The following is a 144,179-nucleotide window of genomic DNA, read 5'->3' as shown; positions in this document are numbered from 1 at the left end:
TGTATAAAATGAGTTCTTCTTGAAGGAGAAAGGGCTCACAAAAATCCCAAAAACTATAGTACTAGGCACAAAGGGCCACTCCAATTGTGATAGGTACTTTTTCTGATACTTGATATATGACAAGAGAAACTCGTGTTGATTACACAATCACTCTCCTAGCTCCCAAGAAGGAGGCATGGAGAAAAAGAGAGGGGAAGGGCATATTTATAATCCCAAGGCTCCCATGCTTTCTCCAAAAGCATGGGTATGCATATATTGAACATGCTTTCTTTTTGGCTATTTTTAGCTCTTCCCTCTTTCTTATTGGAGTGCTCGACATCACTCTCTCAATTTCACCACCCTTGTTTTCTCTTTTATTTATCCTTATCCTATTAATTTTAGCCTTGGCCCTACTTTATTTATCCTTATGCTACTATATTTAGCCTTGGCCCTCCTTTATTTTTGGCAAAAGAGGGCCAAACATGCGTGTATGGATCCCTACACTCCAATTTTGGAGTGCCTTTATTAATAGAACCTTATCTTTTTGGCCTTTGATCTAAACGTATTTAATTTAATAGACTTTAGACCTTAGCCCTTGGTACTAAATTATTCTTTGTGCACATCCCTAAGGGTCTAATTTGATTATTTTATAAACTCATTTATTCCTAACTTAACCCCTGATCTTATACATGGTTTGGGGCTTAAATTTAATTTTTTTGTGGTTAAATATTATTGATTTCCTTGTGCACCTTAAGCCTTAATCTAAAATAATTAATGTGCAATGTGCACATTTTTGGGCCTCTTTGGCTAAAAATTTCTACTAAGGGTTTTTACACATGGCTAGGGCTTAAAATTATCAATGCACGTAAAAATACTATTCCTTGACTTTAGGATCCTTTCTCTCTCTCTCTCTCTCTCTCTATGGATTTGTGTTGTAAATTTATGTTACGTCATCCTGGCACATTATTACGCATAATCTTAAATTATAGGGTTCCAGGGTTGAAAAAGTTCTATTTAATGGTTACACACATTTTTTTTGGAGTAATCAAGGAAACTATTGAATTAGGAATTAATCAGTTCTAGGTTTTTATAATATCAAGATTATTTTCTCTCGCTAAAATAGTTACAATAGTTGTACCTTATATAGGAGGTATCTTACATCCCCCCACTTAAAGAATTAATCAGTTCTAAGGTTTTTATAATATCAAGATTATTTTCTCTCTCTAAAATAGTTACAACAATTGTACCTTATAGGAGGTATCTTACATCCTCCCCACTTAGATAATTGAGATGTCCTCATCTCGATAAGTAGGGATACTCCTTTGATATCTCTTCCTCCTTCTCCTAAGTGGTATCTTCAATCAGATAGAGCTTCCACTTAATCAGGTACTCTCTCAAAATTTAATTCCTGAGAGGCTTCTCTCGAACGTCTAAGATAGTCTTGGGCTTAAGTCATCTCAACTATCCTTGGGGAGGTAAGGTAATCTTCTCATCACATTAAGGACATGATCGAGATCAGGGACATAATTCTTAAGTAAGTTGACATGGAATACATTGTGGACTTGAAAGTGAGGACGTAGAAGAAGTTCATAAGCTTTCTCTTCTATCTTTCGAGTAATCACATAGGGTCCATAATATCTCAGGAGACATAACTTTTCTTGGGTTGAACCCTAAGGAAAACTGTATCCCCTTCTTCAAATACACAATTAGATCTCTATGGGTCAGCATATTACTTCTATTTGTCCGAGGTAGTCTTGATATCCTTACGTATGGACTACATCTGAAAATTCATCTCATTAGGCATCTATTCGGAAACTTCAACCTTAATAATAAGGTCGGACCAGTTTAGAGGTGTAAGGTTATCATGTCTAGAGCTTTGAATGGGGACATCTCAATGCTATGATGGTGGGAAGCATTGTATACAAACTCTAATAGATGTAAATAGCTCATCCATCTCAATGGCTCATAGCTATAGTAGGCTCTTAATATGTCTTTAATAACTTGGTTCACCCATTTTTTCAGTCAGTCTCTGTATGGTAGGTATTAACCACAATGGTAAAAATTACTCCTACTATTTTTAAATCCAAAGCATAGTAGCACTTCATGTAACACATTTTTTTGTAAAACCGCACTAAGTGCTTCATGTAAAAGATATGGGATGACCGAGCTTATAACATGTTCAATTCTGGCCATGAGCTAGAAAGCCTAAGTGTACATAGAGCTAGATAATTAGTTTTGGGCCCCTAATTTTCAAATGGACAACCAACCATTGTAAAAAGTGAGCTCTTGTATATATAAGTGACTTGAAGAAATATGAAAGGATATAATCCCATTATCACATTTGAGTTTTCTCTTCTCTCTTGCTCTCTTATGTGGTGATGGTTGTGAGCTTGTTTGCTTATGCATGTTTCGTTGCTTGATTGTGTGTGTGCTTGAAGGTTACGCTCTCCATCTCCTCTCTAATCCCTTCCTTGCTTGATTGTGTGTGTGCTTGTAGGTTATGCTCTCCACATCCTCTCTATTCCCTTATCCTCTATCTCTCTCTCTCTCTCTCACCCTCCTTGCACAAATGAAGGTATTGAGGTAGAGGTTGAGATTTCCATAGCTTCTTACCTCTTTGCTTTCTACCTAGCACATGGAAGCTCCACTTGAATGACACAAGTGGTGGTGGAGCGATCCCCTAGTAGCTTCACATCAGCTAAGTGCATGTCCTCAAAGATTGACACTTGAATGACACAAGGGGTGGTGGAGCGATCCCCTAGTAGCTTCACATCATAGGGTTAGCTAAGTGCATGTCCTCAAAGATTGACACTTGAATGACACAAGTGGTGGTGGAGCGATCCCCTAGTAGCTTCACATCAAGGAGTTAACCCTCATAGGGTTAGCTAAGTGCATGTCCTCAAATATTGACACTTGCATCTTCACTTCTTCTCTCCTCATGCAAGGTGAATGTTCATTTTGGTGAACATCTTTGGTGCCATTGTGCTAGGGAAAGCACTTAGTTGAGGGTCCTCCATAACCTATTTTGCCTAGATGGAATGCAAATCCACCGTTTGTTGAGCTTTGCATGAGTTTGTTTGATGGTTTTTCTTTCTTCTTCTTCTTTGATCAATGGAGTTTGCAATGGAGCTTGGGGAGCAATAGAAGCATCGAATGCGGGAGCAAAAAATAGGTGCTCCAATCTTGCCTTGGTTTGATTGATTTTTTAGTTTTCCTTTAAGTAGATAAGAAACTGCACATTAGCTTAATACATCATTAATCCTAGGCTATTAGGTTAAACTATGTATTCTTTGTATCATTAAATAGCTTAGGATTATCTTAATCCAGGAATAAAAAGAAAACCAAAAAAAAAATCAAGAAGTGGAAAATTTAGGAAAAAACCAAGTGCAACTCACTTTCGGGTTGCTTCTTTGTTCTCAAGAAGTGAACACCCGTTCCTTCATTGAGGTATGGCCATTCTCTTTGTAACCATTCTTGTTTGCTTCATGATTTAGAGTCTCGCCAAATCACTCCATAAATGGGTGTATTCGGCATTGAAGGAGAATGACAGTTGCACATCTAATTGTGTCAGGAGAATAGTTGACGATGCTGTTAGAGATACGCCGTTTTGGTGCCATTAAGACACATTGTCAAGCTATGAGTAGTAGGGGAAATGGTCATTCTCTTGTAGAGGAATGGTTATGGGCTTGGTTCAAGAATGGGGTGTTCATTGGAGCATTCACATTGAGGGAGGAATGCCCATTCCTCTGTAAAGGAAGGGGTCATGGTAGCCACACTCTTTAGAAAATCGAATGTTTGTTCCTCTTTGAGTGGATGTATGTTCCTCAACTTATTTATGGCCACTCCTATCCCACTTACAAACATCCACTCCTCTTTGAGTGAATGCCCATCCCCAATCTACCCCCCACAATCATACCCAGTTACATACAAATGGCCGTACATGTGAATGGCTGTACCGAGTTACATACGAACAGCCATACCCAATTGCATATGAATGGCCATACCCAGTTATATAATATGAATGGCTGTACCGAGTTACATACGAACAGCCATACCCAATTGCATATGAATGGCCATACCCAGTTACATACAAAGGGCCGCACCCAGTTACATACAAATGACCATTCCAATTACATACGAACAGTCGTTCCTCCCTTAGTAAATGGCCGTTCTTCCCAATGTGAAATGCGTGTTCCTCAACCAAGTCCACAATCATACCTCAATGTATTTCTGAAGATGAATGGTCACTGCTTTTGCTAAGCCATGCCCATACCTCCATAGATAAACAATCATTCCTTTGTGAGCGGTGAATGATAGTACGCCGACTTCTCGAGGGCAAAAATCTCCCTGTTCCAGATCATGATTTTGCACCTTCATGTAACACATTCATGCACCTACACTCAGGGAAGTTAGTTTGAAATAATCCATTGTTTGATGATGCTAAAATTGCCTATGTGTAATCTCTTATTAGATTAGACCCATCGATCAACCCTGCGTGGAGCCAAACAGTATTGGTCTTCAACAACACTAGTGGGAGTGAAGAGCACTTGAGCACAAGACAAACCAGTCTTGACTTAGATGCTGGTAGATCGAGCACCCAGTACATGGGCATACCATCATTCGTGAGAGCAAGCACCAGGATCCCCTATACATTCACATAGGAGTCTTGCCTCAAGATTGAATTTTATCCTGGAAAATATGTAATCAAAAGAACCTGATCTTCAGGAAACAAGCATGGACTGTTGAACCTGAGAGAACCATCACACCACCGATAGATCTAAGACCAGAGATGGGCCTAGGTCTAAATAACCTAGCACAATCGGGTCCAATAGTTTGGGGAGACATGTGAGTGGATTCATTTTAAGAACCCAGACAAGAACCAAGCCTAGGTAGAGAACCAATTGACCTAGGCCTAGAAACTTTATACGAAGGAGAGAGACTCCACCCAGAGAACCCTAGCCAATGAACAACACCCATTTATAGTAATTACCCACTTCAAGGGGTTATCTTGAATACTATATAGATCCCTACAAAGCACACACTAATCCATTGTTGGGACATGTTCCACAGATGGGATATTACCCTCTGGGTTGTGCTTTCTTGTTTACCGTTTCTTCACCTACACCAGCTTTGATTGTAGTAGGGTTGATCCTTGAAATGTTGAGATTAGCAATGGAAATAGGGAGGGAGGTAGATTTGGGGATTGTACCACCAATACGTGCGAACCGATGCAAATGTCGAGACTAGAGAGGAACAAATAGGTCCACATCTCCAAACTTATTACCAAATTTGATGGACCAAGGGATCCCATTCCTCATTTGGCGATGTTTAATCAGATCTGTGAAGCATTTGGCCATGTGGAAGATCAAGTTAAGGTGAGTACCTTTGGCCTCACACTTGGTGGTAAAGTGAGTCAGTGGTTTTGATCACTGAAAATAGAAGACAAGGCACCTTTGATGCCTTGAGAGAGGCCTTCAAAGTAGGGCATTCAAGACAAGGAACTTGATGGAGTCCTATCAAGAACAATTGCATAATGTGAGACAAGAGGAAGGAGAATCCATCTGGGACTACATCAATGGGTGAGATATCTTTGATCTCACTGTAATGATAGGGACAAGTTCTCCAAAGAAAGACTGATCGATCGATTCCTAGAGGGACTTGAATATGTGACCATGCATACTCCCTATATGCTCATGGGGACACACCTCCCTTTGAGCAATGCTATAGAAGTGCTATAGACTTTAAAGGTAATTTCAAGGGAACTCATTCTCGATAATTGCATGTAGGAACTTTTGAAGCTTCTTTTAAAACTGTAAGCACAAAACTTGAGGAAAAAGGTAAGGAGCCCTCTTCAGGGTGCAACAGAAAGAGTAGTTATAGTAGCAGCTGCATTGATGCAACATGACCCAACAATGGATAATGGGTAAGGCCATGACCAAGCTGACCAACCTCATCTTTATCCAAAGAGAACTAGTGTGGTACTTAATTGTTGGGTCAGAAAGAGTAGTTATAGTAGTAGCTGCATTGATGCAACATGACCCAACAATGGAGAATGGGTAAGGCCATGACCAAGTTGACCAACCTCATCTTTATCCAAAGAGAACTAGTGTGGTACTCAATTTGTCAAGAAAACCACACTAGTATAGAATGTCCTCATTTGAGACCTAGGACAACTCTCTTCTATTATGCTTTACTGCCAGAGATGGGGAAACTATGAAACATCGAACTACTACCACCAAAGAGCTACTCAAGCCAGGCCTTTACCACAAGCCTTGCTCCCTAATCCTAGGCAACTACCTGGCTGGACTTACTAGTGCATGTACATCACAATGCACCTCAACCTGGCCTTGAAGTAGCCCAATGAGGTAATTCTCAAGGCTGACATACCGTTGCCACCACCAATCCTTCTGCCATAATCTCCTTTGCCCAAGAGTGACCCTAATTCACTAGTTGACCCTGATAGAGATTTTTGAGGAAGGTGAGGAGGAGGAGGCAACTAATAATATCGGTTTTTGAGCCACTGGAACCAAGTAGCCATTAATGCTTTTATGCTATTTCATTTATGGAAAATTTAAGAATCAAGCCCATAATTGGATATTGATCCAATTAATGGTTATTCTAATCATAGGGATATTACTAAACTTTATGCTTTCAAATTATTTAAGAATTATCAGTAATAGCAGCGGAGCTATGGCAAAATTTCTAAAAAATTAACACAAATCATTTTCATTCATAATATGAAAAGAGGACTTCCTACCATATTCTAGGATTAATCATCCTAGATTAATTGAATTGTTCTCATTATAATCATGGAAAAAATGTTTTTTATGTATAAATAGTTAATTAAAAAAAAGAGGAATTTCTAGTAATCCATTTTTATGTTAAAAGAGTAACCCCATGACAATGGAAATCCATGTATTCTAATGAAGTAAGAGAAAAACTAAAAATCACTTTAAAAAAGATAGAATTTCCATGAGATTTAAGGTTCCAACATTAATCTAAGGACATCAGTCTTATTCATGAAGGGTGACAATCCTTTTTATTACATAGATCATAAGCTTTTATATATTGCTTACTCTACATCCTCGATTGATCTACAAAGCCATAGTAATAATAATCTTCTCTCAATCCACATGAGCCAAAAGAATATTAAGTTTCCAATGGAATTAATCATCAGATAAATTTATCTTCTAGAGAGGTTCCCAAGCACATACACATGCACTCGAAAGACAAGGACCACAAAGATTAGCAAGGGAGATGGCCATGTCACTATACAAAGTGGATATGATGAGGGGACATCTACAAATATGTCATCTTCCTCATTTGATGAGGATAAGACCTTGTTACCAACCTCCCCTAAAAAAAGGGAGCAGATAGATGCTGATTATCTACCTAGAAAGTTGGCTTAATCCCCAAACCCAATCGAGGAGAAGTGTAGGCTAAAGGTTCCTCAAGAGCTAGTCAAAGAATGCCAAGCTCAATTGGAGAGAAGGAACATGTGGTAGTTCATGTTGTATAGCAAAACAACAAGAATTCCTTTATCAAACTGATTGATGAAATCCATGAGCCAGATAGAGGACTTAACCATCAGGTACTCTTTGGGGATTCCCCTCAAGATGTTGAACTAGAGCCAGTAAGAGTACCACATTAGGTGGATCCAATTACTGCATATCTTAATAATCTAAGAGATGGCCACCCAAGGAAATCTGACACTGATGTTTATATCCCTATACCATACACTCTAAGAAGCCTAAGCATGAACAAGGATCATCGGATTCATGTGTCCACCACCGCTGCTCCAAGAGACATTGCTAGTCTTTCCTCCTTTTTTATATTCACAAATCCAGATTCCCATTGGCACCTTGCTTCAAAGTAGCCCAAGTCTATGGAAGTATTTGAAAGATTGGATGGAGGGGACGCTTGAAGCTAGAATGGAGTAGAAATTGGAACCAGGGAGTCCAAACGAGTTAGATATAATGAGGGATCTATAGAACCATACAAAACCATAGGTGTACCCACGGTATGGGTGAATAAGTTAGGGCAATAATTTAAAGGAGATGAACTTAATGCAGCACTGCCCACAGCTTTCGATGAACTTCAAGTCACCACCATGGTAGATAGTGGTGCAAGTGTGAGCATCGTCACCAAGTAGTGCTAGGAGAATTGGGGTAAACCTCCTATGGATAACACTGTGTTGATTGTAAAACTAGTTGATGGAACAATTGCAAAGCCCATGAGACTTCTACAAGGTTTGAAAATTAAAATTCTCAGAACCAGTTTTCGACGTACCTTTGTTGTGATGAACTTTGGCTAGTAGCCAGTTTCCTACAATTGCATCCTGGGATGACCCTAGAATGATCCATGATTGGGATATGGATCACATTTACATTCAAAAAAAGGATCAAAGAGTAAAGGTGAACCTACACACTTGGAAGATCCATCCAGTGAGTGGGGGGCCCTTAGCAGAAGATTCATTGACTACTACTAGATCTACAGTAGTGAAATTGTGCCAAACATGTAACAAGACATTGGAAGATGAAATGGATAGTATGGAATTTGCACCTCTCCCAGAGCCGGAAGACTCTGAGAATTGGATGCACATTCTTGCAACCATAAATATACTTTCAAAACAAACTGGAACAAGATTTTCCACGTTAGTAGGGCAAGAGGTTACATCTCTCTACATGCTGAGTACATCATGCATGCTTGACACCATGAAAAACGAACCCATGAGCATAGAAGAGGTAAGGCCACTACGAAGGAAACCTACTTGTAAGACCCCTAGAACGAGAGTCTTAGGGGAGAAGAGGCTTACATCTTCCCAAGAATTTGAAGAACACTGTTTGAGGTATGCAGAGGCTATCAATGTACATTCAGACTTTTGCCGAATCTGGTAAAAAGAGCTTGATGAGTTCCCCATTGCCATTAATAAGGTAACCACTAAAGGGTAAGAGTCATGGAACACATAATCAGAACCCCAAAAACTCTCTTGCTCTGCTCGTAGAACACAAAACAAAAAGTTGGTGCAAGCTAAGAGAGAAGCCAAAAAAAGACTGGATGAGGAAAGCACTAAAGTGGAGGAGACCAAACAAATTCTCGAACATTTCAAAGCGTACAAGGTGGGTGACTGCTTTGTACAATATGAGAAGGCTAAAAGATTCCATGATGGAAATCCTAAAACATCTTATGATGGTCCGAGCAAAGTTAAGGAGATCAACCTGGTAGGTCTAAGTGAGGATCTAAAACTTATCTTTGTTGGGAAAGACCTCTCCGTAGAAGAAGAGAGAGACCTTACTAACTACTCATCATGAATTCCAAGAATGTTTTGCTTGGAAGTACACTGATGTGAAAGGTGTATCTCCTGAAGTGGTCAAACATACCATTCCCATGGTGGAAGGGGTAGGGCCAGTAAAGCAAAGAGTGTATCCTATGAATCCTAAATACTCCAAGATGGTCCGTGAAGAGATTGATCGACTCATAGATGCAGGATTCATCTACAAAATAGAGCACATTGAATGGGTATCACCCATCATGATAGTACCCAAGAAAATCGAAAAAGTTAGATTGTGTGTGGGCCTCAAAAGGTCAATGCAGCCATGATATGATGTCATTATCCATTACCCTTCACAGAGCATGTAGTAGGAAAGGAGGCCTACAGCTTCCTTGATGGATTTTGAGGCTACAACTAAGTGCTGATAGACCTAAAAGATCACCATAAAATGGCCTTTGCCACAGAATGGGGCATATATGCTTACCACATCATGCCATCTGGTTTGACCAATGCCCTAAGAACTTTCTAATGCCTGATGTGTATAGCCTACAAAGGAGTATCTATAGAAATTCCTTGAAGTCTTTATGGATGATTGTGTGTCAACTCTAAATGGAAAGCACATCTATGGTGTTTGAGAAAAGTGCTAGACACACAGACTCTACAAAATCTCTCTTAATCCTTTGAAATGCTAGTTTTGGGTTCGACATGGAGTGATCTTACGACACATTATCTTAGAACATGGAGTTTGCATAGATGACAACTATCCTACCAACTTCAAGGAGTCCAAGGAGTCCAACTATTCATGGGCATGTCAATTATTAGTGGCATTTCATCTTTATGTATGCTGACATAGCTCATTCTCTTTATCGACTCCTTGTTATTTTTTAATGGACAAAAGAATTCTAGTAAGCATATGATACTCTCAAGAAAGCATTGGGAAGTTCTCCCATTTTGAGATCCCCCGATTGGGAAATAATATTCCATGTCCACATAGATGCAATTGGTTATATACTAGCTCAAACCTGGAGAACATAACATGGAATTTCTTGTTAGCTTTACTAGTCACCAATTGAATGAAATAGAAAAAAATTACATAACCAACGGAGAGACAAGGGTTGGCCATGGTCTATATAGTCAAAAAGTTTTGCCATTATCTTCTAGCGACTAAATTTGTTTTCGTTGTAGACCACCAAAGCTCTTCTTTACCTTGTGAATAAGCATTTGCACCATGGGAAGAATCACAAGATGGCTAAACATGTTCCTGAATTATGGAGTTTGATTTTACCATCACAGTGTAGAAAAGTCCCCAACATGCGTGAAAAGATGCAGGGGGGAAGAGAGCTTGAGCTCTTGCAAGCACACAACCACACTCACAAAACCCTAATAGATAACACACAAGGTGAGAGGCTGAAAATCTTCTTCTTCTCTACTCAACACTCAACACACCATATACTAGAATAAGAGTACACATAATATGAAAGGTACTCAACCAATACATACACGGGTTCTCTATAGTGTGAACCCGACTAAATGAGCTAGTGCTATAACTATGCCAGTCTCTAGAATGGCTGTCACACAGCCTGTCATCCCACTGGCCGCATATCACCCAAGATCTCACCAACCATGCCAGTGGTGTAAGTGTGGGGCCTATCCCCCAGGCGGGTCATTAGTGGCCACCGCCTCACTAGATGAGCTCGATATCTCAACACTCCCCCTCGAGCTCAAATCCATCTCATGTACACCAAGCGAAGCCCTGAATCTGTGGAGCTTCTCTGTACCCAATGCTTTGGTGAAAATGTCAGCTACCTGATCCTCTGTGCTGACATAAACAAGGTCAAGATCTCCTACCAAGACCTTCTCTCTGACGAAGTGGTAGTGGACCTCTATGTGCTTTGTACGAGCATGAAAGACTGGGTTCCTGGCCAACTGTATACTGCTAATGTTGTCACAGAAAATGACAACTTGTCTATCCACTGATAGACCCAAATCTGCAAGTAGCTTCTTCAACCAAGCTACCTCACATGCTGCCATAGCAGCTCCTCGGTACACTCGGCCTCTGTACTCGATAGAGCAACCGTAGGCTGCTTCTTGCTGCTCCAAGTCATAGCAACACTCCCCAAGGAAAACATGAATCCACTGGTAGATCTTCTATCTGAGATACTTGAAGGCACAGGAACGGAACGGAATGGAAATGAAAGGACAATACAAGTGCAAAACAATGATAACCAAGAGTACTCACATGTAGACCAAGAGAGCTTGATGTTGATTGATTGTCTAAGACTAGAAAGTACAATGCCTTTATAGGATAGGCACACACACTCTAAGTGTCACATGTATATGGGATAAATCCCAATATGCCACATGGCACTTACACAAAGACTAGACATAAAACTCACTTTAGACACACTAGAAAACTCACTTTGACTTCATGTTCTAACACCCCCCGATGAAGGCAAGGTGAGAGACTACTGGAATGAGCCAAGAACAGAACATGGCAATGACGGACTACCAACCTCCAAGTTAGAACTAGACATAGTTCCCACACAATCTCAGAGGCAAGTGAGCATGGCTCAGAGGCTAGTGAGCATGGTACAAATGACTTAGAGGCTCATCAAGCATGGCTCAGAGGCTCATCATGCATGGATGCATGAACAACTCAGAGGTCTAGACAACTGGAGCAACCTGAGATCCTATCAAAGCCAATACATGACTCCACAATACATCCCCCTCCTGACTCCATAACAGAATGGTGGGGAGTCAGACACGAAAAAACAGGAAAGATTACAACATTTTAGGAGGACAATCCAAGGCTGTGAACCTTTATTGACTCAACACACATGATTTATTTGCATTCATTTTAGGGGGACTCCCAAGGCAGAGTACCTTCAACACACTCAAAAAACAAAGTCAAGATCATCCGGTGCATAGACCTCTTCATCAAGAGAGAGATCTTGGATGTGAGCAGTGAGAGCATGATTTGGAGTAGAGGTGTCTGCATCGTCTTCGTCTTCGTTGGATATAGTCCCAACCAAGTTGGCATGGTCTTTAGATTGTTGTTTGGCCAGCTTCTGGAAGCAACGATCTTCGGTGTCAAGCTTTCCACAGTAAGTGCACTTGAAAGGTTTGAAGTTACCTTTCCCTTTAGGAAACCTCCCTTTAGAAAATAGTGCATTGGCGTCAGGAGTATCAATATGCCTTCTTTCATGATCAAGAAGCATAGCAACCATGTCATGGTAGCTCATGCTTGCCACTCTTAATGCTGGTATAATCTCCCGATACTTAGGAATTTCTTCAATGCTCGTGAGGAGCACCGTGACTTGGTCTTCATCCCCAACTGGGGCCTTCAACGCAGCAAGTTGAGTGATGAGAGACTCCATATGATTCAGATGAGCGAGAAGAGAGTCCTCATGCTTCATCTGGAGTTTGAAGAATTCTTGACGGAGGAAGACCTTAGAATTGATTACCTTATTGCCAAAGAGACCTTCAAACTTCTCCCATAATTCTTGAGCAGTGGAATCAAAGTCAAGATGATGAATAACTTCATCACCCAAACCCAAACCAATGAGAGAAAGGGCTTTGTCGTTTAAATTCTCCCAGTGTAGAATTTTCTTCTCATCCGATTGTGGCTTTTTATCCTTGCCACAAACAACATTCCACACCCCGTCTTTCATAAGGATAAGACGCAACTTTGTTTGCCATGTCGGAAAGTTCTTACCAGTGAACTTTTCAATGAAGGCACTTGTTTTCGAGGACTCCATGGCAATCAACTTGCAAGTAGCAAATTCAGAGGTGGAACCTTGTGAACGTCAATACCTCGAGTAGGAAATGAAGCAGGGAGCCACGAGCTAGATCCAGGGGCAGTCACAAATTGGAGCAAGATAATCCATGAACGAAGAGGGCATCACGGGTAGTTGGAGTAGATGAAGCAGGGCAGCGGCCTGTTGAAGATAAAGCAGGGCAGCGGCTTCATAAATTCGTGGGCAGCTCCATCATCACGAACAGATCAGCATCAATTCAGGACAGCAATGTGGGGCAGCTCCTGCATTGTCTCGAACAGAAAATTACGGGCAGCAGCTGGGCAGAGTGGCGGCCTGAACAGGAGCGGCAGCAGGACAGCAGAGTGTGGCGGCCTGAACAGGAGCGGCAGCAACAAACGGCTTGTTGCAAAAATTCGTGGACAGCAGCAACGGCCTGTTGGAGAAGACACGCAGGAATGTGGCGGCCTGGATTTAGGGCACAATCGGGGCAGAATATGGCGGGCAAATCTGCAGCAATAGAGGCGGCCTGATGGAGCAAAACGTGGAGCAGAAATCGGGGCAGCCACTTGGAGAAGACGGGCAGCAGGTAGTAGAGGTCTTCAAGATGGAGGAGAGCATACTCTCTTGCACTTAGAGAAAGAGAGAGAGGGCATGGCTTCTCTTTTTGGCCTCCCTCTCTTCAATCTCTAGGAGCAAAGGAACCTGGCTCTGATACCACATGAAGGCATAGGAACGGAACGGAATGGAAATGAAATGACAATACAAGTGCAAAACAATGATAACCAAGAGTACTCACATGTAGACCAAGAGAGCTTGATGTTGATTGATTGTCTAAGACTAGAAAGTACAATGCCTTTATAGGATAGGCACACACACTCTAAGTGTCACATGTATATGGGATAAATCCCAATATGCCACATGGCACTTACACAAAGACTAGACATAAAACTCACTTTAGACACACTAGAACACTCACTTTGACTTCATGTTCTAACAATACTACCAGCCCAATCAGCATCTGTGTACCCATGTACACATATCTCTGTCCCAGTCTCATAGAATAGTCCACAATGCAAAGTAGACTTCACATACCTCAGTATGCGTCTCACTGCATCCAAATACGGTTTCCGTGGAACCTGCATAAACTGACTCACCAACCCAACAGCATAGCTCAAATCTGGTCTGGTGATCGTCATGTAGATCAAGCTTCCTACTATGCGCCTATACATAGTAGGATCCTCCAAGATCTCTCCTGAATCTGCACTCAACTTGCCATTCTGATCCAATGGCACAGAAATAGGCTTACAGCCTGTCATACCATACTTGGACAACATGTCCAAGCCATACTGTCTCTGCAGTAATCCAATACCATGTGGTGACCTAATCACCTCAATGCCCAAGAAATATCTGAGCTCCCTCAGATCCTTCATCTCGAACTTCTGTCTAAGCAAGATCTTTACATCAAAGATCTCTGCATCATGGTCCCCCGTAATGATCAAGTCATCTACATAGATGACAACAAGCACAACTCCTCTATCACCATGTCTCACATACAATGAGACATCTGCATTGGCTACATGAAAGCCAATAGTGACAAGATATTCAGAAATCTTGTCAGACCATGCTCTTGGTGCCTGCTTTAAGCCATACAGGGCTTTCTTCAACCTGCAAACATGCTCGAGGTGACGCTACAACATATACACCTCTTCTTGCAAATCCCCATGCAAGAATGCATTCTTTACATCCATCTGATGTAAAGACCATTGCTTTGACGCAGCCACTGCTATCACAACTCTCACCATTGCCATCTTGGCAACTGGGCTGAAAGTTTCCTCATAATCAATGCCATATGTCTGCGCATATCCTTTGGCTACCAATCTAGCCTTGTACCTGTTTATGCTTCCATCACTGTTATGTTTAACTTTGTACACCCACTTGCATCCAATGGCTTTCTTGCCTTCAGGCAATTGCACTAAATCCCAAGTCTCATTTCCATATAGTGCATCCATCTCCTCGTCCATAGCTTTCTCCCAACACATATTTCCAATAGCCTCATCAATGCATGTGGGCTCAACAACCTGCACAACCTTTGCCATATATGCATAGTGATGTGCCACATAACCATCATAGGTAAATCTCTGCACAGGATTTCTCACTCTCCCAGATCTTCGCAGCTTTTCATTCATGGCTTCCATAGCCTTCTTTACACCAGGTGTTCTCATAGCTGGGATCCCAAGCTCCTCATCAAGGCTCATATCTGAGCCACTAGACTCTCCATCAACATGAGAATGCCCTGCAGAAATGTCAGGCATACCAAGGGGCTCAACCACTTTCTCTTTTCCTTTACGTGATGTAGTAATCACATTTGCAGGGCTGGTATTATGATGCAGCCTGCCACTCCATGGTCTATCAATAGACCCACTAGATGAGGACTCTCCTGGTCCACTCAAAGACTGTGATTGCTGACCTGCATTCTATGCAACCACACTTCCACTCACATCAGCAGCCCCAACAGCTTCTTTTTCAGCAACATACCAGCTGCTCATCTCATCAAACACAACATCCCTGCTTACCCTCAGCTCACGTGTAGCAGGGTTATAACACCTGTATCCCTTTTGCTCAAGGGAATATCCAATAAACACACATTTTTCAGCTTTCGGGTCCAGCTTAGTTCTCAGCTCATCTGTCACATGCACATATGCAATGCATCCAAAGACTTTCAGATGAGACAAATCTGATTTTCTGCCAGTAAACCTCTCCTCTGGAGTTACATCATGTATGGCTGCAGTTGGAGTCTTGTTCATGATGTATACTGCTATAGAAACAGCCTCAGCCCAATAGCAATGCGGCATATTCTTCTCTTCCATCAATGCTCGCGCAATCTCAGCAATGTGCCTATTTTTTTGCTCAGCAACTCCATTTTGCTGCAGAGTGTATCTGCATGTAAACTGTCTCCGAATACCATTCTTCTTCAAAAATTCAGAGAACTCATTGGAGAAGTACTCTCCCCCTCCATCTGACCTTAGGCACTTTACATATTTCCCTGTTTGCTTTTCAACCAAAACTCTGAAATTCTGAAAGTGAGTGAACACCTCACTCTTCTCCTTCATGAAATATACCCACACTTTCCTTGTGTGGTCATCAATGAAAGTCACATAATACCTGCAGCCTCCCATAGACACGGTCTTCGTAGGACCCCATACATCTGAATGCACAATATCTAGTGCATTTCTGCTCACATATCTGTTACATGGAAACACATGCTTTGTTTGCTTCCCAAATTGGCATGCTTCACATATTTTCTGCATACCTTCCACTTTAAATTTTGGCAGCCCTGTCACAATTCCTTTTGTCTGCATAGACTTCAATCTCTGCACATTTACATGTCCAATCCTTTTATGCCAAATGTCTGTGTCTGCAACAATTCCTGAACCATTTGCAAACATCGCAGCACTCATTTCAGGCATGTCTACATTCAACGTAAACATTCTGCACACTCTGTTGCCTTTTGCAACCAACCTGCACTTGTCTTTGAAATCTTCAACATAACACCCATCAGGGTTAAACCGAACCTGCAAACCCTGCTCAATCATCTGGCCAACTGAAACCAGATTCTTTGTTATGTTCGGTACATGAAGTACATCTGCAAGGTACTTCAATTTGCCATCCTGCATAGACAATGGCACATCTCCAACGTGGGCAATTGGATGAGCAGTGTCATCCCCTGTTTCCACAAAACCTGGTCTTTCCGGGTTTTTCATCTCCTTGAACCACTCCCCATGACTCGTCATGTGGTTCGAAGCGCCTGAATCCACATACCATACATTATCTTTTTGTGCTGCATCAATATTTTCAGACATGGCATTCACAACATGCTGCATAACAAACAACCTTTCATTATCCTCATTATTTCTGCTTGAGGATGCATAGTTGTTTTGCTGCACTTTCCCATTTTGCATGTCAGCCTGCTTCTTATAACATTCTGACTGCACATGTCCAGGCTTACCACAATAATAGCATTCACGTGCATCATTATATTGCCTTTGCCAATTTCCACGACCTCTTTGACTCCCCCTGCCTCTGAATTTGCCTCTTCCACGTGTGTGTTGTTGTTGTTATTGTTGATTCTGGGACTGTTGTTGTTGTTGCTGCTGCTGGCCATAATTTTGATTACCTGTTCGGCCACCTCCTTGACCGCGTCCACGGCCTCCTCTACCTCGTCCTCTTCCTGAACTCGTGTAGAAGGCCTGTTGCTCTGAACTGTTTTTGCTTTGTGAAGACTGTTGGTCTTCACCCAAGCTCTTCTCTTCAATAATCAGCATAGACACCAAATCTGTAAAGTTGGGAATGTTTTCCCGAGTCTGAATAGACGTTTTAAACGCCTTGTATTGTGGCCCGAGACCACGTAGACAGACTTCCACCTTATCATCATCATCTACTGACACACCAATAGATGCAAGGGATTCCACAATACCCTTTATCTTCAGCGCATAGTCATTCACAGACATGCTCTTTTTCTCCATAGTATGAAGTTCATTCTTCAATTGTATCTTACGTGCCTTGGTATTTGTTTCATAGAGCTTCACCAAGGTGTCCCACGCCTCCTTGGGGGACTTGGCATCCTGATTGAATGTGCCCAATCATGGTGTCCTGTATACTAATGGAAAGCCAATACATAACCTTCCTGGCTCCTTGGTTCCAGTCTTTAAACTCTTTCACATCTGCAGCAGTCGGATTTATATCCGGTATCTCCGGTGCCTCTTCATGCTCACCTTCTATGTAGTCCCAATAGCCTATTCCCATCAGGAAATTCATCAACCTGAACCTCCAAGCATGGAATTTATTCTTATCCAGCTTCTCAGCCACAATCTGTGTTATGCCATCATTAGACATCTTGCCAAATACACAATTTTACCAGAAACTGCACTCTGGTTTTTCCGCACAAACTGCTGTATTTTCTGCACAGCGGTACTGTAGTACTCTCAAATGTCACAACCAGTGACTTCAATGTGCATACATACACCCAATGGCAACTGTAGACCTCTTTGCAGCACCCACAGTGTCTGCACAGTCAATCTGTCTTTCTGCAGTTCTTAAAATAGAGTGCTGCAGAGAATCGATGACTTACTCGCAGTGCTCGAAATCGCTTGCTTTCGGAAAAACGGAGGTCCAGACGCGCCCGAAATGCGTTTTTGGCCCGAAATTCTTAGTTCGATAGGACTGTATAGTTGCCCTATAGCTTTACTCCCGCGAAGAAAGCTCCTCAATCAGAGACCGTTTGCCGGTGCCTCCCGTAGAGCTCCCGACAAGGGTGTAGTCACCAACACAATAGGGAAGAGTAGTTGAAGCTCTTACCCTCGTACCGCTTCCTGTGGTTCCCTTGCTTGTAGCTCAGCCCTTAGCACGAACCAGGCTCTGATACCATGAAAAGATGCAGGGGGGAAGAGAGCTTGAGCTCTTGCAAGCACACAACCACACTCACAAAACCCTAATAGATAACACACAAGGTGAGAGGCTGAAAATCTTCTTCTTCTCTACTCAACACTCAACACACCATATACTAGAATAAGAGTACACATAATATGAAAGGTAATCAACCAATACATACACGGGTTCTCTATAGTGTGAACCCGACTAAATGAGCTGGCGCTATAACTATGCCAGTCTCTAGAATGGCTGTCACACAGCCTGTCATCCCACTGGCCGCATATCACCCAAGATCTCACCAACCATGCCAGTGGTGTAAGTGTGGGGCCTATCCCCCAGGCGGGTCATCAGTGGCCACCGCCTCACTAGACGAGCTCGATATCTCAACAATGCGTAGGCCGACCACATTTTGCGCATTCCTAATGGAGAACCACCGGTGGGGATCGAGATGTTGACGACTTGCCAGATGCTCCTCTATTCCAACTATGCTTGATTCTAGAATGAGGGAAGGAAGTTGCATATTTCTTGGCTAATGGCCTACCCACTGAAATGCCGAACAACAGAGATCAAACAAGACACATAATTAAGAAGGTGCCCCCTATCAATTGATAGCGGGACAATTGTACAAACAAGGAACAGATGGAGTGATGAGACGAGGAGTTCGTGAGGATGAGTATGTCTCTATATTTTTAAACAGGCCCACTCTCGGGCTGTAGGTGTGACCCACAAGACTACTCTCTGTAAACACGAGTTACTAGAGCGAGCCAAGTACTAGGCTGTTATGATACTAAAAAGGTAATGTATATGTTATCTACTTACATTTAAGCTCACTTATTTATATTCTAATATAGTCCATATATTACTTCCAAGCTTATTGATTAGATACTTATGTTTTTAATTCTTTTTAGGATAATATTTAGACTAGTAGAGTGAACAGTGCCCCATTGTAATCGTAGTTTCTAAGGACTTCCCACATGCTCCCTACTGTTAAAGCCTAAGGCAACTCATCTTTTAATAAAAAGAGAAGGACAACATAAAGTTCGAGGGATCCCCCTCCATTATAGCCACCTACTTTGTAGATAACTGCTCCTAATAACTAACCTTAAACTATATCCTAAATAGTCTTTAAATATTATCCTATCACTAATATTTCTTAATGCACACTAATGAGAACATTTGAGCACTAAGAATATAATCCCATGCTACTCAAATATGCCCCAGAATCCACGTTTACAAAGTAAATTAGCTTGCATTTTACAAAGAAACTACTAAAAAAACTTCATAACTTAAGCTCAAACTTCACATACATATTCTAAACACCAAAATAAACATCTTTCCTTTTTTGACTAGCATTGAATTACTTCTACATTTTGAGTTATTAGCCCCCCAAAATCTAGGCAATTATGATAATTTCCAAAGGAAGTAGCCCCAAAACATATAATATTGCAAGAAAATTTTGTGGGCCACTAACACTCATGAAAATAATTATTTTATCTTCATATAGCACACTGAAATTCATAACCCATATTCATTTATTAACCCTTCACTAAATCATAATTTAACCCCAATTAACATGACAAACTCATTTTCTCTTAAAACTCTTCAACACAAACATTTATCTTACAAAATAAGGCTTATTTTCTTTTGACACCATCCCCAAATTCTATAATAATAAGGAAATATTAAATTTCTAAAAATGACACATTTATGAAGAAAAATTAAGAATATTATTAAAAAAATTTGACTTGTGGGAAAAAAGTCAAAAGAGAGGCATAATTGAACAAAAAGTGACATCATAGGCTTACCCCTTAATCTAATACCTTCCTATAGAGCCCTAGAACACCAAATCTGACACTCCTACATCATCCTATTGCAAAATTACCAAAACAGTCCTACTATGGCCGGTAAGCCGAGAGGTAGACCTAGAAAGCTATCATTAGCAATAGAGGATATGGAAGGGGAGGAGTTGATGGATTAGGGAACTATGGACACAATGGAAGAGATTAAAGAGAAAATGGTTGGGGGAAGCACTTATATAAATGTCTCTCAATCCATGGGTCAAACTTCAAAGGGAGTTGAAGCAGACACGCTAATGTGGGAAGAGCCCATAAGCACACCTCTCAAAGTTTGCAAGCCATTTCAAATAATACTCTCTTGGAATTTCTTATGAATAAACTTGAGTTTAAGCCGTAAGATTCCTCCCTCCAGATTTTGAGGTGTAAAGGTGTAAGAACCTCCCCTTCCGTTCTTGTAATTATTCCCCTCTCTGAAATAGAAGAAAGATCTTGTTTTACCCTGTTTTGGCCTAGAGAGAGAAAATGTTTAGAGAGAGGTAATCCAAAATTGAGATATCTTTAGATATAAAAATCCTCCTAATGTCTAAAATGGATTCCCTTGAATCAGAAGTTCAAAATGAACTTTCCAATGTGCATTAGGAATTAATTGAAAATGGTATAAGGGACCTTAGTGCCTAAGGGTCTACATTTTCAAAAAAATTTGGATTATGGTCCAATTAAGGTTCCAATGGGCCAATTGGATTAATCCAAGTGTTGGGATAAGATAAATCTAAAGAATAAAAGAAAATGCCCAAAAATGAGTAACTGCTCACATAAGATGAAGAGTTGACTGAGTACAAGGTTTATTAATTAAAAATTAAGAGATATTACTAAAAAATATTAATTCAAAAAATTGTGATATTTTTATCTCTCCTCTCTCCTGGATTAAACCAAATCAAAAAGGGAGCCAAACTGGTCCAAATCTTGTCCAAATTGAATCAACCTAAACCTGGAAAATTCTAGAACCCAGTTGAACTTGGTTAGTGGCCTCCCTCACCTATAAATAGACCCTCATTCCTTTGTATTTTTATATTGGAGCTATACCATGCCAGTATTATATTAAAATAATCATATTTTCTATTACCTTAAATTTTCCTCTCTCTTGGGAGCTTGGAGCTTCTCTCTCTCTACAACTCTTGGAGTTGCTCTTCTCCTCTTGGTGGACCAATTGATTGGTCGGGGGCTTCACTATTAATAGAGATTCAAGGCCAAACTTGGAGGTAAAATCGATTTATATGGTTTTTATTTTTTCAATTTATCTTAATGACTTTCTTCTTCTCAACCCCTCTCAAGCTTGAGAAGCTTTCTAAATGATTGTTTTAATTCAAATCAAGCTTTCCCTAAAAATCTTAATGTTTAATTAAGAGAAAGTTAATCTTTATGCTTAGTTGTAATGCTTGCTTTAAGTAAATCTCTCTCTCTCTAAAAGAATAGCCATCTTTATGGCTAAATCCCTTGGAAAAGGATGCTTCTCAATGATAGTCTCTTAATTCAAAGCTACACTCCAGGCTTGATGAGCTAGAGATTAAGAAAATGATATTTTCATGATTTTGTGCTATTAAAATAATGGTAAATTATTTTAGATTATTTATGAGTAGTTAAAAACTACTTTATTTCATTCTAAATGAGAAATGGATTATCCTAACAATTTGGAAAAAGAGGAATATTGAAATTAGCTTAATCTCATGGGATAATCATAGTTATGTTTATAATTATGGTTAAAATTATGATTTAAATTCATAGTTTGATTTTAAGCATAAAAGAGGAACTACTATCATATTTTCATTACAAGCTTTTACTCTTTTAGGAAAAATTTGAGAATTATCAGTAAATAGCAGCAAAGCTATGGCAAAATTTTTAGAAAATAATACATATCTTATTTTTATACATAATGCTAAAAGAGGACTTCCTACCATATTCTAAGATTGGACATCCTAAAAAAGAATGATTTTCATCATATTCATGGGAAATATTTTTTGTAGTATTTATGCATAAATATTTAATTAAAAGAAAAGAGAAATTTTTGGTAAATTTATTTTTATGCAAAAAGAGGAATTCCCATGATATTTGAGATCCAAGTAATTAAATGGTAAAAGAGCAATTTTTGGCAAAATTCAAATTATCAGTATTTATCAAAAGTAAAATTTTGAATATTATTATTTTTATTAAAAAATATGGATAGAATTGATTTTTGTAAATCCCATGAATCTTTTATTAAAAAAGAAGAATATTGAATATATCTTACTTGAGAAATTTGAGAAAGAATGTGAAAATATCCATCGAGAAAAGTTGGATAATTCTTATTTAGAAAAGAGAATCTGGAATCCCTGGAAGGATCGAGGATCTAATGAGTAAACGGAAGTTTAGAATTAATTCTCATTAATGAAGCTTAAGGAATGAAAATACAATACGTAAATGCTCTTTCTGAGTTTTTACTATTTAATTCTGATAAGGTTTATTTTCCCTTTTTAAACCTTCAACAACACTCTGATACGTAGATTCAATGGGATTGAGAAAAAGTACCTTTAACTAGATCAAGCAATTGGCAAAAACTTAGAAAGGTCCTATCAGTATCGAAAGTAGAAAATGGTACTAAAAGTGGATGTGATAAGATGTGATGTGGATCTGAATGAATGTGATGGGATGTAAATGGATGCGATGTGATTAGATGAGATGTGATTAGATGTAAATAGATGAGAATGAGATGTGATGTAAATGGATGCGATGTGATTAGATGAGATGTGATATGATGTAAATAGATGAGAATGAGATGTGATGTGGACAGATGTGAATGTGAATGAATGAATGGATGTGGATGAATGTGATGAGCTATGAATGGATGTGGTGTGATATGGATAGATGTGAATGTGATGTGATACGATGTGAATGTGATGTGATATGATGAGATGTGAGTGGATGTGATGAGATGTGGATGAGATGCGATGTGATGTGAATGGATAAGAATGAGATGTGAATGTGGATAGATGTGAATGTGAATGAATGAATGGATGTGGATGATATGTGATGAGCTATGAATGGATGTGGTGTGATATGGTTAGATGTGAATGGATGAGATATGATGTGGATGAGATATGATGTGGATGTGATGTGATGTGGACCTGGGTAGATGTGAATGGATGTGAAGTGATGTAAATAGATGTGAATGCAATGTGATGATATGTGGATGTGATGTGGATAGATGTGAATGTGAATGAATGAATGGATGTGGATGAATGTGATGAGCTATGAATGGATGTGGTGTGATATGGTTAGATATGAATGGATGAGATATGATGTGGATAGATGAGATGTGATATGATGTGAACCTGGGTAGATGTGAATGGATGTGAAGTGATGTAAATAGATGTGAACACGATGTGATGATATGTGGATGTGATGTGGATCTGAATGAATGTAGATGGATGTGATGTGGATCTGAATGAATGTAGATGGATGTGATGTGATATGAATGGATGAGATGTGATATGGATGGATTTGACGTGATGTGATGAGGATAGATATGATGAGATGTAAATAGATGTGATGAGATGTAATGTGATTGGATGAGAATGGATGAAGGACGATGGGAATACATATGATTGGATGTCAAATAAGCAATGTGAATTGATGTAGAAGAATGTGGAATAATAAGAAATGATGTGGAGCAATATGGAAAGATGAGAGTTTCTTAGAAATTGTATTTATGAAACCGGTTTTTAAATGACTGTTTTATGTCAAGAATGCTGGGGAAGCATTTTGACCATCTTATGAATGAGGTCGTGTGGAGGCCTAAGTGATAAATTTACAATAGCTGATGAAGAGTTGATGGAGGACGTCTCGCGTAGCAAGGTCGGCCGAAGTCTTGATCAGCCTCGGTTCGATTTAAATGGTGAGTTTCCGGTACGATGGATGAGGGACCAAGGAAGCGGCCTATGAGTGAAGTGCTAGGTGACCGGTGCTCGGGATCTGGGGGTCACCCCGAAGATACCCACGCATGCGTCGGGGAAGAAAATGGAACAAGGAGTTAGAGTTATTTTCTGAACTCGGGCATGGATCTGGTTGATTGGCCTTGCTGGTCCTCAACGGATGAGTCCATGGCTCTTTTATATGGATCTGTTGGTTGATCTTGCTAATCTTAAATGGAGAGTCCATCTGGATTTTCTTATGTGATTATATTTCCGAGTACTATGAGCTAGGAATTATTGAAAAGGCCCCTGAGTGAACAGGTGGTGAGCGTTCTGATTGCCAATGATGCCATAGGTACACCGATGAAGGAATGATTGGAAATTAGAATTCAAGCTAGATATTTTGGAGGATTATGATCAGTGATACTATGGTTTCATTAAAAGGTTGTTTTAAAGATAGTTGAATCTGTGAAACAAGCAATTTCATATTAGGTGTGTAAGTGGTGTGACTATCTTGAAGTTTGCTTGAAATGCCGGCTAGGGGGCTTGGGAACTCTTTTTCCTAGTACCCGGGTCAAAACATAACCAAATTCCTAAATGGATCCTATCACTACAGTGGTTGGGCGGTTGGCTAACCCATGTGGGACTAGGCTGGACTAATGGATCCCTAAAATAAGACTCAATTTTGTTAAGTTACGATAGTTGAAGTAAATCCCAGATAGTCCTTGTTCTATGGAAACGAATCAACGGCTGTGTCTCTTGATGAGGAAAAAAGCGTTGGTCTCTATGATCCAAGTATAACTCTCCTCCTTGATCTGACCATGTGACTTACGGGTTCGATCGGATCAATTTGGTTAGTTTTAAGGCTCTTAACTACGTTAGAATAGATTTTTCCTAGTGGAATCGCCTATGTTTGTTGGGTGAGGGAAGTTTTTTCGGATTCAGTTTTGAAAAAACCGAGGGATTAGTCTCTTTGAACCTTATACGGGCGAAGCCCTAAGTGGGAGACTCTGCCCTATGCAAGAACTGCTACTTCCACTGCTAGCACCCCTGAATTCATTGCATGGAGGGGGTAGGGATCTTTTAGCTAGTATCAGAGCGAATTGGCTATAGTGGATTAATCGAGAAGCAAGAAATGTTAATGAAATTTACGAAGTACCAGTAAAATATTGTAATTGTGTGATGAAATTCATATAAATTGATATTCAGAATGAAGATTCATAAATTGAAAATTGGGTCTTCAGATCGAAGTATCGTAATTGTATGGAATCCTTGACTTGCTTGAGGCCTAGATATGATGGTATTTGCCTTATAGCTCCAAGGACCGTGACTAGCCATAAATATTGTGGGTATATTTGCAGCTCTTTACTAAAAATATATACGAGTAAATCTAAGACCTTGACGTTATAAGCAAAAATGCTATCTAGAGGATGAATTCAAATGCTGGTTGATATGATTTTAGAATTTTGTAGTTGAGAATTGATAAATTGATTTGGATTTTGATTGAGAGATAATGATTTCTGAATTCTGGTTTAAAGAAGATAAGTTGAACAAAGCCACAATGAGGATGAATGGGGGAGAATCCCAATGATGATATTAATAACTGGAATGACAATTATGACTTCAACAAATCACTATGAGATTAGTGGATTATGCTAAGAGATTGTTGCTATTTGACCTTTGACCCAGTGGATCTAATTAAGAAATGACAAATTGAGAACTTGCATAACTGAAATTCCTGTGGAGGAATGTTCAGATGAAATTTCTAATCTAATGGACCATTATTGTGTTAAGAATATAAATGAATTATTCTCTGGTAATGAGTTATGTGTGTTCTTCTTGTAGAAGGGATCTTTATCCAAGGATTCTGTGGGGGGCTGACCAAACTATAAAGAACCCCAGAATCAGTTGGATCTAAAGTTGGATTTGAATTATAAATAAAGTGGTCTTTTCACCTGAGTGTCTTGGTTAATTTGGAAAAAAAAGGGACTTAACAAGAATTTTCATATTGATAGGATCATGGATATCGAGGTCATCCGTGGTGGGAATGTTAACCCCCAACTCGACGAGGAATAGCTCGACCCGGATGTTTGTAAAACTCTTCATAGATCGTAGCCTGGACCTTTCAAGGGTGAAGGGGAAAACTTGGGTGAGGCTGTGAAGAAGTGGATCGAAGTAATGGAATACTTTGATATCACCGGGTATAACGAGAAAAGTAAAATGGCTCTTGCAAGACTGAAGATAGTAGAAACAGCCAGAGTGGCATGGAGAAACCACTGCGAGACAAGCCGTCTGGATCGGAACACCCAGACATGGAATGATCTCAAGATTTACCTAAGGAAGATATTCTATCCTCCCTGCTTTTTGGAAACCAAGATGAATGAATTCTGAGTTAACCCAGGGGAGAAGAACTTTTGAAGTGTATCACCAAGCATTCGCTCTCCTCCTCAAGTACTCACCACTGCTAGATGAAGAACAGTTGATGGCCAGGTTTATTCAGGGACTGAATAAACCCTTGAATATCCTAGTGAAGAATGCCAAACCAGTTTCCATGGCCGAAGCAGTGCGGGTGGCAAAGGATTTTGCCAAGGCCTTTGATGTCAAGGTCCCACTGAAGCCAACACCATTATATTTCAAAAGATTTCTAGCTCCGGAAGGTGATTTCCAACTTTCCACCGCCTAAGAGACAACAAGGTCAAACTCAAGATATGGGAAGTTTCAGAATGGAAGAAAGGTCTTTTTCCCAGCATGGAATCCCCTGGAATTTAACTTCAGAAGCTCCATCCTTGAACAAAGAAGTAAAATGCTATAACTCTCAAGGATTTGGACATCGCAGTATGGATTGCCCAACTCCTTTTGGATCAAGGTTTTTGGGGTAGAGAAGTCAGGGACCAAGATTCCAGACTCCAGCTCCTTCCTTCTAAAAGAGCAATCAGGTTTCTTTCCGTCAAAATCAGGGAAAGCCTAGAGGTAGACCCTCTAACCAACCCTCAGTTTCAATCCAAAGTAATGCAAGACCTCCACCTCAGAATAGGGGAAGTCAAAGAGAGATGTTCCCAAATCGGCCATCTACTTCCAAGGAAGTAACGTTGGAAGTAATTGAAGAAGAAAGAGAACTAAGAGATTATCCTCCAGCTGCCAGATGTCCAAGGACATCTCGCATTTTTTAAGTGGGGTAGGATGTAAGATTCCTCCCTCCAGTTTTTGAGGTGTAAGAGTGTAAGAACTTTCCCTTCTGTTCTTGTAATTATTCCCCTCTTTGAAATAGAAGAAAGATCTTTTTTTCCCTGTTTTGGCCTAGAGAGAGAAAAAATCTAGAGAAAGATAATCCAAAATTGGGATATCTTTGGATATAAAAATCCTCCTAATGTCTAAAATGGATTCCCTTGAATCAGAAGTTCAAAAATGAACTTTCCAATGTGCATTAGGAATTAATTGAAAATGGTATAAGGGACCTTAGCACCTAAGGGTCTACATTTTCAAAAAATTTTATATTATGGTCCAATTAAGGTTCCAATGGGCCAATTGGATTAATCCAAGTGTTGGGATGAGATAAATCCAAAGAATAAAAGAAAATACCCAAAAATGAGTAAATGCTCACATAAGATGAAGAGTTGACTGAGTACAAGGTTTATTAGTTAAAAATTAAGAGATATTACTAAAAAAATGAGATATTTTGGAGAAATGATGCATTTTTTAAACCTTGGTAAGGATAGGGGGACCTTTGAGGTAGGCGCCTTTTTCACATGTATGGAAGGGTTTTTTGATTCAAAAACTTGTGATATTTTTATCTCTCCTCTCTCCTGGATCAAACCAAATTAAAAAGGGAGCCAAACTGTTCCATCTTGTCCAAATTGAGTCAAACTAAACCTCGAAAATTCTAGAACCGAGTTGGACTTGGTTAGTGACCTCCCTCACCTATAAATAGACCCTCATTCCTTTGTATTTTCATATTGGAGCTATACCAAGCTAGTATTATATTATATTAATTATATTTTCTATTATCCCTTAAATTTTTCTCTCTCTTGGGAGCTTGGAGCTTCTCTCTCTCTACAACAACTCTTGGAGTTGCTCTTCTCCTCTTGGTGGACCAATTGATTGGTCGGGGGCTTCATTGTTGCTAATAGAGAATCAAGCCAAACTTGGAGGTAAAATCGATTTATATGGTTTTTATTTTTTCAATTTATCTCAATGACTTTCTTCTTCTCAACCCCTCTCAAGCTTGAGAAGCTTTCTAAATGATTGTTTTAATTCAAATCAAGCTTTCCCTAAAAATCTTAATGTTTAATTAAGAGAAAGTTAATCTTTATGCTTATTTGTAATGGTTTCTTTAAGTAAATCTCTCTCTCTAAAAGAATAGCCATCTTTATGGCTAAATCCCTTGGAAAAGGATGCTTCTCAATGATAGTCTCTTAATTCAAAGCTAAACTCCAGGCTTGATGAGCTAGAGATTAAGAAAATGATATTTTCATGATTCTATGCTATTAAAATAATGGTAAATTCTTTTAGATTGAATTCAAGCTAGATATTTTGGAGGATTATGATCAGTGATACTATGGTTTCATTAAAAGATTGAATTCAAGCTAGATATTTTAGAGGATTATGATCAGTGATACTATGGTTTCATTAAAAGATTATTTTAAAGACAGCTGAATTTGTGAAACAAGCAATTTCATATTAGGTGTGTATGTGGTGTGACTATCTTGAAGTTTGCTTGAAGCGCCAACTAGGGGGCCTGGAAACTCTTTTCCCTGGTACCTAGGGCAAAACATAACCAAATTCTTAAATGAATCCTATCACTACAGTGGTTGGGCGGTTGGCTAACCCATGGGATTAAGCTGGACTAATGGATCCCTAAAATAAGACTCAATTCTATTAAGTTACGATAGTTGAAGTAAATCCCAAATAGTCCTTGTTATATGGAAACAAATCAACGGATGTGTCTCTTGATGAGGAAAAAAGCGTTGGTCTCTATGATCCAAGTATAACTCTCCTCCTTGATCTGACCATGTGACTTACGGGTTCGGTCGAATCAATTTGGTTAGTTAAGGCTCTTAACTATGTAAGAATAGATTTCTCTTGGTGGAATCGCCTATGTCTATTGGGTGAGGGAAGTTTTTCTGGATTCATTTTTGAAAAAACCAAGAGATTAGTCTCTTGTCCTTATATCCGTGGGCAAGGCCCCGAGTGGGAGACTCTACCTGTGCAAGAAGTGCTACTTCCACTGCTAGCACCCCTGAATTCATTGCGCCAGCAGAGGGGACATGGATCATTCAGCAGAGCGAATTGGCTAAAGTAGATCAATCGAGGAGCAAGAAATGTCAAAAATTTATGTACCAGTAAAATATTGTAATTGTGTGATGAAATTCATATAAATTGATATTCAGAATGAAGATTCATAAATTGGAAATTAGGTCTTCAGATGGAAGTACTGTAATTGTATAGAATCCATAACTTGCTTGAGGCCTAGATATGATGGTATTTACCTTATAGCTCCAAGAACCATGACTACACGTATATACTGTCTGCAGCTCTTTACTGAAAATATGTACGAGTAAATCTAAGACCTTGAAGTTATAAGCAAAAATGCTATCTAGAGGATGAATTCGAATGTTGGTTGATATGATTTTAGAATTATGTGGTTGAGAATTAGTGAATTGATTTGGATTCTGATTGAGAGATAATGATTTTTGAATTCTGGTTGAAAGAAGATAAGTTGAACAAAGCCACAATGAGGATGAATGGGGAGAATCCCAGTGATGATGGTAGTAACTGGAATGACGTTTATGACTTCAGTAAATCACTATGAGATTAGTGGATTGTGCTGACAGATTGTTGTTGTTTGACCTTTGACCCAGTGAATCTATTTAAGGAATGACAAATTTGATAACTTACATAACTGAAATTCCCATGGAGGAATGTTTAGATGAAATTTTCAATCTAATGGACCATTATTGTGTTAAGAATATGAATGAATTATTCTCTGGTAATGAGTTATGTATGTTCTTCTTGTTGAAGGGATCTTTATCCCTTTTTGTAATGAATTATTCTCTAGTAATGAGTTATGTATGTTCTTCTTGTTGAAGGGATCTTTATCCCAGGATTCTGTGGGGGGATGACCAAACTATAAAGAACCCCAGAATCAGTTGGATCTAAAGTTAGATTTGAATTATAAATAAAGTGGTCTTTTCACCTAAGTGTCTTGGTTAATTTGGAAAAAAGGGACTTAACAAGAATTTTCGTATTGATACGATCATGCATCGAGGTTGTCGTGGTGGGAATGTTAACCCCCCAACTCGATGAGGGAAAGCTCGACCTGGATGTTCGTAAAACTCTTCATAGATCGCAGCCTGGACCTTTCAAGGGTGAACGGGAAAACTTGGGTGAGGCTGTGAAGAAGTGGATCGAAGCAATGGAAGAATACTTCGATGTCACCAGGTACAATGAGAAAAGTAAAAGGGCTCTTGCACGACTGAAGATAGTAAAAATAGCTAGAGTGGCATGGAGAAACCACTGCGAGATAAACCATATGGATCGGAGCACCCAAACATGGAATGATCTCAAGATTTACCTAATGAAGAGATTCTATCCTTCGGGCTTTTTGGAAACCAAGATGAATGAATTCTTCAAGTTAACCCAGGGGAGCAGAACTATTGAAGTGTATCACACCAAGCGTTCAAAAAGGATGCTTCTCAATGATAGTCTCTTAATTCAAAGCTAAACTCCAGGCTTGATGAGCTAGAGATTAAGAAAATGATATTTTCATGATTTTGTACTATTAAAATAATGGTAAATTCTTTTAGATTAAAATAATGTTGGCTATTCCATGGGATTAGGCTAGACTAATGGATCCCTAAAATAAGACTCAATTCTGTTAAGTTATGATAGTTGAAGTAAATTCTAGATAGTCCTTGTTCTATGGAAACGAATCAACGGCTATGCCTCTTGATAAGTCGTGGTGGGAATGTTAATCCCCAACTCGATGAGGAAGAGCTCTACCTGGATGTTCATAAAGAAGTGGATCGAAGTAATGGAAGAATACTTTGATGTCACCGGGTACAACGAGAAAAGTAAAATGGCTCTTGCAAGACTAAAGATAGTAGAAACAGCCAGAGTGGCATGGAGAAACCACTGTGAGACAAACCGTCTGGATCGGAACACCCAAACATGGAATAATCTCAAGATTTACCTAAGAAAGAGATTCTATCCTCCCAGCTTTTTGGAAACCAAGATGAATGAATTCTTTGAGGTAACCCAGGGGAGAAGAACTATTGAAGTGTATCACACCAAGCGTTCTCTCTCCTCCTCAAGTACACCACCGCGATGAATAGTTGATGGCCAGGTTTATTCGAGGACTGAACAAACCCTTAAATATCCTAGTGAAGAATGCCAAGCTAGTTTCCATGGCCAAAGCAATGTGGATGGCAAAGGATTTCGCCAAGGCCTTTGATGTCAAGGTCCCACCGAAGCCAACACCATTATCTTTCAGAAGATATCTAGCTTTGGAAGGTGATTCCATTTTTCCACCACCTAAGAGACAACAAGGTCATACTCAGGATATGGGAAGTTTCAAAATGGAAGAAAGGTCTTTTTCCCGGAATGCAATCCCTTGGAATTCAACTTTAGAAGCTCCAGTCTTAAACAAACAAGTGAAATGCTATAACTCTCAAGGATTTGGACATCACAGTATGGATTGCCCCACTCCTTTTGGATCAAGGTTTTCAGGGTAGGGAAGTCAGGGACCAAGATTCCAGACTCCAGCTCCTTCCTTCCAGAGCAATCAGGTTTCTTTTCGTCAAAATCAGGGAAACTCTAGAGGTAGACCCTTTAACCAACCCTCAGTTTCAATCCAAAGTAATGCAAGACCTCCACCTCAAAATAGGGGAAGTCAAAGAGAGATGTTTCCAAATCGGCCATCTCAAAATAGGGGAAGTCAAAGAGAGATGTTCCCAAATCGGCCATCTATTTCCAAGGAAGTAATGTTGGAAGTAATAGAAGAAGAAAGAGAACTAAGAGATTATCCTCCAGCTGCAAGATGTCCAAGGACATCTCACGTTTTTTAAGTGGGGTAGGATGTAAGATTCCTTCCTCTAGCTTTTGAGGTGTAAAGGTGTAAGAACCTCCCCTTCTGTTCTTGTAATTATTCCCCTCTCTGAAATAGAAGAAAGATCTTGTTTTACCCTGTTTTGGCCTAGAGAGAGAAAATATCTAGAGAGAGATAATCTAAAATTGAGATATCTTTAGATATAAAAATCCTCCTAATGTCTAAAATGGATTCCCTTGAATCAGAAGTTTAAAATGAACTTTCCAATGTGCATTAGGAATTAATTGAAAATGGTATAAGGGACCTTAGTACCTAAGGGTCTACATTTTCAGAAATTTTTGGATTATGGTCCAATTAAGGTTCTAATGGGCCAATTGGATTAATCCAAGTGTTAGGATGAGATAAATCCAAAAAATAAAAGAAAATACCCAAAAATGAGTAACTGCTCACATAAGATGAAGAGTTGACTGAGTAAAAGGTTTATTAGTTAAAAATTAAGAGATATTACTAAAAAAAATGAGATATTTTGGAGAAATGATGCATTTTTTAAACCTTGGTAAGGAGAGGGGGACCTTTGAGGTAGGCACCTTTTTCACATGTGTGGAAGGGTTTTTTAATTTAAAAAATTATGATATTTTTATCTCTCCTCTCTCCTGGATCAAACCAAATAAAAAAGGGAGCCAAGCTGGTCCAAATCTTATCCAAATTGAGTCAAACTAAACCTGGAAAATTATAGAACCCAGTTGGACTTGGTTAGTGGCCTCCCTCACCTATATATAGACCCTCATTCCTTTTTATTTTCATATTGGAGCTATACCATGCCAGTATTATATTAAAATAATCATATTTTCTATTATCCCTTAAATTTTCCTCTCTTGGGAGCTTGGAGCTTCTCTCTCTCTACAACAACTCTTGGAGTTGCTCTCCTCCTCTTGGTGGACCAATTGATTGGTCGGGGGCTTCATTGTTGCTAATAGAGAATCAAGCCAAACTTGGAGGTAAAATCGATTTATATGGTTTTTTTTTCAATTTATCTCAATGACTTTCTTCTTCTCAGCCCCTCTCAAGTTTGAGAAGCTTTCTAAATGATTGTTTAAATTCAAATCAGGCTTTCCCTAAAAATCTTAATGTTTAATTAAGAGAAAGTTAATCTTTATGCTTATTTGTAATGGTTTCTTTAAGTAAATCTCTCTCTCTAAAAGAATAGCCATCTTTATGGCTAAATCCCTTATGCTTCTCAATGATAGTCTCTTAATTCAAAGCTAAACTCCAAGCTTGATGAGCTAGAGATTAAGAAAATGATATTTTCATGATTTTGTGCTATTAAAATAATGGTAAATTCTTTTAGATTGTTTATGAGTAGTTAAAACTACTTTATTTCATTCTAAATGAGAAATGGATTATCCTAACAATTTGGAAAAAGAGGAATGTTGAAATTAGCTTAATCTAGTGAGATAATCATAGTTATGTTTATAATTATGATTAAAATTATGATTTAAATTCATAGTTTGATCTTAAGCATAAAATAGGAACTACTATCATATTTTCATTACAAGCTTTTACTCTTTTAGGAAAATTTTGAGAATTATCAGTAATAACAAGCGAAGCTATGGCAAAATTTTCTAAAAATAATACATATCTTATTTTTATGCATAATGCTAAAAGAGGACTTCCTACCATATTCTAAGATTGGGCATCCTATGCAAAAAAAAGAATGATTTTCATCATATTCATGGGAAATATTTTTTGTAGTATTTATGCATAAATATTTAATTAAAAGAAAAGAGAAATTTTTGGTAAATTTATTTTTATGCAAAAAGAGGAATTCCCATGATATTGAGATCCAAGTAATTAAATGGTAAAAGAGGAATTTTTGGCATAATTCAAATTATGAGTATTTATCAAAAGTGGAATTTTGAATATTATTATTTTTATTGGGAAATATGGGTAGAATTGATTTTTGTAAATCCCATGAATCTTTTATTAAAAAAGAAGAATATTGAATATATCTTACTTGAGAAATTTGAGAAAGAATGTGAAAATATCCATCGAGAAAACTTGGATAATTCTTATTTAGAAAAGAGAATCTGGAATCCCTGGGAGGATCGAGGATCCAATGAGTAAACGGAAGTTTAGAATTAATTCTCATTAATGAAGCTTAAGGAATGAAAATACAATACGTAAATGCTCTTTTTGAGTTTTTACTATTCAATTCTGATAAGGTTTATTTTCCCTTTTTAAACCTTCAACAACACTCTGATATGTAGATTCAATGGGATCAAGAAAAAGTACCTTTAACTAGGTCAAGCAATTGGCAAAAACTTAGAAAAGTCCTATCAGTAGTATCGAAAGTAGAAAACGGTACTAAAAGTGGATGTGATAAGATGTGATGTGGATCTGAATGAATGTGATGGGATGTAAATGGATGCGATGTGATTAGATGAGATGTGATATGATGTAAATAGATGAGAATGAGATGTGATGTGGATAGATGTGAATGTGAATGAATGAATGGATGTGGATGAGTGTGATGAGCTATGAATGGATGTGGTGTGATATGGATAGATGTGAATGTGATGTGATACGATGTGAATGTGATGTGATATGATGAGATGTGAGTGGATGTGATGAGATGTGATGTGATGTGAATGAATGAGAATGAGATGTGATGTGGGTAGATGTGAATGTGAATGAATGAATGGATGTGGATGAATGTGATGAGCTATGAATGGATGTGGTGTGATATGGTTAGATATGAATGGATGAGATATGATGTGGATAGATGAGATGTGATGTGATGTGGACCTAGGTAGATGTGAAGGGATGTGAAGTGATGTAAATAGATGTGAACGCGATGTGATGATATGTGGATGTGATGTGGATCTGAATGAATGTAGATGGATGTGATGTGATATGATTGGATGAGATGTGATGTGGATGGATGTGACGTGATGTGATGAGGATAGATGTGATAAGATGTAATATGACGTGATTGGATAAGAATGGATGAAGGACGATGGGAATACATATGACTCGATGTCGAATAAGCAATGTGAAAATGATGTAGAAGAATGTGGAATAACGAGAAATGATGTGGAACAATGTGGAAAGATAAGAGTTTGTTAGAAATTGTATTTATGAAACCGGTTTTTAAATGACTATCTTATGTCAAGAATGCTGGGGAAGCATTTTGACCATCTTGTGAATGAGGTCGTGGAGACCTAAGTGATAAAGTTGCAATAGCTGACGGAGAGTCAATGGAGGACGTCTCGCGTAGCAAGGTCGGTCGAGGTCTTGACCAACCTCAGTTTGATTTAAATGGTGAGCTTCCGGTACGGTGGATGAGGGACCAAGGAAGCAGCCTATGAGTGAAGCGCTAGGTGACCTGCAAAGGAGCCTAGAGGGTGCTGACCATACGATGCTCGGGCTCTGGGTCATCAAAGATACCCATGTGTGTGTCAGGGAAGAAAATGGAACAAGGAGTTAGAGTTGTTTTCTGAACTCGGGCATAGATCTGGTTGATTGGCCTTGTTGGTCCTCAACGGATGAGTCCATGGCTCTTTTATATGGATCTGTTGGTTGATCTTGCTGATCTTGAATGGAGAGTCCATCTGGATTTTCTTATGTGATTATATTTTCGGGTACTATGAGCTAGGAACTATTGAAAAGGCCCTTGAGTGAACAGATGGTAAGCGTTCTGGTTGTACACCGATGAAGGAATGACTAGAAATTAGAATTCAAGCTAGATTTTTTGGAGGATTATGATCAATGATACTATGGTTTTATTAAAAGATTGTTTTAAAGACAGGCAGCTGAATCTGTGAAACAAGCAATTTCATATTGGGTGTGTAAGTGGTGTGACTATCTTGAAGTTTGCTTGAAGCACCGGCTTGGGGGTGTGAGAACTCTTTTCCCTAGTACCCAGGGCAAAACATAACCAAATTCCTAAATGGATCCTATCACTATAGTGGTTGGGCGGTTGGCTAACCCATGGGATTTGATGGGGTTAGGCTGGACTGATGGATCCCTAAAATAAGACTCAATTCTGTTAAGTTACGATAGTTGAAGTAAATCTCGGATAGTCCTTGTTCTATGGAAACGAATCAACGGTTGTGCCTCTTGATGAGGAAAAAAGTGTGGGTCTCTATGATCCAAGTACAAGTCTCCTCCTTGATCTGACCATGTGACTTACGGGTTCGATCGAATCAGTTTGGTTAGTTAAGGCTCTTGACTACGTTAGAATAGATCTTTCCTGGTGGAATCGCTTATGTCTACTAGGTGAGGGAAGTTTTTCTGGATTCGCTTTTGAAAGAACTGAGGGATTAATCTCTTGTTTGGATATCCATGGGCAAGGCCCCGAGTGGGAGACTCTGCCGTGTGCAAGAAGTGCTACTTCCACTGCCTAGCACCCCTGAATTTGTTGCGCAGAGGGGGCAAAGATCTTTCGTAAGCCACTCGGATAGGAAATCATCAAAACCAAACCTTGAATTCAAAGTTTGAGTCTATGACTACCAAAATGGGAGCTACTTCCACTGCCTAGCACCCCTGAATTTGTTGCGCAGAGGGGGCAAAGATCTTTCGTAAGCCACTCGGATAGGAAATCATCAAAACCAAACCTTGAATTCAAAGTTTGAGTCTATGACTACCAAAATGGGAGCTACTGAAGATCAATTAGTTCATCCATGAATCAACACCATGAAGAAGCTATTGAGGATAGAATTTGTGGGGTTCATGATCGGGCCGTCTTCTGCTGACTTTACCTACTAGATAATAGATAACCAGTTTACCTACTAGATAATAGATAAGATGAATGATTTGACTAGCCTACCTATTGTCTGCAAGATACTAGAAGAGATCTTTACCTACTAGATAAGTAGTGTTAATTGCACCGATAAGTAGTATGATCTAGACGGAGTACTGAAAGACTAGATAAGTTGCGCTAATCGCTAAAGACTAGGCGGGTTACTTCGGGGCAAACAACCTATGCATGAAGCTCATTATGGTGGTCACAAGGGAGGTAAACAAGCTATGCAAGAGGCTTCTATGAAGGCTCCTTCATTTGGATTTATGATAGATACTAGGAAACCTCTCATAAAGGATTTGAGGCCTTCTTCATTTCAGCCCGGTACTTCTCAAGTGAATAGTAAACCACCACAAGATTCATTCTCAAGTAGACCTATGGATTCATGCTATGGATATGCCAAGAGGATACCATCTTATTCAAAATAAAATCAGTCCATCATGGTAGATAAGGAGATGTTTGGGATAAGGATGGGGCCAATCATGATTGGGAGCACATGTCTTTTGCACAAAAACAAGTGGAAGCTCATGATAGTTGGATGAAATTGCCTTCTTTTGTTAAGAAGGAGTACAAAGACTTTTCTCAATTTGCCAACTCTTATATGCAATCACAAAAGGGCAAGCCACATCATGAGCATCCTTCTTCTAGTGCTTCCAAAGATATCTCCAGAGGCTGGCATCCATTGGATTATTTCATAGTACCCAAAGAGTTGCTTGTTGAGGGTGGGTCCTTGTTGATGTCGAAAGAAAGCCTTGGTTTCTTTCATCATAGTGATGCCAAGTGGGAAACTCGGCCAAGGTGATGAGGTTAAAGAACCTAATGGTTGCGATTACGGCCGACGGATCTGGAACTTGCTCATATTGGGCATTGAAGGCTTTCATCCTGGTGATTATGCTATCTTCTATGTAAGGACTGCTAGAAGGGGGGGACTGAATCATGGGAAGTTGAATTGTATCTTTGGATTTTATGCTACTCTTGTCGAGAACATGTCCCACGCCCATCGTCGGCGATGATGATGACGGATGGGGAGGTATGTTGGGTTGGTGTGGATGTGCCACGAGGCCTTATAGTACTCTAGCTAGAGATGTGTGGTTTCCAAATAAAGGGGCATCTCCAAGTAGGTTGTTCTCCCATGAGATCAAAGGTGATGGGCCTTATGTATAGGCTAGGCCTCTTGTATCCACCTTATTGCCTTTACGGGGTGGGTGCTTCTTCTTCCAGGCATCTTGCTTGGCATCGATGTAGAGCCATAGGACATTAATGTCCATATGATCTGTTACTCTAGTAGAGTTCTCATGTTGTAGTTGTTGACCAAGCAGGATCTTGATGGCTTTCTTAAACTCTATGCAATCTAGGGGGTCACACTATTTAAGGGGATTAGGTGGGGGATCCACTTCCTCTTGGTTGTATGGTGGCTATGTGGGGATTTCTCCTTCCTCCAGGGGAATATCAAGAGGGACCTATTAGGTTCGGGGCACAGTGATGATGAGGGCTTGTCTTGCTAGAGTATCAGCGTAGGCCCAACCTAATGTAAAGAGGGGTGAAGGTGGCATCAGACATGGAGGTGGAGAGGATAAGTGAGGAGGGGGTGGCATGTGGTGGATGAAACAAGGGAAGGGTGGTTGGGGACAAGGCTTGTGATGGAAATGTGACCCCCAAAGTAAGTTTGGCATGGAGAGTGGGGGTGTCATGAGGATGTTGCCAGGCTCTAGAGGCTGGTGGGTTCTACACCTATGGGGCAGTAGAGCCTTCTTGGTCATTTTGGCAGGGGTGCTGGAGCAGGGTGTCGGGTTTCAAGTGATCAATATTGCATGTCACCACCTAAGGGTTGGAAGGGATCCTTTGTTAGAAATCATGGTGGATTAAACACTAAACAAAACTCCATAATGTGAGTGTGGAAAACAGTGCAATAGACTCAAGTTCAGTTAGGTTACAAGATGGAAACTTGTACTCATAAAAAGACTTGAGATGTTGTGCTTGTTTTTCATTCCATTGAAGTGACCCTTTATATAGGTCCAAGTACCATATGGGCTTTGCCTTTGCATGTGGGATAACTCCTAGCCTTCACCACATTCATCCACATCCCTTTGACCTTGTCTATGATATGACATAGATCACTTTTTCTAACACCCTTCCTTGATCATGGCATATCATAATGCCCTTCCTTGCTTCTAACATTACATGAAAGAAAAAGGCTTAACTCATAAGGAGTATAGCTCTACAGTACATAAAAGAAATTAGCATCGCTCATAGGGAGCATAGCTTCTACATTGCGAAAAGAAATGACATGACATGAAAAACATTCCTCTCCCATACCCCATCATCATCATCATCATATCCATGGGCATCATCATCATCTGTCATCATTTGTTGGTCATGGAGACCCAACTCCCCATCAATCCCCCCTTGAGGGCTACATGGCCTACTGAGAGATATTGTGAGCATCATAAAAACACATAACCTACATCATCGGTGGTTAGAGGTGTCCAGACATAAACATTTGGGTAAGAGAGGGCATAAATCATTCGTCATTATGACATGTGAGCCATGACATAAGAATCAACATAGACAGCATCTTGTTCATCTTCATTGAATCTTCGTCTTTGTCTTCATTCATTTTTGCGTCTTCATCTGCATCTTTATTTTTGCATAGCATCTTCTCCGTCCTGACATTGCACATAGACTGTGCGTGCATTCCCATCCTTGAGGCATCTTCATAATGCATAGAATTTTCCAAAAAAGAGGTATAATAACATTCTTCCTTAAGTGCCATAGGAACAACCTCTTAAATTATTTTAAGGTTTTTAAACCTTAGTCTCAAAAAAATAAAAGAGAATCTTTTATTTCAAATGCAAAAACGGCCAGCTTTTATTTCACCGGCGGCTGCTGCGCTGATTTCGGATCTGTCCATGCTGCCGATTCTGGATCAGCTGCATCGCCTTCTTCTTCTTCAAGTACTCCCTCTGTTTGTCCTCACTAGGAGCTGTGCAACCCAGTCGCCGTCGTCAGCAGGTCCTCAGCTCCCTCACGAGCAGCAGCAGTGCTTTCTCATGATCACCTCTGCAAGGCGGTGTCTCTGTCTGCAGCGTCCCTCTTCCGGCTAGCTGTATCTACAACTACTGGCGCATTCGTTGCTGCTCTATCACTCGCCTCTGATGCTACCGTCTCTATGATGCTGGCGATGGAACGCTTGTAGCCTGCTGTCGTGTAAGCTATTACTTGTGGCAGTGGTTTATGCTGAGAGCTACTATGCTTGTTGTTTGCAATGGTTGTGAACAAAACTGTAGGCGACTGCTGCTGCTCTCCAGTAGATGCCCTAAGTAAGAAAAGATTGAAGAGAGCTATGTGTTGAGATGAATGCTTTGCTTTGCTAGATTCTATGATAGCTAATGGCCCAAACTTCACCTCTCTATGCTATGGCCACCCTTCTATTTCTCTCTCTCCATTTTGACAAGACTACTGATCAGAATCCTTCTTCTCTCTTTGTTTTGCTTTTGGAAGTCCTATTACCCTTGGGATGTTGGAGCATTGAGCTAGTGAATGAGAGAAAATAATCTAAGCCGCCCTTGAAAAAATCTCACAAACCCACCATTACCTAATGCCTAACTTGGCTATCTCACTAATACAAGAGGGAAAAAAATGGAAACCCTAAAAGGAGACTAATGCAATCTTGTTCTCAAGCAAACTAAAGAAGTTAAGAGATGCCCTAATCACTTGGTAAGTCTAACACTAATCACACCTCCTAATGACTAAGAACCTCCTAATCCTAGATCCACCACTAATCTAAACGCTAAACCTAAGCTCTGATACCATGTTAGAAATCATGGTGGATTAAACACTAAACAAAACTCCATAATGTGAGTGTGGAAAACAGTGCAATAGACTCAAGTTCAGTTAGGTTACAAGATGGAAACTTGTACTCATAAAAAGACTTGAGATGTTGTGCTTGTTTTTCATTCCATTGAAGTGACCCTTTATATAGGTCCAAGTACCATATGGGCTTTGCCTTTGCATGTGGGATAACTCCTAGCCTTCACCACATTCATCCACATCCCTTTGACCTTGTCTATGATATGACATAGATCACTTTTTCTAACATCCTTGTCATCATCGTCGTCATCATCATCGTCATCGTCCATCATCATCGTCGTCGTCATCCTCGACCTCTATGGTAGGCTTTTTGGAGAAGAAAAAATCTCTGGCCTAACAACCCTCTTTAACTATGAAGTCCTTAATAAATGCCACATAAGATTCATCAATTGCGGCACAACGAGGATTCTAGTAGGTAGTAGATACGATTGTACAAAACTGCCCTAGGGGGAGTATGGATCGGGTGCCTAACAAACAAAGTGCTTTGTAGGCCATGTGGATTTCCTTCCACCCCTCCCCTTCCATCCAAGCCAGTGCAGTGAGAGACTTTGAAGAAACGTAAGGAAAAGGACAAAGGCCATGGGGCACTATTAGCTCTATCAAGGCATCAAATTATGTGGCTTATCCATGTTCCAAGATGTGGACCCAAGGAAGAAGGTTGGCCGTAAGAGATTGGGAGGGTGAAGAGGGTAGTGGGGGTGTCAAAAGTGACTTGGATTTGGAAAAAGAAAGTGATAAGCATATTAATTGAGGGCGGAGGGATTTTGGTGATAATGTAGGAGAAATAAGAGATGGTGATGGGCTCCTTTGAAAACATATTATGTTGGAGGAGGTTAAGTTGGAGAGCATGATAATGGAGTTCCAAAGAGGGTCGGTTAGCGTAAGGATCTCGGTGGCATCCATCAAGGTATCAATCGATGATGGATGATGTCTACCCCTAAGCTGATGGTTGCGCGCACCTTTCTCACTGTTCAGCACAGGCAATAATTGCTCCTCCTTCCACACCAGTGTTTGTTTTGTGACTTGCTTATATGCCTAGAAGGTGGCACGGAGAAGGTGGCGCGGATGTTCTTGCAACTATCCTAGGTGGCCTAAGCAATGTGCTACATTTCATCGGCTTCCCTCAAGGCTATGGAGCAATCTTCCTTAGCTGACTTGCACTCATACTTAGCTTCCTACAATTTAGCTCATAGTAGTTGATCAACTGCATTTAGGTCTTCTGATAGGCTAGCTTCTCAGTTTGTGATGAGTGATTCTTGTAGCTTTTTAGAGAAACTTGGAGGTCCTATTAACATTCTATGAGGTTGGCTTTAACCAATAGCATGGCCGACTGGGAAAGCCGTGATTTGCTCATTCTTCCTCTGCATATACTCGCTCTTAGAATTTACCAACTCCTTTGCTAAGTTTGAGAAACCAACTACAAAGCCTGGGAGGGTCCCTTATGTAATGTGGATGCATTCTAAGAATGCTTGTTGATAACATAAACATATGACCTAGACAGTGCAGCATGTCCATAGTATGCTTGTTGGTGGCAATTCGAGAGGGTGACGCAAAAGGTCCTTCATCATGCCAGGTTGGCGAGGGCGAGGGCGAGGGCATTGATTGGCCACCACTAGGAGTGTTGGATGATAGTTGTAAAAGCATTTCCTCCAAGAATTGGGATGTCTCTCAGAGCTCCTCCTCCTCTGCATCCCTACATTGGTCTTCTTCTTCTTATGTTTTGATGTGTTGGCACGTGGTGTTGGGGGAAGGTTGAGGTTTGGGCACTAGGTGAGGGACTATGGCTTCCACCTATTAGAAAATGGATGGGATTCGGCAATGTGCCCACCCTACAACATGATACAAGAACTTTGTGAGGAGAGAGAAGGCTGCTCTTTGCCTTGAGGGTTGGTGTAGATAGAGTGGAGCTCCTTGTGGAGATATTCTACCTAATTGATTGTCACTCCCTAATGGATGTGGGCTAGCGTGGAGAGGTTGCCTAGATTGAACTTATCTGCCCAACGCATGTTGAGGAGGAAAGAAAGTGCTTGGGCTAACATGATCAGCTTTTGTTGGGTGATGTTATGCCACTCCATGCCATCCATGGTTATGGGTCCCTGAAATGTGTCTTGTACAAGATGTATGACATGGCTATGGCAGATGTATGGGTACTAAATCCTGGGTAGCTTGTAGAGCTTCTCGTATCGCATCCAAATTGAGCTGCACCACGAGTGAGGCTCCCTTTGAATTGATGACCTGCCCTATAGCCTAGCTTGCATTGTATGTCTTGATCAAGTACAAGTAGTTGAGATCAAGTCCCCATGGTGCCATCATGGGAAATCTACTGAGTCCAATCTGCTCCAAGCATTCTACCACTACTAGTTCATCGGCCACTATGCAGTAACATTGCTCTGTGTAGTACAAGAGCTTATGCTCTACTTTGTGGGTGTTCATATAAGATTATGGGTCGCATAGCCATCGTGGACTCATTTTATTAGGGCTTCACCTAGATGGGAGATCTTATTCTTCTAGGGGGTGTGGGTTACCACCTCGAGAGAAGAGTTTGAATTCTCTACACTGGCCATGGCAAATGGGTGAATAGAAGGTTAGGTGAGGATGAGATTCTGCACAAATTTGAGAGAAAAAATGGCAACAGTTTGGCTAGAGATCAAGAGAAAAATTGAGAAAAATGAGAGGAGGGTGGCCCTTTTATAGATTTCCTAGGGAGGTATAGCCATGGCTTTGAAGTGGTATGATTATGGCTATGTCGAAGGCAGGAGGAATGGTTGTGGCTTTACAGTTGTATGGTCTTTGGTAAACAAGATCAAATAGCTATGGATAGGAATGAGTGAACGGCCATGGTGGATATGAATGAATAAACAGCCATGATATGTGAATGAGTGAGCGGCCATAGATAGGCATGAGGGAACGGCTGTGGGCGTGAGGGAATGGTTGTGGCTAGGCGTGAGGGAACGGCTGAGGCATGAGGGAATGGCTGTGGCTAGGCATGAGGCAACTATGGCTAGGCATGAGGGAATGACCATTCCTCGGCCCTTCAACGAGAGATTTTTTTTTAGCATCCTATGTACAAGTTTTGTGCCAGTTTACTAGGTGGTCAACACCCCATTGCAGGTTTTGTATTAACTCCTTGCCCAATTTACAATTGTTGTAATTCTTCTCCAATTGGTCTTTGGTGAGGCTTTTAACTCTTTCTCTGGCCGTGCCGCAACCTAGGTGGGAGTGGCTTGATAATTAAGTGTTACGAAGATGGGTTTCTTGGTAGAGGTGGAGCTCGATAGTAGTCGTGTTATGAGTGCACGTGGGGTTACCAAGGTTGAGGATATATAGCTAATGAAATCATTGATTGTGGTACTCAACTCCTTGGCTTCCTCTTGAACTTTTCTTTTACCCTTGTTTGGTAGACAATGAGTGGTATCCCATGTGCCCATCTTTTACCTCCATTGTAATTTGTGCAACGCAGTGGACTTATGGTGTTGTAGGTCTCGGTAGTTTGCAACTTTGGTAGGCATATTTTCCTATTGCCTTCATAGAACTTTTGGACTTTCAGGAGTTCTATAGATACCCATCTTTGAGTGGTTGTGACTCGAGGATGAATTGGGCTTTCCCTCTTTAGTTGCTCCGGTGTTTGTCGTCTTCTTATGTTCTTCATAAGCCCCTCGGTTTGTGGCTACCTACTACGGTTAGCTCTATTTGGTATGGTTGTGAATATCCATTGCTTGGCCTTTGGTGTTGCCGAGGCTTGAGTGGTGGATTAGGATCTTTTGGGGACCCACATTGTATTAGTACCCTCATAGTATCCATGTGCTACCAGGACCTCCTTTGGTACCCACCACTAGTTATTGTGTTGGGTGTCCAACTTTGATTTTGGGGTTTGTGCTTGAGCCTTTTGGGGTTGTACCTACTGGCAATTTAGCAGTGTTAGTGTAGTTAGCTTGGTTAGTGGTGGGGGACATCGGTGAGGCTAGATGTTCAGTGGAGTTAGTTGTTTGAAGAGGCTTTATTGTAAATAGGCTTAGCTTTACAAGGTTTAGGGTAAAGTCTAAGCCTCTTTTTTGGTGGTACATTCTTATCTTGTTCTTTTATCTTGGGGGTTGGGACTTGCTACCTTGATGAGGATGATATGCCATGCTACTCTAGTGGATGTTGTAGTTCTAGCTCTTTGTCTATCATAAGGACAATAACATGTCCTGAGGCAAGTTGTGCTCTGGTTGTCCTTGCCTCCCAGTCTATATGACACCTATTGTGGTCCATACATCCTCTTATAAGGAGGATTTCTTCTTACATTATCCCTATAAGCATGACATAGAACTTCCCTATAAGCATGACATAGAACTTCCCTTCCGTGACATAGAATTTCCCTTCCAGAGAATTATTCCCAATGTGAAATACAAATGTAATAATACCTGGGTATTTAACACAATTTAAAACAACCGTGGTGACTGTGGACTAGGTGTGGAGTAAAGTGGGTTGGCTTAGAGAGTCCCACATGTCATGCGACATCAGGTTATGATTAGCACCTATGTCTACAACTCCTAACTATTGGGTAGCCATTCCCAACCATAAACGGGCAAGTTTGACTTCCCAATCCTCTTCCTCAAGGTCAACTATTTGAGCCATGTTCACAAAGATTTGTTTTCCTAGTTTTTCTTATCTTTCCATGGCTTCTTTTTGTGTTAACTTTTTCATTTCATTTTGTGTTTGTTTTCCTCTGTCTTGAGGTGAACTACCTTCAAGCCATTTTGCATTAATGGCATGAAATAACTTATCATTTCCATGCCATCAAGTGTTTTAATGCATACAACACCCTATGGAGTTATTTTAGCTACTAGGAAGGGTCCTACCCCTTTGTATTGAAGCTTCTTTCAGTGATTTTTTGTATTTCAGTTACTAGGAAGGGTTCTAGTCCTTTGTATTTAAGATTCTTTCTATGATTTTTGGTACTATAAAAAAGGACCATATCCCCCTCACTCATCTCCTTGTCCTTGAGTTGGTTGTCAATCCATTATTCTTATTCATGCCTAAGTTTTTCTACAATCATGTTGTACATAGCCCTTAGGTGCGTTTCATCTAGTTTTTTAAGCTCAAAGAGTCTATCACTTAAGACGTCTAGTTAGCCTTTCTCGCACCACAACCCTTAGGCCTAGCACCAAGAATTCCATGGGCATGACTACTTTAGTTCCATATGTTAAGCTGAAGGGTGTTGTGTTAATGGCCACTTTATATGATGTCTTATAATCCTGGAGTGCAGCTCACAACTTTTGTTCCCACTCATTTGTGACTTGCCTCCAAAGTCTTAGTTAGGATGGCACATCTCATCTTGTTAGTACTATCTACTTGGCCATTATCTTGGGGATAATAAGGTGAAGATTTATGTTATGTGACCAATAATTCTTATAGACATAATTGCACTACTTCGTTAATGAAGTGGGTGCCGATGTCACTTGTGACAAGCTCAAGAGGACATCCGAATCTAGTGTTCACATAATCATAAAGGAATTTGGCCATGGATATTGCATCGGCCTTTCTTGTGGCTCTGGCTTCCACCCACCTATTGTAGTACTGCATTTGCTGCTATGATATACCTTGCTTGGGTGTTTCAGGCAGCTGAACTAATGGGACCAACAAAATCACTGCCCATTTCTTAAATGGTAAGGACATTATGGGATAGATGGGTATTTTGTCCTTATGCAGAATCGCAGACCATTGACATTCATCACATCACTTGACGTATTCGGTCCGTGTCTCCAAACAAGATTGGCCACCAATAAGTTTGTCAAGAGAACATTTCGAGCAGTGGTACTATGAAGTATCCACCTTGATAACACTTAAATTTCAAAGCAGTGGTACTATGAAGTATCCACCTTGATAACACTTAAATTTGGGGCTTAATTTACCTATTTTTTGAGTAAATTTTAGTAAATTTAGCCATTTTTAGCTATTTTAGGGGTAACAATTAGCAAAATTATCTCTTTTTAGCAAGAAATTTGATTTTTTAGAAAATTATTTCCATTTTTTACATTTTAGGATATCCCTATTTTCAGGGTATCTAGTTCATTTTTAACTATTTTAATGTAATTAACGTCGATTTTTAAAAAAATTAATGTGCCGAGAGTCCAAGAATGTGTTGTTGGCTTAGCAAAAGTGAGATAGGTCCAATTTAGAGAAGAGTATTCATGGTCGGACAACTAATAGAGGTGGAATAAGGAAAAAATGACCAATCTAATGGGTGCCCGGACATTTGAGGTGCGGAAAGGCTGGTAAGTGGATGTGAATATGACCCAAAAGATCATGGGAAGAGGTAATTTTTGGCTCCTCATTCTAGGGAGATTGGGGAGCCATTTTGATCATCTTCTTGCTCTCCATTGTGTGTGTGAACTAAGGTTTACATTACTTGTGGGGGTAGGAGGGATGAATGCATACTTAATCTTCACTAATCTCTCTCTATTCTATGCCTAATTAGCATTATAATTAAGGGTAATTAGTAAATTCTTGAGAGGATTAATCACTTATTAATGGAAAATTATGGACAAAATATGAATGAAAATCAATAGAGGGGAGGCTTAAGGAGCAAAGCAACACATTTCTCCTTGACTCCGAAGAAACAAATTAAACAACAATTTTATACGGTATTATTCTTTGTGATTATGCATAAAATGATGATAATTAAGCCATATTAAGAGTTTTAGTGAAAAGTTAAACATGCTGAAGATTAACAGAGTTGTACTATGTTATGAGTTAACAAATACAAATCCTCATACACCTTAATTAACAAAGTAAGTACTAATTATATTAATCATTTGATAATTTGATTCAAAACAAATATATAGTTTAATGAGAAAACACTAACTTGACTTTTTGGTAATTTTCAGAATCAGTTTGCTAATTAAAGATTAATTTCCAAGTTAGGTAGTAATTTCATAATTGATTAAATAAAGCAAGTTAATTATTGTACTAGAAGGAATGGAGCCTATTCAACTAGCCACACATTGGGGATTAGTGTGGACAAAATAGAATTAGAAACCATTTCTTTTTCCGCTTGTAGTGGATATTGGAGAGGCCCCATACCACACAAGGTGCATAACGAAGACCTTAGGAAATATTTTATTTTGTGTAGTGGTATGAAGGTAGGCTTTTACCCTAAAGTCAAGAAAGAGCTATAGAGGATCTAGAGACCTTGTGGGACGAACAAACTTCTCACTTATGAATAGAGAGATTCTTCTTTATATGGATATGCCCATCACTAAGATAGAACCTAGGAGCACTATAGGGAGAATAACATATTATAGATAATTCATAAGTAATTTATCTAGTATAGTGCAACCTTTACAAGCATTATTAGTGGGAGAATCTTGTGAGTCTTTTCCAACAATCTATGAGGTGATTAGTTACTTTAGAAGAGAAGATAGAGTGGACTTATTAAGGAAAGAATAGTTAGAGTTAAATGGATGAGTGGTGAAAGCAGTAGAGAAGTGAGAAATAGAGAAAGAGAACAACATTGAGAAAGACGTAACAAAGACTTGCTAAGTATTTGGAAGAGTTGAACAAACTACTAGGGAAAGGACTAGAGGAACCACATTAGCATTTAGAAATTTAAATGGAGGACGTATTGTACAAGGAGTACACCTCTAGCATAAGCAAGAACGATCCCTCATACTCGGACATATTAGTTTCAAGTGACGACGAGGTTATCACCCTAACGTAAGCCCTATTAAAGAGGAAGTAGAAAGAGAGGAACATGAATGCAAAAGAGAGGAAGGTAGTGTTCAACAAGGACACACCCCCTCTCCACATATTCAAGAAGGAAAAAGCACCTTAGAAACTTACAAAGATTTTGGGTTTAGAAGATTATTTCATATACCCAAAGGGAAAGTGCTCGATTTCTTTGAGGAAGAAGACTCAAGATTAACTTTGCTTCTCTTTGAGCCAATGGCAGTTCCACCACTTAGAACTACAGTTCACTTAGTGGGATTTACATAATATAGTGGACTTTGGGATGACGATCCTGATGCTCATAAACAAAGATTCGAGGCCACATGTGTAGCCAATGAAATTGTGGACCAAAAATTGCATATCTTTCTGTCAAGACCGACGGGCGCAACAATCATATCCCAGGGCGGCATAAATGAGAGTATAGACCATTACATTGAGCAAATGGAGACTATTTTGAGGAAGATGGGAGCCAATTATCCAAATGGGGAAATAAAAAAGTGAAGGTTTATTAATGGGTTGTGAAATGTAGAAGTCGAGTCGTCTTAGGCGTCTTGCTACACTAGCTAATGCAAAACAAGAGGCTAGATATTGGGAGGAAGTACAATAAGTCAACAACACAACAACAACGAGATTTGTTATTAGATCCTAGACCTTCACAACCTTCACAAGTAAAGCCAACAGAGCCACTACAAGGTTATGGGATTCCCACCATGCTCAGAACAAGTGCACAAGGACAAGTTGTGTGGATTCTAATCCATCTAGCTATGTTCCATATACAATCCATATGTGCCTGCACCAGCATACATGGTTCAAAAACGGGTACTCCTCAAGTACCCTTGAGTGAAGCTAAGGAAAGTGAAATAGTGGCAAATTCGTTGGGAAAATTTAAAGAAGATATTCTTAATATGGTGCACCTGCAAAAAGAGAAAGGGATATATGTTGTGGCACCATAAAATGTGACAAATACTCAGAACCCACTGAGATCAAATATTTGGTGTGGGAAGTGCCATGGATATGGCCATTTAGTAATGGAATGTCCAAAAACATCAAGGATTGTTCTAAACCAACCACAAATTCTCTTATGTAATTATTTTTTACAAAATAATCATAGTGAAGATTAATTTTATATCAATGGCAACCATCAGCACAATGGCAAGCTCAAGGGTTGCAAACTAATTATAACTTCATGGATAGAATGAATGCTACTCATAAAATAGGCCTACCACCACAACTTTAATCTAAAGTGCATTGTCTACACAAGGGTAATCTCCATTACCCTTGTTAGGATATGAGGTTTTGGGTAATCTCCATTACCCAAAACCTCATATCCTAACAATAGTGGAAATATGCAAAGAGATTCTCCTTTTAGAAAAAACTTTGGAAATCCTAGAAATAATCATAATGGGTAATCGCTTTAGGCCACAAAGCCCCACAATTTCTTATCATTGTCTGCAAAGAGAGGCATATAGCGGCTTATTAACCCAATGAAATGAAGCACCAAGATTACACTCCCATATGTAGAAAGTATAGTGGTGAAGGCCATTACGAACAAAATTGTCCACTAAAAACCAAGTCTTCGACTGCTAAAGATAAGGGTAAATAAGTGGTAAGTTAAAGGCCTAGTTCTTCAGAAAAACATGTGGAAATAGAAAATGAGGACCCTTTCTAGACCATTAAATAAAAATATGTGCCTCGCAAAGTAACCATTGCAATGGAACCAATGATTAGCATAGTGACTCATTCACAAATAAACCAAGAGGGAGTAGAGAGAGATTCATCCGAGTTAGCTGAAAACGTGACACATGCTAAGCCTAAGAAAGTGTGGGGGAAAATGTATGCCACAACATTGAACCAGCAGGATCTGAGTCCCAAGGACAATCTTCACATCATCCTATCTTACCTATCCCCTTCCAAAACCCACAAATATAGGTAGCAGTGGCACCCTTTCCTAAACAATTAGTTCACATAGAAAGGATGACGGAGAGAGAAGTTTTAGTGAATCTCCAAAGAATAGAGTGTTTGATTTATGGAAAGAATAAGAGAACATTCCCTTGTCCATAAACTTAAGACAACTACTCAAGGTTGCTCCTAGTTTCAAGAGACAACTTTACCAAAAGTTGGTAAGAAGAAGAGTGCGTAGAATTAAAGTGGCAGCAGCTGATAGATTGAACCCTAAGTCTAGGAAAGCAAAATATGTACAAATAGTGAATCTTTTCTTAGATCTAGGAGCTCCTATGATAGATCTCAACATAGGTATTATGTCAATTCTTGGATCATAATTAGATAGAGGAGCAGCTGTTAACTTAATGATAGAGCAAACTATGGAAGAGTTAGGATTAAAAAACTTAGAGCCAAATAATTTAATTCTGTGATTAGCAAACCAGCAAAGAGTTAAAACCCTTGGTGTTTTGCAAGCCCTAAATACCACTATTGCAGGACTTGAGTTTAGAATTAATTTCTTAGTGGTATGTCCTACTTCTCATGTCATAACCCATTTTATTGGGATGACCATGGCTTTTAATTATAGAAGAACAAGAGCTACTTATATGCTAACTTTAAAAGTTGGAATATGCCCTTATTTGGCAATTTGAATAAGAAAAACAAGAGGCTATATGGGCTTTAAAGAAGGCAGTAGCCCTTAATGAGAGTTATGTTCAGACTTTGAAGGATGAAGTGAGTTTCCACAGATAGGAAGAAGAACATTTGAAAGCCAAACCCATTAAAGTAGGGTAAAAGAGACAAAAAAATAGATGTAAACAAGTAGCTAGGGGTTTGAAATCACATGAGTCCATAAACATAAGTATCTAATCAATAAGCTTGGAAGTAATATATGGACTACATTATAATATAAATAAGTGAGCTTAAATGTAAGTAGATAACATATGCATTGCCTTTTCAGTAGCATAACAGCCTAATACTTAGTTGACAAGTAACTGGTGTTTACAGAGAGTAGTCTAGTGGGTCATTTTTGGTGCGTTTGTTGGGAGTGCTAGCACTTGTTACAAAAGGGTAACTTAGCATGAGTATTAGCAAGGAATTAACTAGTGAAGATTTAGATCTAGTGCGAGTAGACAAACTACTAGGTAATGCAAAGCTATCCATAATTAAGAGCCTACTTAGATAAACCTATAGTGTATACATTAGGTATCAAAAGAAGAAGAGGTGTGCTAGTGAGGAAATCCAAGAAGACGACGATGTTATACTGGAACTAAGTGATGACGAGGGAAAAATTAGTGAGCAGGAAGTCAAAGAAAAATCAACTCTTTGTGTGAATGTCTACAATTTAGAATACTTAGAAGACTCACAACCTAGCCATCTAGCTATTCAACTAGCCACACATTGGGGATTAGTGTGGACAAAATAGAATTAGAAACCATTTCTTTTTCCGCTTGTAGTGGATATTGGAGAGGCCCCATACCACACAAGGTGCATAACGAAGACCTCAGGAAATATTTTATTTTGTGTAGTGGTATGAAGGTAGGCTTTTACCCTAAAGTCAAGAAAGAGCTAGAGGATCTAGAGACCTTGTGGGACGAACAAACTTCTCACTTATGAATAGAGAGATTCTTCTTTATATGGATATGCCCATCACTAAGATAGAACCTAGGAGCACTATAGGGAGAATAACATATTATAGATAATTCATAAGTAATTTATCTAGTATAGTGCAACCTTTACAAGCATTATTAGTGGGAGAATCTTGTGAGTCTTTTCCAACAATCTATGAGGTGATTAGTTACTTTAGAAGAGAAGATAGAGTGGACTTATTAAGGAAAGAATAGTTAGAGTTAAATGGATGAGTGGTGAAAGCAGTAGAGAAGTGAGAAATAGAGAAAGAGAACAACATTGAGAAAGACGTAACAAAGACTTGCTAAGTATTTGGAAGAGTTGAACAAACTACTAGGGGAAGGACTAGAGGAACCACATTAGCATAGAGAAATTTAAATGTAGGACGTATTGTACAAGGAGTACACCTCTAGCATAAGCAAGAACGATCCCTCATACTCGGACATATTAGTTTCAAGTGACGACGAGGTTATCACCCTAACATAAGCCCTATTAAAGAGGAAGTAGAAAGAGAGGAACATGAATGCAAAAGAGAGGAAGGTAGTGTTCAAGGACACACCCCCTCTCCACATATTCAAGAAGGAAAAAGCACCTTAGAAACTTACAAAGATTTTGGGTTTAGAAGATTATTTCATATACCCAAAGGGAAAGTGCTCGATTTCTTTGAGGAAGAAGACTCAAGATTAACTTTGCTTCTCTTTGAGCCAATGGCAGTTCCACCACTTAGAACTACAGTTCACTTAGTGGGCTTTACATAATATAGTGGACTTTGGGATGACGATCCTGATGCTCATAAACAAAGATTCGAGGCCACATGTGTAGCCAATGAAATTGTGGACCAAAAATTGCATATCTTTCTGTCAAGACCGACGGGCGCAACAATCATATCCCAGGGCGGCATAAATGAGAGTATAGACCATTACATTGAGCAAATGGAGACTATTTTGAGGAAGATGGGAGCTAATTATCCAAATGGGGAAATAAAAAAGTGAAGGTTTATTAATGGGTTGTGAAATGTAGAAGTCGAGTCGTCTTAGGCGTCTTGCTACACTAGCTAATGCAAAACAAGAGGCTAGATATTGGGAGGAAGTACAATAAGTCAATAACACAACAACAACGAGATTTGTTATTAGATCCTAGACCTTCACAACCTTTACAAGTAAAGCCAACAGAGCCACTACAAGGTTATGGGATTCCCACCATGCTCAGAACAAGTGCACAAGGACAAGTTGTGTGGATTCTAATCCATCTAGCTATGTTCCATATACAATCCATATGTGTCTGCACCAGCATACATGGTTCAAAAATGGGTACTCCTCAAGTACCCTTGAGTGAAGCTAAGGAAAGTGAAATAGTGGCAAATTCGTTGGGAAAATTTAAAGAAGATATTCTTAATATGGTGCACCTGCAAAAAGAGAAAGGGATATATGTTGTGGCACCATAAAATGTGACAAATACTCAGAACCCACTGAAATCAAATATTTGGTGTGGGAAGTGCCATGGATATGGCCATTTAGTGATGGAATGTCCCAACAACATCAAGGATTGTTCTAAACCAACCACAAATTCTCTTATGTAATTATTTTTTACAAAATAATCATAGTGAAGATTAATTTTATATCAATTGCAACCATCAGCACAATGGCAAGCTCAAGGGTTGCAAACTAATTATAACTTCATGGATAGAATGAATGCTACTCATAAAATAGGCCTGCCACACACAACTTTAATCTAAAGAGGATTGTCTACACAAGGGTAATCTCCATTACCCAAAACCTCATATCCTAACAATAGTGGAAATATGCAAAGAGGTTCTCCTTTTAGAAAAAACTTTGGAAATCCTAGAAATAATCATAATGGGTAATCGCTTTAGGCCACAAAGCCCCACAATTTCTTATCATTGTCCGCAAGAGAGGCATATAGCGGCTTATTAACCCAATGAAATGAAGCACCAAGATTACACTCCCATATGTAGAAAGTATAGTGGTGAAGGCCATTACGAACAAAATTGTCCACTAAAAACCAAGTCTTCGACTGCTAAAGATAAGGGTAAATAAGTGGTAAGTTAAAGGCCTAGTTCTTCAGAAAAACATGTGGAAATAGAAAATGAGGACCCTTTCTAGACCATTAAATAAAAATATGTGCCTCGCAAAGTAACCATTGCAATGGAACCAATGATTAGCATAGTGACTCATTCACAAATAAACCAAGAGGGAGTAGAGAGAGATTCATCCGAGTTAGCTGAAAACGTGACACATGCTGAGCCTAAGAAAGTAAGTGTGGGGGAAAATGTATGCCACAACATTGAACCAGCAGGATCTGAGTCCCAAGGACAATCTTCACATCATCCTATCTTACCTATCCCCTTCCAAAACCCACAAATATAGGTAGGAGTGGCACTATTTCCTAAACAATTAGTTCACATAGAAAGGATGACGGAGAGAGAAGTTAGTGAATCTCCAAAGAATAGAGTGTTTGATTTATGGAAAGAATAAGAGAACATTCCCTTGTCCATAAACTTAAGACAACTACTCGAGGTTGCTCCTAGTTTCAAGAGACAACTTTACCAAAAGTTGGTAAGAAGAAGAGTGCGTAGAATTAAAGTGGCAGGCAGCTGATAGATTGAACCCTAAGTCTAGGAAAGCAAAAGATGTACAAATAGTGAATCTTTTCTTAGATCTAGGAGCTCCTATGATAGATCTCAACATAGTTATTATGTCAATTCTTGGATCATAATTAGACAGAGGAGCAGCTGTTAACTTGATAGAGCAAGCTATGGAAGAGTTAGGATTAAAAAACTTAGAGCCAAGTAATTTAATTCTGTGATTAGCAAACCAGCAAAGAGTTAAAACCCTTGGTGTTTTGCAAGCCCTAAATACCACTATTGCAGGACTTGAGTTTAGAATTAATTTCTTAGTGGTATGTCCTACTTCTCATGTCATAACCCATTTTATTGGGATGACCATGGCTTTTAATTATAGAAGAACAAGAGCTACTTATATGCTAACTTTAAAAGTTGGAATATGCCCTTATTTGGCAATTTGAATAAGAAAAACAAGAGGCTATATGGGCTTTAAAGAAGGCAGTAGCCCTTAATGAGAGTTATGTTCAGACTTTGAAGGATGAAGTGAGTTTCCACAGATGGGAAGAAGAACATTTGAAAGCCAAACCCATTAAAGTAGGGTAAAAGAGACAAAAAAAATAGATGTAAACAAGTAGCTAGGGGTTTGAAATCACATGAGTCTATAGGTAAGAAGAGGAGTTCTGATGTCTTGCATAGATATGAGGGAAGCAATAGTAAAAAGAGAGAAATTTAACTTATTTGTTTTATGGGTTGAATCAATGGAGACACAAGAGGAGGAATTTTATGAATGTCATGAGATTGTACCATATGTACGAGTGACTATTGTAAACGAAAGGTAAACTGACTATTGTATTGACCGGTCTTCTTGACACGGTCTTCTAGAAGAAATCCCAATGCATATATCTCAAGATATTCTTAGAGCATCTAGTGAGATATATCGGTCTACTTATGTACATGATATTGGAACAAAGTTATCCAAATTAGAAAGTGTTATAGGTTCTCAATTAGAAGGATTTTATTTAGAGGATTTCTAGGATGGTTTAACAAAACATTTGAGTGTTTTTACATGGTCTTATAAAGATTTAAAAGGAGTTAAGCTCGATCTTTGTCAACATTATATTGGCTTAAAGCATGATGCAAGACCTATTTATCAGTGACAAAGACGAACAAACCTAGTATATGCAAAGCTTATTAAAGTTGAAATCACTAAGCTCTTAGATGTAGGGTATCATGTAGCTTATAGTGAATGGATTTCACCTATTGTGATAGTCCCTAAGAATAACAAAAAGATTGGTATCTGTGTGGATTATTGACCATTTAATAATAAGATAAAGAAAGATCATTTTCGTTTGCCGTTTTTACTGACCAATGCCTAAATAAAGTAGCTGGTCATGAACTTTATTTCTTTATGGATAAAGATGGTTTTGGTGGATATAACCAAGTGTTAATCCATCCTGAGGATCAACCTAAAATAACCTTTACTACTGAGTGAGGTAAGTTTTCTTATAAAGTTATGCCATTCGGGCTATGCAATGCCTCAACTACTTTTCAACGGGTCATGAGGCTTATCAAGATTTTCTTAGGCATTGGGTGGATGGAGACTCTTGAGGATATGCCTGATAAGTCAAAACAAGTATTCAATCGAAGTATTAAGGTTGGGATATCCTTAAACCCAAAGAAATGTGTTTTTGGTGTGGAAAGTGGTACATTGTTAGGACATGTAGTCTCCAAGGAAGGGATAGCTATGGATGATTCAAAGATTAGAAAGATTAGTGAGTTACCTCCTCCTAGTAATCTTAAACAAATGCAAGGATTTCTGGGCCATGTAAATTACTATCGACGTTTTATCACAAACTTTACCATTATTGCTTTACCTTTAACTACATTACTGAGGAAAGATAATCCTTTTATCTAGATGAAGGATTTTCAAGAAGCTTTTGAGATCCTTAAATAGAGATTAGTGGAAGCTCCAATTTTGGTACCTCTAAATTGGAATAAATAATTCCATATTCACGCAAATGCTTTAATGATGGCAGTTGGTTTGGTATTATGCCAAGCAGATTATAATAAAGTGGATTATCCTATATATTATGCGAGCAAGAACTTAAGTGTGATGTGGAATGAAATTATATGACAACAGAAAAGGAATGTGGAATGGAACTTAAGTGATGTGGAATGAACTTAAGTGATGTGGAATGAAATTATACGACAACAGAAAAGGAATGTCTCTCGATGGTATTTTCCATTGAGAAGTTTCGTCATTATCTTCTAGGAAACAAATTCATATTCTATGTCGATCATGAGGCTTAATACCTTTTAAATAAGCCAAAATTATTAGGAAGTGTTATTAGATGGATGCTTTTATTTCAAGAGTTTGATTTCCAAGTGGTGTGACTAAAGCAAAAAAGGTCCCAAGTATTGGCTGATCATTTATCTTTATTATTGGCAGATGATCAAGAGATTGGGGTAGATGATGATCTACCAGACCCTCAACTATTTTTAATAGAAATGCAAGTGCCATGGTATGCTGACATTGCTAATTTTTTTAGCACGGCTCAATATCCACCTACTACTGATAAGAGGGAAAGAAAAAGCTTATTGTATTGAATGATCGTTTGTTGAAGTTAGTGAAATTACATGAGGAGAGATTAATAGTTCTTCAAAGTTGAGGCTATGGAGAAACGTAGAAAAGCATGGCACGAACACAATATAAAAATTTGTAACTTTAAGGAAGGAAATTTAGTCTTGGTTTATGATAGTAGATACCATAAGTTTCATGGTAACTTAAAGAATAGGTGGTTAGGATCCTTTAAGATTATGGAAGTTTTTGATAATGGTTCTTTGAGTATACAAGATTTGCAAAAGGAGAATGAACCATTTCAGGTTAATGAATTAAGGATTAAACATTATGTAGTTTGAAGATGATTTGGAAATTGTGATGTTTAGGTTAGGGTATTGAAGGTATGCGAAGATAAAGTGTAGAGGATTGGTTTTGGTCTATGGTTTTTTCTATGTATTGGGGAGAGTAGATCTTTTTGATGGATTTTATGTGGAGTGACATGAGCACACCTATTTTGGTGGATAGCGTGGCAATACATCATCAAGGTACATTCTGTATACACATTCTTTATTTTGCAAATGAGGGGGCAAAATGTTATGGTACATCATTTGTTGATTTATTCTTCCTTTAGTTCCACCCTATTTTTCCTTACCAAGAGTGTGACCGTTGTACGTCATTTTTATGCTAGCAGCATCGTACTTATTTTAGACTTTATGGGATGGGTTTTGTTAAAACATTAGTGGGTCTGACTCCTCAGAGGCATGATGAGCATAGCATTTTTTATCCAGATAGGGGTCCATTCCAACCAAAGGTTACCTAGTCCTGAGTCAGAGGTTGAGCGTTGGAGAATGGGGAGGTGTTATAATCTGTAGCCTTGTTTTTACGATATGATGCTACCAAATGTTTGTCCATTTTGGAGTGGAGTAGGTGACTACCATGATCACTTTAGAGGCGATAGAGGCTTTAGTGCATTACCTATATGCCCCACTGTAGTGCCAATGCCTTTGTATAGCCTAGCAGCTTCAGCACCTTTGAGCTTCGAGATGAGATGTATGCCACACTTTTGTGGACACTTGAGCAGGTAGATAGTTTCTATTTGAGAGATATATTCTTAGAAGATACTAATGTGATAGGGGATGTCGATGAGTGAGGTTTTTAGTTTATACTCATCGAGAGTGAATTGTTGAGATGATGTAGTTTTTATGTGGGTGAGTGTTTTGTTTTTTTAGGTTTTCTTTGTCAAGAAAAATCAAAACTCAAAAAATTTAGAAAAATTTGAAAAACTAAAAATTAGTCTAGGACTACACTGTGGGTGTAGTATTGTTGTTGTAAAGACGAGTTTAATTTCAAAGTATGATGGACATGAGAAGCAGTAGATGAGGACAAGAATGAGTGAAGTGATGAAGAAGTGAAGTTTACGAAATAATGAGAATAATCATGTCTATTCAACCCTAACCTTTAATAATGAGAATGATTAGGTTTATTCAACCCTGACCTTTAATAATGTTGTTCTTTAAAAGTTATTAGTTAGACTATTGAAAGAGTGTGTGAGTATAAGTAGAAGAGTGAGTGAGTAAAGAAAAACGATTGTGCATGGGTGTGACAGAATGAATAAGATTATAAGTGTGAGTGATGTGAATGCAAGAATGGAAGTCGTAGAGCTGATTCATATTCCATGCTAGTGTGCTGTTTAGATAGGTTCTAAAGCTTGACATTTCTTAGGAGCTAGTGTCGTTTCTTTCTATAATTAGGTCCTATTTGAGGTATGTCAAGGGAGTATGCCAAGTTTCTTGAGTTGTACCTTGATTTGGGATATCTTGAGACTTTATGTTCTAGTTTTATAGCTAAGGTGTGAAGTGAGAGAAATACCCTAGTTAGACAAAATAAAGAGCAGTGAAGTTAAGAGTTAGATAGTATAAATAAAAAGAAAAAAACTATAAATGAAAAAAAACCAAGGACTCGTTGCCTTTTTAGATTCTTGGTAGGTTTTTGGGGTTAGCCTTGGCAGTGATGTTGAGGCTTGGCCGATGCCTTGGTTTAATTTGGGGTGCAGCCTTGTGTCAGTAAAGAAATTATGCTAATAATGGCTGAGGTGTGTATCATCACCATATTTTAGGACGTTCTTGGTGGTTTTTAGATTCTCCTATTATGGAGGTTTTTGAGCCATTTATTTGGTCTCCATGGGGTGGTGCCTTAAGCTGTTTTGATAAATATGATGGCAGAGGGGAGTTTCGCAAATTTAAATAAGAGTGGGAGAAATAAATTTTTCTAGGGAAGTCTAATTGCTTAGCATTTTAGTTATGGGGCTAGAATATATGGTTTTGGAATTAGTTCTATGAAGAGATATTGTGCTAGAGAATTAGGTCATAACCTTAGACATTCTTGAGTAGTGCTTTAGTTTAAGAGTGGACTAGTATTAGTTTCTGAGTAGGGTTAGTTTTAGTCCTATTCTTTTTAGCATGCTAGTTCTATGAAGAGATATTGTGCTAGAGAATTAGGTCATAATAACCTTAGACATTCTTGAGTAGTGCTTTAGTTTAAGAGTGGACTAGTATTAATTTCTGAGTAGGGTTAGTTTTAGTCCTATTCTTTTTAGCATGCCAGTATGGAGATGTGACTTAGTTATGACTATCATTAGCGAAAGTGATAATAAATGAATGAAGGAATGTTTGTGTTTGTGTTAAATGTTAAGTTTTTGTGAGCTAGTTACTGGTGGAAGCTATATTTGACAGAATTAAAGATGAAGTAAAGATGAAACAATTGAGAGAACGGAATGCTGAAGGGATGTAGAGATGAAGATAGATGCAGAGTAGTTGATTCGTTGATGAAGTTCTCACGAGGATGCTTTGCAATCAAGTGTAGGGGGAACGATAACACCTAAATTTGGGACTTAATTTGCCAATTTTTTGAGCAAAATTTGGTAATTTTAGCCATTTGAGCTATTTTGGGGGTACCAATTAGCAAAATTAGCTATTTTTAGCCAAAAAAATGATTTTCCATTTTCACTTTAAGATTTTTATCCCTTTTTAGGGTATTTGGTTCATTTTTTAACCATTTTGATGTATTTGGTTTATTTTTTAACCATTTTGATGTATTTGATGCCGAATTTTTCGAAAACATAATAGTGCCTGATTTTTCGAAAACATAATAGTGCCTGATTTTTCGAAAACATAATAGTGTCGGGGGTCCATGAATGTATTGCTGGCTTGGCGGAAGTGAGGTAGGTCCAATTTAGATAAGAGAATTCATATTTAGAGTACTAATAGAGGTGGAATAAACAAAAAATGACCAGTTTAATGGGTGCCCAAACATTTGAGGTGTGGAAAGGCTAGTAAGTGGGTGTGAATTTGACCCAAAAAGATCATGGGAAGAGGTAGCCTTTGGCACCTCATTCTAGGGAGATTGGGGAGACATTTTGATCATCTTCTTGCTCTCCATTGTGTGTGTGGTCTAAGGTTTAAATTTCTTATGGGTAGGAGGGATGAATGCGTGCTTAATCTTCACTAATCTCTCTCTATTCTATGCTTAATTAGCAATCCAATTAAGGGTAATTAGTGAATTCTTGAGAGGATTAATAACTTATTGAGGAAAAAATATGGAAAAAAATATGGATGAAGATCAGTAGAGGGGAGGCTTAGGGAGAAAAGCAACACATTCCTGGACTTCAGAATGAATTAAACAAGTTTATGCAGTAATGATGATAATTAAGCTATATTAAGAGTTTTAGTGAAACATTAAACATGTTGGAGATTAACATAGGTTTACTATGTTATGAGTTAACAAATCCCAAATCAAACATGTGTAATGATGAAATTAATTACTTTTCTTAATTTTAGGTGCACCTTAATTAACAAAGGAAGTACTAATTATATTAATTATTTTTTAATTATTATTCAAAATAAAGAAATAGTTTAATGAGAAAACAATTACCTAAAGTTTTGGAATAAGTTTGCTAATTAAAGATTAATTTCCAAGTTAGGTAATTATTTTATAATTAATTAAAGAAATCATGTTAACTAGTGTACTAGAAGGAATGGATTTGGTTAATTATGTTCCTAAACATGTTTTATCAATGAAAAAAAATTGAAGATGTTTGGTGGCTGTTTGCTATGAAAAATTAGGGTTTTATGTGATTTTAAGGGGCTGTCAAATTTTTAGAAAACGAAAGATGACTTTAAAATGATGAAAAATAAATACTAAAAATTAGGGTTATATTTTTTTGATATTTAATCATGTTTGGATGTAGTTTGATTAGTAGTGTTCTCCCTTGGAGTCTTTGTTTTGCTTTGGCTTCCCTTGCATTGGCTTCCTCTTGGCTTCCTCTTGAGCTTGTCTAATCTTTTCCTTTACTAGCTCTTTCTTTTGTTTTAGAAGATGCTCTTGTGTGAGCATTTCCTAGGTCAGGGGTCCATAATATTTCTTGAGTTTTCTTCCATTGATTAATCCCTCCATTTTCAGCCCATTGATAGTTTCAATTTAGACAGACTCTTGATGAATGAATTCGAACACTCTAAAAGGCCCTAACCCTCTGTATTTTAGTTTCTTTTTCTTGGTGCTTCCCACACCATACATGAGGATGAGGTCCCTCGTTTCTAGTTCTTTGTGTTTCAAGTTATGGTCAAACCAGTGTTTTCTCTATAGTTTTTTGACCATAAGCCCATGCGATGCAACAATCAGCTGGGTTTCATCGAGTTTTTCTAAGTCAATCAACCTCTCGACCGACGTATTTTCTGTGAGCCTTTCTTGTACTGCAATTCGCAGGCTTGGAACTAAAATTCCATAGGCATTACTGCATCATCAATGCCATAAGCTAGATGAAAGGGAGTGTATCTTGTCACTACCTTATATGATGTACGATAGGCCCATAGTGCTATAGTCAGCTTATGCTCCCAATCCGTGCGACTTGCTTCTAAAGTCTTAGTCAAGATAGCACACAAAATCTTGTTTATGCTCTCTGCTTGGCCATTGTCCTATGGGTAATAAGGTGATGATTTGCGAGGGACTACAAGGAATCATGTAAGTAATTGTTCAATCACCTCATTAATGAAATGTGAACCCTAGTCGTTGACTAATTCCAGTGGGTAGCCAAATCTGGAAATTATCTATTCATATAATAACTTGGCCGCCCCGTAGTTCGAGCATCAGCTCTTTTAAAGGCTCTCACCTCTACCCACTTATTACTGAAATAATCCATGGCCACAATCATATATGGGCTTATGACGGTGGATGAGCTGTTGGACTAATAGGTCCAATAAAATTAATACCCCATTTCTCAAAGGGTTGTTTCATGATCACAGGGGTGAGTGGCATCTTGTTATTTTTTTGTAGAATAGCAAACCGCTGACATTCCTCGCATCTCTTCACAAATTCTATGGCGTCTCTAAATAATGTAGGCCACCACAGTTCTTCTTGAAGCACTTTATGATCTATAACTTCTCCCACAAAATGTCCTCCGGCTATTCTTGAGTGTGCTTCTTCTAAAATTGTGACAAACTCATCTTCTCACACACATCTCTTGAGGATATTATCTTTTCCCAACTTATATAGTTCTCCTAACAATCAATTAATATGGTACAGCTAGCTTAATAAGCCAATGCATCTTATCTTTGTTCACAGGTCGATCTTGTGGGAACCCTTGAGCTAGGTATTCTAATATTTCCTCAGAACCATATCAATTTTAAAAAGACATGACATATGGCCTGCCAAAACATGTTGTGTTCCTTTCCTTATCGCCGCCGTGACTATAAAGTTGAATTTCAGGAGTAAAAGCAACCAGCATGTGATTCTCTCTGTGGTGCAAGGCCTATTCACTAGATATAATAAGGCCTATGATCAACAAAAAATACAAACTTGTTGGGCAACAAGTAATGTCAGTATTTCTTTACAGCATAAACCATGGCCAATCCTTCACGTGCTCAGTTGTGGTGTAGTTTATCTCTGCATCATTCAGTTGACGAGATTAGCAAAGCAAACTGGGTCCAATTTGAATTCCCTAGGCTATGCCAATATGCATCTTATAGCAAAATTTAATGCGTCGATGTGTACATGAAATGAGCATGGAATACAAGAGCCCAGTTGGGTGGTCTCAAAATTGGTGCATTAGCCAGTGCTTTCTTCATCTTATCATATGCATTTTGACATTCTCAATCCATTCAAAGACGATGCATAGTCTATACACTGGCTTGGCAATTTCAGCATAGAATATGATGAATTGTCTATAGTACCCAACATGTCCCATAAACTGTTGTACACCCTTGTAGTTTATTGGTGGAGGTAATTCTTCCAAGATCAAATTCACTTTGCTCTCATCAGTGGAAATACCATTCTTGGACACAATATGCCCTAAGATTACACCGTGCTTGACCCAGAATTGACACTTTAAAGGACTTAAGGATATATGATATAATCAACATCTCTCAAACACCTTCCTTAAGCAAGCCAAGTGGTCAATCTAGCGTGAGTGTGCACGTAGATCATCAATGAATACCTCCAACCACTTTTGCAAGTAGTCCAGTTCTTAGAAAACTCCTCGTGCACCTTAGTGACTTTGAGATATCTTAGCCACTAAGAGAATCTGTGGGTTTACTATATAACATGGCATTTCGTCGAGCAATATACCTCTTTTGTTTTCTCCACTTCCTAAGGCATTTGGGTGCTGTTGTGACCTTGCGGTCCATATTGTTCTCTGTGCTAGAGGTTTCTTCCTTTGTTTCCTCTTCTCTTGATTGCACATCTACCATGTGCACTAAGGTGGTGGGAATGGTTCTTGATTCAACTTATTTGGTTCCTCTGGGGAGGCAACACATCTATAGTGGCAAAGAGCACATGCATCAAGTTTTCACTAAAGTCCAGAGGTGGAAGTGATGCGTACATTTTGGCCTCTTTCTATTCCTGTATATTCTCCCTAACTGGTGTTGACAAACTTGCAAGGATGTAGTTTGTTCTGTGGTGACCAAATAATCTCCAAAAAATTGCCCTTCCATGGGGTGTGCCTTCCACGTATGGAGATCGATTTTCAGGATTTGCGAATCCCTTTGAATATACACTTGGTCTAATGCCCAATTGTGCATCACCTTAGCTTCCCTCATGAAGGGTATGCCTAAGATAATATCGTAAGAATCTGGTTGGTGCAGAAAGTCCATTACAGCAAATGTATGATGGTAATAGAACAAAAAGATCTTAAGCCAAACATTTTTCAATAGCCCCATAGGTCTTGAAGATGTCCCATCTGCCATCTTGACAATTAGATCTTATCTTTCTATTCTGGTTTTCCTTAGTTCTCCCAACATCTCTTGGTGATGATGCTCACACCCACACCTCCATCTAAGGTAGCAAGTGCTTGGTACCCATTATGGTGGATTGGGATTGTGGCACTCGTGTCATCACTTTCATAATACTGGCCCAATTGGTTTGACAGGTATTTTGATGAATCTGGGTGCTCCCCCTTCCTCAAGAACTAGGTTCTGTTCTACTAGAGGTGACTGACTCTCTTCTGTATTGGACATTGGGTTCATTCTTCCTTTTACCCAGTCCTTGACATCTGCCCACCACAATGCCAGCGTGTTGTGCAATGGTCCTAGCGGCATTTTGACACAACTGTGGATAGTATGGCTGCAAGACTACCTATGTCTCTAGGTTCTCTTGCAAGTGAGGTCTCCTTCCACATGTTTGTCACATATTCAACCCTAGGGAACAAATGGATTGACAAATCTTGATCTACCTCCTCAAACATTATTGCCATGAGGTCACTATGAGTCCTTCTTTGGACTCTTCTGGAATTGGAGTAGGCATATCCAATTTCCTTTCTTTAAACAACTCATTTCGTGGATACACTGTATCCTTAGCCTTGTAGCCCTTAATTTGGTTTCATGGTTGCATTGACATTCCTCAACAAGGGTCTTAGCTTCCTCCAGCTTCCTTATCTCTGCTTCAACACCTTTTGGGGGTTGTTGGTCCCCCTTTTGGTTACTCATCTGGTTTTGGCACTTGGTCATCTCCTTTCTTTGATAGGGTAGATTTGGTGTCAATTGTATCTTCCTCGAATCCTTCCTAAATTATGACCATGGTATCACCCTATCTTAGAGGTTGTAACACCTCCTGGATTTTTCTCTTTAGGGCCACTTGTTTTGCTTAGGCGTGTGTCAAGATAGTCAATGGCATGATGTTTCCAAGCTGCACACTTATAGTCTTGATGGTGGAAAGGTTAGAAGTAGACGCAGAGCCATTGACACGATATGGGCAGTCCTTGATCAAATGATACACACCACACTAAACACATGAAAGTGTAGGCATGATGTTGGTCTGTGCTATGATTGGCTAGGTTTCCAGCATTATCCACATTCTTAGAGGACACTCCACTCCTCGATGAGGTCCATTACAATGAAAACATTGTATGGGTCCCCTTCTCATAGTTGAGTTTATGTATTTTCCTTTCCACTGTACCATGGTTTGAAACACTGGTACTGGTGTGTTGTTTTGTAAGACATAGTACTTGGGTGTGATCTTCGTGGGCTCCTCGTAGTAGTTGTTATGGACTTCTACCTCACGCATGATTTCTCCCTCTTCCAAGGGTTCCTTGATCAACACTTGGTTGATCTTGGCCTGTGGAGGCTGTGGCGGTAGGATAGGTGGCGGCAATAGTGACATGTCCTGAATTTTGAACATCCCCCCTTGTAAGTAGGAGGTATTCGGCTACCCTATAGCCACATTGGTTTGCATTGGTGGAGGGGCTGGGAATGCTAGAGGCACTCTAGGGGTGCTGGTAGTTGTGCTAAAGGTTGGATCCTTGGATATCTACACATGACAGTGTCATGGTTCCCTAGTCTCTGATAGTGAACACAATAAAGTAATTGCCTTGGTCTTAGGTGAGGGCATTCAGTGCTTGTGTGATTTTGTCTATAGGTAGAGCACCAATTCAACTCTCTCCAAGGTTAGAGATGGGCATTCCTTGATGCTTCTCTCCCATCCCTGACCTCCTTTAACTTCTCCATGATGGCATTGCTAAGTTCCGCAACAACTGTCATGTTAACAACTTGCTTATTCTTGGATCCTACATCTTGATGACTAGACACTCATGATACTGCCACTACCGAAGCTGCATTGGTGTCTTCTAGAGTTGCAAAAACTCCAGCATGTTATCCTCATATTCAATCGCTCGCTTACAGCATGTGTAAGATTCCTCCCTCCAGCTTTTGAACCTCAAGCTTTTGAAGTGTGCAAGTGTAAGAACCTCCCCTTCTGATCTTATAATTATTCCCCTCTCTAAAATAAAAGAAAGATCCTATTTTGGCTTGGAGATAGAAAATGTCTAGAGGGACGTAATTCAAAATTGAGATATTTTGGATATAAAAATCCTCCTAGTGTCTAAAATGGTTTCCTTTGAAACAGAAATTCAAAAAGAACTTTCCAATGTGCAGTTAGAATTAATTGAAAATAGGTATAAAGGACCTCAGCCTAAGGGTCCAGGTTTTTAGAAATTTTTAGATTATGGTCCAATTAAGGTTTCTATGGACCAATAAGATTAATCCAAATGTAGGGAGGAGATAAATTGAAGAATAAACAAAAAAACCCTCCCAAAAATGAGTAAATGCTCACATAAGATGAAGAGTGGACTAAGGACCAAAGAAAAGAATTAAAAAACTGAATTTTAACACCTCAATGTGGGAATCTCCCCTCATGAAGTAGGCACATTTTTCTCATCATTACCCCCACTTTTTAATCAATAAAATGAGATATTTTCATCTCTCCTCTCTCCTTTTTTAAAACTAGATCCAAAAAGTAAGCTGAGCTGACCCAAAAATGGTCAAAAATTGACCAAACTGATTTGGAAAATTCTAGAATCAGTTTGCTTGGTTAGAGGCTTACTTTTTCCTATAAATAGAAGCTTCTCTCTTTGTAAAAGCTTAATGGTGTTTATGCACTATTACTCTGCTCTTGTCCTAAGCCATCTACATTGATTTTTTAAATAATTCAACTGTTTTTGGCCTAATCCTCTCCAAAGTGAATTGGTGGCCACTATTGCTTCAAACAATAGTAGAACCCTGAATCCCTCAAGCCAAAGGAGAGCTTACAAGCTCCATGTAAGCTAATTTTCTTACTTTGTTTACAAATTTTAATGAAAAATCTATGGTTTTCTTGATTTTTATGTTTTAAAAATGATTGAATTAAATTCAAATGCTATGCCTTTGATTAAAAGGCCACCCCCTTCTCTTCTTTACATTCCAACCTTTCTTAATCCTAGAAAGATTAACTAAGTGATTAATTAAACTTTTCTTATTGTTTACTCTCTTGAATTTAGAAAATTATGTAGATTAGAGTTCTATAATTCTAGTTTTGGTTAATTAAGTTAAATAAAGACAAATAAAAATCAACCATACAAAGGAGATTATGGTAAAATTTTCTAAAATTTTGTGAAAAAGAAAGTTTATTTTTATGTTATTCCAAAAGAGTAATTCCCACCATTTTTTCATCTAAAAGAAATATTTTGATTACTCCATGTACATATTCATCTATCAATATGCATGTTTATTAAAATTTATTTTTATGCATAGAAAGATGCATAAAGGAATTTTTTTATTATAAAAGTGTTATTCTTATTAAATTTGATTTCTATACATATAAAGATGCATAATGAAATTTTTTTAATTATAAAAGTGTTATTCTTATTAAATTTGATTTTTATGCATAGAAAAATCAAAAAAGAAAAATTTTTAATTACAAAAGTGTTATTCTTATTAAATTTGATTTCTATGCATAGAAAGATGCATAATGGAATTTTTTTTCTATTATAAAAGTGTTATTCTTATTAAATTTGATTTTTATGCATAGAAATATGCATAATGGATTTTTTTATTATAATAAAGTTTTTCTTATTAAATTTAATTTTTATGCATAGAAAGATGCATAAAGGAATTTTTTTAATTACAAAAGTGTTATTCTTATTAAATTTGATTTTTATGCATAGAAAGATGCATAAAGGAATTTTTTTATTACAAAAGTGTTATTCTTATTAAATTTGATTTTTTATGCATAGAAAGATGCATAAAGAAAATTTTTTATCATAAAAGTGTTATTCTTATTAAATTTGATTTTTATGCATAGAAAGATGCATAAAGGAATTTTTTTTATTACAAAAGTGTTATTCTTATTAAATTTGATTTTTATGCATAGAAAGATGCATACAATTTTTATTATTATTATAAAACTGTTATTCTTATTAAATTTCTTTTTTATGCATAGAAAGATACATAAAGAAAATTTTTTTATTGTAAGAGTGTTTTTCTTATAAAATTTGATTTTTATGCATAAATAGATGCATAAAGAAATTCTTTTTATTTTAAAAGTGTTATTCCTATTAAAATTGATTTTATGCATAAATAGATGCATAAAAAGATTTTTTTATAGAAGTGTTATTCCCATTGAAGTTGATTTTTATGCATAAATAGTTGCATAAAGAATTTTTATATCAAAATTAGAATTCTCTTGAATTCCATGTTTAAATTCCATGAGTATTTGATAAATAAATAATTAAATACTCTAAGAGAGAAATTTCTATCGTTTTATATTCACACGGATTGTAAAAAGAAAATTCAGGAAATCTATCGAGATCGAAATATTTAGATAAATGTCTATTCCTCATTGGAATTCGTAACTATTGTAGGAATCAGTTAAGTGAATATTCAAAGAAAAAAATTCATTAAAATAGTAACTGAATTACTAAACCTTTTCGAGAAAGATAGTTCAGGAAAAATCTTAACCGACTCGAGCCTTGAATCAGACTATGACCAATACAAAACTCTTTCGTCAGTTTCGAGAAAAGAATGTGTGACCAGTTTAGAAAAATACACTCAAAACTCCCACTAAATCTGAAACTAAGTTTGAGACCCTTCAAATTGATCTGTCTCGATCAAGGTTATAGAATTCGAGGAATTTTGGTATGAAATTCAGAATTTCGATCAAGAAGTTTTGAGGATACTGATTCAAGAAATACTCCTTGTATTCAAAAGAAAATCAAACTGAAAACTTGCATAGAAATGAGATGTGATGTGAATAGATGTGATGAGATGTAATGTGAATAGATGTGATGAGATGTCATGTGAATCACATAGATGTGAATGAATGGATGGATGGGATGTGATGTGAATAGATGTGATAAGATGTGATGTGAATAGATGTGATGAGATGTCATGTGAATTAGATAGATATGAATGAATGGATGAATGGGATGTGATGTGAATAGATGTGATGAGATGTGATGTGAATAGATGTGATGAGATGCGATGTGAATCAGATGTGAATGATTGGATGGATGGGATGTGATGTGAATAGATGTGATGACATGCGATGTGAATCAGATGTGAATGATTGGATGGATGGGATGTGATGTGAATAGATGTGATGTGAATGAATGAGATGTGATGCGATGTGAATCAGATGTGAATGATTAGATGGATGGGATGTGATGTGAATAGATGTGATGTGAATGAATGAGATGTGATGACATGTGAATCAGATAGATGTGAATGAATGGATGAGATGTAATGTGATGTGAAATGGGATGTGAATGAATGAGATGTGATGTCATGGGAATCGGGATGTAATTATATGAGACTCAATTCTGTTATGGTACGATAGATGAAGTAAATCCCGGATAAAAATTATTCTATGGAAAAGAATCAACGGCTATGTCTTTGAATGAGGAAAGAAGCGTTGGTATCTATGATCCAAGTGCAAGTCTTTTCCTTGATTTGACTATGGGACTTACAGGTTCGATCAGATCAGTTCTGTTAGTTAAGGCTCTTGACTATGTTAGAGTAAAAATATCTTGGAGGAATCGCCCCTGCTTTCCAAGCGAGGGAAGTTTTTTCGGGTTCGGTTTTGGAAGAACCGAGGGATTAGTCTCTTGTGCGGATATACAAGGGCGAGGCCCCAAGTGAGGGACCCTGCCCCACGCAAGAAGTGCTACTCCCGCTGCTAGCACCCAAGAATTCATTAGCAGTGGGGACAGGGATCTTTTAGCTGGTGTATCAAAGCAAATTGGCTAAAGTGGATCAACCGCGAAACCAAAAATGTTAAAAATTTATGAAGTAGCAATAAAAGGTTGTAATTGTGTGATAAATTTCATACAAATTGATATTCATAAGAATGAAGATTCATAAATAGGTAATTGGGTCTTCAAATGGAAGTACCACAATTGTATGGAATCCCTGCTTGAGGCCTAGACATGATGGTATTTACCTTAAAATTCCAACGATCGTGAGACTACCCGTATATACCAAGGGTATAACTATAGCTCTTTACTGGGAGTATATACGAGTAAATCTAAGACTTGAAATTATAAGCAAAAATGCTATCCAGATGATGAATTCGAATGTGGTTGATATGATTTTAAAATTCTGGTTGAGAACTGATGAGTTAATTTGGATTCTGATTGAAATGATTCCTGAATTTTGGTTGAAAAGTGATAAGCTGAGCAAAACCACAATGAGGATGAATGGGACGAGCCCCTGTGACGATGTTCGTGACTGGAATGACGATAATGACTTCAGCAAATCACTATGAGATTAGTGGATTGTGTTGACAGATTGCCACTGTTAACACTTGACCCAGTGGATCAAGTTAAGGGATGACAAATTAAAAACCTGTATAATTGAAATTCCCATGGAGGAATATTCAGATGGAAATTTCGGTATAATGGACCATTATTGTGTTAAGGATATGAATGATATAATCTGAATGAATTGTTATCTGATGATGAGTTCTATATAAGGAATCTTTATCCCAGGATTTTGTTGGGTTCACCAGACTATAAGGAACCCTAGAATGAGTTAGATCTTAAGGGAAAGAGTTGTCCTCTAGTTTGCGAAATGAGGACATCTCGCGTTTTTTAAGTGGGATAGGATGTAAGATTCTTCCCTCTAGCTTTTGAGATGCATGTGTAAGAACCTCCCCTTTTGATCTTATAATTATTCCCCTCTCTGAAATAAAAGAAAGATCTTGTTTCGACCTAGAGAGAGAAAATGTCTAGAGGAAGGTAATTTGAAATTGAGATATTTTTGGATATAAAAATCCTCCTAGTGTCTGAAATGGTTTCCCCTGAAACAGAAATTCAAAAAGAACTTTCCAATGTGCAATTGGAGTTAATTGAAAATAGGTATAAAGGACCTTAGCCTAAGGGTCCAGATTTTCAAAAAAAAATAGATTATGGTCCAATTAAGGTTTCTATGGACCAATAAGATTAATCCAAATGTAGGGAGGAGATTAAATTAAAGAATAAAAGAAACCCCCTCCCAAAAAAATGAGTTGCTCACATAAGATGAAGAGTGGACTAAGGACCAAAGAAAAGAATTAAAAAATTAAATTTTGACACGAGTGTGGGTATCTCCCCTCATGAAGTAGGCACCTTTTTCTCATCATTGTCCCCAATTTTTAATCAATAAAACGAGATATTTTCATCTCTCCTTTTTCAAAACTAGATCCAAAAAGTAAGTTGAACTGACCCAAAAATGGTCAAAAATTGGCCAAACTGATCTGGAAAATTTCTAGAATCAGTTTGCTTGGTTAGAGGCTCACTTTTTCCTATAAATAGAAGCCTCCCCCTTTGTAAAAGCTTAATGGTGTTTATGCACTGTTACTCTGCTCCTGTCTTGAGCCATCTACATTGAATTTTTTAATAATTCAATTGTTTTTGGCGTAATCCTCTCCAAAGTGAACTGGTGGCCACTATTGCTTCAAACAATAGTAGAACCCTCAATCCCTCAAGCCAAAGGAGAGCTTACAAGCTCCATGTAAGCTAATTTTCTTACTTTGTTTACAAATTTTAATGAAAAATCTATGGTTTTCTTGATTTTTATGTTTTACAAATGATTGAATTAAATTCAAATGCTATGCCTTTGATGAAAAGGCCACCCCCTTCTCTTCTTTACATTCCAACCTTTCTTAATCTTAGAAAGATTAAGTAAGTGATTAATTAAACTTTTCTTATTGTTTACTCTCTTGAATTTAGAAAATTATGTAGATTAGAGTTTTATAATTCTAATTTGGATTAATTAAAGTAAATAAAGACAGATAAAAATGAGAAATGGTCAACCATACAAAGGAGGTTATGGCAAAATTTTCCAGAATTTTGTGAAAAAGAAAGTTTATTTTTATGTTATTTTAAAAGAGTAATTCCCACCATTTTTGCATCTAAAAGAAATATTATGATTACTCCATGTACATATTTATCTATGAATATGCATGGATATCACTGATATTAATTATTAAAATTTATTTTTATGCATAGAAAGATGCATAAAGGAATTTTTTCTATTACAAAAGTGTTATTCTTACTAAATTTGAATTCTATACATAGAAAGACGCATAATGGAATTTTTTTTAATTATAAAAGTGTTATTCTTATTCAATTTAATTTTTATGCATAGAAAGATGCATAAAGGATCTTTTTTATTACAAAAGTGTTATTCTTATTAAATTTGATTTCTATGCATCTCGGTTCGATTAAAATGGTGAGCTTCCGATACGGTGCATGAGGGACCAAGGAAGCGGCCTATGAGTGAAGCCCTAGGTCACTTGCGAAGGATCCTAGAGGGTGCTGACCATACGGTGCTCGGGCTCTCGGTCGCCTAAGATACCCATGCGTGCGTCGAGGAAGATATTGGAACAAGGAGTAAGAGTTGTTTTTCTGAAACCGGGCATGGATCTGGTTGATTGACCTTGCTGGTCTTCAATGGATGAGTCCATGGCTCTTTTTATGGATCTGTTGGTGGTTGATCTTGCTGATCTTCAACGAGAGTCCATCTTGATTTTTATAAGTGATTATATTGCCGAGTATTATGGGCTAGGAACTATTGAAAAGGCCCCTGAAAAGGCCCCTGAGTGGACAAGTGGTGAGCGTTCTAGTTGCCAATGATGCCATAGATACTCTGATGAAGGAATGATGGGAAATTTGAGAATCAACCGATAATTTGGAAGACTGTGATCAGTGGTACTATGGTTTCATTAAAGGATTGTTTTAAAGTTAGCTGATTCTAAGAAAAAGGCAATTTCATATTGGGTGTGTAAATGGTGTGCCTAATTTTATGTTTGCATGAACTTCCGGCTAGGGGGCCTTGGAACTCTTTTCCTTGGTACCCGGGACAAAACCTAACCAAATTTCAAATTGGATCCCATTACTATAGTGGTTGGGCAGTTGGCTAACCCATGGGATCAGATGGGGTTAGGCTGGACTGATGGATCCGTAAATCGAGACTCAATTTTTGTTATTACGATAGATAAAGTAAATCCCGGATAGTAATTGTTCTATGGATACGAATCAACGGCTATGCCTCTTGATGCAAAAAAAAGCGTTGATTCCAATCATCCAAGTGCAAGTTTCTTCCTTGATCCGAACGAGTACCTTTATAGGTGCAATCGGATCAGCTTGATCAGTAATGGTCTTGACTACGCTAGAGTAAAAAGTTATCCTGGTGAAATCGCCCGTGCTTTCCGGGTAAGGGAAGTTTTTCCGAGTCCGGTTTTGGAAAAACCGACGGATTAGTCTCTTGTCCGGATATCCGTGGTGGACGAGGTCCCGAATGTGGGATCCCTGTCCTGCGCGAGAAGTGCTACTTCCGCTGCTAGTACCCCGAATCTGTTGCTCGGTGGGAACATGGATCTCACAGTTGGTATCAGAGCCATTCGGCTAATAAAGATCAACTGAGAAGACAAATAAGTCAAAAATTTATCAAAAAACACAAAAAGGTTGTAATTGTGTGATATAAGTCATACAATTTGATATTCAAACTGAAATTCGTAATTTGATAATTGGGTCTTCAGATGGAAGTACCGCAATTATATAGAATCCCTGACTTGCTTGAGGCCTAGACATGATGGTATTTCCTTATAATTCCAAGGGCCGTGACTACCCGTATGTACCGAGAGTATACCTGCAGCTCTTTACTGATAGTATATACGAGTAAATCTAAGACTTGAAATTATAAGCGTTAATGCTATCCAGATGATGATTTCGAATGTGGTTGATATGATTTTTAATTCTGTTTGAGAATTGATGAATTGATTTGGATGCTGATTGAAAAATGATGATTTCTGAAATTTAGTAAAAATATAATAACCTGAACGAAACCACAATGAGGATGAATGGGACGAGTTCCTGTGATGATATTCATAACTAGAATGATGATAATGATTTCAGCAAATCACTATGAGATTAGTGGGTTGTGCTGTCAAATTGTTACTGTTAACACTTGATCGGTAGATCAAGTTAAGGGATGACAAATTGAGAACTTACTTGACTGAAGTTCTCGTTGTGGAGGAATGTTCAGAAGGAAATTTTTTCGGTCTAATGGACCATATCATGTTAAAGATATGAATGATATGATCTGAATGAATTGTTAATTAATGATGAGTTCTATATAAGGGATATTTATCCTAGTATTCTGTTGGGTTGACCAGAATATAAGGAACCCCAGAATAAAATTGGATCTTAAGAAAAAGAGTCGTCCTCTACCTTGCGAGATGAGGACATCTCGCACTTTTTTAAGTGGGTTAGAATGTAAGATTCCCCAGCCTTCGAGGTATACAGGAGTAAGAATCTCCCTTTTTGATCTTATTCCCTCTCTAAAATAAAAGAAAGATTCTATTTAAAAAAGGAAGACCCTCTCCCTAGAATACTTCTCAGGAGTCACGCGTGTTTTAAGGATTCAGAACAATGAGTTCAAAAGTGAAAATCAGTGCTTGGATACCAAGGTTTTGGTTTTCATTCGAGTACGGCCCAAAGAAGTTCTTTATCTCTTGGGGAGTATAAGAAGGTATCCCCCAGATATTGTGAGCCTTATATCTGAATTCAATGAAAGTAGGTGACTTAGCCTACAAGCTTCTTTTACCTCCTTATCTCAAAGTTCTTAATGTATTTCATAGAAATATGTGCCAAACCCAAATCATGGAAAGACGGAAAAACTTCAGTGGCAAGATACCGTTGGCTTCTAAGTTATGCTAGCTCCTTCCTTTATATAAGTCGTAACTTTTACCTGTCGCTCATAAAATAATTTCATTCAAAGCATAAAAAGAGGACTTCCTACCATATTCTAGGAATTATCATCCTAGATTAATTGAAAGATATTAATTGTAATCCTAGAGAAATTGATTTTTATATTATGCATAATTGAATTTCATGCATAGAGGTATGCATAGAAGATGATTATTTTATTATAAAAGAGTTACTTTTAGCATAATTGAATTTCATGCATAGAGGTATGCATAAAAGATGAATATTTTATTATAAAAGAGTTACTTTTAGCATAAATGAATTTCATGCATAGAGGTATGCATAGAAGATGATTATTTTGTTATAAAAGAGTTACTTTTAGCATAATTGAATTTCATGCATAGAGGTATGCATAAGAGACGAATATTTTATTATAAAAGAGTTACTTTTAGCATAATTGAATTTCATGCATAGGGGTATGCATAGAAGATGATTATTTTGTTATAAAAGAGTTACTTTTAGCATAATTGAATTTCATGCATAGAGGTATACATAAGAGACGAATATTCTATTATAAAAGAGTTACTTTTAGCATAATTGAATTTCATGCATAGAAGATGATTATTTTATTATAAAAGAGTTACTTTTAGCATAATTGAATTTCATGCATAGAGGTATGCATAAGAGACGAATATTTTATTATAAAAGAGTTACTTTTAGCATATTTGAATTTTATGCATAGGGGTATGCATAGAAGATGATTATTTTATTATAAAAGAGTTACTTTTAGCATAATTGAATTTCATGCATAGAGGTATGCATAAGAGACGAATATTTTATTATAAAAGAGTTACTTTTAGCATAATTGAATTTCATGCATAGAGGTATGCATAGAAGATGATTATTTTATTATAAAAAAGTTACTTTTAGCATAATTGAATTTCATGCATAGAGGTATGCATAAGAGACGAATATTTTATTATAAAAGAGTTACTTTTAGCATAATTGAATTTCATGCATAGGGGTATGCATAGAAGATGATTATTAGAGTTACTTTTAGCATAATTGAATTTCATGCATAGAGGTATGCATAAAAGATGATTATTTTATTATAAAAGTGTTACTTTTAGCATAATTGAATTTCATGCATAGAGATAAGCATAAAAGATATGGGAAGTGATAAGATGTGATAAGATGTATATGAGATGAGTTAAGATGTGATAAGATGAGTTAAGAAGTGATAGGATGTGTAGGGGGGATGAGGTGAGAAGTGTATGTGATGGGATAAGATGTATACGGGTTGTGATAGGGTGAGAATATGGATGTGAATGTGGATGGGTATGTATGGATGTATGCATGTAGATGTGGATGCATGAATGTGGATGTATGGATGTGAATGAGGATGTGGATGTGGATGCATGGATGTAAATGTGGATGTGTATGTATGGATGTATGCATGTAGATGTGGATGCATGAATGTGGATGTATGGATGTGAATGTGGATGCATGGATGTAAATGTGGATGTGTATGTATGAATGTATGCATGTAGATGTGAATGTGGATGTATGGATGTAAATGAGGATGTGGATGTGGATGCATGGATGGAGATGTGGATGTATACATGTAGATGTAGATGTATAGATATGGATGTGAATATGGAGGTGGATGTATGCATGTAGATGTAGATGTATGGATGTGAATGTGAATGTGGATGTGGATGTATGCATGGAGATGTGGATGTATGCATGTAGATATAGATGTATGAATGTGGATGTGGATGTATGCATGTGGATGTGAATGTATGCATATAGATGTGGATGTATGGATGTGAATGTGCATGTAGATGTGGATGTATAGATGTGAATGGAAATGTGGATGTGTATGTATGGATGTATGCATGTAGATATGGATGCATGAATGTGGATGTATGGATGTGAATGAGGATGTGAATGTGGATGCATGGATGTAAATGTGGATGTGTATGTATGGATGTATGCATGTAGATGTGAATGTGAATGTGGATGTATGGATGTAAATGAGGATGTGGATGTGGATGCATGGATGGAGATGTGGATGTATACATGTAGATGTAGATGTATAGATATGGATGTGAATGTGGAGGTGGATGTATGCATGTAGATGTAGATGTATGGATGTGAATGTGAATGTGGATGTGAATGTATGCATGGAGATGTGGATGTATGCATGTAGATATAGATGTATGAATGTGGATGTGGATGTATGCATGTGGATGTGAATGTATGCATATAGATGTGGATGTATGGATGTGAATGTGCATGTAGATGTGGATGTATAGATGTGAATGGAAATGTGGATGTGGATGGATGTATGTATGTGGATGTGGATGTATGAATAAGAACGTGATAATGGATGTATGCATGTGGATGTGGATATGGATGTGTATGTATGAATGTGGATATGGGATGTGGATGTATAAATGAGGATGTGAAAATGGAGATAAGCATGTAGATGTGGATGTATGGATGTGAATGTGGATGTGGATGTGGATGTATGGATGTGGATATGGATGTGAATATATGATATGTGATGTGAAGGAATCTGAAGTGAAGAGATGGAAAATGAGGTGATTGGATGAGTACACATATGAATGTAATGTGGAATAAGTAATGTGGATTAATGAGGGATAATGTGAAAAAATGAGAGTTAATATAGAAACTGTATTTGTAATTTATTGTAAATGGTGTTTGTAAATGACTGTTTTATGTCAAGAATGCTGGGGAAGCATTTTGACCGTCTTGTGATTAAGGTCGTGGAGACCTAACTGATAAAGTTGCAACAGCTGACGGAGAGTCAATGGAGGATGTCTCGCGTAGCAAAGTCGGCCGAGGTCTTGACCAGCCTCGGTTCGATTAAAATGGTGAGCTTCCGGTATGGTGGATGAGGGATCAAGGAAGCGGCCGAGTGAAGCCCTAGGTCACTTGCGAAGGATCCTAGAGGGTGCTGACCATACAGTGCTCGGGCTCTCGGTCGCCTAGGATACCCACGCGTGCGTCGAGGAAGATATTGGAACAAGGAGTAAGAGTTGTTTTTCTGAAACCGGGCATGGATCTGGTTGATTGACCTTGCTGGTCTTCAATGGATGAGTCCATGGCTCTTTTTATGGATCTGTTGGTGGTTGATCTTGCTGATCTTCAAAGAGTCCATCTTGATTTTTATAAGTGATTATATTGCCGAGTATTATGGGCTAGGAACTATTGAAAAGGCCCCTGAGGACAGGTGGTGAGCGTTCTAGTTGCCAATGATGCCATAGATACTCTGATGAAGGAATGATGGGAAATTTGAGAATCAACCGGATAATTTGGAAGACTGTGATCAGTGGTACTATGGTTTCATTAAAGGATTGTTTTATAGTTAGCTGATGCTAAGAAAAAGGCAATTTCATATTGGGTGTGTAAGTGGTGTGCCTAATTTTATGTTTGCATGAACTTCCGGCTAGGGGGCCTTGGAACTCTTTTCCTTGGTACTCGGGACAAAACCTAACCAAATTCGAAATTGGATCCCATTACTACAGTGGTTGGGCAGTTGGCTGGGCAGTTGGCTAACCCATGGGATCAGATGGGGTTAGGCTGGACTGATGGATCCGTAAATCGAGACTCAATTTTTGTTATTACGATAGATAAAGTAAATCCCGGATAGTAATTGTTCTATGGATAGGAATCAACGGCGGCTGTGCCTCTTGATGCGAAAAAAAGCGTTGATTCCAATGATCCAAGTGCAAGTTTCTTCCTTGATCCGAACGAGTACCTTTATAGGTGCAATCGGATTAGCTTGATCAGTAATGGTCTTGACTACGCTAGAGTAAAAAGTTATCCTGGTGGAATCGCCCGTGCTTTCTGGGTAAGGGAAGTTTTTTCGAGTCCGGTTTTGGAAAAACCGACGGATTAGTCTCTTGTCCGGATATCCGTGGACGAGGCCCCGAATGTGGGATCCCTGTCCCGCGCGAGAAGTGCTGCTAGTACCCCGAATCTGTTGCTCGGTGGGAACAAGGATCTCACAGTTGGTATCAGAGCCATTCGGCTAATAAAGGTCAACTGAGAAGACAAATAAGTCAAAAATTTATCAAGAAACACAAAAAGGTTGTAGTTGTGTGATATAAGTCATACAATTTGATATTCAAACTGAAATTCGTAATTTGATAATTGGGTCTTCAGATGGAAGTACCGCAATTATATAGAATCCCTGACTTGCTTGAGGCCTAGACATGATGGTATTTCCTTATAATTCCAAGGGCCGTGACTACCCGTATGTACCGAGAGTATACCTGCAACTCTTTACTGATAGTATATACGAGTAAACCTAAGACTTGAAATTATAAGCGTTAATGCTATCCAGATGATGATTTCGAATGTGGTTGATATGATTTTTAATTCTGTTTGAGAATTGATGAATTGATTTGGATGCTGATTGAAAAATGATGATTTCTGAAATTTAGTAGAAATATAATAACCTGAACAAAACCACAATGAGGATGAATGGGACGAGTTCCTGTGATGATATTCATAACTAGAATGATGATAATGATTTCAGCAAATCACTATGAGATTAGTGGGTTGTGCTGTCAAATTGTTACTGTTAACACTTGACCGGTAGATCAAGTTAAGGGATGACAAATTGAGAACTTACTTGACTGAAATTCTCGTCGTGGAGGAATGTTCAGAAGGAAATTTTTTCGGTCTAATGGTTCATTATCATGTTAAAGATATGAATGATATGATCTGAATGAATTGTTAATTAATGATGAGTTCTATATAAGGGATATTTATCCTAGTATTCTGTTGGGTTGACCAGAATATAAGGAACCCCAGAATAAAATTGGATCTTAAGAAAAAGAGTCGTCCTCTACCTTGCGAGATGAGGACATCTCGCACTTTTTTAAGTGGGGTAGAATGTAAGATTCCCCAGCCTTCGAGGTATACAGGAGTAAGAATCTCCCTTTTTGATCTTATTCCCTCTCTAAAATAAAAGAAAGATTCTATTTAAAAAAGGAAGACCCTCTCCCTAGAACACTTCTCAGGAGTCACGCCTGTTTTAAGGATTCAGAACAATGAGTTCAAAAGTGAAAATTGATGTTTTGGATACCAAGGTTTTGGTTTTCATTCGAGTACGGCCCAAAAGAAGTTCTTTATCTCTTGGGGAGTATAAGAAGTTATCCCCCAGATATTGTGAGCCTTATATCTGAATTCAATGAAAGTAGGTGACTTAGCCTACAAGCTTCTTTTACCTCCTCATCTCAAAGTTCTTAATGTATTTCATAGAAATATGTGCCAAACGCAAATCATGGAAAGACGAAAAAACTTCAGTGGTGTGGCAAGATACCGTTGGCTTCTAGGTTATGCTAGCTCCTTCCTTTATATAAGTCGTAACTTTTACATGTCGCTCACAGTAATCTTACTTCCATCGATCTCCCTTCTTCTTAATCTCCTTCATGGCTTGGCAACACAGGAATTAGTTTTATCCATGATGATTTCTCACCTTCAAGACGCAAGCGAGTCTGTAAGGAAAGATTTTATAGAACAGTATGAGCGCTCACTTTTTTCTCACTTGGGAACTTCGGTAGCTCAGACCAAATGGCGAACCTATCAAGACATAACTAGGGTAACACCCTGGGGTCAGCAGCACTTTCGTAACAATGTCCGCTTGGCCATGGTTATTGAAGCCTTGGGTTTGGGTCCCTGATACTACTGCGTCATTAGATCAAGGCATCTTGGTTTTTCTGAGCGGGTCTTCTTATTGGCGTGTTTTCTTTCTCATCAAAAGATATGCGTTTACCCCGTTTTTGGCTTGCCTCTCAGAGGTCCTTTTGTTAGATCACCTCATACCACTGAGATAGGTGCAGCAATAACCAACAGAATTATTCCCATAGATGAGTTACCTTATACGTACGCAACTTGTGAGTGCTGCTTTTGTGATCATATGATGGACGGACTTATGGAAGTGTAAAGAGTTCTTCTATCTTTACTGTATATATTCCAAGAATGAATAAAGTTTAAATCTTGTTCTTGTCTTGACCCTTACTCTCTTTGAGACTTTTTTATTTGGTGGTTAATCTTAATTAAATTTTTCTCTAAGTCTCATGTTCGTGTATCTTGCGAAATTATCCCAAGTTTGCGAGATGAGGACATCTCGCGTTTTTCAAGTGGGAGAGAATGTAAGATTCCTCCCCAGCCTCTCAAAATGTCCAGCATCTTCCCCTGTAATCAATCCCCTCTTCAGAAATATAAAAGACCTTGTTTCTAACTGTTTTGACTTAGAGAGAGAGAATATTCTAGAGAGAGAATATTCAGATTTTGAATATTTGTAGATAGAAAATTTTCTCATCTTATTAAAATAAGTTCCCTTGAAACAGAAATTCAAAAAGAACTTTCCAATGTGCAATTGGAATTAATTGGAAATGAGTATGAAGGACCTTAACCTAAGGGTCTAGATTTTCAGAAATTTTTGGATTATGGTCCAATTAAGGTTCCTATGGGCCAATAGCATCAATCCATGTGTAGGGAGGAGATAAATCCAATTTGTAAAAGAAGATACCCAAAAATGAGTAAATGCTCACATAAGATGAAGAGTTGAAAATGTACAAGGTTTATTAGTAAAAAACTATGAGCAATATTAAAAATATGAGATATTTTGGGTATCCAAAAATGAGTAAATGCTCACACAAGATGAAGAGTTGAAAATGTACAAGGTTTATTAGTAAAAAACTATGAGCAATATTAAAAATATGTGATATTTTGGGTATCCAAAAATGAGTAAATGCTCACACAAGATGAAGAGTTGAAAATGTACAAGGTTTATTAGTAAAAAAAACTATGAGCAATATTAAAAATATGAGATATTTTGGGTATAATGATTCCATTTTGACACATATGTAAGGAAGGGGAGTTCTGTAAAGGAGGTGCATAATTCACATGCTTGAATGAGTTTCAAACTCAAAAATAATGTGATATTTTTATCTCTCCTCTCTCTTGAATCAAACCAAATCAAAATGGAACCAAACCGAATCAAAAAATAACCAAACTAGGTCCAAATCTAGTCCAAATTCAACCAAACTGAATTTGGAAAATTCTAGAATTCAGTTAGCTTTGGTTAGAGCTTCCCTCTCCTATAAATAGAACATGAGTCCTTTGAAAAAAAGGAGAAGAATTTTACTATACTAGAGTTATGCTGAAATAATGCTAGTTTCTACTATTCTCTAAAATTCTCTCCAAATTGAAGAAATTGGAGCTTCCCTCTTTCTTCAATCCCCATTGGTGGCTCCATCAACATACTTAACCAATTGATTGGTTGGGGGACTCTACCATGAACAAAGAATCAAGCAATTTGTAAGGTAAATGGTGAATTTTGATCTTTTCTATAATTTCTCAGTGCTTCTCTCTTCTCAACCCCTCTCAAGCTTGAGAAGCTTAATTGGAATGGTTTTTGAATGCTATTGAAGTTAATTGATGAATGGTAGTGAAGAGTTACATAAATTGATGAATGCTATTGAATTTAATTGATTAATGATAGTTAAGAATTATAGAAATTTCCATTTATGCTTAATTCAAATGGTTTTTATGAAATTTCTCTCTCTCACTCAAGAAATGGTCATACTCATGACCCTTTCTCAATCCAAATGAAGCTTTTTCTTAATCCAAGATTAATCTATGCTTGAGGCCGAATTAATGGCTTTTTTATGCTTTTAGTTTATGTATTTCATGAATATTGATGATTCAATCCATTAGGGATTAATGATCCAATTAGGGATCATTCTAATTATTTCCTTAAAGATAAGCTTTATCCCTTAGAAAAATTGAGATTTATCAGTCATAGCACCGAAGCTATGGCAAAATGTTTATAAAAATTACGCATAAAATAATTTCATTCAAAGCATAAAAAGAGGACCTACCATATTCTAGGAATTATCATCCTAGATTAATTGAAAGATATTAATTGTAATCCTAGAGAAATTGATTTTTATATTATGCATAATTGAATTTCATGCATAGAGGTATGCATAGAAGATGATTATTTTATTATAAAAGAGTTACTTTTAGCATAATTGAATTTCATGCATAGAGGTATGCATAAAAGATGAATATTTTATTATAAAAGTGTTACTTTTAGCATAAATGAATTTCATGCATAGAGGTATGCATAGAAGATGGATGCGGATGTGGATGCATGGATGGAGATGTGGATGTATACATGTAGATGTAGATGTATAGATATGGATGTGAATGTGGAGGTGGATGTATGCATGTAGATGTAGATGTATGGATGTGAATGTGAATGTGGATGTGGATGTATGCATGGAGATGTGGATGTATGCATGTAGATGTAGATGTATGAATGTGGATGTGGATGTATGCATGTGGATGTGAATGTATGCATATAGATATGGATGTATGGATGTGAATGTGCATGTAGATGTGGATGTATAGATGTGAATGGGAATGTGGATGTGGATGTATGTATGTATGTGGATGTGGATGTATGAATGAGGACGTGATAATGGATGTATGCATGTGGATGTGGATATGGATGTGTATGAATGTGGATATGGGATGTGGATGTATAAATGAGGATGTGAAAATGGAGATAAGCATGTAGATGTGGATGTATGGATGTGAATGTGGATGTGGATGTGGATGTATGGATGTGGATATGGATGTGAATATATGATATGTGATGTGAAGGAATCTGAAGTGAAGAGATGGAAAATGAGGTGATTGGATGAGTACACATATAAATGGAATGTGGAATAAGTAATGTGGATTAATGAGGGATAATGTGAAAAAATGAGAGTTAATATAGAAACTGTATTTGTAATTTGTTGTAAATGCTGTTTGTAAATGGCTGTTTTATGTCAAGAATGCTGGGTAAGGATTTTGACCGTCTTGTGATTAAGGTCATGGAGACCTAACTGATAAAGTTACAACTGCTGAGGGAGAGTTAATGGAGGACGTCTCGTGTAGCAAAGTCGGCCGAGGTCTTGACCAGCCTCGGTTCGATTAAAAGGGTGAGCTTCCGGTACGGTGGATGAGGGACCAAGGAAGCGGCCTATGAGTGAAGCCCTAGGTCACTTGCGAAGGATCCTAGAGGGTGCTGACCATACGGTGCTCGGGCTCTCGGTCACCTAGGATACCCACGCGTGCATCGAGGAAGATATTGGAACAAGGAGTAAGAGTTGTTTTTCTGAAACCGGGCATGGATCTGGTTGATTGACCTTGCTGGTCTTCAATGGATGAGTCCATGGCTCTTTTTATGGATCTGTTGGTGGTTGATCTTGCTGATCTTTAACGAGAGTCCATCTTGATTTTTTTAAGTGATTATATTGCCGAGTATTATGGGCTAGGAACTATTGAAAAGGCCCCTGAGTGGACAGGTGGTGAGCGTTCTAGTTGCCAATGATGCCATAGATACTCTGATGAAGGAATGATGGGAAGTTTGAGAATCAACCGGATAATTTGGAAGACTGTGATCAGTGGTACTATGGTTTCATTAAAGGATTGTTTTATAGTTAGCTGATGCTAAGAAAAAGGCAATTTCATATTGGGTGTGTAAGTGATGTGCCTAATTTTATGTTTGCATGAACTTCCGGCTAGGGGGCCTTGGAACTCTTTTCCTTGGTATCCGGGACAAATCCTAACCAAATTCCAAATTGGATCCCATTACTACAGTGGTTGGGCAGTTGGCTAACCCATGGGATCAGATGGGGTTAGGCTGGACTGATGGATCCGTAAATCGAGACTCAATTTTTGTTATTACGATAGATAAAGTAAATCCCGGATAGTAATTGTTCTATGGATAGGAATCAACGGCTATGCCTCTTGATGGGAAAAAAAGCGTTGATTCCAATGATCCAAGTGCAAGTTTCTTCCTTGATCCGAACGAGTACCTTTATAGGTGCAATCGGATCAGCTTGATCAGTAATGGTCTTGACTACGCTAGAGTAAAAAGTTATCCTGGTGGAATCGCCCGTGCTTTCCGGGTAAGGGAAGTTTTTCCGAGTCCGGTTTTGGAAAAACCGACGGATTAGTCTCTCGTCCGGATATCCGTGGACGAGGCCCCGAATGTGGGATCCCTGTCCCGCGCGAGAAGTGCTGCTAGTACCCTGAATCTGTTGCTCGGTGGGAACAGGGATCTCACAGTTGGTATCAGAGCCATTCGGCTAATAAAGATCAACTGAGAAGACAAATAAGTCAAAAATTTATCAAGAAACACAAAAAGGTTGTAGTTGTGTGATATAAGTCATACAATTTGATATTCAAACTGAAATTCGTAATTTGATAATTGGGTCTTCAGATGGAAGTACCGCAGTTATATAGAATCCCTGACTTGCTTGAGGCCTAGACATGATGGTATTTCCTTATAATTCCAAGGGCCGTGACTACCCGTATGTACCGAGAGTATACCTGCAGCTCTTTACTGATAGTATATACGAGTAAATCTAAGACTTGAAATTATAAGCGTTAATGCTATCCAGATGATGATTTCGAATGTGGTTGATATGATTTTTAATTCTGTTTGAGAATTGATGAATTGATTTGGATGCTGATTGAAAAATGATGATTTCTGAAATTTAGTAGAAATATAATAACCTGAACGAAACCACAATGAGGATGAATGCGACGAGTTCCTGTGATGATATTCATAACTAGAATGATGATAATGATTTCAGCAAATCACTATGAGATTAGTGGGTTGTGCTGTCAAATTGTTACTGTTAACACTTGTTGACCGGTAGATCAAGTTAAGGGATGACAAATTGAGAACTTACTTGACTGAAATTCTCGTCGTGGAGGAATGTTCAGAAGGAAATTTTTTCGGTCTAATGGACCATTATCATGTTAAAGATATGAATGATATGATCTGAATGAATTGTTAATTAATGATGAGTTCTATATAAGGGATATTTATCCTAGTATTCTGTTGGGTTGACCAGAATATAAGGAACCCCAGAATAAAATTGGATCTTAAGAAAAAGAGTCGTCCTCTACCTTGCGAGATGAGGACATCTCGCACTTTTTTAAGTGGGGTAGAATGTAAGATTCCCCAGCCTTCGAGGTATACAGGAGTAAGAATCTCCCTTTTTGATCTTATTTCCTCTCTAAAATAAAAGAAAGATTCTATTTAAAAAAGGAAGACCCTCTCCCTAGAATACTTCTCAGGAGTCACGCCTGTTTTAAGGATTCAGAACAATGAGTTCAGAAGTGAAAATCGGTGTTTTGGATACCAAGGTTTTGGTTTTCATTCGAGTACGGCCCAAAAGAAGTTCTTTATCTCTTGGGGAGTATAAGAAGTTATCCCCCAGATATTGTGAGCCTTATATCTGAATTCAATGAAAGTAGGTGACTTAGCCTACAAGCTTCTTTTACCTCCTCATCTCAAAGTTCTTAATGTATTTCATAGAAATATGTGCCAAACCCAAATCATGGAAAGACGGAAAAACTTCAGTGGTGGCAAGATACCGTTGGCTTCTAAGTTATGCTAGCTCCTTCCTTTATATAAGTCGTAACTTTTACCTGTCGCTCACAGTAATCTTACTTCCATCGATCTCCCTTCTTCTTAATCTCCTTAATGGCTTGGCAACACAGGAATTAGTTTTATCCATGATGATTTCTCACCTTCAAGACGCAAGCGAGTCTGTGAAGAAGAAAGATTTTATAGAACAGTATGAGCGCTCACTTTTTCCTCACTTGGGAACTTCGGTAGCTCAGACCAAATGGCGGACTTATCAAGACATAACTAGGGTAACACCCTGGGGTCAGCAGCACTTTCGTAACAATGTCCGCTTGGCCATGGTTATTGAAGCCTTGGGTTTGGGTCCCTGATACTATTGCGTCATGAGATCAAGGCATCTTGGTTTTTCTAAGCGGGTCTTCTTATTGGCATGTTTTCTTCCTCATCAGAAGATATGTGTTTACCCTGTTTTTGGCTTGCCTCTCAGAGGTCCTTTTGTTAGATCACCTCATACCACTGAGATAGGTGCAGCAATAACCAACAGAATTATTCCCATAGATGAGTTACCTTATACGTGCGTAGCTTGTGAGTGCTGCTTTTGTGATCATATGACGGACGGACTTATGGAAGTGTAAAGAGTTCTTCTATCTTTACTGTATATATTCCAAGAATGAATAAAGTTTAAATATTGTTCTTGTCTTGACCCTTACTCTCTTTGAGACTTTTTTATTTGGTGGTTAATCTTAATTAAATTTTTCTCTAAGTCTCATGTTCGTGTATCTTGCGAAATTATCCCAAGTTTGCGAGATGAGGACATCTCGCGTTTTTCAAGTGGGAGAGAATGTAAGATTCCTCCCCAGCCTCTCAAAATGTCGAGCATCTAATCAATCCCCTCTTCACAAATATAAAAGACCTTGTTTCTAACTGTTTTGACTTAGAGAGAGAGAATATTCTAGAGAGAGAATATTCAAATTTTGAATATTTGTAGATAGAAAATTTTCTCATCTTATTAAAATAAGTTTCCTTGAAACAGAAATTCAAAAAGAACTTTCCAATGTGCAATTGGAATTAATTGGAAATGAGTATGAAGGACCTTAGCCTAAGGGTCTAGATTTTCAGAAATTTTTGGATTATGGTCCAATTAAGGTTCCTATTGTAGGGAGGAGATAAATCCAATTTGTAAAAGAAGATACCCAAAAATGAGTAAATGCTCACATAAGATGAAGAGTTGAAAATGTACAAGGTTTATTAGTAAAAAACTATGAGCAATATTAAAAATATGAGATATTTTGGGTATCCAAAAATGAGTAAGTGCTCACACAAGATGAAGAGTTGAAAATGTACAAGGTTTATTAGTAAAAAACTATGAGCAATATTAAAAATATGTGATATTTTGGGTATCCAAAAATGAGTAAATGCTCACACAAGATGAAGAGTTGAAAATGTACAAGGTTTATTAGTAAAAAAAACTATGAGCAATATTAAAAATATGAGATATTTTGGGTATAATGATTCCATTTTGACACATATGTAAGGAAGGGGAGTTCTGTAAAGGAGGTGCATAATTCACATGCTTGAATGAGTTTTAAACTCAAAAATAATGTGATATTTTTATCTCTCCTCTCTCTTGAACCAAACCAAATCAAAATGGAACCAAACCGAATCAAAAAATAACCAAACTAGGTCCAAATCTAGTCCAAATTCAACCAAACTGAATTTAGAAAATTCTAGAATTCAGTTAGCTTTGGTTAGAGCTTCCCTCTCCTATAAATAGAACATGAGTCCTTTGAAAAAAAGGAGAAGAATTTTACTATACTAGAGTTATGCTAAAATAATGCTAGTTTCTACTATTCTCTAAAATTCTCTCCAAATTGAAGAAATTGGAGCTTCCCTCTTTCTTCAATCCCCATTGGTGGCTCCATCAACACACTTAACCAATTGATTGGTTGGGGGCCTCTACCATGAACAAAGAATCAAGCAATTTGTAAGGTAAATGGTGAATTTTGATCTTTTCTATAATTTCTCAATGCTTCTCTCTTCTCAACCCCTCTCAAGCTTGAGAAGCTTAATTGGAATGGTTTTTGAATGCTATTGAAGTTAATTGATGAATGGTAGTGAAGAGTTACATAAATTGATGAATGCTATTGAATTTAATTGATTAATGATAGTTAAGAATTACATAAATTTCCATTTATGCTTAATTCAAATGGTTTTTATGAAATTTCTCTCTCTCACTCAAGAAATGGTCATACTCATGACCCTTTCTCAATCCAAATGAAGCTTTTCATAAAGCTTTTTCTTAATCCAAGATTAGTCTATGCTTGAGGCCAAATTAATGGCTTTTTTTTTGCTTTTAGTTTATGTATTTCATGAATATTGATGATTCAATCCATTAGGGATTAATGATCCAATTAGGGATCAGTCTAATTATTTCCTTAAAGATAAGCTTTATCCCTTAGAAAAATTGAGATTTATCAGTCATAGCAGCGAAGCTATGGCAAAATTTTTAAAAAAATTACGCATAAAATAATTTCATTCAAAGCATAAAAAGAGGACTTCCTACCATATTCTAGGAATTATCATCCTAGATTAATTGAAAGATATTAATTGTAATCCTAGAGAAATTGATTTTTATATTATGCATAATTGAATTTCATGCATAGAGGTATGCATAGAAGATGATTATTTTATTATAAAAGAGTTACTTTTAGCATAATTGAATTTCATGCATAGAGGTATGCATAAAAGATGAATATTTTATTATAAAAGAGTTACTTTTAGCATAAATGAATTTCATGCATAGAGGTATGCATAGAAGATGATTATTTTGTTATAAAAGAGTTACTTTTAGCATAATTGAATTTCATGCATAGAGGTATGCATAAGAGACGAATATTTTATTATAAAAGAGTTACTTTTAGCATAATTGAATTTCATGCATAGGGGTATGCATAGAAGATGATTATTTTGTTATAAAAGAGTTACTTTTAGCATAATTGAATTTCATGCATAGAGGTATACATAAGAGACGAATATTCTATTATAAAAGAGTTACTTTTAGCATAATTGAATTTCATGCATAGAAGATGACTATTTTATTATAAAAGAGTTACTTTTAGCATAATTGAATTTCATGCATAGAGGTATGCATAAGAGATGAATATTTTATTATAAAAGAGTTACTTTTAGCATATTTGAATTTTATGCATAGGGGTAGAAGATGATTATTTTATTATAAAAGAGTTACTTTTAGCATAATTGAATTTCATGCATAGAGGTATGCATAAGAGACGAATATTTTATTATAAAAGAGTTACTTTTAGCATAATTGAATTTTATGCATAGAGGTATGCATAGAAGATGATTATTTTATTATAAAAAAGTTACTTTTAGCATAATTGAATTTCATGCATAGAGGTATGCATAAGAGACGAATATTTTATTATAAAAGAGTTACTTTTAGCATAATTGAATTTCATGCATAGGGGTATGCATAGAAGATGATTATTTTATTATAAAAGAGTTACTTTTAGCATAATTGAATTTCATGCAGAGGTATGCATAAAAGATGATTATTTTATTATAAAAGTGTTACTTTTAGCATAATTGAATTTCATGCATAGAGGTAAGCATAAAAGATATGGGAAGTGATAAAATGTGATAAGATGTATATGAGATGAGTTAAGATGTGATAAGATGAGTTAAGAAGTGATAGGATGTGTAGGGGATGAGGTGAGAAGTGTATGTGATGGGATAAGATGTATACGGGTTGTGATAGGGTGAGAATATGGATGTGAATGTGGATGGGTATGTATGGATGTATGCATGTAGATGTGGATGCATGAATGTGGATGGGTATGTATGGATGTATGCATGTAGATGTGGATGCATGAATGTGGATGTATGGATGTGGATGTGGATGCATGGATGTAAATGTGGATGTGTATGTATAGATGTATGCATGTAGATGTGGATGCATGAATGTGGATGTATGGATGTGAATGAGGATGTGAATGTGGATGCATGGATGTAAATGTGGATGTGTATGTATGGATGTATGCATGTAGATGTGAATGTGAATGTGGATGTATGGATGTAAATGAGGATGTGGATGTGGATGCATGGATGGAGATGTGGATGTAGATGTATAGATATGGATGTGAATGTGGAGGTGGATGTATGCATGTAGATGTAGATGTATGGATGTGAATGTGAATGTGGATGTGGATGTATGCATGGAGATGTGGATGTATGCATGTAGATATAGATGTATGAATGTGGATGTGGATGTATGCATGTGGATGTGAATGTATGCATATAGATGTGGATGTATGGATGTGAATGTGCATGTAGATGTGGATGTATAGATGTGAATGGGAATGTGGATGTGGATGTATGTATGTATGTGGATGTGGATGTATGAATGAGGACGTGATAATGGATGTATACATGTGGATGTGGATATGGATGTGTATGTATGAATGTGGATATGGGATGTGGATGTATAAATGAGGATGTGAAAATGGAGATAAGCATGTAGATGTGGATGTATGGATGTGAATGTGGATGTGGATGTGGATGTATGGATGTGGATATGGATGTGAATATATGATATGTGATGTGAAGGAATCTGAAGTGAAGAGATGGAAAATGAGGTGATTGGATGAGTACACATATGAATGGAATGTGGAATAAGTAATGTGGATTAATGAGGGATAATGTGAAAAAATGAGAGTTAATATAGAAACTGTATTTGTAATTTGTTGTAAATGTTGTTTGTAAATGGCTGTTTTATGTCAAGAATGCTGGGGAAGCATTTTGACCGTCTTGTGATTAAGGTCGTGGAGACCTAACTGATAAAGTTGCAACTGCTGAGGGAGAGTTAATGGAGGACGTCTCGCGTAGCAAAGTCGGCCGAGGTCTTGAGCAGGATGAGTTCTATATAAGGGATATTTATCCTAGTATTCTGTTGGGTTGACCAGAATATAAGGAACCCCAGAATAAAATTGGATCTTAAGAAAAAGAGTCGTCCTCTACCTTGCGAGATGAGGACATCTCGCACTTTTTTAAGTGGGTTAGAATGTAAGATTCTCCAGCCTTCGAGGTATACAGGAGTAAGAATCTCCCTTTTTGATCTTATTCCCTCTCTAAAATAAAAGAAAGATTCTATTTAAAAAAGGAAGACCCTCTCCCTAGAATACTTCTCAGGAGTCACGCCTGTTCTAAGGATTCAGAACACTTAGTTCAGAAGTGAAAATCGGTGATTTGGATACCAAGGTTTTGGTTTTCATTCGAGTACGGCCCAAAAGAAGTTCTTTATCTCTTGGGGAGTATAAGAAGTTATCCCCCAGATATTGTGAGCCTTATATCTGAATTCAGTGAAAGTAGGTGACGTAGCCTACAAGCTTCTTTTACCTCCTCATCTCAAAGTTCTTAATGTATTTCATAGAAATATGTGCCAAACCCAAATCATGGAAAGACGGAAAAACTTCAGTGGCAAGATACCGTTGGCTTAATTCGTAACTTTTACATGTCGCTCACAGTAATCTTACTTCCATCGATCTCCCTTCTTCTTAATCTCCTTCATGGCTTGGCAACACAGGAATTAGTTTTATCCATGATGATTTCTCATCTTCAAGACGCAAGCGAGTCTGTGAAGAAAGATTTTATAGAACAGTATGAGCGCTCACTTTTTCCTCACTTGGGAACTTCGGTAGCTCAGACCAAACGCCGAACCTATCAAGACATAACTAGGGTAACACCCTGGGGTCAGCAGCACTTTCGTAACAATGTCCGCTTGGCCATGGTTATTGAAGCCGTGGGTTTGGGTCCCTGATACTACTGCGTCATGAGATCAAGGCATCTTGGTTTTTCTGAGCGGGTCTTCTTATTGGCGTGTTTTCTTTCTCATCAGAAGATATGCGTTTACCCCGTTTTTGGCTTGCCTCTCAGAGGTCCTTTTGTTAGATCACCTCATACCACTAAGATAGGTGCAGCAACAATAACCAACAGAATTATTCCCATAGATGAGTTACCTTATACGTACGCAACTTGTGAGTGCTGCTTTTGTGATCATATGATGGACGGACTTATGGAAGTGTAAAGAGTTCTTCTATCTTTACTGTATATATTCCAAGAATGAATAAAGTTTAAATCTTGTTCTTGTCTTGACCCTTACTCTCTTTGAGACTTTTTTATTTGGTGGTTAATCTTAATTAAATTTTTCTCTAAGTCTCATGTTCGTGTATCTTGCGAAATTATCCCAAGTTTGCGAGATGAGGACATCTCGCGTTTTTCAAGTGGGAGAGAATGTAAGATTCCTCCCCAGCCTCTCAAAATGTCCAGCATCTTCCCCTGTAATCAATCCCCTCTTCAGAAATATAAAAGACCTTGTTTCTAACTGTTTTGACTTAGAGAGAGAGAATATTCTAGAGAGAGAATATTCAGATTTTGAATATTTGTAGATAGAAAAATTTCTCATCTTATTAAAATAAGTTCCCTTGAAACAGAAATTCAAAAAGAACTTTCCAATGTGCAATTGGAATTAATTGGAAATGAGTATGAAGGACCTTAGCCTAAGGGTCTAGATTTTCAGAAATTTTTGGATTATGGTCCAATTAAGGTTCCTATGGGCCAATAGCATCAATCCATGTGTAGGGAGGAGATAAATCCAATTTGTAAAAGAAGATACCCAAAAATGAGTAAATGCTCACATAAGATGAAGAGTTGAAAATGTACAAGGTTTATTAGTAAAAAACTATGAGCAATATTAAAAATATGAGATATTTTGGGTATCCAAAAATGAGTAAATGCTCACACAAGATGAAGAGTTGAAAATGTACAAGGTTTATTAGTAAAAAACTATGAGCAATATTAAAAATATGTGATATTTTGGGTATCCAAAAATGAGTAAATGCTCACACAAGATGAAGAGTTGAAAATGTACAAGGTTTATTAGTAAAAAAAACTATGAGCAATATTAAAAATATGAGATATTTTGGGTATAATGATTCCATTTTGACACATATGTAAGGAAGGGGAGTTCTGTAAAGGAGGTGCATAATTCACATGCTTGAATGAGTTTTAAACTCAAAAATAATGTGATATTTTTATCTCTCCTCTCTCTTGAACCAAACCAAATCAAAATGGAACCAAACCGAATCAAAAAGTAACCAAACTAGGTCCAAATCTAGTCCAAATTCAACCAAACTAAATTTGGAAAATTCTAGAATTTAGTTAGCTTTGGTTAGAGCTTCCCTCTCCTATAAATAGAACATGAGTCCTTTGAAAAAAAGGAGAAGAATTTTACTATACTAGAGTTATGCTGAAATAATGCTAGTTTCTACTATTCTCTAAAATTCTCTCCAAATTGAAGAAATTGGAGCTTCCCTCTTTCTTCAATCCCCATTGGTGGCTCCATCAACATACTTAACCAATTGATTGGTTGGGGGCCTCTACCATGAACAAAGAATCAAGCAATTTGTAAGGTAAATGGTGAATTTTGATCTTTTCTATAATTTCTCAATGCTTCTCTCTTCTCAACCCCTCTCAAGCTTGAGAAGCTTAATTGGAATGGTTTTTGAATGCTATTGAAGTTAATTGATGAATGGTAGTGAAGAGTTACATAAATTGATGAATGCTATTGAATTTAATTGATTAATGATAGTTAAGAATTACATAAATTTCCATTTATGCTTAATTCAAATGGTTTTTATGAAATTTCTCTCTCTCACTCAAGAAATGGTCATACTCATGACCCTTTCTCAATCCAAATGAAGCTTTTTCTTAATCCAAGATTAATCTATGCTTGAGGCCGAATTAATGGCTTTTTTTATGCTTTTAGTTTATGTATTTCATGAATATTGATGATTCAATCCATTAGGGATTAATGATCCAATTAGAGATCAGTCTAATTATTTCCTTAAAGATAAGCTTTATCCCTTAGAAAAATTGAGATTTATCAGTCATAGCAGCGAAGCTATGGCAAAATTTTTAAAAAAATTACGCATAAAATAATTTCATTCAAAGCATAAAAAGAGGACTTCCTACCATATTCTAGGAATTATCATCCTAGATTAATTGAAAGATATTAATTGTAATCCTAGAGAAATTAATTTTTATATTATGCATAATTGAATTTCATGCATAGAGGTATGCATAGAAAATCATTATTTTATTATAAAAGAGTTACTTTTAGCATAATTGAATTTCATGCATAGAGGTATGCATAAAAGATGAATATTTTATTATAAAAGAGTTACTTTTAGCATAATTGAATTTCATGCATAGAGGTATGCATAGAAGATGATTATTTTGTTACAAAAGAGTTACTTTTAGCATAATTGAATTTCATGCATAGAGGTATGCATAAGAGACGAATATTTTATTATAAAAGAGTTACTTTTAGCATAATTGAATTTCATGCATAGGGGTATGCATAGAGGATGATTATTTTGTTATAAAAGAGTTGCTTTTAGCATAATTGAATTTCATGCATAGAGGTATACATAAGAGACGAATATTTTATTATAAAAGAGTTACTTTTAGCATAATTGAATTTGATGCATAGAGGTATGCATAGAAGATGATTATTTTATTATAAAAGAGTTACTTTTAGCATAATTGAATTTCATGCATAGAGGTATGCATAAGAGACGAATATTTTATTATAAAAGAGTTACTTTTAGCATAATTGAATTTCATGCATAGGGGTATGCATAGAAGATGATTATTTTATTATAAAAGAGTTACTTTTAGCATAATTGAATTTCATGCATAGAGGTATGCATAAGAGACGAATATTTTATTATAAAAGAGTTACTTTTAGCATAATTGAACTTCATGCATAGGGATATGCATAAGAGACGAATATTTTATTATAAAAGAGTTACTTTTAGCATAATTGAATTTCATGCATAGAGGTATGCATAAGAGACGAATATTTTATTATAAAAGAGTTACTTTTAGCATAATTGAATTTCATGCATAGAGGTATGCATAAGAGATGATTATTTTATTATAAAAGAGTTACTTTTAGCATAATTGAATTTCATGCATAGAGGTATGCATAAGAGATGAATATTTTATTATAAAAGAGTAGGAGTATGCATAATTGAATTTCATGCATAGGGGTATGCATAGAAGATGATTATTTTATTATAAAAGAGTTACTTTTAGCATAATTGAATTTCATGCATAGAGGTATGCATAAAAGATGATTATTTTATTATAAAAGTGTTACTTTTAGCATAATTGAATTTCATGCATAGAGGTAAGCATAAAAGATATGGGAAGTGATAAGATGTGATAAGATGTATATGAGATGAGTTAAGATGTGATAAGATGAGTTAAGAAGTGATAGGATGTGTAGGGGATGAGGTGAGAAGTGTATGTGATGGGATAAGATGTATACGGGTTGTGCTAGGGTGAGAATATGGATGTGAATGTGGATGGGTATGTATGGATGTATGCATGTAGATGTGGATGCATGAATGTGGATGTATGGATAAGAATGAGGATGTGGATGTGGATGCATGGATGTAAATGTGGATGTGTATGTATGGATGTATGCATGTAGATGTGGATGCATGAATGTGGATGTATGGATGTGAATGAGGATGTGAACGTGGATGCATGGATGTAAATGTGGATGTGTATGTATGGATGTATGCATGTAGATGTGAATGTGAATGTGGATGTATGGATGTAAATGAGGATGTGGATGTATGGATGTAAATGAGGATGTGGATGTGGATGCATGGATGGAGATGTGGATGTATACATGTAGATGTAGATGTATAGATATGGATGTGAATGTGGAGGTGGATGTATGCATGTAGATGTAGATGTATGGATGTGAATGTGAATGTGGATGTGGATGTATGCATGGAGATGTGGATGTATGCATGTAGATATAGATGTATGAATGTGGATGTGGATGTATGCATGTGGATGTGAATGTATGCATATAGATGTGGATGTATGAATGTGAATGTGCATGTAGATGTGGATGTATAGATGTGAATGGAAATGTGGATGTGGATGTATGTATGTATGTGGATGTGGATGTATGAATGACGACGTGATAATGGATGTATGCATGTGGATGTGGATATGGATGTGTATGTATGAATGTGGATATGGGATGTGGATGTATAAATGAGGATGTGAAAATGGAGATAAGCATGTAGATGTGGATGTATGGATGTGGATGTGGATGTGGATGTGGATGTGGATGTATGGATGTGAATATATGATATGTGATGTAAAGGAATCTGAAGTGAAGAGATGGAAAATGAGGTGATTGGATGAGTACACATATAAATGGAATGTGGAATAAGTAATGTGGATTAATGAGGGATAATGTGGAAAAATGAGAGTTAATATAGAAACTGTATTTGTAAACTGTTGTAAATGCTGTTTGTAAATGGCTGTTTTATGTCAAGAATGCTGGGGAAGCATTTTGACCATCTTATGATTAAGGTTGTGGAGACCTAACTAATAAAGTTGAAACTGCTGAGACGGAGAGTCAATGGAGGACGTCTCGCGTAGCAAAGTCGGCCGAGGTCTTGACCAGCCTCGGTTCGATTAAAATGGTGAGCTTCCGGTACGGTGGATGAGGGACCAAGGAAGCGGTCTATGAGTGAAGCCCTAGGTCACTTGCGAAGGATCTTAGAGGGTGCTGACCATACGGTGCTCGGGCTCTCGGTCGCCTAGGATACCCACGCGTGCGTCGAGGAAGATATTGGAACAAGGAGTAAGAGTTGTTTTTCTGAAACCGGGCATGGATCTGGTTGATTGACCTTGCTGGTCTTCAATGGATGAGTCCATGGCTGTTTTTATGGATCTGTTGGTGGTTGATCTTGCTGATCTTCAACGAGAGTCCATCTTGATTTTTATAAGTGATTATATTGCCGAGTATTATGGGCTAGGAACTATTGAAAAGGCCCCTGAGTGGACAGGTGGTGAGCGTTCTAGTTGCCAATGATGCCATAGATACTCTGATGAAGGAATGATGGGAAATTTGAGAATCAACCGGATAATTTGGAAGACTGTGATCAGTGGTACTATGGTTTCATTAAAGGATTGTTTTAAAGTTAGCTGATGCTAAGAAAAAGGCAATTTCATATTGGGTGTGTAAGTGGTGTGCCTAATTTTATGTTTGCATGAACTTCCGGCTAGGGGGCCTTGGAACTCTTTTCCTTGGTACCCGGGACAAAACCTAACCAAATTCCAAATTGGATCCCATTACTACAGTGGTTGGGCAGTTGGCTAACCCATGGGATCAGATGGGGTTAGGCTGGACTGATGGATCCGTAAATCGAAACTCAATTTTTGTTATTACGATAGATAAAGTAAATCCCGGATAGTAATTGTTCTATGGATAGGAATCAACGGCTGTGCCTCTTGATGGGAAAAAAAAGCGTTGATTCCAATGATCCAAGTGCAAGTTTCTTCCTTGATCCGAACGAGTACCTTTATAGGTGCAATCGGATCAGCTTGATCAGTAATGGTCTTGACTACGCTAGAGTAAAAAGTTATCCTGGTGGAATCGCCCGTGCTTTCTAGGTAAGGGAAGTTTTTTCGAGTCCGGTTTTGGAAAAATCGACGGATTAGTCTCTTGTCCGGATATCCGTGGACGAGGCCCCGAATGTGGGATCCCTGTCCCGCGCGAGAAGTGCTGCTAGTACCCCGAATCTATTGCTCGGTGGGAACAGGGATCTCACAGTTGGTATCAGAGCCATTCGGCTAATAAAGGTCAACTGAGAAGACAAATAAGTCAAAAATTTATCAAGAAACACAAAAAGGTTGTAATGGTGTGATATAAGTCATACAATTTGATATTCAAACTGAAATTCATAATTTGATAATTGGGTCTTCAGATGGAAGTACCGCAATTATATAGAATCCCTGACTTGCTTGAGGCCTAGACATGATGGTATTTCCTTATACCAAGGGCCGTCACTACCCGTATATGTACCGAGAGTATACCTGCAGCTCTTTACTGATAGTATATACGAGTAAATCTAAGACTTGAATTTATAAGCGTTAATGCTATCCAGATGATGATTTCGAATGTGGTTGATATGATTTTTAGTTCTGTTTGAGAATTGATGAATTGATTTGGATGCTGATTAAAAAATGATGATTTCTGAAATTTAGTAGAAATATAATAACCTGAACGAAACCACAATGAGGATGAATGGGACGAGTTCCTGTGATGATATTCATAACTAGAATGATGATAATGATTTCAGCAAATCACTATGAGATTAGTGGGTTGTGCTGTCAAATTGTTACTCTTAACACTTGACCGGTAGATCAAGTTAAGGGATGACAAATTGAGAACTTACTTGACTGAAATTCTCGTCGTGGAGGAATGTTCAGAAGGAAATTTTTTCGGTCTAATGGACCATTATCATGTTAAAGATATAAATGATATGATCTAAATGAATTGTTAATCAATGATGAGTTCTATATAAGGGATATTTATCCTAGTATTCTGTTGGGTTGACCAGAATATAAGGAACCCCAGAATAAAATTGGATCTTAAGAAAAAGAGTAGTCCTCTACCTTGCGAGATGAGGACATCTCGCACTTTTTTAAGTGGGGTAGAATGTAAGATTCCCCAGCCTTCGAGGTATACAGGAGTAAGAATCTACCTTTTTGATCTTCTTCCCTCTCTAAAATAAAAGAAAGATTCTATTTAAAAAAGGAAGACCCTCTCCCTAGAATACTTCTCAGGAGTCACGCCTGTTTTAAGGATTCAGAACAATGAGTTCAGAAGTGAAAATCGGTGTTTTGGATACCAAGGTTTTGGTTTTCATCGAGTACGGCCCAAAAGAAGTTCTTTATCTCTTGGGGAGTATAAGAAGTTATCCCCCAGATATTGTGAGCCTTATATCTGAATTCAATGAAAGTAGGTGACGTAGCCTACAAGCTTCTTTTACCTCCTCATCTCAAAGTTCTTAATGTATTTCATAGAAATATGTGCCAAACCCAAATCATGGAAAGACGGAAAAACTTCAGTGGCAAGATACCGTTGGCTTCTAAGTTATGCTAGCTCCTTCCTTTATATAAGTCGTAACTTTTACATGTCGCTCACAGTAATCTTACTTCCATCGATCTCCCTTCTTCTTAATCTCCTTCATGGCTTGGCAACACAGGAATTAGTTTTATCCATGATGATTTCTCACCTTCAAGACGCAAGCGAGTCTGTGAAGAAAGATTTTATAGAACAGTATGAGCGCTCACTTTTTCCTCACTTGGGAACTTCGGTAGCTCAGACCAAATGGCGAACCTATCAAGACATAACTAGGGTAACACCCTGGGGTCAGCAGCACTTTCGTAACAATGTCCGCTTGGCCATGGTTATTGAAGCCGTGGGTTTGGGTCCCTGATACTACTGCGTCATGAGATCAAGGCATCTTGGTTTTTCTGAGCGGGTCTTCTTATTGGCGTGTTTTCTTTCTCATCAGAAGATATGCGTTTACCCCGTTTTTGGCTTGCCTCTCAGAGGTCCTTTTGTTAGATCACCTCATACCACTAAGATAGGTGCAGCAACAATAACCAACAGAATTATTCCCATAGATGAGTTACCTTATACGTACGAAACTTGTGAGTGCTGCTTTTGTGATCATATGATGGACGGACTTATGGAAGTGTAAAGAGTTCTTCTATCTTTACTGTATATATTCCAAGAATGAATAAAGTTTAAATCTTGTTCTTGTCTTGACCCTTACTCTCTTTGAGACTTTTTTATTTGGTGGTTAATCTTAATTAAATTTTTCTCTAAGTCTCATGTTCGTGTATCTTGCGAAATTATCCCAAGTTTGCGAGATGAGGACATCTCGCGTTTTTCAAGTGGGAGAGAATGTAAGATTCCTCCCCAGCCTCTCAAAATGTCCAGCATCTTCCCCTGTAATCAATCCCCTCTTTAGAAATATAAAAGACCTTGTTTCTAACTGTTTTGACTTAGAGAGAGAGAATATTCTAGAGAGAGAATATTCAGATTTTGAATATTTGTAGATAGAAAAATTTCTCATCTTATTAAAATAAGTTCCCTTGAAACAGAAATTCAAAAAGAACTTTCCAATGTGCAATTGGAATTAATTGGAATTAATTGGAAATGAGTATGAAGGACCTTAGCCTAAGGGTCTAGATTTTCAGAAATTTTTGGATTATGGTCCAATTAAGGTTCCTATGGGCCAATAGCATCAATCCATGTGTAGGGAGGAGATAAATCCAATTTGTAAAAGAAGATACCCAAAAATGAGTAAATGCTCACATAAGATGAAGAGTTGAAAATGTACAAGGTTTATTAGTAAAAAACTATGAGCAATATTAAAAATATGAGATATTTTGGGTATCCAAAAATGAGTAAATGCTCACACAAGATGAAGAGTTGAAAATGTACAAGGTTTATTAGTAAAAAACTATGAGCAATATTAAAAATATATGATATTTTGGGTAACCAAAAATGAGTAAATTCTTACACAAGATGAAGAGTTGAAAATGTACAAGGTTTATTAGTAAAAAAAACTATGAGCAATATTAAAAATATGAGATATTTTGGGTATAATGATTCCATTTTGACACATATGTAAGGAAGGGGAGTTCTGTAAAGGAGGTGCATAATTCACATGCTTGAATGAGTTTTAAACTCAAAAATAATGTGATATTTTTATCTCTCCTCTCTCTTGAACCAAACCAAATCAAAATGGAACCAAACCGAATCAAAAAGTAACCAAACTAGGTCCAAATCTAGTCCAAATTCAACCAAACTAAATTTGGAAAATTCTAGAATTTAGTTAGCTTTGGTTAGAGCTTCCCTCTCCTATAAATAGAACATGAGTCCTTTGAAAAAAAGGAGAAGAATTTTACTATACTAGAGTTATGCTGAAATAATGCTAGTTTCTACTATTCTCTAAAATTCTCTCCAAATTGAAGAAATTGGAGCTTCCCTCTTTCTTCAATCCCCATTGGTGGCTCCATCAACATACTTAACCAATTGATTGGTTGGGGGCCTCTACCATGAACAAAGAATCAAGCAATTTGTAAGGTAAATGGTGAATTTTGATCTTTTCTATAATTTCTCAATGCTTCTCTCTTCTCAACCACTCTCAGGCTTGAGAAGCTTAATTGGAATGGTTTTTGAATGCTATTGAAGTTAATTGATGAATGGTAGTGAAGAGTTACATAAATTGATGAATGCTATTGAAGTTAATTGATTAATGATAGTTAAGAATTACATAAATTTTCATTTATGCTTAATTCAAATGGTTTTTATGAAATTTCTCTCTCTCACTCAAGAAATGGTCATACTCATGATCCTTTCTCAATCCAAATGAAGCTTTTTCTTAATCCAAGATTAATCTATGCTTGAGGCCGAATTAATGGCTTTTTTATGCTTTTAGTTTATGTATTTCATGAATATTGATGATTCAATCCATTAGGGATTAATGATCCAATTAGGGATCATTCTAATTATTTCCTTAAAGATAAGCTTTATCCCTTAGAAAAATTGAGATTTATCAGTCATAGCAGCGAAGCTATGGCAAAATTTTTAAAAAAATTACGCATAAAATAATTTCATTCAAAGCATAAAAAGAGGACTTCCTACCATATTCTAGGAATTATCATCCTAGATTAATTGAAAGATATTAATTGTAATCCTAGAGAAATTAATTTTTATATTATGCATAATTGAATTTCATGCATAGAGGTATGCATAGAAAATTATTATTTTATTATAAAAGAGTTACTTTTAGCATAATTGAATTTCATGCATAGAGGTATGCATAAAAGATGAATATTTTATTATAAAAGAGTTACTTTTAGCATAATTGAATTTCATGCATAGAGGTATGCATAGAAGATGATTATTTTGTTATAAAAGAGTTACTTTTAGCATAATTGAATTTCATGCATAGAGGTATGCATAAGAGACGAATATTTTATTATAAAAGAGTTACTTTTAGCATAATTGAATTTCATGCATAGGGGTATGCATAGAGGATGATTATTTTGTTATAAAAGAGTTGCTTTTAGCATAATTGAATTTCATGCATAGAGGTATACATAAGAGACGAATATTTTATTATAAAAGAGTTACTTTTAGCATAATTGAATTTCATGCATAGAGGTATGCATAGAAGATGATTATTTTATTATAAAAGAGTTACTTTTAGCATAATTGAATTTCATGCATAGAGGTATGCATAAGAGACGAATATTTTATTATAAAAGAGTTACTTTTAGCATAATTGAATTTCATGCATAGGGGTATGCATAGAAGATGATTATTTTATTATAAAAGAGTTACTTTTAGCATAATTGAATTTCATGCATATAGGTATGCATAAGAGACAAATATTTTATTATAAAAGAGTTACTTTTAGCATAATTGAATTTCATGCATAGGGTATGCATAAGAGACGAATATTTTATTATAAAAGAGTTACTTTTAGCATAATTGAATTTCATGCATAGAGGTATGCATAAGAGACGAATATTTTATTATAAAAGAGTTACTTTTAGCATAATTGAATTTCATGTATAGAGGTATGCATAGAAGATGATTATTTTATTATAAAAGAGTTACTTTTAGCATAATTGAATTTCATGCATAGAGGTATGCATAAGAGATGAATATTTTATTATACAAGAGTAGGGGTATGCATAATTGAATTTCATGCATAGGGGTATGCATAGAAGATGATTATTTTATTATAAAAGAGTTACTTTTAGCATAATTGAATTTCATGCATAGAGGTATGCATAAAAGATGATTATTTTATTATAAAAGTGTTACTTTTAGCATAATTGAGTTTCATGCATAGAGGTAAGCATAAAAGATATGGGAAGTGATAAGATGTGATAAGATGTATATGAGATGAGTTAAGATGTGATAAGATGAGTTAAGAAGTGATAGGATGTGTAGGGGATGAGGTGAGAAGTGTATGTGATGGGATAAGATGTATACGGGTTGTGATAGGGTGAGAATATGGATGTGAATGTGGATGGGTATGTATGGATGTATGCGTGTAGATGTGGATGTATGGATGTGAATGAGGATGTGGATGTGGATGCATGGATGTAAATGTGGATGTGTATGTATGGATGTATGCATGTAGATGTGGATGCATGAATGTGGATGTATGGATGTGAATGAGGATGTGAATGTGGATGCATGGATGTAAATGTGGATGTGTATGTATGGATGTATGCATGTAGATGTGAATGTGAATGTGGATGTATGGATGTAAATGAGGATGTGGATGTGGATGTGGATGTATGGATGTAAATGAGGATGTGGATGTGGATGCATGGATGGAGATGTGGATGTATACATGTAGATGTAGATGTATAGATATGGATGTGAATGTGGAGGTGGATGTATGCATGTAGATGTAGATGTATGGATGTGAATGTGAATGTGGATGTGGATGTATGCATGGAGATGTGGATGTATGCATGTAGATATAGATGTATGAATGTGGATGTGGATGTATGCATGTGGATGTGAATGTATGCATATAGATGTGGATGTATGGATGTGAATGTGCATGTAGATGTGGATATATAGATGTGAATGGAAATGTGGATGTGGATGTATGTATGTATGTGGATGTGGATGTATGAATGACGACGTGATAATGGATGTATGCATGTGGATGTGGATATGGATGTGTATGTATGAATGTGGATATGGGATGTGGATGTATAAATGAGGATGTGAAAATGGAGATAAGCATGTAGATGTGGATGTATGGATGTGAATGTGGATGTGGATGTGGATGTATGGATGTGAATATATGATATGTGATGTAAACGAATCTGAAGTGAAGAGATGGAAAATGAGGTGATTGGATGAGTACACATATAAATGGAATGTGGAATAAGTAATGTGGATTAATGAGGGATAATGTGAAAAAATGAGAGTTAATATAGAAACTGTATTTGTAAACTGTTGTAAATGCTGTTTGTAAATGGCTGTTTTATGTTAAGAATGCTGGGGAAGCATTTTGACCATCTTATGATTAAGGTTGTGGAGACCTAACTAATAAAGTTGCAATTGCTGAGACGGAGAGTCAATGGAGGACGTCTCGCGTAGCAAAGTCGGCCGAGGTCTTGACCAGCCTCGGTTCGATTAAAATGGTGAGCTTCCGGTACGGTGGATGAGGGACCAAGGAAGCGGTCTATGAGTGAAGCCCTAGGTCACTTGCGAAGGATCCTAGAGGGTGCTGACCATACGGTGCTCGGGCTCTCGGTCGCCTAGGATACCCACGCGTGCGTCGAGGAAGATATTGGAACAAGGAGTAAGAGTTGTTTTTCTGAAACCGGGCATGGATCTGGTTGATTGACCTTGCTGGTCTTCAATGGATGAGTCCATGGCTCTTTTTATGGATCTGTTGGTGGTTGATCTTGCTGATCTTCAACGAGAGTCCATCTTGATTTTTATAAGTGATTATATTGCCGAGTATTATGGGCTAGGAACTATTGAAAAGGCCCCTGGTGGACAGGTGGTGAGCGTTCTAGTTGCCAATGATGCCATAGATACTCTGATGATGGAAAATTTGAGAATCAACCGGATAATTTGGAAGACTGTGATCAGTGGTACTATGGTTTCATTAAAGGATTGTTTTAAAGTTAGCTGATGCTAAGAAAAAGGCAATTTCATATTGGGTGTGTAAGTGGTGTGCCTAATTTTATGTTTGCATGAACTTCCGGCTAGGAGGCCTTGGAACTCTTTTCCTTGGTACCCGGGACAAAACCTAATCAAATTCCAATTTGGATCCCATTACTACAGTGGTTGGGCAGTTGGCTAACCCATGGGATCAGATGGGGTTAGGCTGGACTGATGGATCCGTAAATCGAGACTCAATTTTTGTTATTACAATAGATAAAGTAAATCTCGGATAGTAATTGTTCTATGGATAGGAATCAACGGCTGTGCCTCTTGATGCGAAAAAAAGCGTTGATTCCAATGATCCAAGTGCAAGTTTCTTCCTTGATCCGAACGAGTACCTTTATAGGTGCAATCGGATTAGCTTGATCAGTAATGGTCTTGACTACGCTAGAGTAAAAAGTTATCCTGGTGGAATCGCCCGTGCTTTCCGGGTAAGGGAAGTTTTTCCGAGTCCGGTTTTGGAAAAACCGACGGATTAGTCTCTTGTCCGGATATCCGTGGACGAGGCCCCGAATGTGGGATCCCTGTCCCGCGCGAGAAGTGCTACTTCCGCTGCTAGTACCCCGAATTTGTTGCTTGGTGGGAACAGGGATCTCACAGTTGGTATCAGAGCCATTCGGCTAATAAAGATCAACTGAGAAGACAAATAAGTTAAAAATTTATCAAGAAACACAAAAAGGTTGTAATTGTGTGATATAAGTCATACAATTTGATATTCAAACTGAAATTCGTAATTTGATAATTGGGTCTTCAGATGGAAGTACCGCAATTATATAGAATCCCTGACTTGCTTGAGGCCTAGACATGATGGTATTTCCTTATAATTCCAAGGGCCGTGACTACCCGTATGTACCGAGAGTATACCTGCAGCTCTTTACTGATAGTATATACGAGTAAATCTAAGACTTGAAATTATAAGCGTTAATGCTATCCAGATGATGATTTCGAATGTGGTTGATATGATTTTTAATTCTGTTTGAGAATTGATGAATTGATTTGGATGCTGATTGAAAAATGATGATTTCTGAAATTTAGTAGAAATATAATAACCTGAACGAAACCACAATGAGGATGAATGGGACGAGTTCCTGTGATGATATTCATAACTAGAATGATGATAATGATTTCAGCAAATCACTATGAGATTAGTGGGTTGTGCTGTCAAATTGATACTGTTAACACTTGACCGGTAGATCAAGTTAAGGGATGACAAATTGAGAACTTACTTGACTGAAATTCCCGTGGAGGAATGTTCAGAAGGAAATTTTTTTGGTCTAATGGACCATTATCATGTTAAAGATATGAATGATATGATCTGAATGAATTGTTAATTAATGATGAGTTCTATATAAGGGATATTTATCCTAGTATTCTGTTGGGTTGACCAGAATATAAGGAACCCCAGAATAAAATTGGATCTTAAGAAAAAGAGTCGTCCTCTACCTTGCGAGATGAGGACATCTCGCACTTTTTTAAGTGGGGTAGAATGTAAGATTTGTTGAGATTCAAGCTTGATGTCAGTGTGAGCCAGCTATGCTATGTGCTGGCAGATTAGGTAGGAACATGTGTGAGACATAAATGACCGCGTGTCCAGCTGGTCATAGTGTGTGGACGTTAGCTAGGGTTAGTAGAGTGTGGACACAACTCATTGTGTGTTGTGTGGATTATGGATTAGTGCATTATGCTTTGTGTGAGAGTGGATATGGCTTCCCTCTATGGTTAGGGTTTGCAATATACATTAGGTTTTGCTCATGTGTGTGTGTCTCCTCTCCCTCTACCGTTCTTTCAACATGGTATCAGAGCCTTGTGCTGTTTATTAGGGTTTATGAGTGAGTGAAGTGAAGAGGGAGAAGAAGCTGTGAAGAGAAGCTGTGAAGCTTGCCATTGGAGCTGTGAAGCTTGGAGCACACCAAATACTATCAGATCTGAGAGCTTGGCCTACCGGGTAAGGTCTTCTAAACAACCTTGAGCGGATTGCAGGTGATACAGGCAAAAGCAAAGCAAAATAGAGCAAATCAAAGCAAAGAAAAATTCTGGTTTTTGAAGCTTTCCATTAAAGCTTGGCAACATTGATGTATGGTGGAAATACATGTAAATCTGGCAAAGCAAACATGTATCTGACAATGAGAGATGTAATGGCAACTCTTATGCAAGCCCTATTGTGATTTTGGAGCATTTTTGGAAGCATTTGAATGTGTGAAAATTCTGGTTTTTGAGCTCTCACAAAACAGTGAAAAAGAAGCCCAAAATTGAAGTATTTGGAGCATGTATTTGGCAAAAATCAAAGCATTGATGGATTGCACATATGCCTAGGTGTGTTGGGAACTCAAATACATCATCAAATAGTACTTCAACCACTCCCAAAGGCCTCATTTGCAGGCGGCGCAGCCAGAACAGAGGAAACAGAGTATTTTTCTGGTTTTTTGCCTACGAGGAGATCAAATTCTCATTCGGTACTTGATATCTTCCACAACTTCCTTAGCAATTGAATGCTTTACACCTTGGAGAAGAGGGCTATGTGATTTGTTTGGTCAATGATGCTTAATTGAGCTGGGAATGAGCTGATTAAAACAGGCTGTCCACTGGTTGTGCAGAGAAACAGAGCATTTTTAATTGAGCAATTAATCCTTGGTGTTTTACAATTGGACAAATTCCTCTTACATGGAGTTGATGGACACTAATGCTAAGCTAATGAATGCCTGGTTGCTCAATTTGGACAAATATTGAAGGAATTAGAGCAAATTTTCTACTAGTTTTTCTGGTTTTTCCAAAAACAGAGAAAGGGGTTTTCAAAAATCGATATGTACACATGTCAGATAGTGTTGATACTCAACATTGAGGTTCATTAGGTGTCAATGCAAGTTGCTTATACTTGATTGCACCATTACATTGTGATTTGGAGCCTTGGAAGGCATGTCAATTCAGGGTATCCCGCACTGAGTGAGTCAGTTCATCTTGGATGATTATAGGTTGATTTTCTACATCAAATTTGGAGTTTGTTGGCTACCTTGGAGTATCTGGAACATTCATTGGAGTGTGGTTGAGCTGAGGAAGGCTCATTTACACATTTTAAGTGTGTGGAAGGTGTACGCATTGAGCAACATGTCGGATAATCCAGTACAAATTGTTGGTGAGAAGCTGGATAGGAAGAACTTCCAGGCATGGAAGTACAGGATAAAGAGTTTCTTGAAAGGGAAAGGATTTTGGAATCTCGTTACAGGTGCTGAGCCTGAGCCTGAGCCTGAGCTACCTCGACAACCTACACAGCAGCAGCTTTATTGCTCATAAGCAATGGTCAGAGAGAGCGTTCAAAGTGCTGCATTATTTGTCTATATGCATTTCTGATGCTATGCTCATACACATTCAGGATGCTGAGAATCCCAAAGATGCATGGGATACTTTGGTCAAGATGTTTGACACAGATACGAGTGCTCGCAAGTCTCAATTGCGACATCAGATACACAATGTGAAAAGGAATAAAAGGAGCATACATGATTATGTGCAAGAAATCAAAAAGTTTGCAGATGCATTGGCCACAATAAATGCCCCCATGCCTGATGATGATTTGGTGGATATTACCTTGCGTGGTCTTGGCAAGGAATCCTTTGATACATCTATCTCAGTGAGGAGTACAGGTCTACCCGACTTCGATGAGTTGGTTTCACTCTTGTTGGTTGAGGAAATCAAGCTCAGTGATTCATTTCTGGATGCATCTACTAGCCATGATGATGGCAGAAATCAGGCTTTCTACTCGCAGAGAGGTTTTAGAGGCAGGGGGAGATTTGCATCATGTGGACGTGGTGGTAATGGTCGTGGATGGCAGGACAGGCCTCCACAACAGAATTTTCAGCCTTCATATGGTGCTCGAGGTGGTCGTGGATATGCACCTCAGCGAGGTAGAGGTACCCCCCGTGGTCGAGGACGTTGGCAAGGCCAACAAAATTCTATGCAAGATGTGGAATGCCATTATTGTGGCAAATATGGTCATATGGCGAGAGATTGTTTCCGCAAACAGAATGATTTGAGAGGGGGAAGAGCACAACGTGGTGGTCATTATGGTGGAAACTATGCACAACATGGTGGTAACTATGCATCAAGTATAGCAATGATGGAACTGCAAATCATTTGTTTGCCATGAAGCATGTTGTGGGTTCTATGACGACAAATGCTGAGAATGATGATACATGGTACATGGACTCAGGAGCATCAAACCATATGACATGTCATGGTGAATGGTTTGAGCATATGAAGCCTATGGATGTAAAAGGCTATGTGGAAACAGGTGATGATACCCAGCATGTCATTACACATGTTGGAAGTGTACCATTGGTCATGCATAATGGTCAGACAAAATCTGTCAGATGTGCTGTATGTGCCTTCGATCACTAAAAGCTTGGCCTCAGTTGGTCAAATGGTGGAACAGGGATTACAGGTTCGTTTCAATGAGCATGGATGCTTCATTGAAGATTTCAAACATGGATGTAGAGTGATTGCTAAAGGCAAGAAAGAAGGAAGATTGTTTAAGCTGGATGCTGGAATTCCTGAGCTAAAATCAGCCATGTTCTCAAAGAGCAGAAATGTGGTACAGGACATTGATATGTGGCATAAGAGGATTGGACATGTCAATATACAGAGATTAAAGAACATGCAAACAAGAGGCATTGTCAATGGATTGCCTAGGTTCAAATATGATGGACATATGCATGTTTGTGAAGCCTGTCAGTTTGGAAAGCAGGCAAGGTTGAGGTTTCCTAGAGAAGGAAATATGAGTAACAGGCCACTTGAGATAGTACACAGTGATGTATGGGGTCCTGCACAAAACCCATCTATCAAAGGCAGTTTATACTATGTTACATTCATAGATGATTTTAGCAGGATGACATGGATATACTTTCTCAAAGAGAAGAGTGAAGTGTTGGAAAAGTTCATGGATTTCAAAGCTTTTGTAGAAAAGAAATATGGCTGTTGGATTAAATGTCTGAGGACAGATGGAGGTGGTGAATACACCTCAAAAGCTTTTGAGCATTTCTTGAGGAAGCATGGAATAAGAAGACAGTTGACTTGCAGGTATACACCTCAGCAGAATGGTGTGGCTGAGAGAAAGAATAGAGTCATATGTGAAGTGGCAAGGGCGATGCTCAATGAAAAGAGCATGCCAGATTACTATTGGGCAGAAGCATGTGCTACTGCAGTGTATATATTGAACAAAACACCTACAGCAGCCATTCATGGAAGCACGCTAGAGATGCGGCTTACAGGTTACAGGCCAGACATTGGACATCTTAAAGTTTTTGGATGCATAGCTTATGTACATGTGCCTGATGAAAGAAGAAGGAAGTTGGATCCTAAAGCAGAGAAATGTGTATTTGTTGGATATGCACAGGATCGAAAGGCATACAAATGTTATAACCCTCAAACTAGACAAGTGGTCATCTCACGAGATGTGGTGTTTGATGAGCTTGCTAGTTGGTACAAAGCAAAAGATGAGGGAGTTATTGAGTCACTTGAGTCTGATGTTCATGTGAACTTGCCACAAGAAAGTTCTAGTTCTACTACTATGTCTGGGCCAGCACAGCAGAAGCTGAGAGTAGCAGTGTACGTCCATGGTTAGGACGTTTGAGGCATGAGAGTGTAAGCACTGGGGAGTAGTGCTATGGATAAAGGCAAGAAGAAAGTCGAAGGAATTGGAATCACAGGTTATGAGTCATCTAGTTCTGAGAGTTTGGATGAGGAGCTTGGCATACCTGTTTTACGCACACCTGGTGCTAGACAGGACAGATATGTGCCACCACATGCTAGAGTTACAGGTGTACAGAGTGACCCGCAGGCATTGCGGAGATCCCAGACAGTCAGATATCCTGTTGACAGGTTGACATATAGAGATTTTGCTATGCACTATGCATATATGACATCTATGGTAAAGCATGTGGAACCTACATGCTATACAGAGGCTATTGGAGAGCATGTATGGGAAAAAGCAATGGATGTTGAGATGGACGCATTGGTCCATAATGATACATGGGACTTAGGATTGGATTATGATGAGACGTTTAGTGGCTGCAGCTAATGGCTGGGAAATGCATCAGATGGATGTTAAGAATGCATTTCTGAATGGAGATCTACAAGAGGAAGTATACATGGCACAGCTAGAAGGGTATGTACACCCTAGATATCCCACTCACGTATGCAGGTTGAAAAAGGCATTGTATGGTCTGAAGCAAGCACCTCGTGCTTGGAGTGATAAGATGAGCAGATATCTTATCTCACTTGGTTTTCAGATTTCTACAGCAGATTCTTCACTCTATGTGAAGAAGACACAGCATGGGATTGTTTTACTAGTCATCTATGTGGATGACTTGATTATCACAGGTGATCATGGTGCAGATGTGATGCATGTCAAGAAAGCTTTAAGTGGGCAATTTGACATGAAAGATCTTGGTGAGTTGAGATACTTCCTTGGAATTGAAGTGGTGAAAGATCATGCAGGTACTTGGTTAGTACAGTGCCAATATGCATTGGATATGTTGGCAAAGTATGGCATGACAGGGTGTAAACCTATGAGTACACCATTGGAGCAAAATGTGAAATTGCGGGCTGATTATGGCAAGGAATTGGATGATCCTTCTATGTACAGGAAGATGGTTGGTAGTCTCATCTATATGACTATCACACGCCTAGATTTGAGTTATGCTGTGAGGCTAGTGAGTCAGTTTATGCAGAGTCCCAGGAACCACATTTGGATGCAGTGAGACGCATCATGAGATATGTGAAGACCATAGCACATTATGGTCTATTTTATGAGAGTGGTAAAAGCTTGGACATACATGGCTACACAAATGCTGATTGGGCAGGTAGCGCATATGACAGGAGGTCTACTAGTGGATATGCTTTTACACTTGGAAGTGCTGTGGTGAGTTGGAGTAGCAAAAAGCAACCTACAGTTGCTTTATCCAGTACAGAGGCTGAGTATAGAGGTGCAGCCATTGCTACTTGTGAGGCTATATGAGGGCTATATGGTTAAAGAGTCTCTTGGCAAATTTATGTGAGCCTCTTGATGGCAAAGTTGTCATTCATTGTGACAACATGAGTAGTATACAGTTGGCCAAGAATCCAGTGTTTCATGCGAGGACCAAACACATAGAGGTCCATTATCACTTTGTCAGAGAAAAGGTGCTGGATGGTACAGTTGATCTTCAGTATGTGAAGACTGATGAGCAGGTGGCTGATATCTTTACAAAGCCACTTAGCAGGGAGAAGTTTGAGTACTTCCGGACTATGTTGGGAGTACATGGGATGAGCTTGAGAGGGAGTGTTGAGAGTCTTGATATCCCAAGCTCATCTACATCTTCATCGGCAGTACATCATGAGCTTGAGAGGGGCTGTTGAGATTCAAGCTCAATGTCAGTGTGAGCCAGCTATGCTATGTGCTGGCAGATTAGGTAGGAACATGTGTGAGACATAAATGACCGCGTGTCCAGCTGGTCATAGTGTGTGGACGTTAGCTAGGGTTAGTAGAGTGTGGACACAACTCATTGTGTGTTGTGTGGATTATGGATTAGTGCATTATGCTTTGCGTGAGAGTGGACATGGCTTCCCTCTATGGTTAGGGTTTGCAATATACATTAGGTTTTGCTCCTGTGTGTGTGTCTCCTCTCCCTCTACCATTCTTTCAACAAGATTCCCCAGCCTTCGAGGTATACACGAGTAAGAATCTCCCTTTTTGATCTTATAATTATTCCCTCTCTAAAATAAAAGAAAGATTCTATTTAAAAAAGGAAGACCCTCTCCCTAGAATACTTCTCAGGAGTCACGCCTGTTTTAAGGATTTAGAACAATGAGTTCAGAAGTGAAAATCGGTGTTTTGGATACCAAGGTTTTAGTTTTCATTCGAGTACGGCCCAAAAGAAGTTCTTTATCTCTTGGGGAGTATAAGAAGTTATCCCCCAGATATTGTGAGCCTTATATCTGAATTCAATGAAAGTAGGTGACTTAGCCTACAAGCTTCTTTTACCTCCTCATCTCAAAGTTCTTAATGTATTTCATAGAAATATGTGCCAAGCCCAAATCATGGAAAGACGGAAAAACTTCAATGGCAAGATACCGTTGGCTTCTAAGTTACGCTAGCTCCTTCCTTTATATAAGTCGTAACTTTTACCTGTCGCTCACAGTAATCTTACTTCCATCGATCTCCCTTCTTCTTAATCTCCTTCATGACTTGGCAACACAGGAATTAGTTTTATCCATGATGATTTCTCACCTTCAAGACGCAAGCGAGTCTTTGAAGAAAGATTTTATAGAACAGTATGAGCGCTCACTTTTTCCTCACTTGGGAACTTCGGTAGCTCAGACCAAATGGCGGACCTATCAAGACATAACTAGGGTAACACCCTGGGGTCAGCAGAACTTTCGTAACAATGTTCGCTTGGCCATGGTTATTAAAGCCTTGGGTTTGGGTCCCTGATACTACTGCGTCATGAGATCAAGGCATCTTGGTTTTTCTGAGCGGGTCTTCTTATTGGCGTGTTTTCTTCCTCATCAGAAGATATGCGTTTACCCCGTTTTTGGCTTGCCTCTCAGAGGTCCTTTTGTTAGATCACCTCATACCACTGAGATAGGTGCAGCAATAACCAACAGAATTATTCCCATAGATGAGTTACCTTATACGTGCGCAGCTTGTGAGTGCTGCTTTTGTGATCATATGATGGACGGACTTATGGAAGTGTATAGAGTTCTTCTATCTTTACTGTATATATTCCAAGGATGAATAAAGTTTAAATCTTGTTCTTGTCTTGACCCTTACTCTCTTTGAGACTTTTTTATTTGGTGGTTAATCTTAATTAAAATTTTCTCTAAGTCTCATGTTCGTGTATCTTGCGAAATTATCCCAAGTTTGCGAGATGAGGACATCTTGCGTTTTTCAAGTGGGAGAGAATGTAAGATTCCTCCCCAGCCTCTCAAAATGTCCAGCATCTTCTCCTGTAATCAATCCCCTCTTCAGAAATATAAAAGACCTTGTTTCTAACTGTTTTGACTTAGAGAGAGAGAATATTCTAGAGAGAGAATATTCAGATTTTGAATATTTGTAGATAGAAAAATTTCTCATCTTATTAAAATAAGTTCCCTTGAAACAGAAATTCAAAAAGAACTTTCCAATGTACAATTGGAATTAATTGGAATTAATTGGAAATGAGTATAAAGGACCTTAGCCTAAGGGTCTAGATTTTCAGAAATTTTTGGATTATGGTCCAATTAAGGTTCCTATGGGCCAATAGCATCAATCCATGTGTAGGGAGGAGATAAATCCAATTTGTAAAAGAAGATACCCAAAAATGAGTAAATGCTCACATAAGATGAAGAGTTGAAAATGTACAAGGTTTATTAGTAAAAAACTATGAGCAATATTAAAAATATGAGATATTTTGGGTATCCAAAAATGAGTAAATGCTCACACAAGATGAAGAGTTGAAAATGTACAAGGTTTATTAGTAAAAAACTATGAGCAATATTAAAAATATGTGATATTTTGGGTATCCAAAAATGAGTAAATGCTCACACAAGATGAAGAGTTGAAAATGTACAAGGTTTATTAGTTAAAAAAACTATGAGCAATATTAAAAATATGAGATATTTTGGGTATAATGATTCCATTTTAACACATATGTAAGGAAGGGGAGTTCTGTAAAGGAGGTGCATAATTCACATGCTTGAATGAGTTTTAAACTAAAAAATAATGTGATATTTTTATCTCTCCTCTCTCTTGAACCAAACCATATCAAAATGGAACCAAACCGAATCAAAAAGTAACCAAACTAGGTCCAAATCTAGTCCAAATTCAACCAAACTGAATTTAGAAAATTCTAGAATTCAGTTAGCTTTGGTTAGAGCTTCCCTCTCCTATAAATAGAACATGAGTCCTTTGAAAAAAAGGAGAAGAATTTTACTATACTAGAGTTATGCTGAAATAATGCTAGTTTCTACTATTCTCTAAAATTCTCTCCAAATTGAAGAAATTGGAGCTTCCCTCTTTCTTAAATCCCCATTGGTGGCTCCATCAACATACTTAACCAATTGATTGGTTGGGGGCCTCTACCGTGAACAAAGAATCAAGCAATTTGTAAGGTAAATGGTGAATTTTGATCTTTTCTATAATTTCTCAATGCTTCTCTCTTCTCAACCCCTCTCAAGCTTGAGAAGCTTAATTGGAATGGTTTTTGAAAGCTATTGAAGTTAATTGATGAATGGTAGTGAAGAGTTACATAAATTGATGAATGCTATTGAAGTTAATTGATTAATGATAGTTAAGAATTACATAAATTTTCATTTATGCTTAATTCAAATGGTTTTTATGAAATTTCTCTCTCTCACTCAAGAAATGGTCATACTCATGACCCTTTCTCAATCCAAATGAAGCTTTTCATAAAGCTTTTTCTTAATCCAAGATTAATCTATGCTTGAGGCCAAATTAATGGCTTTTTTATGCTTTTAGTTTATGTATTTCATGAATATTGATGATTCAATCCATTAGGGATTAATGATCCAATTAGGGATCATTCTAATTATTTCCTTAAAGATAAGCTTTATCCCTTAGAAAAATTGAGATTTATCAGTCATAGCAGCGGAGCTATGGCAAAAATTTTATAAAAATTACGCATAAAATACTTTCATTCAAAGCATAAAAAGAGGACTTCCTACCATATTCTAGGAATTATCATCCTAGATTAATTGAAAGATATTAATTATAATCCTAGAGAAATTGATTTTTATATTATGCATAATTGAATTTCATGCATAGAGGTATGCATAGAAGATGATTATTTTATTATAAAAGAGTTACTTTTAGCATAATTGAATTTCATGCATAGAGATATGCATAAAAGATGAATATTTTATCATAAAAGTGTTACTTTTAGCATAATTGAATTTCATGCATAGAGGTAAGCATAAAAGATATGGGAAGTGATATGATGTGATAAGATGTATATGAGATGAGTTAAGATGTGATAAGATGAGTTAAGAAGTGATAGGATGTGTAGGGGATGAGGTAAGAAGTGTATGTGATGGGATAAGATGTATATGGGTTGTGATAGGGTGAGAATATGGATGTGAATGTGGATGGGTATGTATGGATGTATGCATGTAGATGTGGATGCATGAATGTGGATGTATGGATATGAATGAGGATGTGGATGTGGATGCATGAATGTAAATGTGGATGTGTATGTATGGATGTATGCATGTAGATGTGGATGCATGAATGTGGATGTATGGATGTGAATGAGGATGTGGATGTGGATGCATGGATGTAAATGTGGATGTGTATGTATGGATGTAGATGTGAATGTGGATGTGGATGTATGGATGTATGCATGTAGATGTGAATGTGAATGTGGATGTATGGATGTAAATGAGGATGTGGATGTGGATGCATGGATGGAGATGTGGATGTATACATGTAGATGTAGATGTATAGATATGGATGTGAATGTGGAGGTAGATGTATACATGTAGATGTAGATGTATGGATGTGAATGTGAATGTAGATGTGGATGTATGCATGGAGATGTGGATGTATGCATGTAGATGTAGATGTATGAATGTGGATGTGGATGTATGCATGTGGATGTGAATGTACGCATATAGATGTGGATGTATGGATGTGAATGTGCATGTAGATGTGGATGTATAGATGTGAATGGGAATGTGGATGTGGATGTATGTATGTATGTGGATGTGGATGTGGATGTATGAATGAGGACGTGATAATGGATGTATGCATGTGGATGTGGATATGGATGTGTATGTATAAATGTGGATATGGGATGTGGATGTATAAATGAGGATGTGAAAATGGAGATAAGCATGTAGATGTGGATGTATGGATGTGAATGTGGATGTGGATGTGGATGTATGGATGTGGATATGGATGTGAATATATGATATGTGATGTGAAGGAATCTGAAGTGAAGAGATGGAAAATGAGGTGATTGGATGAGTACACATATAAATGGAATGTGGAATAAGTAATGTGGATTAATGAGAGATAATGTGAAAAAATGAGAGTTAATATAGAAACTGTATTACTGTTACTCTTCTCCTGTCCTTGAGCCATCTACATTGAATTTTTTACTAATTCAATTGTTTTTGGCATAATCCTGTCCAAAGTGAATTGGTGGCCACTATTGCTTCAAACAATAGTAGAACCCTCAATCCCTCAAGCCAAAGGAGAGCTTACAAGCTCCATATAAGCTAATTTTCTTACTTTATTTACAAATTTTAATGAAAAATCTATGGTTTTTTTTATTTTTATGTTTTACAAATGAATGAATTAAATTCAAATGCTATGCCTTTCATGAAAAGGCCACCCCCTTCTCTTCTTTACATTCCAACCTTTCTTAATCTTAGAAAGATTAACTGAGTGATTAATTAAACTTTTCTTATTGTTTACTCTCTTGAATTTAGAAAATTGTGTAGATTAGAGTTCTTTAATTATAATTTAGGTTAATTAAGTTAATTAAAGACAAATAAAATTGAGAAATGGTCAACCATACAAAGGAGGCTATAGCAAAATTTTCCAGAATTTTGTGAAAAAGAAAGTTTGTTTTTATGTTATTCGAAAAGAGTAATTCCCACCATTTTTGCATCTAAAAGAAATATTCTGATTACTCCATGTACATATGCATCTATGAATATGCATGGATATCACTGATATTAATTATTAAATGATGAGATGTGGATATGGGTAGATGCGAGTGGATGAGCTCTGATGCGGATAAATGAGGAAAGATGTGATTGAGATGGAAAATGATGTGATGAGAATGGGAATACATATGAAATAAATGAGGATTGATGTGGAACAATGTGGAAAGATGAGAGTTCATTATAGAAACTGTATTTTTGACTTGTTTTTAAATGACTGTTTTATGTCAAGAATGCTGGGGAAGCATTTTGACCGTCTTGTGAATGAGGTCGTGGAGACCTAACTGATAAAGTTACAATAGCTGACGGAGAGTCAACGGAGGACGTCTCGCGTAGCAAGGTCGACCGAGGTCTTGACCAGCCTCGGTTTGATTTAAATGGTGAGCTTCCAGTACGGTGGATGAGGCACCAAGGAAGTGGCCTATGAGTGAAGCACTAGGTGACCTACGAAGGATCCTAGACGGTGCTGACCATATGGTGCTCGGGCTCTGGGTCACCGAAGATACACACACGTGCATCGTGGAAGATATTGGAGCAAGGAGTAAGGTTGTTTTTGAATTTGGGCATGGATCTGGTTGATTGACCTTGCTGGTCCTCAACGGATGAGTCCATGGCTCTTTTATATGGATCTGTTGGTTGATCTTGCTGATCTTCAACGGGTCTATTTTGATTTTTATAAGTGAATATATTGCCAAGTACTATGAGCTAGGATTTATCGAAAAGGCCCCTGAGTAGACAGGTGGTAAGCGTTCTGGTTGAATGATGCCATAGGTACACCAATGAAGGAAAAATTAGAAATTAGGATTCATCTAGATATTTTGGAGGATTATGATTAGTGATACTATAGTTTCATAAAAAGATTATTTTTAAAAACAAATGAATCTGTGAAAAAGGCAATTTCATCTGGATATTTTGGAGGATTATGATTAGTGATACTATAGTTTCATAAAAAGATTGTTTTTAAAGACAGCTGAATCTGTGAAAAAGGCAATTTCATATTAGGTATATAAGTGGTGTGACTAGTTTTAAGTTTGCATGAATATCTAGCTAGGGGGCCTAGGAACTCTTTTCCCTGGTACTTAGGACAAAACCTAACCAAATTCTTAAATGGATCCCATCACTACAGTGGTTGGCTAACCCACCGGACTGGATGGGGTTAGGCTGGATTGATGGATCCTTAATATGAGACTTAATTCTGTTATGGTACAATAGATAAAGTAAATCCCAGATAAAAATTGTTCTATGGAAAAGAATCAACGGATGTGCCTTTCAATGAGGAAAAAAGCGTTGGTCTCTACGATCCAAGTGCAAGTCTTTTCCTTGATCTAACTATGGGACTTATGGGTCGGTCAGATCAGTTCTGTTAGTTAAGGCTCTTGACTAAATTAGAGTAAAAATATCCTGAAGGAATTGCCCGTGCTTTTCGGGCGAGGGAAGTTTTTTCGGGTTCGGTTTGGAAGAACCGAGGGATTAGTCTCTTGTCTGGATATACATGGGCGAGGCCCCGAGTGAGGGACCCTGCCCCATGCAAGAAGTGCTACTCCCACTGGCACCCCAGAATTCGTTGCGCAATAGAGACATGGATCTTTCAGTTGGTATCAGAGCAAATTGGCTAAAGTGGATCAACCGAGAAACCAGAAATGTCAAAAATTTATGAAGTAGTAGTAAAAGGTTGTAATTGTGTGATGAAATTCATACGAATTGATATTCAAAATGAAGATTCATAAATAGGTAATTGGGTCTTCAAATGGAAGTACCGCAATTGTATGGAATCCCTTACTTGCTTGAGGCATAGACATGATGGTATTTACCTTAAAATTCCAAGGACCGTTACTACCCGTATATACCGAGGGTATAACTGCAGCTCTTTATTGGGAGTATATACGAGTAAATCTAAGACTTGAAATTATAAGCAAAAATGCTATCCAGATGATGAATTCGAATGTGGTTGATATGATTTTAAAATTCTAGTTGAGAACTGATGAGTTGATTTAGACTCTGAATGATGATTCCTAAATTTTGGTTGAAAAGTGATAAGCTGAGCAAAACCACAATGAGGATGAATGGGACGAGTCCCTGTGATAATGTTCGTAACTGGAATGACGATAATGACTTCAGCAAATCACTATGAGATTAGTGGATTGTGCTGACAGATTGCCACTGTTAACACTTGACCCAGTGGATCAAGTTAAGGGATGACAAATTAAAAACTTGTATAATTGAAATTCCCATGGAGGAATGTTCAGATGGAAATTTTAGTCTAATGGACCATTATTGTGTTAAGGATATGAATGATATGATCTGAATGAATTGTTATATGATGATCAGTTTAATATAAGGGATCTTTATCCCAGGATTCTGTTGGGTTCACCAGACTATAAGGAACCCCAAAATCAGTTGGATCTTAAGGAAAAGAGTTGTCCTCTAGTTTGCGAGATGAGGACATCTCGCGTTTTTTAAGTGGGGTAGGATGTAAGATTTCTCCCTCCAGCTTTTGAGGTGTGCAGGTGTAAGAACCTCCCCTTGTGATCTTATAATTATTCCCCTCTCTGAAATAAAAGAAAGATCATGTTTTACCTTGTTTTGGCCTGGAGAGAGAAAATGTCTAGAGGGAGGTAATTCAAAATTGAGATATTTTTGGATATAAAAATCCTCTCAGTGTCTAAAATGGTTTCCTCTGAAACACAAATTCAAAAATAACTTTCCAATGTGCAATTGGAATTAATTGAAAATAGGTATAAAGAGCCTTAGCCTAGGGGTCCAGATTTTCAAAAAATTTTGGATTATGGTCCAATTAACGTTCCTATGGACCAATAAGATTAATCCAAATGTAGGGAAGAGATAAATTGAAGAAAAAAAGAAAACCCCTCCCAAAAATAAATAAATGCTCACATAAGATGAAGAGTGGACTAAGGACCAAAGAAAAGAATTAAAAAACTGAATTTTGACATCTTAGTGTGGGGATCTCTCCTCACCTTTTTCTCATCATTACCCCCAATTTTTAATCAATAAAATGAGAAATTTTCATCTCTCCTCTCTCCTTTTTCAAAACTAGATCCAAAAAGTAGGCTAAACTGACCGAAAAATGGTCAAAAATTGACCAAACTGATCTGGAAAATTCTAGAATCAGTTTGCTTGGTTACTGGCTCCCTTTTTTCTATAAATAGAAGCCTTCCCCTTTGTAAAAGCTTAATGGTATTTATGCACGGTTACTCTGCTCTCCTGTCCTTGAGCCATCTACATTGAATTTTTTACTAATTCAATTGTTTTTGGCCTAATTCTCTCCAAAGTGAATTGGTGGCCACTATTGCTTCAAACAATAGTAGAACCCTCAATCCCTCAAGCCAAAGGAGAGCTTACAAGCTCCATGTATGCTAATTTTCTTTCTTTGTTTACAAATTTTAATGAAAAATCTATGGTTTTTTTTATTTTTATGTTTTACAAATGATTGAATTAAATTCAAATGCTATGCCTTTGATGAAAAGGCCACCCTCTTCTCTTCTTTATATTCTAACCTTTCTTAATCCTAGAAAGATTAACTGAGTGATTTATTAAACTTTTCTTATTGTTTACTCTCTTGAATTTAGAAAATTGTGTAGATTAGAGTTCTATAAATATAATTTAGGTTAATTAAGTTAATTAAAGACAAATAAAATTGAGAAATGGTCAACCATACAAAGGAAGTTATGGCAAAATTTTCTAGAATTTTGTGAAAAAGAAAGTTTGTTTTTATGCTATTCCAAAAGAGTAATTCCCACCATTTTTGCATCTAAAAGAAATATTCTGATTACTCCATGTACATATTCATCTATGAATATACATGGATATCTTTGATATTAATTATTAAAACTGATTTTTATGCATAGAAAGATGCATAAAGAAATTTTTTTTATTACAAAAGTGTTATTCTTATTAAATTTGATTTCTATACATAGAATGATGAATAATGGAATTTTTTAATTGATATTAGAGCAAGGAGTAAGAGTTATTTTCTGAATTCGGGCATGGATCTGGTTGATTGACCTTGCTGGTCCTCAACGGATGAGTCCATGGCTCTTTTATATGGATCTGTTGGTTGATCTTGCTGATCTTCAACAGAGATTCTATTTTGATTTTTATAAGTGAATATGTTGCTGGGTACTATGAGCTAGGAACTATCGAAAAGGGCCCTGAGTGGACAGGTGGTGAGCATTCAAGTTGCCAATGATGCCATAAGTACACTGATGAAGGAAAAAATGGAAATTAGGATTCATCCGCATATTTTGGAGGATTATGATCAGTGATACTATAGTTTCATAAAAAGATTATTTTTAAAGATAGCTGAATCTGTGGAACAAGGCAATTTCATATTGGGTGTGACTAGTTTTAAGTTTGCATGAATATCCGGCTAGGGGGGCCTAGGAACTCTTTTTCTATCACTACAGTGGTTGGGCAGTTGGCTTTGGGCAGTTGGCTAACCCACGGCGGGACTGGATGGGGTTAGGCTGGACTGATGGATCCCTAATATGAGACTCAATTCCGTTATGGTACGGTAGATGAAGCAAATACCGGATAAAAATTGTTCTATGGAAAAGAATCAACGGTTGTGCCTTTCAATGAGGAAAAAAGCATCGGTCCCTATGATCCAAGTGCAAGTCTTTTCCTTGATCTGACTATGGGACTTACGGGATCGGTCAATTTAGTTCTGTTAGTTAAGGCACTTGACTATGTTAGAGTAAAAATATCCTGGAGGAATCTCCCGTGCTGTCTGAGTGAGGGAAGTTTTTTCGGGTTCGGTTTTGGAAGAACTGAGGGATTAGTCTCTTGTCTAGATATACGTGGGCGAGGCCCCAAGTGAGGGACCCTGCCCCGCGTAAGAAGTGCTACTCCTGCTACTAGCACCCTAGAATTCGTGGCATGGTGGAGACATGGATCTTTCAGTTGGGATCAAAGCAAATTGGCTAAAGTGGATCAATCGAGAAACCAAAAATGTCAAAAATTTATGAAGTAGCAGCAAAAGGTTGTAGTTGTGTGATGAAATTCATACAAATTGATATTCAGAATGAAGATTTATAAATAGGTAAATGGGTCTTCAAATGGAAGTAACACATGGAATCCCTGACTTGCTTGAGACATAGACATGATGGTATTTACCTTAAAATTCCAAGGACCATGACTACCCGTGTATATACCGAGGGTATAACTGCAGCTCTTTACTAGGAGTATATTACGAGTAAATCTAAGACTTGAAGTTATAAGCAAAAATGCTATCTAGATGATGAATTCGAATGTGGTTGATATGATTTTAAAATTCTGGTTGAGAACTGATGAGTTGATTTGGATTCTGATTGAAAAATGATGATTTCTGAATTTTGGTTAAAAAGTGATAAGCTGAGCAAAACCACAATGAGGATGAATGGGACGAGTCCCTATATGATGATGTTCGTAACTGGAATGATGATAATGACTTCAGCAAATCACTATGAGATTAGTGGATTGTGCTGACAGATTGCCACTGTTAACACTTGACCCAGTGGATCAAGTTAAGGGATGACAAATTAAAAACATGTATAATTGAAATTCCCATGGAAGAATGTTCAGATGGAAATTTTGGTCTAATCTAGCACCCTAGAATTCGTTGCATGGTAGGGACAAGGATCTTTTAGCTTGTATCAGAGCAAATTGGCTAAAGTGGATCAACCGAGAAACTAGAAATGTCAAAAATTTATGAAGTAGCAGTAAAAGGTTATAATTGTGTGATGAAATTCAAACAAATTGATATTCAGAATGAAGATTCATAAATAGGTAATTGTGTTCAAATGGAAGTAGCAGTAAAAGAGTTGTAATTGTGTGATGAAATTCATACAAATTGATATTCAGAATGAAGATTCATAAATAGGTAATTAGGTTCAAATGGAAGTACCGCAATTGTATGGAATCCCTGACTTGCTTGAGGCATAGACATGATGGTATTTACCTTAAAATTCCAAGGACCGTGACTACCCGTATATACCGAGGATATAACTGTAGCTCTTTACTGGAAGTATATACGAGTAAATTTAGGACTTGAAATTATAAGCGAAAATGCTATCCAGATGATGAATTTGAATGTGGTTGATATGATTTTAAAATTCTGGTTGAGAACTGATGAGTTGATTTGGATTCTAATTGAAAAATGATGATTCCTAAATTTTGGTTAAAAAGTGATAAGCTGAGCAAAACCACAATGAGGATGAATGGGATGAGTCCCTGGATGATGTTCGTTAACTGGAATGACGATAATGGCTTCAACAAATCACTATGAGATTAGTGGATTGTGCTGAACAAATTGCCACTGTTAACACTTGACCCAGTGGATCAAGTTAAGGGATGACAAATTAAAAACCTGTATAATTAAAATTCCCATGGAGGAATGTTCAGATGGAAATTTTGGTCTAATGGACCATTATTGTGTTAAGGATATGAATGATATAATCTGAATGAATTGTTATCATATGATGAGTTCTATGTAAGGGATCTTTATCCGACGATTTTGTTGGGTTCACTAGACTATAAGGAACCCCAGAATAAGTTGGATCTTAAGGGAAAGAGTTGTTCTCTAGTTTGCGAGATGAGGACATCTCGCGTTTTTTAAGTGGGGTAGGATGTAAGATTCCTCCCTCTAGCTTTTGAGGTGTGCATGTGTAAGAACCTCCCCTTCTGATCTTATGATTATTCCCCTCTCTGAAATAAAAGAAAGATCTTGTTTTATCGTGTTTTGTCCTGGAGAGAGAAAATGTCTAGAGGGAGGAATTTAAAATTGAGATATTTTTGGATATAAAAATCCTCCCATGTCTAAAATGGTTTCCCTTGAAACAGAAATTCAAAAAGAACTTTCCAATGTGCAATTGGAATTAATTGAAAATAGGTATAAAGGACCTTAGCCTAAGGGTCCAGATTTTCAAAAAAAATTGGATTATGGTCCAATTAACGTTCCTATGGACCAATAAGATTAATCCAAATGTAGGGAGGAGATAAATTGAAGAATAAAAGAAAACCTCCCAAAAATGAGTAAATGCTCACATAAGATGAAGAGTGGACTAAGGACCAAAGAAAAGAATTAAAAAATTAAATTTTGACACCTCAGTGTGGGGATCTCTCCTCATGAAGTAGGCACATTTTTCTCATTATTACCCTCAATTTTGAATCAATAAAATGAGATATTTTTATCTCTCCTCTCTCCTTTTTCAAAACTAGATCCAAAACGTAAGCTGAAATGACAAAAAATGGTCAAAAATTGACCATCTGGAAAATTCTAGAATCAGTTTGCTTGGTTAGAGGCTCACTTTTTTCTATAAATAGAAGCCTCCCCCTTTGTAAAATCTTAATGGTGTTTATGCCCTATTACTCTGCTCCTGTCCTGAGCCATCTACATTGAATTTTTTACTAATTCAATTGTTTTTGGCCTAATCCTCTCCAAAGTGAATTGGTGGCCACTATTGCTTCAAACAATAGTAGAACCCTCAATCCCTCAAGCCAAAGGAGAGCTTACAAGCTCCATGTAAGATAATTTTCTTTCTTTGTTTACAAATTTTAATGAAAAATCTATGGTTTTTTTATTTTTATGTTTTACAAATGATTGAATTAAATTCAAATGCTATGCCTTTGATGAAAAGTCCACTCTCTTCTCTTCTTTACATTCCAACCTTTATTAATCCTAGAAAGATTAACTACGTGATTAATTAAACTTTTCTTATTGTTTACTCTCTTGAATTTAGAAAATTGTGTAGATTAGAGTTCTATAATTCTAATTTGGGTAAATTAAGTTAAATAAAGACAGATAAAAATAAGAAATGGTCAATTATACAAAGGAGATTATGGCGAAATTTTCTAGAATTTTGTGAAAAAGAAAGTTTGTTTTTATGTTATTCCAAAAGAGTAATTCCCACCATTTTTGCATCTAAAAAAAATATTCTGATTACTCCATGTACATATTCATCTATGAATATGCATGGATATCATTGATATTAATTATTAAAATTATTTTTTATGCATATAAAGATGCATAAAGGAATTTTTTTAATTACAAAAGTGTTATTCTTATTAAATTTGATTTCTATACATAGAAAGATGGATAATGGAATTTTTTTATTATAAAAGTGTTATTCTTATTAAATTTGATTTCTATGCATAGAAAGATGCATAATGGAATTTTTTATTATAAAAGTGTTATTTTTATTAAATTTGATTTTTATGCATAGAAAGATGCATAAAGGAATTTTTTTATTACAAAAGTCTTATTCTTATTAAATTTGATTTCTATGCATAGAAAGATGCATAATGGATTTTTTATATTAGAAAAGTGTTATTCTTATTAAATTTAATTTTTATGCATAGAAAATGCATAAAGAAATTTTTTTAACAAAAGTGTTATTCTTATTAAATTTGATTTTTATGCTTAGAAAGATGCATAAAGGAATTTCTTTTATTACAGAAGTGTTATTCTTATTAAATTTTATTTTTATGCACAAAAAAATGCATAAAGAAAATTTTTTTATTATAAAAGTGTTATTCTTATTAAATTTGATTTTTATGCATAGATAGATGCACAAAGAAAAATTTTTTATTATAAAAGTGTTATTCTTATTAAATTTGATTTTTGTGCATAGAAAGATGCATAAAGGAAATTTTTTTATTATAAAAGTGTTATTCTTATTAAATTTGATTTTTATGCATAGAAGGATGCATAAAGGAAATTTTTTTATTACAAAAGCGTTATTCTTATTGAATTAATTTTTATGCATAAATAGATGCATAAAGAAATTCTTTTTATTTTAAAAGTGTTATTCCTATTAAAATTGATTTTATGCATAAAAAGATTTTTTTAATAAAAGTGTTATCCCCATTGAAGTTGATTTTTATGCATAAATAGATGCATAAAGAATTTTTATATCAAAATTAGAATTCTCTTAATTTCCATGTTTAAATTCTATGAGTATTTGATAAAGAAATAAATACTCTAAGAGAGAAATTTCTATCGTTTTATATTCACACGGATTGTAAAAAGAAAATTCAAAAAATCTATCGAGAAATATTCAGATAAATGATTAATTTATTCCTCATTGGAATTCGTAACTATTTTAGGAACCAGTGAGTATTTGATAAAGAAATAAATATTCAAAGAAAGAAATTCAGTAAAATAGTAACTGAATTACCAAACCTTTTTGAGAAAGTTCAGGAAAAATCTTATCCGACTTGAACCTTGAATCAGACTATGACCAATACCAAACTCTTTCATTAGTTTTGCGAGGAAAGAAGGTGTGATCAATTTAGAAAAATACACTCAAAACTCTCGCCAAATCTGAAACTAAGTTTGAGACCCTTCAAACTGATTTGTGGATCAAGGTTATAGAATTCCAGGAATTCTGGTGTGAAATTTAAAATTTCGATCAAGAAGTTTTGGGGATACTGATTCAAGAAATACTCCTTGTATTCAAAAGAAAATCAAACTGAAAACTTGCATAGAAATGAGATGTGATGTGAATAGATGTCATGAGATGTAATGTGAATAGATGTGATGAGATGTCATGTGAATCAGATAGATGTGAATGAATGGATGGATGGGATGTGATGTGAATAGATGTGATGTGAATAGATGTAATGAGATGTCATGTGAATCAGATAGATGTGAATGAATGGATGGATGGGATGTGATGTGAATAGATGTGATGAGATGTGATGTGAATAGATGTGATGAGATGCGATGTGAATCAGATAGATGTGAATGAATGGATGGATGGGATGTGACATGAATAGATGTGATGAGATGTGAGTGAATGAATGAGATGTGATGACATGTGAATCAGATAGATTTGAATGAATGGATGAGATGTAATGTGATGTGAAACGCGATGTGAATGAATGAGATGTGATGTCATGGGAATCAGGATGTAAATGAATGATATGGGATGTGAATGGATGTGAATGTGTATGTGAAGAATGGATATGGATGTGTATGTGAAGAATGGATGTGAATGTGTATGTGAAGAATGGATGTGGATGATATGGGATGTGAATGGATGTGAATGTGTATGTGAAGAATGGATATGGATGTGTATGTGAAGAATGGATGTGAATGTGTATGTGAAGAATGGATGTGGATGTTTATGTGAAGAATGGATGTGGATGAGTATATGAAAGAATGGATGTGGATGTATGTGAAAGAATGGATGTGGATGTGTATGTGAAAGAATGTGATGTGACATAAATAGATGTGATGTGACATGAATATATGTGGATGTGAAGTGATAGATATGAATGTATGGATAAATGTGGGTAGTCAGACATGTGAATGATTGGATGGATGTGGATGAATGAGATGAGATGTGGATGAATGAGATGAGATGTGTATGAATGAGATATGATGTGGATAGAAGTGATATGATATCATGTGGATAGAATGTATGTGATGGGATGCTTATGAGAATGAATGTGATGGATGCTTATGAGAATGAATGTGATGGATATGAATGAATGTGATGGATATGAATGAGTGTGATTTGATGGATGTAAATGGATGTGATGGACGTGAATAGATGTGATGTGATGTGAATTGGGATGTGAATGAATCAAATTCCTAAATGGATCCTATCACTACAGTGGTTGGGCGGTTGGCTAACCCATGGGGCTGGATGGGGTTAGGCTGGATTGATGGATCCCTAAACTAAGACTCAATTCTCTTATAGTAGGATAGATGAAGTAAATCCCGGACAATCCTTGTTCTATGGAAAGGAATCAACGGCTGTACCTCTCGATGAGGAAAAAAGCGTTGGTCTCTATGATCCAAGTGCAAGTCTTTTCCTTGATCTGACCATGTGACTTACGGGTTCGGTCGGATCAGTTCAGTTAGTTAGGGCTCTTGACTACGTTAGAATAAAAAAATATCCTGGAGGAATCGCCTGTGCTTTCTAGGCAAGAGAGGTTTTTTCCACGTTTGGTTTTGGTAGAACTGAGGGATTAGTCTCTTGTCCCGACATCCGTGGGTGAGGCCCTGAGTGAGAGGCTCTGCCCTGCGCAAGAAGTGCTACTTCCACTGCTAGCACCCCCGAATTCATTGCGCGGAGGGGGCAGGGATCTTTCAGCTGGTATCAGAGCGAATTGGCTAAAGTGGGTCGATCGAGAAGCGAGAAATGTCAAAAATTTATGAAGTAGCAGTAAAAGGTTGTAATTGTATGATAAAATTCATACAAATTGATATTCAGAATGAAGATTCATAAATAGGTAATTGGGTGTTCAGATGGAAGTACCGCAATTGTATGGAATCCCTAACTTGCTTGAGGCCTAGACATGATTGTATTTACCTTATAATTCCAAGGACCGTGACTACCCGTATATACCGAGGGTATAACTGCAGCTCTTTACTGGCAGTATATACGAGTAAATCTAAGACCTTGAAATTATAAGAAAAAATGCTATCCGGATGATGAATTCGAATGCTAGGGTTGATATGATTTTTGAACTCTAGTTGAGGATTGATGAGTTGATTTAGATTCTGATTGAAAGATAATGACTTCTGAATTCTGGTTGAAAGAAGATAAGTTGAACAAAGCCACAATGAGGATGAATGGGACAAATCCCAGTGATGATATTGGTAACTGAAATGACGATTATGACTTCAACAAATCACTATGAGATTAGTGGATTGTGCAAACAATATGTTGCTGTTAACCATTGACTTAGTAGCTCAAATTAAGGGATGACAAATTAAAAACCTGCATGACTGAAATTCCCATGGAGGAATGTTCAAATAGAATTTTTGGTCAAATGGACCATTATTGTATTAAGGATATGAATGATATGTTCTGAATGAATTGTTATCTGATAATGAGCTCTATATGAAGGGATATTTATCCCAGGATTCTGTTGGGTTAACCAGGCTATAAGGAACCCTAGAATCAGTTGGATCTTAAGGAAAAAGAGGTTTCCTCTAGCTGCGAGATGAGGACATCTTGTGTTTTTTAAGTGGGGTAGGATGTAAGATTCCGCCCTCCATCTTTTGAGGTGTACAAGTGTAAGAAACTCCCCTTCTGTTCTTGAAATTATCCCCCTCTCTGGAATAAAAGAAAGATCTTGTTTTACCCTGTTGTGACCTGGAGAGAGAAAATCTCTAGAGAGAGGTAATCCAAAATTGAGAGATTTTTGAATATAAAAATCCTCCTAGTGTCTAAAATGGTTTCCCTTGAAACAGAAGTGGATGGAATGAATGAGATATGATGTGGATAGATGTGGACGTGATGTAATGTGGATAGAATGTATGTGATGGAATGGGGATACAATGAATGTGATGAATGTGAATGGATGTGATGTGATGTGAGTCGGGATAATTGTAAATGGGTGAGATGTGACGTGAAATGGATGTAATGTGATATGATGTAAATTGGGATAGATGTGAATGGATGATATGTGATGTGAATGGATGAGATGTGATGGGATGTGAATCAAGATAGATATGAATGAAGGAGATGTGAGGTGAAATGGATGTGATGTGATGTGATGTGGATCGGGGTAGATGCGAGTGGATGAGATGTGATGAGTATAAATGTGGAAAGATGTGGATATGGGTAGATGAGATGTGATGAGTAAAAATGTGGAAAGATGTGATGAGATGGAAAATGATGTGATTGGATGAGAATGGATGAAGGACGATGGAAATACATATGATCGGACTTGTAGTAATGTGGATTGATGTGGAACAATGTGGAAAGACGAGAGTTCGATATAGAAACTACATTTATGACTTGTTTTTAAATGATTGTTTTATGTCAAGAATATTAGGAAAGCATTTTGACCATCTTGTGAATAAGGTCGTGGAGACCTAAGTGATAAAGTTGCAACAACTGATGGAGAGCCAACGGAGGACGTCTCGCATAGCACGGTCAGCCGAGGTCTTGATCAGCCTCGGTTGGATTTAAATGGTCTTGATCAGCCAAGGTCTTGATCAGCCGAGGTCTTCATCAACCTCGGTTGGATTTAAATGGTGAGCTTCCGGTATGGTGGATGAGGGACCAAGGAAGCAGCCTATGAAGTGAAGTGCTAGGTGACGAAGGATCCTAGAGGGTGCTGACCATACGGTGCTCAGGCTTTGGGTCACCGAAGATACCCAAGCGTGCATTGAGGAAGATATCGGAACAAGGAGTAAGAGTTGTTTTCTGAATTCGGGCATGGATCTGGTTGATTGACCTTGCTAGTCCTCAACGGATGAGTCCATGGCTCTTTTATATGGATATGTTGGTTGATCTTGCTGATCTTCAACAGAGAGTCCATTTGGATTTTTATAAGTGATTATATTTCTGGGTACTATGAGCGAGGAACTATTGAAAAGGCCCTTGAGTGGACAGGTGGTGAGCGTTCTGGTTGCCAATGATGCCATAGGTACACCAATGAAGGAATGAATGGAAATTAGAATTCAACCGGATATTTTAAAGGATTACGATCAGTGATTCTATGGTTTCATTAAAAGATTGTTTTAAAGACAATTGAATCTGTGAAAAAGGCAATTTCATATTGGGTGTGTAAGTGGTGTGACTATCTTGAAGTTTGCATGAAGCGCGGGCTAGGGGGCCTAGGAACTCTTTTCCTTGGTACCTGGGACAAAACATAACCAAATTCCTAAATGGATCCTATCACTATAGTGGTTGGGCGGTTGGCTAACCATTGGGAGTGGATGGGGTTAGGCTGGACTGATGGATCCCTAAAATGAGACTCAATTCTGTTATGGTATGATAGATGAAGTAAATCCCGGACAATCCTTGTTCTATGGAAAAGAATCAACGGCTGTGCCTCTCGATGAGGAAAAAAGCGTTGGTCTCCATGATCCAAGTGCAAGTCTTTTCCTTGATCTGACCATGTGACTTATCGGTTCAGTTGGATCAGTTTGGTTAGCTAGGGCTCTTGACTACGTTAGAATAAAAAAATATCTTGGAGGAATCGCCCGTGCTTTCTAGGCGAGAAGTTTTTTTCAGGTTTGGTTTTGGAAGAACCGAGGGATTACTCTCTTGTCCGGACATCCGTGGGCGAGGCCTACTCTCTTGTCCGGACATCCGTGGGCAAGGCCCCGAGTGAGAGGCTCTGCCCTATGCAAGAAGTGGTACTTCCGCTGCTAGCACCCCCGAATTTGTTGCACAGAGGTGGTAGGGATCTTTCAGCTGGTATCAAAGCAAATTGGCTAAAGTGGGTCAACCAAGAAGCCAAAAATGTCAAAAATTTATGAAGTAGCAGTAAAAGATTGTAATTGTGTGATAAAATTCATACAAATTGATATTCAGAATAAAGATTCATATATAGGTAATTGGGTCTTCAGATGGAAGTACCGCAATTGTATGGAATCCCTGACTTGCTTGAGGCCTAGACATGATGGTATTTACCTCATAATTCCAAGGACCGTGACTACCCGTGTATACCGAGGGTATATTTGTAGCTTTTTACAGGTAGTATATACGAGTAAATCTAAGACCTTAAAATTACAAGAAAAATGCTATCCAGATGATGAATTCGAATGCTGGTTGATATACTTTTAGAACTCTAGTTGAGAATTGATGGGTTGATTTGGATTCTGATTGAAAGATAATGATTCCTGAATTCTGGTTGAAAGAAGATAAGTTGAACAAAGCCACAATGAGGATGAATGGGACAAATCCCAATGATGATATTGGTAACCGGAATGACGATTATGACTTCAACAAATCACTATGAGATTAAAGGATTGTGCTGATAGATTTTTGCTGTTAACCTTTGACTTAGTAGCTCAAATTAAGCGATGACAAATTAAAAACCTGCATAACTATAATTCCCATGGAGGAATGTTCAGATAGAATTTTTGGTCTAATGGACCATTATTGTGTTAAGGATATGAATGATATGTTCTGAATGAATTGTTATCTGATAATGAGTTCTATATGAAGGGATCTTTATCCCAGGATTCTGTTGGGTTGTTGACCAGACTATAAGGAATCCCAGAATCAGTTGGATTTTAAGGGAAAGAGGTTTCCTCCAGCTTTGCGAGATGAGGACATCTCGCATTTTTTAAGTGGGGTAGGTTGTAAGATTCCTCATTCCAGCTTTTGAGGTGTACAAGTGTAAGAACCTCCCCTTCTATTCTTGAAATTATTCCCCTCTCTGGAATAAAAGAAAGATCTTGTTTTACCCTGTTTTGACCTGGAGAGAGAAAATGTCTAGAGAGAGATAATCCAAAATTGAGAGATTTTTGGATATAAAAATCCTCCTAGTGTCTAAAATGGTTTCCCCTAAAACAGTTCAAAAAGAACTTTCCAATTTGCATTCAAAATTAATTGAAAATGTGTATAAAGGCCCTTAGCCTAAGGGTCAAGATTTTCAAAAATTTCTGGATTATGGACCAATAAAGGTTCCTATGGACCAATTCGATTAATCCAAGTGTGGGGATGAGATAAATCCAAAGAATAAAAGAAAATACCCAAAAATGAGTAAATGCTCACATAAGATGCAGAGTTGACTGAGTAAATGCTCACATAAGATGAAGAGTTGACTGAGTTCAAGGTTTATTAGTTTAAAACTATGAGATATTACTAAAAAAATAAGATATTTTGGAATAAATTTGACACCTTGGTAATAAGGAAGGGGGAGACTTCAAGGAGGCACCTATTTCACACATGGGGTGGATTTTTTACCTCAAAAAAATTGTGATAATTTTATCTCTCCTCTCTCCTGGATCAAACCAAATCAAAAGGGAGCCAAACTAGGTCCCACCAATCTTGTCCAATTTTATCCGAATCTTGTCCAAATTCAGTCAAATTGAACCTGGAAAATTCTAGAACCTAGTTGGACTTGGTTAGAGGCCTCCCTCACCTATAAATAGATCCTTAGTCTTTTGTAAAAAAATCTTTGATCTATACCATGCCAGTATTTCATTAAAATAATGATATTTTTTATTATCCCTTAAAAATTCTCTACTTTTGGAGAGAGTGGAGCCTCTCTCTCTCTTCAACCTTTCTTGGAGCTTTCCTTTCAACACACTAACCAATTGATTGGTTGGGGGCTTCTTCTAAGATAGAGAAGCAAGAAAAACAAGAGGTAAAGTGTAATTTTATGGTTTTTCCCTACAATTCTTAACGTTTTCACTTCTCAACCCCTCGCAAGCTTGAGAAGTTTCTAAATTAAGTGTTTATAATGCAAATAAAGCTTTTCTTAAGAGTTGTAAGGAATAATTAAGAAAAGTTTACATTTAGAAAAGAGATGTGGATGAAATGTGATGTGATGTGAATATATGTGGATGTGAATATATGTGGATGTGAAGTTATAGATGTGAATGTATGGATAGACATGGATAGTCGTGCATGTGAATGATTGGATGGATGTGGATGAATGAGATGGGATGCATGTGAATGATTGGATGGTGAGCGCTCTACCAATGAAGGAATGAATGGAAATTAGAATTCAACTAGATATTTTGGAGGATTACGATCAGTGATTCTATGGTTTCATTAAAAGATTGTTTTAAAGACAACTGAATCTGTGAAAAAGGCAATTTCATATTGGGTGTGTAAGTGGTGTGGATGAGATGTGATGTAATGTAAAGAGGCGTGGATATGAATGTGATGTGGATGTGGGAACTCTTTTCCCTGGTACGTTCGACAAAACATAACCAAATTCCTAAATGGATCCTATAACTACAGTGATTGACCGGTTGCCTAACCCATGGGACTGGATGGGGTCAGCAGGCTGCTGGACTGATGGATCCCTAAAATGAGACTCAATTCTGTTATGGTACGATAGATGAAGTAAATCCCAGACAATCCTTGTTCTATGGAAAAGAATCAAACGGATGTGCCTCTCGATGAGGAAAAAAGCGTTGGTCTCTATGATCCAAGTGCAAGTCTTTTCCTTGATCTGACCATGTAACTTACTGGTTCGGTTGGATCAGTTCGGTTAGTTAGGACTCTTGACTACGTTAGAATAAAAAAATATCCTGGAAGAATCTTTCGTGCTTTCTGGGCGAGGGAAGTATTTTTCGGGTTCGGTTTTGGAAGAACTGAGGGATTAGTCTCTTGTCACGACATCCGTGGGTGAGGCCCCGAGTGCAAGGCTGTGCCCTATGCAAGAAGTGCTACTTCCGCGCTGTTAGCACCCCCGAATTCTTTGCGCGGAGGGGGCAGGGATCTTTCAGCTGGTATCAGAGCGAATTGGCTAAAGTGGGTCAACCGAGAAGCCAGAAATGTCAAAAATTTATGAAGTAGCAGTAAGAGGTTGTAATTAAGTGATGAACTTCATACAAATTGATATTCAGAAGATTCATAAATAGGTAATTGGGTCTTCAGATTGAAGTACCGCAATTGTATGGAATCCCTGACTTGCTTGAGGCCTAGACATGATGGTATTTACCTTATAATTCCAAGGACCGTGAGACTACCCGTATATACCAAGGGTATAATTGCAGCTCTTTTACTGGCAATATATACGAGTAAATCTAAGACCTTGAAATTATAAGCAAAAATGCTATCCAGATGATGAATTGGAATGCTGGTTGATATGATTTTAGAACTCTAGTTGAGAATTGATGAGTTGATTTGGATTCTGATTAAAAGATAATGATTCTTGAATTCTTGTTGAAAGAAGATAAGTTGAACAAAGCCACAATGAGGATGAATGGGACAAATCCTAATGATGATATTGGTAGCTGAAATGATGATTATGACTTTAGCAAATTACTATGAGATTAGTGGATTGTGCGGACAGATTGTTGCTGTTAACCTTTGACTTAGTAGCTCAAATTAAGTGATGACAAATAAAAAACCTGCATAACTAAAATTCCCATGGAGGAATGTTCAGATAGAATTGTCGATCTAATGGACCATTATTGTGGTAAGGATATGAATGATATGTTCTGAATGAATTTTTATCTGATAATGAGTTCTATACGAAGGGATCTTTATCCTAGGATTCTGTTGGGTTGACCAGACTATAAGGAACCTTGAATCAGTTGGATCTTAAGGGAAAGAGGTTTCCTCCAACTGCGAGATGAGGACATCTCGCGTTTTTTAAGTGGGGTAGGATGTAAGATTCCTCCAACTGCGAGATGAGGACATCTCGCGTTTTTTAAGTGGGGTAGGATGTAAGATTCCTCCCTCCAGCTTTTGAGGTGTACAAGTGTAAGAACCTCCCCTTTTGTTCTTGAAATTATTCCCCTCTCTGGAATAAAAGAAAGATCTTGTTTTACCCTGTTTTGATTGGAGAGAGAAAATGTCTAGAGAGAGGTAATCCCAAATTGAGATATTTTTGGATATAAAAATCCTCCTAGTGTCTAAAATGGTTTCCCTTGGAACAAAAGCTCAAAAAGAACTTTCCAATGTGCATTTGGAACTAATTGAAAATGTGTATAAAGGACCTTAGCCTAAGGGTCAAGATTTTCAGAACTTTCTAGATTATGGTCCAATTAAGGTTCCTATGGAGGGGACCAATTGGATTTATCCAAGTGTGGGGATGAGATAAATCCAAAGAATAAAAGAAAATACCCAAAAATGAGTAAATGCTCACATAAAATGAGGAGTTTACTGAGTACAAGGTTTATTAGTTAAAAACTATGAGATATTACTAAAAAAATAAGATATTTTGGAATAATGATACATTTTGGACACCTTGGTAAGGAGGGGGGAGACTTCAAGGAGGCGCCTATTTCACACATGTGGTGGAGTTTTTAACTCAAAAAAATTGTGATATTTTTATCTCTTCTCTCTTCTAGATCAAACCAAATCAAAAGGGAGCCAAACTAGGTCCAAATCTTGTCCAAATTCAGTCAAATTGAACCTGGAAAATTCTAGAACCTAGTTGGACTTGGTTAGAGGCCTCTCTCACCTATAAATAGATCCTTAGTCTTTTGTAAAAAAATCTCTGAACTATACCATGCCAGTATTACATTAAAATAATGATATTTTTATTATCCCTCACCTATAAATAGATCCTTAGTCTTTTGTAAAAAAATCTCTGAACTATACCATGCCAGTATTACATTAAAATAATGATATTTTTTATTATCCCTTAAAAATCCTCTACTTTTGGAGAGAGTGGAGCCTCTCTCTCTCTTCAACCATCCTTGGAGCTTTCCTTTCAACACACTAACCAATTGATTGGTTGGGGGCTTCTTCTAAGATAGAGAAGCAAGCAAAAACAAGAGGTAAAGTGTAATTTTATGGTTTTTCTCTACTATTTTCAAATGTTTTCACTTCTCAACCCTTCTCAAGCTTGAGAAGTTTATAAATTAAGTGTTTATAATGCAAATCAAGCTTTTCTTAAGATTTGTAATGAATAATTAAGAAAAGTTTACATTTATGCATTTTATGTTTATCTCTCTCTCTCCCAAAGAATGGTCATTCCTATGACCAATTCTCTATTCAATTGATGCTTCTCATGGAGAAACTCTTCATTCACAAATAAAACTCTAGGCTTGTGAAGCTAGAGGTTAAGAAAATGATTTTTTATACTTATATGCTAGTAAATTATGGTAATCTTATGAGTTAAATCCATAAAGAGATGTGGATGTGAATGTGATGTGGATGTGGATGAGATGTGATGTAATGTAAAGAGATGTGGATGTGAATGTGATGAAATGTGGATGAGATGTGATGTAATGTAAAGAGATGTGGATGTGAATGTGATGTGGATGTGGATGAGATGTGATGTGATGAAAAGAGATGTGGATGAAATGTGATGTGATGTGAATATATGTGGATGTGAAGTGATAGATGTGAATGTATGGATAGATGTGGATAATCGTGCATGTGAATGATTGGATGGATGTGGATGAATGAGATGGGATGTGTATGAATGAGATATGATGTGGATAGATGTGGACATGATGTAATGTGGATAGAATGTATGTGATGGAATGGGGATACAATGAATGTGATGAATGTGAATAGATGTGAGTGATGTGAGTCGGGATAATTATGAATGGGTGAGATGTGATGTGAAATGGATGCTATGTGATATGATGTAAATTGGGATAGATGTGAATGGAGGATATGTGATGCGAATGGATGAGATGTGATGGGATGTGAATCGGGATAGATATGAATGAATGAGATGTGAGGTGAAATGGATGTGATGTGATGTGATGTGGATCGGGGTAGATATGAATGGATGAGATGTGAATGAATGTGATGTGATAAGATGTGGATATGGGTAGATGCACGTGGATGAGATGTGATGAGTATAAATGTGGAAAGATGTGATGAGTATAAATGTGGAAAGATGTGATGAGATGGAAAATGATGTGATTGGATGAGAATGGATGAAGGACGATGGAAATACATACGATTGGACTTGGATTAAGTAATGTGGATTGATGTGGAACAATGTGGAAAGACGAGTTTGTTATAGAAACTGTATTTATGACCTGTTTTTAAATGATTGTTTTATGTCAAGAATGTTGGGGAAGCATTTTGACCGTCTTGTAAATGAGGTCGTTGGAGACCAAAGTGATAAAGTTGCAATAGCTGACGGAGAGTCAACGGAGGATGTGTCGCATACCACGATCGACCAAGGTCTTGACCAGTCTCGGTTTGATTTAAATGGTGAGCTTTCGGTACGGTGGATGAGGGACCAAGGAAGCAGCCTATGAGTGAAGTGCTAGGTGACCTGTGAAGGATCCTAGAGGGCGCTGACCATATGGTGCTCGGGCTCTGGGTTGCCGAAGATACCCATGCATGCGTCTAGGAAGATATTGGAACAAGGAGTAAGAGTTTTTTTCTGAATTTCGAGCATGGATCTGGTTGATTGACCTTGCTAGTCCTCGGATGAGTCCATGGCTCTTTTATATGGATCTGTTGGTTTCTCTTGTTGATATTCAACAAAGAGTCCATCTGGATTTTTATAAGTGAATATATTTTCGGGTACTATGAGCTAGGAACTATTGAAAAGGCCCTTGAGTGGATAGGTGGTGAGCGCTCTACCGATGACGGAATGAATGGAAATTGGAATTCAACCGGATATTTTGGAGGATTACGATGAGTGATTCTATGGTTTCATTAAAAGATTGTTTTAAAGACAGCTGAATTTGTGAAAAAGGCAATTTCATATTGGGTGTGTAAGTGGTGTGACTATCTTGAAGTTTGCATGAAACGCCAGCTAGGGGGCCTGGAAACCCTTTTCCTTGGTACCCGGGACAAAACATAACCAAATTCCTAAATGGATCACTACAGTGTGGTTGGGCGGTTGGCTAGGCTGGACTGATGGATCCCTAAAATGAGACTCAATTCTATTATGGTACGATGGATGAAGTAAATCCCGGACAATCCTTGTTCTATGGAAAGGAATCAACAGATGTGCCTGTCTCGATGAGGAAAAAAGCGTTGGTCTCTATGATCCAAGTGCAAGTCTTTCCTTGATTTGACCATGTGACTTACGGGTTTGGTCAGACCAGTTCGGTTAGTTAGGGCTCTTAACTACGTTAGATTAAAAAAATATCCTGGAGCAATTGCCCGTGCTTTCTCGGCGAGGAAAGTTTTTTTCAGGTTTGGTTTTGGAAGAACCGAGGGATTAGTCTCTTGTTTGTCTGGACATCCGTGGGCGAGACCCCGAGTGAGAGGCTCTGCCCTGCGTAAGAAGTGCTACTTCCGCACTACTAGCACCCCCAAATTCGTTGCGCGGAGGGGGCAGGGATCTTTCAGCCTATATCAGAGCGAATTGGCTAAAGTGGGTCAACCGAGAAGCCAAAAATGTCAAAAATTTATGAAGTAGTAGTAAAAGGTTGTAATTGTGTGATGAAATTCATACAAATTGATATTTAGAATGAAGATTCATAAATAGGTAATTAGGTCTTCAGATGGAAGTACTGCAATTGTATGGAATCCTTGACTTGCTCTTGAGGCCTAGACATGATGGTATTTACCTTATAATTCTAAGGACTGTGACTACTCTTATATACCGAGGGTATAACTGCAGCGCTTTACTGGCAGTATATACGAGTAAATCTAAGACCTTGAAATTATAAGAAAAAATGCCATCCAGATGATGAATTTGAATGCTGGTTGATATGATTTTAGAACCTTGGTTGAGAATTGATGAGTTGATTTGGATTTTGATTGAAAGATAATGACTTCTGAATTCTGGTTGAAAGAAGATAAGTTGAACAAAGCCACAATGAGGATGAATGGGACAAATCCCAGTGATGATATTGGTAACTGGAATGACGATTATGACTTCAACAAATCACTATGAGAATAGTGGATTGTGCTGACAGATTATTGTTGTTAACCTTTGACTTAGTAGCTCAAATTAAGGGATGACAAATTAAAAACCTGCATAACTGAAATTCCCATGGAGGAATGTTCAGATAGAATTTTTGGTCTAATGGACCATTATTGTGTTAAGGATATGAATGATATGTTCTGAATGAATTGTTATCTGATAATGAGTTCTATATGAAGGGATCTTTATCCCAGGATTTTGTTGGGTTGACTAGACTATAAGGAACCCCAGAATCAGTTGGATCTTAAGAGAAAGAGGTTTCCTCATGAGGACATCTCGCATTTTTTAAGTGGGATAGGATGTAAGATTCCTCCCTCCATCTTTTGAGGTTTACAAGTGTAAGAACCTCCCCTTCTGTTCTTGAAATTATTCCCCTCTCTCGAATAAAAGAGAGATCTTGTTTTACCCTGTTTTGACTGGAGAGAGAAAATGTCTAGAGAGAGGTAATCCAAAATTAAGATATTTTTGGATATAAAAATCCTCCTAGTGTCTAAAATGGTTTCCTCTGAAACATAAGTTCAAAAAGAACTTTCCAATGTGCATTGGGAATTAATTGAAAATGTGTAGACTTTCAGAACTTTCTAGATTATGGTCCAATTAAGGTTCCTATGGACCAATTGGAGTAATCCAAGTGTGGGGACGAGATAAATCCAAAGAATCCCTTAAAAATCCTCTACTTTTGGAGAGAGTGGAGCCTCTCTCTCTCTTCAATCATCCTTGGAGCTTTCCTTTATACAGATAGAGAAGCAAGCAAAAACAAGAGGTAAAGTGTAATTTTATGGTTTTTCTCTACTATTCTCAATGTTTTCACTTCTCAACCCTTCTCAAGCTTGAGAAGTTTCTAAATTAAGTGTTTATAATGCAAATCAAGCTTTTCTTAAGAGTTGTAATGAATAATTAAGAAAAGTTTACATTTATGCTTAATTAGGATGCTTTTTATGTTTATCTCTCTCTCTCCAAAAGAATGGTCATTCCTATGACCAATTCTCTATTCAATTGATGCTTCTCATGGAGAAATTCTCAATTCACAAATCAAACTCTAGGCTCGTGAAGCTAGAGATTAAGAAAATAGTTTTTTATACTTATATGCTAGTAAATTATGATAATCTATGAGTTAAATCCATAAATTGGATTTAAGGTTCAAAGATAGTGATACTATCATTATTGCATTACTAAGTCTTATTCTTTTTACTGATAATTTTTAAGGTTCAAAGATAGTGATACTATGATTATTGCATTACAAAAATATTAAAAATTATCAATAATAACATCGGAGTTATGGCAAAATTTTTAAGAAATTGATACATAATTCATTCTTATGCATAATGTGAAAAGTGGACTTCCTACCATATTCTAGTATTGAATATCCTAGGCTAAAAGGATGGTCTTCATCACATTCAATAGAGAACTAATTTTTAAGATTCATGTATAATTAAAGAATTAAGAAAAGAGAAAATTATGGTATCTTTATTTAAATGATAAAAGAGGAATTCCCATGAGATTGGAATTGAATCATTTAAATGGGAAAAGTGAAATTCTTAGCATATTGGAATTAATGGATATTTTATTTAAATTTAAAGAGAAAATTTAGATAAATTTTTTTATGCATGAGAAATATTTAAATGATAAAAGAGGGATTCCCATGACATTGGAATTCAATGATTTAAATGGGAGAAAGTGGAATTCTTAGCATATTGGAATTAATGGATATTTTATTTAAATTTAAAGAGAAAATTTAGATAAATTTATTTTATGCATGGGAAATATTTAAATGATAAAAGAGGAATTCCCATGACATTTGGAATTCAATCATTTAAATAGTAAAACTGGAATTCTTGGCATATTGAATTAATGGATATTTTTTTTAAAGAAAAGAGGAATTTTAGATAAATTTATACGATGATAAAAGAGGAATTCCCATGACATTTAGAATTCAAGCAATTAAATATAAAAAGAGGAATTCCCATGATATTTGAGATCCAAGAAATTAAATGGAAAAAAGAGAAAATTTTTGTATAATTCAATTTATGAATATTTATCATAAGTGGAAATATGGGTAGAATTGATTTTTGTAAATCCCTTGAATCTTTTATTCAAAAGAAGAATATTGAATATAATTCATTTGAGAAATTGAGAAAGAATACGGAAATAGCCGTTGAGAAAAGAACCTTTATCTAAGCCAAACAATTGGTAGAAATTTAGAAAAAGTCCTATTATCAGTATCGGAGTAGGAAAAGCTACTAAATGGGAATAAGATGTGAATGGGATGCGATAGGATGTGAATGGATTATATAAGATGTAAATGGGATGTGATAGGAAGTGAATAGATGTGATAAGATGTTAATGGGATGTGAATAGATGTGATAACATGTAAATGGGATGTGAATAGATGTGATAAGATGCAAATGGGATGCGATAGGGTGTGAATGGATGTGATAAGATGTGAATGGGATGTGATAGGATTTGGTGTGATGAAAATGAATGTGGATGCGATGTGAAGTAAATGGATGTGGATGTGAATGATGAGATGAGAATGAGATGAGAGGATATGTGAAAGGGTGAGATGTGATGTAAATGGATATGGATGTGTATGTGAAAGAATGTGATGTAAATGGATGTGGATGTGTATGTGAAAGAATGTGGTGTAAATGGATATGTATGTGTATGTGAAAGAATGTAATGTAAAGGGATCTGGATGTGGACGAGATGCGATGCGATATAAGGGGATGTGGATGAGATGTGATGTAATTTAAAGAGATGTGGATGTGAATGTGATGTAATTTAAAGAGATGTGGATGTGAATGTGATGTGGATGTGGATGAGATGTGGATGTGAATGTGATGTGGATGTGGATGAGATGTGATGTGATGAAAAGAGATGTGGATGAAATGTGATGTGATGTGAAGTGATAGATGTGAATGTATGGATAGAAGTGGATAGTCGTGCTGCATGTGAATGATTGGATGGAATGGATGAATGAGAAGGGATGTGTATGAATGAGATATGATGTGGATGTAATGTATGTGATGGAATGTATGAATGAGATATGATGTGGATAGATGTGGATGTGATGTAAAGTGGATGGAATGAATGAGATATGATGTGGAGGTGATGTAATGTGGATAGAATGTATGTGATGGAATGGGGATACAATGAATGTGATGAATAAGAATGGATGTGAGTGATGTGAGTCTGGATAATTGTGAATGGGTGAGATGTGATGTGAAATGGATGTTATGTGATATGATGTAAATTGAGAGAGATGTGAATGGATGATATGTGATGCGAATGGATGAGATGTGATGGGATGTGAATCGGGATAGATATGAATGAATGAGATGTGAGGTGAAATGTATGTGATGTGGATCGGGGTAGATATGAATGGATGAGATGTGATAAGATGTGGATATGGGTAGATGCGAGTGGATGAGATGTGATGAGTATAAATGTGGAAAGATGTGATGAGATGGAAAATGATGTGATTGGATGAGAATGGAAAAAGATGATGTGATTGGATGTGATGAGATGGAAAAAGATGTGATTGGATGAGTATGGATGAAGGACGATGAAATACATATGATTGGACTTGGATTAAGTAATGTGGATTGATGTGGAAAGATGAGTTCGTTATAGAAACTGTATTTATGACCTGTTTTTAAATGATTGTTTTATGTCAAGAATGTTGGGGAAGCATTTTGACCGTCTTGTAAATGAGGTCGTGGAGACCAAAGTGATAAAGTTGCAGCAGCTGATGGAGAGTCAACGGACGATGTGTCGCGT

The sequence above is a fragment of the Cibotium barometz genome, chromosome 1 (genome assembly GCF_041138505.1).
Source record: "Cibotium barometz isolate CiBa-2024 chromosome 1, ASM4113850v1, whole genome shotgun sequence".
Taxonomy (NCBI): domain Eukaryota; kingdom Viridiplantae; phylum Streptophyta; class Polypodiopsida; order Cyatheales; family Cibotiaceae; genus Cibotium; species Cibotium barometz.
This window is presented reverse-complemented; position numbering follows the sequence as displayed.